This window comes from Oryza brachyantha, chromosome 3, assembly GCF_000231095.2.
Source record: "Oryza brachyantha chromosome 3, ObraRS2, whole genome shotgun sequence".
NCBI lineage: Eukaryota > Viridiplantae > Streptophyta > Magnoliopsida > Poales > Poaceae > Oryza > Oryza brachyantha.
Genome location: NC_023165.2, coordinates 6,050,626 through 6,176,488, shown reverse-complemented (window position 1 = coordinate 6,176,488; position 125,863 = coordinate 6,050,626). Strand labels below are relative to the sequence as shown.

At 44.4% G+C, this 125,863-nt stretch overlaps 20 protein-coding genes, 1 long non-coding RNA gene, 4 other non-coding genes and 1 pseudogene across 31 annotated transcripts; 16 read left to right on the top strand and 10 right to left on the bottom strand.

Annotated features, from left to right (window-relative positions):
* Window positions 1-15,979: 15,979 nt before the first annotated feature.
* LOC102718526 (protein NRT1/ PTR FAMILY 8.3-like) lies at window positions 15,980-21,829 on the top strand. Of its 2 annotated transcripts, none has more exons than XM_006649635.2 (7): window positions 15,980-16,108; window positions 17,108-17,173; window positions 17,258-17,354; window positions 18,470-18,569; window positions 19,150-19,367; window positions 19,684-20,240; window positions 20,782-21,829. In XM_006649635.2, the coding sequence occupies exons 3-7, from the start codon at window positions 17,295-17,297 to the stop codon at window positions 21,602-21,604; spliced, it is 1,758 nt and encodes a 585-aa protein (XP_006649698.1). In that variant the 5' UTR covers window positions 15,980-16,108; window positions 17,108-17,173; window positions 17,258-17,294; the 3' UTR covers window positions 21,605-21,829. The 2 variants fall into 2 exon arrangements, with proteins under 2 accessions (XP_006649698.1, XP_015690225.1); XM_015834739.2 differs by lacking the exon at window positions 15,980-16,108 and adding an exon at window positions 16,250-16,364.
* A 4,129-nt stretch (window positions 21,830-25,958) lies between these two features.
* Window positions 25,959-30,209, top strand: LOC102718247 (protein NRT1/ PTR FAMILY 8.3-like). The gene is made up of 5 exons (XM_006649634.3): window positions 25,959-26,102; window positions 26,813-26,912; window positions 27,542-27,759; window positions 28,182-28,738; window positions 29,234-30,209. Exons 1-5 carry the CDS (start codon window positions 26,043-26,045, stop codon window positions 30,051-30,053), a joined length of 1,755 nt encoding a protein of 584 aa, XP_006649697.1. The 5' UTR covers window positions 25,959-26,042; the 3' UTR covers window positions 30,054-30,209.
* Window positions 30,210-30,972: 763 nt separating this feature from the next.
* On the top strand, window positions 30,973-35,632 carry LOC102717965 (protein NRT1/ PTR FAMILY 8.3-like). Of its 3 annotated transcripts, XM_040521691.1 has the most exons (6): window positions 30,973-31,160; window positions 31,805-31,907; window positions 33,201-33,418; window positions 33,595-34,151; window positions 34,673-34,760; window positions 34,863-35,632. In XM_040521691.1, exons 1-6 carry the CDS (start codon window positions 31,080-31,082, stop codon window positions 35,490-35,492), a joined length of 1,677 nt encoding a protein of 558 aa, XP_040377625.1. In that variant the 5' UTR covers window positions 30,973-31,079; the 3' UTR covers window positions 35,493-35,632. The 3 variants fall into 3 exon arrangements, with proteins under 3 accessions (XP_040377625.1, XP_006649696.1, XP_040377624.1); XM_006649633.3 differs by having other exon boundaries at window positions 31,808-31,907; window positions 34,673-35,632; XM_040521690.1 differs by having other exon boundaries at window positions 34,673-35,632.
* A 219-nt stretch (window positions 35,633-35,851) lies between these two features.
* LOC102713889 (pentatricopeptide repeat-containing protein At4g37170) lies at window positions 35,852-38,101 on the bottom strand. Its single transcript, XM_040521685.1, has one exon. The coding sequence runs from the start codon at window positions 38,095-38,097 to the stop codon at window positions 36,187-36,189; it is 1,911 nt and encodes a 636-aa protein (XP_040377619.1). The 5' UTR covers window positions 38,098-38,101; the 3' UTR covers window positions 35,852-36,186.
* A 457-nt stretch (window positions 38,102-38,558) lies between these two features.
* Window positions 38,559-41,922, bottom strand: LOC102717689 (protein GID8 homolog). Its single transcript, XM_006649632.3, has 5 exons — window positions 41,467-41,922; window positions 41,265-41,371; window positions 39,780-39,911; window positions 39,477-39,633; window positions 38,559-38,934 (listed from the first exon to the last, which is right to left on the bottom strand). Exons 1-5 carry the CDS (start codon window positions 41,684-41,686, stop codon window positions 38,813-38,815), a joined length of 738 nt encoding a protein of 245 aa, XP_006649695.1. The 5' UTR covers window positions 41,687-41,922; the 3' UTR covers window positions 38,559-38,812.
* Window positions 41,923-43,977: 2,055 nt separating this feature from the next.
* LOC102717413 (peroxidase N-like) lies at window positions 43,978-48,052 on the top strand. The gene is made up of 4 exons (XM_006649631.3): window positions 43,978-44,295; window positions 44,510-44,692; window positions 44,865-45,030; window positions 47,329-48,052. The coding sequence occupies exons 1-4, from the start codon at window positions 44,059-44,061 to the stop codon at window positions 47,745-47,747; spliced, it is 1,005 nt and encodes a 334-aa protein (XP_006649694.2). The 5' UTR covers window positions 43,978-44,058; the 3' UTR covers window positions 47,748-48,052.
* A 1,501-nt stretch (window positions 48,053-49,553) lies between these two features.
* Window positions 49,554-51,772, top strand: LOC102717137 (peroxidase 15-like). Its single transcript, XM_040521693.1, has 4 exons — window positions 49,554-49,921; window positions 50,050-50,241; window positions 50,958-51,123; window positions 51,224-51,772. Exons 1-4 carry the CDS (start codon window positions 49,715-49,717, stop codon window positions 51,643-51,645), a joined length of 987 nt encoding a protein of 328 aa, XP_040377627.1. The 5' UTR covers window positions 49,554-49,714; the 3' UTR covers window positions 51,646-51,772.
* A 967-nt stretch (window positions 51,773-52,739) lies between these two features.
* Window positions 52,740-57,019, top strand: LOC102713614 (atherin-like). The gene is made up of 7 exons (XM_040521692.1): window positions 52,740-53,237; window positions 53,647-53,705; window positions 53,790-53,838; window positions 54,402-54,485; window positions 55,359-55,484; window positions 56,182-56,255; window positions 56,686-57,019. The coding sequence occupies exons 1-7, from the start codon at window positions 52,740-52,742 to the stop codon at window positions 56,792-56,794; spliced, it is 999 nt and encodes a 332-aa protein (XP_040377626.1). The 3' UTR covers window positions 56,795-57,019.
* Window positions 57,020-58,010: 991 nt separating this feature from the next.
* Window positions 58,011-59,289, bottom strand: LOC102713342 (peroxidase 54-like). The gene is made up of 4 exons (XM_040521694.1): window positions 59,152-59,289; window positions 58,854-59,045; window positions 58,548-58,744; window positions 58,011-58,472 (listed from the first exon to the last, which is right to left on the bottom strand). Exons 1-4 carry the CDS (start codon window positions 59,287-59,289, stop codon window positions 58,151-58,153), a joined length of 849 nt encoding a protein of 282 aa, XP_040377628.1. The 3' UTR covers window positions 58,011-58,150.
* Window positions 59,290-64,432: 5,143 nt separating this feature from the next.
* Window positions 64,433-67,039, top strand: LOC102716385 (ubiquitin-60S ribosomal protein L40-1). The gene is made up of 4 exons (XM_006649628.1): window positions 64,433-64,683; window positions 64,770-64,959; window positions 66,521-66,587; window positions 66,802-67,039. Exons 1-4 carry the CDS (start codon window positions 64,581-64,583, stop codon window positions 66,829-66,831), a joined length of 390 nt encoding a protein of 129 aa, XP_006649691.1. The 5' UTR covers window positions 64,433-64,580; the 3' UTR covers window positions 66,832-67,039.
* LOC121054053 lies at window positions 65,913-66,002 on the top strand. Its single transcript, XR_005811520.1, has one exon. It is a non-coding gene; the product is annotated as a small nucleolar RNA Z266 (small nucleolar RNA).
* LOC121054055 lies at window positions 66,230-66,317 on the top strand. Its single transcript, XR_005811522.1, has one exon. It is a non-coding gene; the product is annotated as a small nucleolar RNA Z266 (small nucleolar RNA).
* A 2,284-nt stretch (window positions 67,040-69,323) lies between the features above and the next one.
* LOC102716854 (non-symbiotic hemoglobin 3-like) lies at window positions 69,324-70,184 on the bottom strand. The gene is made up of 4 exons (XM_006649629.1): window positions 70,051-70,184; window positions 69,828-69,942; window positions 69,601-69,717; window positions 69,324-69,470 (listed from the first exon to the last, which is right to left on the bottom strand). The coding sequence occupies exons 1-4, from the start codon at window positions 70,182-70,184 to the stop codon at window positions 69,324-69,326; spliced, it is 513 nt and encodes a 170-aa protein (XP_006649692.1).
* A 447-nt stretch (window positions 70,185-70,631) lies between these two features.
* Window positions 70,632-73,677, top strand: LOC107303370 (annotated as a pseudogene). Its single transcript, XR_005811477.1, has 5 exons — window positions 70,632-70,764; window positions 70,848-71,025; window positions 71,408-71,613; window positions 73,175-73,241; window positions 73,456-73,677. The product of XR_005811477.1 is annotated as a ubiquitin-60S ribosomal protein L40-1-like (transcript).
* LOC121054051 lies at window positions 72,567-72,656 on the top strand. The gene has a single exon (XR_005811518.1). It is a non-coding gene; the product is annotated as a small nucleolar RNA Z266 (small nucleolar RNA).
* LOC121054054 lies at window positions 72,884-72,971 on the top strand. Its single transcript, XR_005811521.1, has one exon. It is a non-coding gene; the product is annotated as a small nucleolar RNA Z266 (small nucleolar RNA).
* A 2,134-nt stretch (window positions 73,678-75,811) lies between the features above and the next one.
* Window positions 75,812-76,720, bottom strand: LOC102716104 (non-symbiotic hemoglobin 3-like). The gene is made up of 4 exons (XM_006649626.1): window positions 76,587-76,720; window positions 76,364-76,478; window positions 76,137-76,253; window positions 75,812-75,958 (listed from the first exon to the last, which is right to left on the bottom strand). The coding sequence occupies exons 1-4, from the start codon at window positions 76,718-76,720 to the stop codon at window positions 75,812-75,814; spliced, it is 513 nt and encodes a 170-aa protein (XP_006649689.1).
* A 1,520-nt stretch (window positions 76,721-78,240) lies between these two features.
* Window positions 78,241-79,298, bottom strand: LOC102713063 (non-symbiotic hemoglobin 2-like). Its single transcript, XM_006651133.2, has 4 exons — window positions 79,099-79,298; window positions 78,878-78,992; window positions 78,645-78,761; window positions 78,241-78,502 (listed from the first exon to the last, which is right to left on the bottom strand). Exons 1-4 carry the CDS (start codon window positions 79,236-79,238, stop codon window positions 78,359-78,361), a joined length of 516 nt encoding a protein of 171 aa, XP_006651196.1. The 5' UTR covers window positions 79,239-79,298; the 3' UTR covers window positions 78,241-78,358.
* Window positions 79,299-80,362: 1,064 nt separating this feature from the next.
* On the bottom strand, window positions 80,363-84,310 carry LOC102712793. Of its 3 annotated transcripts, none has more exons than XM_040521688.1 (11): window positions 84,030-84,310; window positions 83,786-83,953; window positions 83,491-83,610; window positions 83,138-83,221; window positions 82,698-82,814; window positions 82,149-82,586; window positions 81,630-82,036; window positions 81,448-81,547; window positions 81,307-81,363; window positions 81,122-81,208; window positions 80,363-80,951 (listed from the first exon to the last, which is right to left on the bottom strand). In XM_040521688.1, exons 3-11 carry the CDS (start codon window positions 83,548-83,550, stop codon window positions 80,466-80,468), a joined length of 1,836 nt encoding a protein of 611 aa, XP_040377622.1. In that variant the 5' UTR covers window positions 83,551-83,610; window positions 83,786-83,953; window positions 84,030-84,310; the 3' UTR covers window positions 80,363-80,465. The 3 variants fall into 3 exon arrangements, with proteins under 3 accessions (XP_040377622.1, XP_040377621.1, XP_040377623.1); XM_040521687.1 differs by having other exon boundaries at window positions 83,786-83,948; XM_040521689.1 differs by having other exon boundaries at window positions 83,786-83,945.
* Window positions 84,311-87,781: 3,471 nt separating this feature from the next.
* Window positions 87,782-91,957, bottom strand: LOC102715829 (probable E3 ubiquitin-protein ligase ARI2). The gene is made up of 7 exons (XM_006649625.3): window positions 91,501-91,957; window positions 91,379-91,411; window positions 90,973-91,249; window positions 89,872-90,352; window positions 88,566-89,114; window positions 88,322-88,503; window positions 87,782-88,235 (listed from the first exon to the last, which is right to left on the bottom strand). Exons 1-7 carry the CDS (start codon window positions 91,672-91,674, stop codon window positions 88,093-88,095), a joined length of 1,839 nt encoding a protein of 612 aa, XP_006649688.2. The 5' UTR covers window positions 91,675-91,957; the 3' UTR covers window positions 87,782-88,092.
* A 4,241-nt stretch (window positions 91,958-96,198) lies between these two features.
* LOC102715551 (serine/threonine receptor-like kinase NFP) lies at window positions 96,199-98,262 on the top strand. The gene has a single exon (XM_040521686.1). The coding sequence runs from the start codon at window positions 96,199-96,201 to the stop codon at window positions 98,071-98,073; it is 1,875 nt and encodes a 624-aa protein (XP_040377620.1). The 3' UTR covers window positions 98,074-98,262.
* A 1,858-nt stretch (window positions 98,263-100,120) lies between these two features.
* LOC102715275 (pathogenesis-related thaumatin-like protein 3.5) lies at window positions 100,121-101,392 on the top strand. Its single transcript, XM_006649624.2, has 2 exons — window positions 100,121-100,271; window positions 100,363-101,392. The coding sequence occupies exons 1-2, from the start codon at window positions 100,232-100,234 to the stop codon at window positions 101,127-101,129; spliced, it is 807 nt and encodes a 268-aa protein (XP_006649687.1). The 5' UTR covers window positions 100,121-100,231; the 3' UTR covers window positions 101,130-101,392.
* A 917-nt stretch (window positions 101,393-102,309) lies between these two features.
* Window positions 102,310-108,107, bottom strand: LOC121053976. The gene is made up of 3 exons (XR_005811460.1): window positions 107,989-108,107; window positions 103,494-103,566; window positions 102,310-102,674 (listed from the first exon to the last, which is right to left on the bottom strand). It is a non-coding gene; the product is annotated as an uncharacterized LOC121053976 (long non-coding RNA).
* Window positions 108,108-108,471: 364 nt separating this feature from the next.
* Window positions 108,472-109,962, bottom strand: LOC102712518 (calcium uniporter protein 2, mitochondrial-like). The gene has a single exon (XM_006651131.3). The coding sequence runs from the start codon at window positions 109,860-109,862 to the stop codon at window positions 108,786-108,788; it is 1,077 nt and encodes a 358-aa protein (XP_006651194.2). The 5' UTR covers window positions 109,863-109,962; the 3' UTR covers window positions 108,472-108,785.
* A 9,441-nt stretch (window positions 109,963-119,403) lies between these two features.
* LOC102714992 (heptahelical transmembrane protein ADIPOR3) lies at window positions 119,404-122,763 on the top strand. The gene is made up of 3 exons (XM_006649623.3): window positions 119,404-119,929; window positions 120,945-121,269; window positions 121,862-122,763. Exons 1-3 carry the CDS (start codon window positions 119,691-119,693, stop codon window positions 122,513-122,515), a joined length of 1,218 nt encoding a protein of 405 aa, XP_006649686.1. The 5' UTR covers window positions 119,404-119,690; the 3' UTR covers window positions 122,516-122,763.
* Window positions 122,764-123,442: 679 nt separating this feature from the next.
* Window positions 123,443-125,278, top strand: LOC102712242 (lecithin-cholesterol acyltransferase-like 1). The gene is made up of 2 exons (XM_040522161.1): window positions 123,443-123,829; window positions 123,964-125,278. Exons 1-2 carry the CDS (start codon window positions 123,474-123,476, stop codon window positions 124,871-124,873), a joined length of 1,266 nt encoding a protein of 421 aa, XP_040378095.1. The 5' UTR covers window positions 123,443-123,473; the 3' UTR covers window positions 124,874-125,278.
* Window positions 125,279-125,863: the final 585 nt, after the last annotated feature.

Genomic DNA, 125,863 nt, shown 5'->3' with positions numbered 1-125,863 from the left:
TAGCCCTAATTGTCCTACACTTGATTCAGCCCCTGCCTACGTGTAACTGGAACAATTCAACCATATATTAATATTAATTAGAGAAGTAGAGGTTTGTAATGTATGGCAACCATTGATTAGACTTGGTTATATCGATCAGGTTTTGGGTATTAATTTTCCTCGTTTGAAAATATCAATAACTTAGGTGAAACATATGGATTTTGTAGTAATTTTCATATAATCAGTTTTATTTCCCTATCAAACCGGCACACCGTTTGAGCACGCAATAAATGATAAAAATCGGGTCGTGTCCATGTTTGACAATAGCCTGAACGAAATCAAAGCATGACATTTGTACGCTCCCTGACCTCCAAAGAGCACGGAGCAAAGACGTAGAAAAACTCAACATCTATACGTACCTGACCTCGACCGAGGGCAAAGAACGTCTTATAAAAATTCAAATACATTGACGCTAACATACTATCTTTTCACCTCTATTTATTTCTACAAATCAAAATTTAAATTTTTTATCTTAAATTTAGAGTTAATTTTGAGTCTCTTTCATTTGTTTTATTTTTAGATTCGGGTTTTAGATATATATATATATAATTTTTATTTATAAATATCTCATTCGACTTTTTTGGAAAAAACAAATAATCATCGCAAAACGCTACCAACTTCCCCACTCTGTCAAACGCCTAGCATCGTAGTACATTCGTAAGTACTAGTACTACTGCTTTCACATGGAGAGATTTTTCAGCCATTCTTTGTGAAAATCGCGCTACGTACGGCGATGATGCTGCTGCCGCCGGCGTGGGAGGCAAAGCGAGAGGAGAAAAAGGAAGGGACGCGGCCACCGGACGGACGCCTAGGAGCACAAGCACGCCGGCGTCTCTAACCGGGGGAGGTGCGGCGCTCTGCCTACCAACGTGTACCTGTCTGCGCTTCCCGGCTCGTTTCGGTCAGTTGGTTGGTTTGGTCGGGTCGTCGAGAAGAAACGTCCACGCGAGGGCGGGGGGTGACTGAACGCGTGTGGACGTTCGTTTTCAGCCTCCCCCAGTTGAGCTCGATACGCATCGTGTTGAATTTCTGCGTTGGTACTTGCTTGCTTCTTGCCAAAGAGCAAGGAATCCGAGGACTTGTTTATGTGCTGCTGCTATCTTGGGCCGACCCATGGCGTCTTTTCTATGTATCTTTACGTCTAGATTGTCTTTTTTAGGTGGTATATATGCTCTTAGAAGTTGGCAGTCATCCTTCTACCGGTGAGTTTATTTACCGGCGCACACCCGTATATATTCCTCTGTTTTTAATTCTCAGGCAGGCTTATCTATAACTAAGCATTGCATGCAAATAAATACTCTATCCCGTTTTATAACGTAAGATGTTCAACTTTTTTACTTGTAATATTTGATCATTTGTCTTATTTAAAAAATTATAAAAATTTTATTTATTTTGCTTGTGACTTACTTTATTATCAAAAGATTTTTAAGCACGATTTATTATTTTTCTATATTTGTACTAAATTTTTGAATAAGAGAATGGTCAAAAGTTATAAAAAAAATCAAACATCTTATATTGTGAAACGGATATAGTATATATATATATATATATATATATATATATATATATATATATATATATATATATATATATATATATATATATATATATGCAACGAGCATATATACTCTTGAACTACTCGTGGTTGAAGAATAAGCATCGGAGTACTTTACTGCTAAGAAAGACAAACAGCCTGTGAGTCAACAAAAATACTCTTGACGAGCCGGCAACGCGGAGCACCCAAAGCTACTCCAAGTAGTATCCCGTGGCGCGGCGCGTGAAGCCGTGAACGCACAGGCGGATGCGGCCGGTGGCGGTTACAGCACTGCACACCACGACGCGAGCGCGCGGCGGGCGGTGGGTTCGCGTGGGCTTCGTTCGGCAAATCCCTGCATCTGTACGCGGCGCCTGTCGGCATGTTGGACTTCCGGCCTCCGCGAAAAGGCCGGAGAAGGCACCGGCGCGGCTGGATTTGGGCCGTTTGCCGTATGCCCACGTGGAGCGGGGGCTAAAGGCGCGAATCAGGGTGAAGTATTAAAATCGTTTTACCAGAAATATTGACAAACCGTTTAAATCAGGTCTCCCGGTAATATTAAATGATGATTTTTGTTGACGTGACATCTCAGTAAAAAAAAAAAAAAAAGCCTTACAAAGTTTGTGAGGGCCTTATGATTATAAAAATTAAAAAAAAAACTCTCCATCTCTCTATCTTCTCTCCTTTTCCAGCAGCAGGAGAAGCTCAGCCGGCCGGCGACCGCCGGTCACGCCCCCCCACCCGCGCCGTCGTTCGCAATCCGCCCGTCCCTAGCCTGCTGGCCGCCGCTGGCCACGCCGCCCACCCCCTGCCCGCGTCGTCGCCCCGCCTACCCCCTGCCCACGCCGCCACATGCCATCTGCGTCCACGCCACTGCCCAGCACGTCCCAGCTCGCCGACCGCCGCCGCTGGTCCCTAGCCCGTCAGTCGTCGTCGCCCGACCCCGCCCGTGCTGCCGTCCGCCATCCGCGTGAAGATCGCCGGCCACCCCAGCTCACCATCCGCGGTGGGAGATGAGGGACCGTCGCTCGTCCCTAACACGTCAGCCGTCGTCGCCCGACCCCGCCCTTGCCGCCGTCCGCCATCCGCGCGAAGATAGCTGGCCACCCCAGCTCACCATCCTCCGACCATCTATATATAAATCCCACCGATTCATCGCCACTATCTCCACTCCTCCTCCTCGTCCGCCGCCGCCGCCGCCACCGTCTCCGCTGCCCGCCGCGCGCACGGGGCTGTGCCTCTCTCTCTCCCTCCCCAGCGACGCCGGCCTATACGTACAGGTATATACGTGATCCTCTCCCTCTCGCGACACTGACGACGTCGGCTGGATCCTCGTCGCGCAGGGTCGATCCACGTACGGCCCCTTCCCGGCTGGCGAGGGCGCCTTGCCTAGCGTCGGCGCGCGCACGTGGCCGTGTGGTTGCTGTGCGTGCATCTTCTCATCGAGCTTATCTAGCTGAGCTAGCTGCCACGCGCCCGTACGTGTCGTTCCCGCCGTCCATCATCTGTCTCCGGCCATCCACGACGGATCTCACTCCTATCCACTCCACAGACCTAACGCTAACCTCATCGGAGCCACGTAAGATTGGCTGGACGAGTTGAGGTTTTCGATGGAACAGACGGAGGGAACTTTTACTCTGCATGGTTTCTAGCTTAGAATCTTGGAGCATATCGGTGTAAGATTGTAGGCGTTTGATTTGAGGCTTGCAAAACATATGAACCTGTCACGTCCAATGTTTTAACCTAGCCAAAAATTAATTAAATAATACATTAAAAATAATTTATTTAATTAAAGATCAAGAGAAAACCCACTGTAAATTAAAATAATTTAATTTAATTGAAAGCTTTTTGGATATTCTAAAATGTCCCGAAAGCATTTTAAATTATTAATAGGATTTAAATTTGAATTGCAGTCAATAAAATTGCTCAAATAAACTTAATAAAAATCGGTAAAATTAGAGACAATCTCTTTTTTTTCCTCCCTCCTTTTTCTTTTCTTTTTCCCTTCTCCCTTTTTCCCTTTTCTTTTTCTCTTTTCCTTTTTTTTCCCTCTCCTGGCCGAACCCAACTCCTCTCTGCCTCTCCCCAACCAGTGCGATCTCCTCCACCCCCTGCCGCACGTCCTCTTCCTCCTCCCCCAAGCCGTGACCAGCCACCTCTCCACCTCCTCTCTCTCATAAAAACTAATCCCAATTAATTAGGAATTTAATTCTTATCCCTTTGTCCTTATCTATTCCTTTTTTTTTTTATAAAAGATGGATACCTAGATTCATCTCTAGCTCTCTCCTATAAATAGACCCCCAAGCCCCACCGTTTTCCCTGTTTTTTCAGCAGCGCGTCTCCCTGCCGATTCGCCACCCCTGCCGAACAGCCACCGCCCTCCTTGCCGCTGATCCTCTACTGCACATCCCTGTTTTGCCCATGCCAAACCGCAAGCAGCCATCGGCCAATTCCCCCACAAAAATTCATCGATCCCCTGCTGCCCCCTTGTTCGCAGCAGCACTACGTCGCCGCCGGTTTTCCTCCACTAAATCTCAGGTTCGCATATATTTTATTCTTGCGAATCAATCTAAATTCATCTACCGTTTAATTGTTTAGGTTTCCTAGCCGGACAACGAGGAACAACCGTAATCCGTCGCTGATCTTAACACCAAATCTCAGGTTCGCGTACGTTTACTCATGCGAATCAATCTATTTTTAATCTACCATGTAATTGCTTAGATTTTCTAATCTAATTAGCTAGCGTGAGATTGATCTACAGTGCGAAGTCTAATTTCGTAAGTGTAGGTTGATTTTACGTTAAAGTCATCTAATTCTAGTTTAGCGAGTCGTTAAATCTAAATTTAACGGGTCGTTAATCCCGTCGTCTTCCTGCTCACAGTGCAAAAGTTTGTGTTGCGGATCTGATTTGTCGTGCGAATCTCTAATTCATGCACGTTTTAGTTCCGTTTTGGGAGTACATGTTCCGTTCGCAATTTCCCGAGCCGCGTCAACTCGCGCTCGAAGTCCCCATCACCTCCCTCAGCCCACTCCTCCTTTCCCCTCTCGGCCAGGCCAGCAGGTCGCCAGCCCAGCTAGCCGGCCCCTCCTTCGCTCGGCCTGCTTCCCCTCCCCTCCTGTCTCTTTTCCCCTCCTGCGCTGGGCCGGCCCAAGCCTCGGCCCAGTTGCTCCCCGCCGACCTCTCTCTCTTGCGCAAGCCCCTTCCCAAAGGCTGCGGCCCAGCAGCCTAGCTCTCCCGGCCCAACTCGCCCCTCTCTCCCCTTCCTCACTGTCTTTTCCGCCTGGGCCAAACAGGCCACGACCCAAACCGCCACGCCACCCCCTCACCCCGCGCACGCCAAGTCCAGGCACGTTTGCTGCCGTGGTTGCCGCCTCCTCCTCCGCTCCTCCCCGACTAGCCGCCGTGGTTGTTGTCGCCCGCCGACGCGTCCCCATCGTTGCGCCGCGCCCTCGCGCCGCGGTCTACAGCCACCCTCTCTTCCCGGCGCCGTGCTCGCAACGGCCACCGCCAACCACCCCCACTTCTCCCGGCATCGCCCCCTTATCCGCGGCCGCGCGCAACCACCGAGCCGCTTTTCCTGGTCGCGTCCCGCACCACCGCCAACCACCTCTCGCTTTCGCCACGCCGCGTCCAGCCCGGCTGCGCTAACCGCCCCTCCGCCCTAAGCGCGCCACCGCCGCGTCGCCTCCCTATAAAATCCTCCCCTCGGCCGCCGCTCGCTCCCCTTCGGCTCACGCTCGCGCCGCCAAGCGATCTCCGTCGCTGCCACCGATCTCCCTCGCCGTCGGCCGTCACCACCTGTCCCCGGCCCTCGCTGACTTGCCGTCACCGTCCCCATCGCCGGTAAGCCGTCGCTGTCCTCCCTCTCTCTCTTTTCCTCTCCGCCTGTAGACGTCGAGCCGGTGACGCCGTCGTGCCCTCGCGCGCTTTGGCCATCGTCGTCGCCCCTCCGTCGACCATCACCCCTGCCTCGCCGTCGCCGACGCGACCCTGCCGTCGTCGGAGCATCGCCGTGCCCGTGCGTCGCCGTCGTCGTTCTCCCCGTGCCGGCCTCCGCCCTCCCCTTTTGCCGCTGTTCTCAGCGCCGTCCACCGGCCCAACAGCCGCGCCATTTTTCTCGGCCACTGGCCGTCGCGCGCCCGCTAAACTGCCGCCTCGCAACCGCCAGCTGTATCCCACGCGCCACGCCAACCACCTCCCTGCCCTACGCGCCCGCCGCCGCCTCTCCACCCTCCTTAAAATTCCTCCCCCGGCCACGCTGCCGCCCCCCTTCGCTCCCTCTCGCGCTCGCCTCTCACCGCCGCGCTTCACCGCCGTTGGGACCATGCCGCCGATCGCCGTGGCGGAACGCCGCCTTCGCCGCCGCTCCTCCGCTTCGCCGTCGTCATCGCCGGTGAGCCGCCGATCTCGCCTTCGCCGCCGCCGTCAACCGATCTCGCCTTCGCCGCCGCCACCGGGTTACCCCGCCGTCGTCGGACATCGTGGGCCTCCCGGCCATCGCAGTCGAGTCGCCGTTGGTCTCCGCCATAGTCGGGCGTCGTCGTCGCCGTGCTGTTCGCCATCACCGCCGTGCGCCACGCTCCGTGTCGTCGCCCATCGACGGTCTTCGCCGCCGGAAGCCGACCACCGCACGTGCGTCGTCATCTCCTCTGCCGCCGCCTTCCTTCTTCCGGTCGTCGCAGCCTCTCCACCGTCGAGCGCCGACGCCGCCTCCTCAGGCCGACGCCACCTCCTCGGGCCGTCGGATGCCGATCGCCGGCCGTACATCGCCATCCTCTCACCCTCGGGTCGCCGCCGGCTCGCGTCGATCCACCATCGTTGTCGCCCTACCCGGTGAGCCCGCTCTCCTCCCTTCCTCGACACTGCCACCTCTCCCCTTCCTCGCCTTGCACGGCCGTAGGCCGGTGCTCATCACCGCCGCCCGTTCGCCGTCGCGGTCATCGCCTCCTCTCCCCATCGGCTCCCCTTCCTCTCCTCGCTGTCGCTGTCGCTGCCGCTAGCCACGCTGCGCCGCCGCACGTCACCCCGTGTCACATCGCCGTCGCTTGCCTAGTCGCGTGCCGCCGCTGCACCGTCCCCATGCCTCCACCTCTCTCTCCCTCGGCTGTCGCCGTCACCCGATCCCGCCGCTCGTCACCGTTCCGAGCCACGCAACCCCGTCGCCACTGCCGCTGGGCTCCCCATGCCGTCGGCAGGCGCCAAGGGCCGCGTGCCGTCGTCGCTGGGTCGCCGCCCAATGTCGTCGTCGTCACGCCGTCGTTTTGCCGCCCTGCCATCCCTCTCGGCTGCGCCACCACCCGCGTCGCCGCGTCGTTTGCCACTGTCGTGCCTGCGCAAGAGCGCTTAGCCGCCTAGCGCCGCCGTCGCCGATCGGTCTTCGCCGTCGGGCCAAGCCACGCGAGCGCCCCACCATTGCACGCCTGCGCCACCACGCTAGCCGTCGCGTGTTCACCTTCCACGCGTCCTCGCCGTGCCCTTCGCTGCGCCTCTGCCCCACCGTAGTGCCGCCATCGCGCCGTTCACGTCGCCGGCCTCCTCACTGCCTCTTCCCGGTCGCCCTCTCCTTCGTCCCCTCCGGCCGAAGCCAAGCCAGTCTTACCCCTCCCCGTTTCCTTGCCGCCGTCGCCGGTGCGTGCCCATGCCCGCCGAGCCATCGTCGGCGCTTCCCCGGGCCGGTCGTCCCCCATCTCGCCATCGGCCGCCGCCCGTCACCCCTTGGCCGCTCGCGCCACCTTCGCCGTCTGCCACCGGCCGTCGCCATCGCCGGCCTCCGTTGGCCACCATCGGTCGAGCCGATGCCCCGGCTGATGCCCCGCTCCCCTCTTCCATTGGCTGAGCCAATGCTTCCCTCCTCCCTATGTTCCACGGGCCCAACCCGTTAGCCTCCTCCCTCTCTCCGACGGGTGGACCCTACCCGTCATTTTCCCTTTCTCTCTCCTTGTGGGCCCCACATGTCATCCCCTCCACTTCTCTCTCTATCACTACCAGTGGGTCCCAGCTGTCAGCCTCCTCTGTCACGCCCAAAAATTCCTCACACGAATTCCTGAACTTAATTGCGTATTAAATCCCTGTCTAGGACCAGCCAGGGTACACAAAAAGACAATGTTGATTACATAACCATCGTTCTTAGAAACAACTGAAAATTACACTTATTCTAGTGGAAATGCAGCGGAAAGAAAAAGGTAGACTAGCTCCAGCGGGTACGGCTCCAGTCCACAGGCGAAGCTTTGACGGCAGATCAGCTCACTCCTGAGAGGCACCTCCATCGGACTCAACTTCTAGCTCTTGGGGGGGGGGAAAGTTAAGCAAGGCTGAGTACAAACCACCATACTCAACAAGTAACACGGACAAGGGGGAAATAAATGATGCATAGAGATTAACAAGGACAGACTAGGGTTAGTTGCAATAAAGCAGCAGTTAAACAAATAACAGAGATTAAAAGAACAAAGGTAATTAAATACTGTAAAGCATAAGTAAATAACAGTTGTAAGATACCACAACACTGTCCAACGTTACTCCACGTTGCAACAGGCCTAACCACTACTCAACGTTACATCACGTTGCAGTAGTCCCGAGTGATAACCAATTTACTCCAGTTATTAGAGGTTCACTAATCACAGTGAAGCTGGGAGCTCGCCCGTAACCGTGGGCACGGCTATTCGAATAGTTTATACTCTGATCAGAGGTGTACTACTGTACCCACAAGACACGACTCCACTACACTTGAACATGCGCCGACATACCACCATGGTATACCGGAAAGGAGACCGTGATAGGACCCGTTACACAACCCTCCCTATTTAATCGTACCACACTTCAGGTTTCACCCCCTCCTTTACACCAAGTCGGGCAGTCCCCTCTTGTGTCTTGGTAGATCCGGAAGCAGCAGAGGCTTTCATTACACCACGATTGCCCGTCCATACTCCATCATGCCTACCCTTGCCTGGGTACGTCAAATAGTTCGAAGTCATGCTTCAAATCCCACCTTACCCATTTCGGCATGTGGTTAGCACTTAATTACTTTCAGGGTTTCCCGTGAAACGGTCCTTAATTGCCATGGGTACCACTCTCAAAACCATGCACCCACAGCCCACCATTATCAATATTTTAGTTGACATTAACCCGAACCGGGTAATGAATCATTATCTCAGCTATTGAGAACTAAGCATGATTAAATGTGATCCCATGAGCTATTTGTTCTAAGCACGGCTAAGCATTAACCTAAGCCTAACTCTAATCAAGTTACCCCTGGTCCAGCAATGAATAATGTTGGATAAACAACGGCATAATAGTAAGGTTTACCCGAAAATAACATAAAGTAAATACTTTAATTGAAACCATGCATATTTGAAGAAATAAAGCGGCGAATTTGCAATAATGGGTTCAATATGTTCAAGGACGAGTGTCACTTGCCTTGCTCTGGCCCCTGGGGAACTTCGGCGACGATCTCGAAGTAAACCGGCTCTTCGGCGGGGTCCGAATCTAAGCGACAAAGCACAAAAATAAATAAAACAGGCACAAACTCTACTGAAACAACAAAAGAAACTATTTTTAATGGATTCTTGACAATTTTATGAATTTAATGAAATTTGAATGGACCTAAACGGAGACTAGATGAATTACTTATGAATTTTAGAAGTTTTCTGGGTTTTTTAGCTAAACAGAAAAGTCCTAAATCAATTATTGCGCAATTAATGAGGCTGCTGACGTCAGCGAGGAGAGAGGAGGCTGACGGCTGACAGGTGGGGACCACCTGTCGGTGAGGGAGAGGGGGAGGGAGAGACTGACACGCGGGTCTCACGGGAGGAGAGAGGGAGGAGGGACGCGGTGGTGGCTGACAGGTGGGTCCCGCTCGTCAGCGAGAGGGGAACAGAGAGGAAAGCGGGGAACGGCTCGGGCGGACGGCGGCAGCCGGCGGCGGGAGCTGCGGGCGGCGCGGCGGCGGCGGCGCACGGCGACGGCGACGGCGACGACCGGTGTCCGGTGACAGCGCGCGGCGCGGGACCTAGCGCGGCGCACGGCGACGGCCGGCGGGCGCGGGAAGCGACCACGCACGAGCGCGGTGGCGGCGGCTAGATGACGGCGTCGCGAAGGCGACGACGACCGCAGTGGGCAGCGGGGAGGACGAGCTCCACACCCGTCCGGCGACGGCGTGCGGCTTGGCGGCGGTCGGCCGGGAAGGGGGAGAGAGAGGGGAGGAGGATGGGGACGCTCACCGGCGGCGACGAGAGCGCGGACGGGTCGGCGAGATCGAGGCGAAGGTGGCGACGCGGGTAGGAGCGGGGAATCGGCGACGGCGACGGAGATCGACGAGCGACGGCGAGGCGACGAGGCGCTGCGGCGATCGGGCGGAGAGGGAACGCGCGGCGCTGGGGATGTCCACCGGCGACGACGGGGCGACAATCCGACGACGACGGCGGCGCGGAGGCGGTGACGCAGCTGGACGACGACGACCGGCGGCTAGCGGCGAGATTGAACGGTGGCGGTGAACGGCGATAGTGCGGCGGCGACGCGAGCGAAGACGGAAAGTGGGCGACGGCGCGCGGCGGCTCGGGATTTAAAGGGCGGCGGCACCGGCTAGGGCGGGCGGAGGTTGGAGACCGAGTCGGGCACGACGCGGTCTCGGCAGCAGCCGTTGCGGCGGCGGCGGTTGCGGCGGTGGCGCGGAGTCGGACTCGGCCGGCGCGGTGCGGGCGCGGGCGCGGGCGCTGGCGGGGGAACAGTCACTGACAGGTGGGCCCCACCTGTCAGTGGCGCGAGGGAGGAGGGAGGCGGCGCGGACTCGCGGGCGCGGGCGACGCGTCGAGCTGGGCCGAGCGGCGGCCCAGGCGGGGCGCGCGCGGGGCGGGGGAGAGCGGCCGGTCGGCTGGGCCGGCCGAGGGGGAGTGGTGGGCCGGCTCGGCTGGGCCGGCCCGGGAAGGAAGAAAAAGAAAAAGAAAAAGGAGGGAGGAAAATTGGACTTCGGTCCAATTTGAGAAGGAAGGGAAAAAGAAAGGAAAAAGGAGGGAAAAAGGAAAACCCCACTTTTGCCGAGTTTTAAGTTAATTTGTTTGGCCAAATTTTATACTTCTGTAATTTAGGTTTAAATCCAGTTAGTCGATTTGCGAGCCTCGATTTAATTGAATTAATTTCTTTTAGAGGGATTTTTCCTGAGTTAATTAAGCCAATTGTTTTTTACGGATTTCTTTTTACGATTTTAGGCTTAGGACGAAACTCCGGGTGTGACATCCTCTCTCTCCTGTGCTGACATCATCGTCTCCGATTAATTGCGCAATAATTCATTAAGGTTTTCTGTTTAGCTTAAACACAATTAAACTTCTAAAATTCATAACTAATTCATCTAGTCTCCGTTTAGGTCCATTCAAGTTCCATTAAATCCAGAAAAATGCCAAGAATCCATTAAAAATAATTTCTTTCTCTGTTTCAGTTGTTTTATAGCCTGTTTTGCTTGTTTTGCTCTGTTTGTCGTAGGTTTTTCCCCGTCGTAGCGCGGTCCGTTCCCGAAGTCGTCGCTGAAGTTCCTCGTGGGTCTAAGCAAGGCAAGTGGCACCCTTCTTTGAACATATTGATCCCATGTTTATAAAATCCCTGCTTTACATTCAAACATGCATTGTTTTATGCAAATCTATTTATTGTATTTATCTATTGGACAATTACCTTTATACCCGTTGATTCCCAATATTTATTATTGTCATCCAGGGTTAATTTGACTAGAAGTAAGCTTAGATAATAATCAACTAGCTCACCAATTATCATTTAATTATCTGTTACACTTTGATACACCTTTAATGGTTGTGATCATTGTTCATTTCCCCAATGTGGATTAATATAACTAAAATATTGCTTATGGTAGGCTGTGGGTGCATGGTTTTGAGAGTCGCACCCATGGCAATTAAGGACCGGTTCTCGGGAAACTCTGAAAGTCTTACACGTACTAACCACAAGTCAGAATGGGCAACGGTGAGACTCGTAATCTAGCTTGTCCCTATTTGATGTACCAAGGCAAGGATGAGCGTGATGGAGTATGGACGGGCAATTGTGGTGTAATGAAAGCCTCTGCTGCTTCCGGATTTACCAAGGCACAAGAGGGGACTGCCCGACTTGGTGTAAAGGAGGGGGTGAAATCTGAAGTGCGGTGCGATTGTCTAGGGAGGGTTAGGTGAAAGGTCTTATCATGGTTTCCGTACTGAGGTATCGTGGTGATACGTTAGGGCATGGTAACATGCTTGGAAGCCATGTCTTGTGGGTAAAGTTGTACACTTCTTCAGAGTAAAACTATTCGAATAGCCGTGCCCGCGGTTATTGGGCGAACTGACAGATTTACTGTGATTAGTTGAACCATTAATAACTTGATGAATCTTGGAACTGGTTTGACCCTACGCAACGTGGTGTAACGTTGGCAGTGGTTTGGGTCTGTCGCAACGTGGGTTTAACGTTGGACAAAGGGTTGACCCTGCCGCTACGTGGTGTAACGTTCGACAGCGGTTTGGGCCTGTTGCAACATGGTGTAACGTTGGACAGTGGATGTTTATTTTTAAATGTTTACTTTTACTTTTATTTCAGCCTATTTTATTTACTGTTTTGCTAAATTACCGTAGCTTTGTGCAATTTAACCTTAGCATGTTTCTTGACACCCTATTGCATTCATTATTCTCCTCTCTTGGGTGTTACTTGTTGAGTACGGTGGTTTGTACTCAAAGACTTCTCCATGTTCTATCATGCTTATCGATTAATTAGAAATCAAGAAATCTCGGTCCCAACGGGAAACATGAGAACCGTCTAAATTGGACTTGGACTTGGGGTTATCAGTTAGATCGTTTGGATACCTACGGTCTGCCTGCAGGTCATCCTCTGGTGTGACTAACCACATAAGAATGTTCAAACCGATTTGTATGGAAAAAAGTGTTGATTTGTTCCAAATTTAGTTTAGCTTATAGTTGCTATAACTCTGGTTTAGTGCAAAGTTTGGATGTCAACACTAGCCACCTTTATCTTTTCGCTTTTGCTTATACTTATAAGTCAAAATTTAAATTATATATATATAATTTTTATTTACAAAATATTTTTTATTTACAAATATGTCATTTGTTTTCCATGAATAAGTCAAATAATCATCTGCTAGGACAATACATCAACAACTCAAACTCTCTCGTTCATGGTAAAAATTTAATTAGATCCATACAATTACATATGTCAGTTTAAAAAAATACCATTACAATTCATCTAATCGCAAATATATCATTACAATTCTTTCTTTTCAAAAGACATGCCATTTTTATATCTATTGAGAGCTGTTGGACCCACGCGTAGACCAATGTATTCTCGTATCGCGTAAAATGCCCATGCTTCGATGCCCCCTTGTCAACGCGTCGACTGGCGCCCTCGTCATCGGTGTACGTCGCTGCGTCAGCCGCTGGCCTCCTTCGTGCCATAGCCGTCGCCACGCTGGCTAGCTGCGGCCATCGCCGCGCCGCATCGCCCGTCACTGCCGTCGACTCCCCACGGCCGTAGCCGTCGTCGGTGTCGGCCGCCAACGCGCAGCTCAACCTCACCGTCCGCGTGAAGCCCGACCCGCGGTTCGTGTTCGAGTTAGACGGCAAGAAGACGAACTACACCACGCCGTGGCCGGAGTTTCTGTGCTACAACCCCCCGGCTGGAGCGCGAGGCTGAGGACGAGTCCCCCAGTGGCCTACTCGTTCTGCTCGTCGCTGTGGCCTACTCGTTCTGCTACATACGCTGTATGTACTCCTCTCCCTCCCCTACTCCAGAAATGGGTCTCAATTTCGTTGGGCCAACTGGGAGTGTGAATGCAGCCGTTCATCAAGTTGATTCTCTGGGGTTACCAGCACCAATAGCTACCTCTGCTCCAGGTATATTTCTTGACATTTCCCATCATATCGACCTCAAGTTGTTCGACAAAATTCCGATGCGGGAAGCGGCGGGCGGAACTGGCTGATGGCGTTTGGCTCCGGCCGGGAGCGGACGGCGAAGGAGCGGAAGGGATGGTCGGTGACGGTGCACGACTTGTTGGGCTCCCTGGTCGCCATCCAATTTGCTCAATGCGCCGGCCGGCCACCCGCATGTTAAGGCATCGGCGGCGGAAGAACAACTGGGCGATCACCTGGAGAAGGAGGAACAGGTGGCAGGAAACCGGAAGAGGGCACGTCGACCAAACGTTCGTATCTGTGGGCCGGAATGGGCCGTGTAATAGGTGATGACGCGTGTGTTCCATGTGGAGGCCCGGTGGGTAGAAGAGAATAGAAGCTTCCTGTCTATATATACTGTACGGGATCATACAATGCCGGTTGGCAAATGAAATAACGGCGAAAGGCGGCGGATTCGGTTTGAATCACCGACGAGGTTCCGGTGAACTTGTGTGTTCTGTCTGATGCTTGTTAGGGTTCTAACACCGTAGCTGTCGCCACGCTAGTTACCCACAGCCGTCGACTCCGACGTCGCCGCGCCGCCCGCCCACCGCCATCGACTCCGCCCATAGCCACGCCGGCCACCTGCCGCCACCCACTCCACTCAGTTGCCTCCGGCCACCCACCGCCGTTCGTCCATCTCCAACCCTTTGCAATAGGGACATTTTGGTCAATACAAAATATAATTGCTCTGCACGTGGGTCCAGCAGCCTATACGGAGTAGAAAATGACATGATTCTAACAGTGTTAAATTATAATGGCATATTTCAATTAGACGAGTTGTAATGGTATTTTTCCACACTAACATATTTATAATGGCATGGTTGTAATTAACCTAAAAAATAATGAGACATAAGGGTTTCACTTGTCTAAAAGGGGTAAGAGAGATCACCTTCACCCATATTAAATCCGTCTCTATATGCTCATGAATAGAATATGAGATATTTAGAGATACTAGCATATTGCCCATGCGTTACAACGAAATTTTATTAAAAAATATCATTAGCATGTTAATAAGTAGAGTTAATAAAAGTGATTTGATATATAGGTCTTAATTATTTTTTCTTTTTAAAATTAAAAATGGGAGGGAGTTGGTGTGGGGTAGGTGGCAGATTCACTACCACCCACCACCACTACTTATCTTTATTATTATAGTAGTATAGATATAGAGGTGAAGCACATCTTTGATAAAGAGAGAGGCAATGTTTTATTTAATAAAATTATTGTATCCCATGGTGGAAGAGTAATCACCTAAGTTTGTGGGCAGTTACGGTGAATCCAATATTTCATTCCATGCGATCGGTAGAGTTTGACAGAAAACAAACTAAGGTGGTGTTTGGGGATAAGAGACTTATTTTTAGTCCCTTGTCCCGTTGAATGTTTGTACGTTTATTATAAATAGTAAACGCAGACTATTAATAAAACATTTCTATAATTTTGGACTAATTCACGAGACGAATCTATTAAGTCTAATTAATCCATAATTAGCTTATCTGATGCTACAGTGAACATGCTCTAATTATGGATTAATTAGGCTTAAAAAATTCGTCTCGTGGATTAACACTCATTTACGAAATTATTTTTTTTATTAGGCTATATTTAATACTTCAAATTAGTGTCCAAACCTCTGATGTGACATGTGGCCATCTAAACAACACTAAATCTTTTATTCGGTCGATTGACTCGATCGATTTAATATGCACTGAAAAATGGCTTCTCGTGTCAATCGGTTTGAACTTTCGGTGGTAATATGAAAACGATAAAATCGAGGCTAACATTCTACGATATTTTAGCCGCTCATGTTATTGCAAATAAAATTTAAGTCTAAAAAATTCTTGGAAATAACGCAATGGCTAATTTATGGAGAAAGTTTACGGCGCAATTCAGAAAAAAAATAAATCTACTAAAACTACGCAATTTGCATTGTTAGCAGGTAGTAAATGCTTACCGTGGCAACTGTTACCAACCCCGTCCCGTTTTCCCTCTACTAGTACATTTCCTTTTTTATCTAAGTATTTATTATCTTCGTTTTAAAATATAAATATTTATATGTTATTTCGTACAGTATAAATTAAGAGATATCAAATGATTTTCTTTTAATAACTTTATTGGTTAATTTTTAAACTTTAAATTGATTATATTTTTCTAACCACCTGATTGCGTCTGCAATTATTATAATGATTCAGAGTATGTGAATAAAAAACTTATATTATAATATGAAATTTAAATACTAACCAAAGGAAGTATACGGTATGTGTGATCGTACACTTCCGTGTAACCAGGAAAAAGAGGAGCGGAGAGAGCGCCGCGCCGATAGCATTTCACGCAGCAGCAGCAGCAGCAGCAGCAGCATTGCGTTACGTTGTTGGCTAGCTGTCAGTTTCAAACGTACAGAAGCCCTTCCACGGAGTCCGGCGTGTGATCCCAGCTCTACAAAAGGCGAAGGCCTTCGCCTCGGGGTGGACTACGGTCCAAGCGGAGCAGCACGAAGTTCGGAGGTGTCACCGCTTCTGCATCTGATCTCTATCCTCCCCTCTCGTCGCTCTCCATCCATCTCGGGCTCGTCGGACCCCGCCCATCGATCCGTTCGGCTCATGCTGCATTCGCGCGGTGCGTGATTTCTCCGATTTCTTTTATCTCCGTCTACTCTCTGAAGCGAGGCAGAATCCCCCCTTTTTGATTTCCTGCAAGCTCTCTCTCCGATTCGTTGCATATTTTTAGATATGCATACATTCGGGTTTGTTGAATTTTATGAAGTTAGTTAGAGATTTTCTTGGAAGTTGGATGCTATGGTTTCATCTTTTTCTCATCAAGAAACAGCCGAAGGGGAAAGGAGGAGTTCTAAATAAATGAAAAAAAAAAGAAGGTAGCAGAAATGCAGAATGATTTCCATGTCTAGGCTCAACGTGCTTGCTCGTCCGCCCTAGACTAGCATCTTTTCGCTTCTGTTTATTATAAGCTAAAATTTAAATTTATAATTTTAAATTTTAAGTTAATTTTAATATTTTTTATCGAAGTTTATTTTCTAGACTTGCTTTTTACATTACTAAGAATATATATATATTATTCATAAATTATTTTTCATTTACAAATAATCCATTTGTCTTTTTCCATAAAAAAGCCAAAATAATCCCCCCCTAATTAGGCTTTTGGCAAATATAAGATGGATAGATCGTACCGGAGAGCATTTTTAACTCTTCAATATGTTCCTCGTTGGTACATATCATCTAAATAGTTATATATTTTTTTATAAGTGTGAAATATCACTTCTCAAAACATGTTTTTTTATAAGTGTAATATATCACTTCTCAAAACAAAACATGTAGTAATATAAAAACCAGAGCGTTTCCAAAAACATAATGAAATAAATAAAATAATATCAATGAAATTAAATAAGATAACACATATAATAAAATGTGACGTGACAAGTGAATAAATGAAGAAAAATAAGAAAATCATGCCCTGTATAAGAGATGCTACAAGACATGCTATCTACCCAACTTCAAGACATAATAAGAGATAAATAATGTTAAATTCAAATATAAATTATTAGGGCTTGTATCGGAATATTCTAATACTTTGTTTCTTTTTTTTCTTGACTGTCTGCAGAATGCGAACCTGACCACGGGGAATACAATCATTGCCAGTGTTTGTGTCCTGTTGCGTTTTCGTATTGTAGGGCCATGTGTTCTCACTAATGTTCCATTAAAACCTCCAACCTGCAGTTCCATTTAAACTGTAACCTTTTCTCTTCCTCAGGATATTAACCTGGTTTGCATGTAAGATAATAAAAGCCATGGACTCCACATACCAGCTTGACAAGCCTCTGCTGGATGAAGAGAATTCCTCCCAAGTGGTTTGCTCTCTCTCTCTCTCTGTGTGCGTCTGAGCAAGATATATCTGATTTTATTTTCTTGTAATATAATATCCTTAAGACAAGGACATAAAGCTGTAGCATTTTATTAATGATGTGACCATAAGAATTGCTAGGCCCCTGCATATATCAATACTATTTTTTGTTAGCAACACGTGGCTGTTTTGGGTGATAACTATCTTCCAATATAGAGGAAAAAAATTATATGGCCAGATTTGGGGTGTGCCTTTTCTGCTTGCATCAAAGGGTGTGAAAATACTGCTTCCAGCTGCTATCCTGGATCTGTTTAATGCTTTAGTTCTACAGTGTCGTGAAAGGTTAACAAAAGGGATAGAAAGGAAGTTCAGTCGGAAAATATCCTCTATCTAAATGTTCTGTCTACTAATTTCCATAGTTCTAAAATATAATATTTTAAAAACATTTTCAATAGCTCATGCATATTTGGTCATACTTATGACCATTTGGCTGACCATACAAAAAGATTTCTTCATCCATATCTCCTTGTACTCCAAGAGATCATGCATAATCCATCATCTATATTTATTTTAATAATATTTTACAACCACCTACTCTTATGTTGATATTACTCCTTTCTCTTATGATTAGATGTTGAAATATATATGGAGGAGAGAGAACATCTAAATTTTGATGACATCTCTTCGATTTGTATGGTCATCTATTGTTGCACGATGGATTGTATGATCCGTTGGAGCTAGTTTTTCTCTTATATCGTCTATTTTTTATATGTATGATATGATATGATACATGAGCTCTTAAGAATACTCTAAGACAAGGACATAAAGCTGTAGCATTTTATTGCTGGTGCGACGATAAGAATTGCTAGGTCCCTGCATATCAATACACGAGCAATTTTGGGTAATAAACATCTTCCAATATATTGTTATATATTTTTTCTTAGGATATATATCTTCCAATATATTTTAATATATTTTTTCTTAGGATATCTTTTCCTGGAAAGATTTAGGATAATTCCATCTAAACTAGGACAATGCACAATTCTCTATTGAAACATCGTATGAAATTCGATGGATGAAACTGACATTAAAGGTTACTTGTTTTTTTACTTGGAAATGCAGAATACTGTTGAATATACAGGTGATGGATCTGTTTGCATCCGTGGGCATCCTACTTTAAGAAAACATACAGGGAACTGGAAGGGTTGCTCATTTGCCATCGGTTAGTACTGACAAAAGATGTATTATCAACCTTCCGTTTGGACATATACTCCACTAGGATATGCGATGCTAAATCGAACATCTGACACTGATTTTATATATACTACTTTAAATATTTCAAATGAGAGATTTACTCCGATCCAACAGAAAGTACCTCGAGATACTAAATCGTTTTCTACCATTGGATCTAGTTGGGTAGGATGTCACCGTTAGATCCAACGATTATAAACGATTTGATATCACGAGGTACCAGTATCTCGATGTTTTTGTTGGACTGAAGCAAATCTCCTCAAACGATGGTGGCGGTGAATATGCCACTCCATTATTTTCTACAGTTCCTTTACAAATTAGTCTATGATATTTTCTGATATTATGGAATAGTCCATATTTGATTCAAACAATTGATATTAGTATAGTTGATAAAAAATTCCTATAACATTTTGTAATACATTTTCATAGCAAAGTATAGGTATTTTGCTAGTGTATATATATAACAATATTATTATTACTTGTGAATATTATTGCTTTTGCTTATGAGTTTTGTGTAATATTGACATTGGACCTTTTATGGTTTATTGCAGTTTTTTCATTCTGCTCTTATCTGGCCCATGCTTCAATTGTAAAAAACCTAGTCAGTTATCTCATAAAAGTTCTGCATGAAACAAACATGGCCGCTGCAAGAGATGTTGCAATTTGGCAAGGAACTAGTTATCTTGCGTCCCTGGTTGGAGCCTTCTTAGCTGATTCATATCTGGGGAAGTACTGCACAATACTGATATTCTGCACGATCTTCATTATCGTAAGTGATACTATGAACTCATGCACGTCTGTTTACATCTAAAACAAGTATAATCCTTATTTTGGAAGTAACCAGTTTAAGAGATGATCGTAACTCCTACCTCCACTGAGTGAGCAAAAATTGTACTCAGTGCACAATAGTATGATATTCCTTCTTTGAAAAGAAAAGTTTGATATTCAGATGGACGAATGACATGGCAGTCTCTTGTTTATAAAGTTAATCTTCAGATTTAATAATATGAGTGATGCATTCAAAACTTTACTCGTTTTTGTTTACTTGATCGTTTACCTTTTCCTTTATATCCTTTTTTATTCAGGGAATGATGATGTTGCTTCTGTCAGCAGCAATTCCATTAATCTCTACTGGTCCTTACTCATGGATTATTTGGACAGATCCAGTCTCTTCTCAGCACATCATATTCTTTGTTGGTTTGTACATAGTAGCTTTAGGGTATGGTGCACAGTGCCCCTGCATTTCATCATTTGGAGCTGATCAATTTGATGACACTGATGAAGACGAGAGAACCAAAAAGAGCTCTTTTTTCAATTGGAGCTATTTCGTAGTAAACGCGGGTTCACTGATCTCGGGGACTGTTCTTGTGTGGGTGCAAGATCACAAAGGTTGGATATGGGGTTATACCATTTCTGCGCTGTTTTTGTCTTTAGGTTTTGGTACTTTTATCTTTGGCTCCTCTGTGTATAGATTTCAGAAACCTGGAGGAAGCCCTCTTGCAAGAATATCCCAGGTTGTTATTGCGGCTATTCGCAAACGCGATATAGATTTGCCATGTGATTCCTCAGCTCTTTATGAGTTTCTGGGGCAAAGGTCAGCAATCAAAGGCAGCCGAAAACTGGAGCATACAACTGGACTTGAGTAATACACTAAATTTTGCCTATACTCATAAGCCAAAATTTAAGTTTTAAAACATAATTTTGAAGTAGATTTTGAGGTTTTTTTTTATCGTATTTTATTTCACGGTATATGCTTTTAGAACGATAAGAACACGTATGCAAAAGTTTTATCCACATGTTATTTTTTAACTGATTATCGTTTCACTTATTATAAGTGCAACGATGAGGCTCTATACATTTATATATGCTTGCATTTCTGTTGAACTATAATTTGTTTTATTTCTAGTAACATAATATTTGAAGATTGTCTTTAACTCATTCTAGTGTAGTGGCCATTCAATGCACTTTTTAAATATACTCCTTTCATTTTTAAATACATGATGTCGTTGACTTTTGAATATGACATTCGATAACCATTTATCTTATTAAAAACTTTAGTGAAAATATGCAAAAATAAATATGTCATGCTTATAGCACTTTTGATGATAAAACGAATTACAAGAAGATAAATAATAATTACATAGTTTTTTAAATTAGTAATTTATTTATGTTATCTCTCTCAGGTTCTTTGATAGAGCTGCAATAGTGACACCGGCTGATTGTGAACCTGATGCCCTACAAAACACATGGAAGATTTGCACCGTCACTCAAGTGGAGGAACTGAAGATTCTGGTCAGGATGTTCCCCATCTGGGCTACGATGGTACTGTTTGCCACAGCTCTGGACCAGATGTTCGCGACATTTGTAGAGCAGGGGATGGTAATGGAGAAACACGTCGGCTCTTTCGAAATACCTGCGGCGTCCTTCCAATCCATAGATGTCATCGCCGTCCTTGCACTGGTCCCAGTATACGAGAGAGTCCTTGTCCGAGTGTTCAGAAAGTTCACCGGCAGGGCGAACGGCATCACTCCGCTGCAGCGGATGGGGATCGGCCTGTTCTTCTCCACGCTCTCGATGGTCTCGGCAGCACTGGTGGAGAGCAACCGGCTGCGGGTTGCGCAGGACGAAGGCCTGGTGCACCGCGAGATGGCCGTTCCGATGAGCATCCTGTGGCAGGGACCCCAGTACTTCCTGATAGGCGCGGGAGAGGTGTTCTCGATCATCGGGCTAACTGAATTCTTCTACGAGGAATCGCCGGACGCCATGAGAAGCCTGTGCCTTGCGTTCTCGCTCGCTAACGTTTCGGCTGGGAACTACCTCAACTCGTTCATCATTTCGCTCGTGCCGGTGTTCACGGCTGGGGAAGGCAGTCCGGGGTGGATACCTGATAACTTGAACGAAGGCCATTTGGACCGGTTCTACTGGATGATGGCTGGCTTGTGCTTCCTGAATATGCTGGCCTTTGTGTTCTGTGCCACGAGGTACAAATGTAAAAATGCTTCCTGAACATTGTTAAACATGGGTGATATAATAATTGCGACGGAGCAAAATGATTGTGCTGCAAAGCACGCACCTGTTTTCATATAAAAAAGGGTAATTGTGCTGCAAAGCATGCACCTGTGTTTTCATATAAAAAGGATAAGTGTGCTGCAAAACATGCACTGACTTTTATGGTGAATTGTTTGCTCAAATCTGATTATGCATAGCTGGCAAATCTGACTTATTCTGATTAAGATTCAATCTCAGCAAGCACTTGAAAGTTGTCTACAAACAGTTGGATTAACTGGGCAGCAAATTACTGATATTATGATTTGGAGTAAAATATATAGCCGATTTTAAACTTAGCACTGAAGGGTCGCTTATATCCATCAACTTGTAAATCGTGCATCTAGATGCGTAATCTAGGTTTATTGTACCACACCCGAGGTCTAAAACTCAACTGACCAGTCTTGGGCGCTGACGTGACTGAGCACGATGGTGAATATTTTCATTTTTAGCTTCCTCACTATAGCAACACCCACAATCCCGTGCAGTGGTAAACATTTTCATTTACCTCCCTCACTATAGCATCACTCACAGCCCGACTCCCACAACCGCTCTAACCACCCCTACCACAGCTGTGATAAGGCAATTGTTATGAAAATTCAGGACATAACAAAGATACAGATTTAATGTGAAAACCTTTACAGGGAAAAATCATAGGCGCTAACTAGCAATAACTACTTTAAGGAGATTAAGGAGATGATTACACACAGAAAAATACAATAGGCCATATATATATATATAAATATATATATTTATATATATATAAGAGTCTTAATAGTAAAATACTACGAGTCTTGTTAGGAAACTATAAGAGTTCTAAAGTAAAAAAGGACAAGAAGTCGTATTGTGAAACTAATAGTATAATTTAAATATATTATAAATTATAATTTAGATCATACTTTAACAATAACTATTAAGGTGGCGACGATCATGGCAATGGGGAGAAGGTGATCCTACGGGCCGGTGCGATGGCATCCTACTTGTGTTTTTTCCATCAGCGTATGATGTAATACACCTAAAGTTGAGATCCTTTTGTAATCATGTTGTAATTAATAAATAGGTGCGTTTGGTTGATAGTCAAGGTGGAATAGGATATGACTATCCTTATTTTAGGGATATGATGATCTAGATTTATGTTTGGTTTGATGGATGGGATGATCCAATATTGTTTGGTTGGATGGATGAAATGAGCTTATTAATTACTAATAAATAATAATATTAATTAACAACATAGATCTTATCATAATTAGTAGAAATTAACAGTGATAAAACACACTAATTATCACTAAATAATCACTGATGATCACCGTAGGGAAGGTGGATGAGCTCATCCAGCCAATTTGTCCGAATACACTCATTCAACATCTTTATGGAATATTTTTTTGGGTCATCCTATCTAACTCCGCTCACAAACCAAACGTATCAAAAAAGTAAGCGGTTATCTCCTATCCAAGGATGTCCAACCAACCAAACACACCCTAGGTTTTAGTTTGTACCCTAAAGCTATATTGTCCATCTTGCGCTATGGTTTTAAGAGATTGTTTGGATGCTACCCTGAGCGAACCAATCTGGTCTGAGCCCAAGCCTGTAACCTACCTGGGAGGTGTTTGGTTGCACTACCCTAGAAATATTAGCCCGAGAATTTTTGTCTGAATACACTTGCCTAAGTCAGGCCTAGTAAAAAGGTCGCCTAAGCAAAACCATGGCTTTCCCCCTACCTGCCTAAGTAAAATGACCCTTTCCCCCTCTTTTACCACTTTTTCTCCTCACTCCTCACTGTATGCTCAGGCAAATATGAGCCAAACACTACATGACACTCAAGTCAATTCAGGCATGTTCTTAGGGCTTCAACCAAACATTGCCTCAAATTTAAGCCATGCCTAGTCGGGTAACTCTGACAAGCAACCTCAGGCTAGCTTCAAGCATGAAAAATACTAGTCCCGCTATACGTATGACTCAATTGTACTACCTGCGTACGACTGAAACACTACGACCATTAATTAGTCAAATGAGGTCAAGTGAGTGGCACTGCAGCCGTTGGATGGTTGAGTCGTACATAAGTCAGATGGTTGAGTCGTACGCATAGCAATTTCCGAAAAAATACTCAGGAACACTGCTCAGGGTAGCAACCAAACAGCTTCTAAGGGCCCCTTTGATTCGCATGATACAAAAAACATAGGAATTGGAAAAACATAGCAATTGAAGTAGTATGATTCTTCAATCCCGCGGGAATCAAAAACATGGGGAAAAAATGAAATGTGCCTTTGATAATGCTATAGGAAAAACACAGGATTTCTCTTCTAGAAAGTTTCCAAAGAAGTTAGACATCTTTCTTATTTTCTTGTGAAAATAAACTAAAGGAATACAATCCTAGGAAATGTTTTCTTTCCTTTCCTGTGAATCAAAGGCATACCAAGGAAAAAAATCCATAGGATTGTGAATCCTACAAAATTCCTATACCAATCCTTTGAATCAAAGGAGCCCTAAGTATTTCTCACTTTCCTCCCTTCCTCACCCAAACACCCTATCATCTTCACACTTTGCAATTGGCTAGACGCCTAGACCTGCTTTGCTACCTCGGCCGCATGGGTAAGTTAACTTACCCCTCTCGTTTTTCGCACGCACGCTTCTCGAAACGCTAAACGGTGTATTTTTTACAAAATTTTTCTATAGAAAAATTGTTTTAGAAAATCATATTATTCTATTTTATATTTTTAATAATTAATAATTAATTGATCATGTATTAATTTATTACTACGTTTTTCGTGCGAGATAAATTAACTTACCTACCCCTTACCCGGACGCGGCCCTACTCCCTCTCAGACACCCTAGCCTCACCGTGATTCGTGCCGCCCTAGCCAATATCTCTCTCCTCTCCCTGATTTAGAAGAGGATTAGGCACAGATGAGTAGGATTAATATTTTTTTAAAAAAAAACTTTCTACAGAAAAATTTAGGAAAAATTGTAAAATTATGTAATTTGGGATCACAGAGCGAAAAAGGGGAGAGAGAGAGAGGGAGTAGAAGCAGTTAACACAACATAAGCATTTACTTTCGTTGGTTTTTAATATAACATTGTTGATTTTTTATTTACGTTTGATCATTCGTTATATTCATTTTTTATGCAAATATTCAAAATTATAAGTCATGCTTAAAGTTTCTTTAATTATAAATCAAATCACAATAAAATAATTCATAATTATGTAATTTTTTTAAATAAGACTATATCCAAAAGTCAGTGATGTTAAATAAAAAATACAAGGAGTATTTGACTTTACTGATTCACTAACTTTTACTGCCACCGATTTCAATAGATGACGTATTAAAATGTTACACGTAGTTAAATATCAAATGCTTATATCATAAAAAAAACATTATGATTCAATATATGAAGTAGTTTTTCATAAAAGCACTTATGGTTATATTTCTAGTAGTACTTTTATACAAATATAACTAAAAAACAATTGACAATATACATACACTGCAGATATTTTTATGCCCAAAACATAAGTACATGAGATCCAATTTGTGTGATAGAGGAGTTGTATGGATGACTTCACATTTAAGATTTAAATACTAGTGCTAATAATATTATGTACACGCGTTACGCTATTATTTTTTATGAGAAAGAAAATCATACGACAGGTTTGCAAATAAAAATTTTTTTGTGAATAAAACTTTTATATATGAGTTTTTAGTTATCTAAAAACAAAGAAGTAAACCCTAAAAAATAAAGACAGTAAAATAAATTATGATAAAAAACCCTAAATTAACTCTAAATTTATGGTTGGAAATTTAAATTTAGGCTTATAAAAATAAACGGAAGCGAAAATATAAGACCAAGATATTACATACTCTTATGTTGATATTGTTATTTTCTCTTTTGATTAGATGCTGAGGTATGAGCGAAGGAGAGATAACATATATATATATATATATATATATATATATATATATATATATATATATATATATATATATATATTTGAACTTTATTTTTTAATATAATAATGCTATATTCTTTTGATTAGATGCTGAGGTACGAGCGAAGGATAGATAACATATATATTTGAAGTTTATTTTTTAATATAATAATGCTATATTTTGGATGATAGTATGGATGATACGATACTGCTGAGTTTGCTTGGATATGATTTAATATAGCCAATACAGATGGGAGATGGCAAGTTGGCGACCAATATTCAATTCCTATCCTGCTCGTGCAAATAAAACGCAAATGATAAGCTTATTTATTTACCATCTCAAGCTCTCGCGTTCTGGGATTGTTCCTACGATTTAGGATTAGCAGCAGGAGTCGCCGAAGAAGCAATCCAAAGCTTCCCCCTTTCTTTCTGGAGGGAACAGCAAGCCTTTCGTTCCGAGCTGAGAGAGGTGCATTCATGGGGTCGTCGCTGGAGGGGGAGCGGCAGAGCCTGGTAGTGCGCACGACGGAGCCGGAGGTACTCACACCATTTTTTTTCCTACACGAAAAAAATCGTTTCTTTTCGTGCTTGTTCCGCAGGATTCGTATGGTTTGCGGCCTGATCCTCTGCGGTTTCTTGTTTTGGTTATGTTTCGATCGGTTGCAAATGCTTAAATTGGCCTAAATCGTGAGAAAGAGGGGGGCGGGGGGGGGGGGGGGGGGTAAACGATGGACACGTCGATCGCTCAGTTCTTGGATTCTTGGGATTGCGTAGAGCTCGGGTGGATTGGCGTGTGGCACATTGATTAGTCGGTTGCAAAGCGATACCCGTAAGTCTCTAAACGACAGAAAGTGAGTCCACAGAAAGTGACAGGTGAGGTCCAGAGGCCACAGGGTCAGGGTCCCGCTTAGAGACTAAAATTTTTTGATGTCTTGCTTAGTCTTGATGTACCTGGGGTATTAAGTACATTGGTACACGCAACAATTTCGAAGGTTTATTTGATTTGATTGACTTGTACAAATAACTTGTGGAAGTTCTTTATTTCTCTGTGACATTTGATTGATTCTTTCAAGTTATTTCCTTGAGAAATCTGAAGGTTACTTTGACATGTAACTTTGAAGTTTTGGTTTCTTTTTTTGTGGGTTTGAAGATTGATTGGAACCGATGAGTGAAATGTGTTAAACATGTTTGACAAAACGTGAATAATGTAAGTATCAACTAGTAACTAACTTTGCTTCTCTGCGTAGGATGTTGACGACTACACAGGTGATGGATCTGTGGGATTCAGTGGCAATCCTATTTTGAAGCATGAAACGGGCAATTGGAGGGCATGCTCACTAATTCTTGGTAAGGGGGCGTTTAGTTGGGGAAATGTAAATTTTTGGTGTCACATCAGACATTTGACCGGATGTCGGAAGGGGTTTTCGGACACGAATGAAAAAACGAATTCCATAGCTCGCCTAGAAACCGCGAGACGAATCTTTTGAGCCTAATTAATCCGGCATTAGTGCATGTGGGTTACTATAGCACGTATGACTAATCATGGACTAATTAGGCTCAAAAGATTCAATCTCATGATTTCTCACATAACTGTGCAATTAATTTTTCGTTTCATTTATATTTAATGTTCTATTTAGGTGTCTAAAGATTCGATGTGATGTTTTGGGGGAAAAAAATTTAGGAACTAAACAGGGCCAGAATCCAGTTTGAAACATTAATTTCAGGATACCTCATATGAACTTCCAAGGAACATTATATTTTCTTTCCACTAGCTTGTAAAGTTTCTTAACTTGCAATTGATTTAGTGTTATTTCTTATTCTTTTGATTTTAAGTGTGTGAAGCATTCGTGTGCTGGATAACATGTGGTAAATTAAAAGTTTTGAACTTTTGTGTGTCCTAAATACCTGAAACATGAGCCTTTTTACACCTCTGTTTGATGTTAAATCAATCGGCAAATGCTTTTCTAACGTGACAGGAACTGAAGTGTGTGAACGCTTGGCCTACTATGGCATCTCAAAAAGTTTGGTAACTTACCTATCAACAAGAATGCATGAAGGAAATGTCTCTGCAGCAAGGAACTTTACAACCTGGCAAGGAACTTGTTATCTCACGCCACTTATTGGAGCAACCTTGGCAGATTCATACTGGGGAAAGTACCAGACTATAGCTGTTTTCTCAACAATTTACTTTCTGGTAAGTTGCAGATACATGCATATATTAAGGAATTTTCAGACTGGGAGATATAGCATATAATTTTGTCATTTTCATTGGTTCACTTGTTTTGCATGTCTAATGTTGTATTGTTATTTAATATTTGCATGTGCTAATATGACTTAGGTGCCAAATAATTCTAGCAGATGTTGTCTGCATTGTAGTTTATTAGTGGATGGAAGGTTAACTATAAACAGGGCAAATGTGGCTGACATAAAGATTTTCTCATAATGACATTATGATCACATGCATAATAGTGACCTTATCCATTTTCACCAGCTTGATAGAACTAGCATGGTACATCAGAAAATTTATTGTCTAGGTTGTGAGTCTGACATTATTTCTGCACTTGTTCCTATTGATAAATATGTGCTAACGGCTCCTCAATGTGAATTTGATTGAAGGGAATGGCAGCATTGACACTTTCAGCATTGATTCCTTCTCTTCAGCCACCTCAATGTATTGGTTCCTTTTGTCCACAACCAACCATGCCTCAGTATCTGATATACTTCGTTGGATTATACATGATTGCATTAGGGTCTGGAGGTATTAAGCCGTGTGTTTCATCCTTTGGTGCTGATCAATTTGATGACACCGATCCAGCTGAGAGAACAAAGAAGGGTGCTTTCTTCAATTGGTTTTATTTCGCCATAAACATTGGTTCTCTGATATCAGGCACTGTTCTTATTTGGGTACAACAAAACTGTGGATACGGAATTGGATTTGGAATCCCAACTGTCTTCATTGCCTTTGCTGTCGGAAGTTTTTTCATAGGTTCACAGATTTATAGATATCAGATACCTGCAGGAAGCCCCCTTATAAGAGTATGTCAGGTGGTTATTGCAGCCATGCGCAAGCGAAATGTTGACTTGCCGGTTGATAGTTCTCTTCTCTATGAGCTTCATGGTAAGACTTCAGCTATTGAGGGGAGTCGTAAGCTGGAACATAGTAGTGAATTCAGGTATATTTCGTGGCTACCTTTGATATATTTGCTTCATTCACACTGTCACACAGTATTATCCCCTAAAAGAACCAATGCAATGAGGAGGCCATTCAACCTCCCCATCCACCTGGGTTCAAATCCTAAAATCGAGGAGTTTGCATCTTTACTGAATGCTGGAACTCCTAGCCATTTTAAGAAGAAATTGGGAATAATCAATCAAACAGTGATATGTAGTTTGATTGCTAGATTAAAAGTACTTTTTTTCAAAAAGTACATAAAAATGATTTAGCTTTTTAAAAAACATTATGTAACAAAGTTGACATGGATACAAATATGTTATTTTGGTCTGAGTCTGACATTCACATCTTGCAAGTTTGTGTTTTGGAACTTCCTGGACACAGCAATCTTTTTCAGAGTCATGACAGGTAACGGGTACACAAGATCTGTCTACCAACAGTGCAGATGCATAGACTGATATGCACTCTTATTTGATACATTATCTTTCCTTGACAGTTTCTTTGACAAAGCTGCCATCATTTCATGGAATGAACGTGGTGGTTCTCATGATCCTTGGAGACTCTGTACTATCACACAAGTTGAAGAGCTCAAAATATTACTGAGGATGTTTCCAATCTGGGCAACTGGCATTGTTTTCTTCACTGTGTGTGCTCAAAATTCATCGATGTTTATAGAACAAGGGATGGCCCTCGACAACCAAATTGGATCTTTTAAAATTCCACCAGCCACCCTGTCATCCTTGGATGTTATCAGCATCGTTGTTTGGGTCCCAATCTATGAGAGTTTCGTTGTGCCAATAGCAAGTAGATTGACGGGTAAAGAGAGGGGCTTCTCAGAACTTCAACGAATGGGAATTGGTCTGTTTGTGTCTACTACTGCAGTGGCAGCGGCAGCATTGGTTGAGCTTAAGCGTCTGGAGATTGCAAGGTCAGAGGATCTGATCCATCATAAGGTACCTGTTCCCATGAGCATTCTTTGGCAAGCACCTCAATACTTGTTGATTGGTATCGGTGAAGTGTTCACATCCATTGGTCAAGCCGAGTTCTTCTACAATCAGTCTCCAGATTCCATGAGAAGTTTGGGCTCCGCTTTTGCTCTGGTTACTGTGTCGCTTGGGAGTTATCTTAGTTCATTCATACTGACCCTGGTTTCATATTTTACGAGTCGAGGTGATAATCCGGGGTGGGTTCCTGATAACTTAAATGAAGGCCATCTTGACCGCTTTTTCTGGCTCATAGCTGGCCTCAGCTTTTTTAACCTTCTTCTTTTCATCCACTATGCCCGGCAATACAAGTGCAAAACAGCAACAATTTAATTTCAGCATTCAGAGAGCAATATTACTTGGACAAAGGAATTTACTGTGCAGCAAATTGTATGTGTATATTCTATCTAAAGATACTGTATAGTCTCTTGCATAATGTATGCTGTTCTCCTCAATGGTTACTGGTACATGATATTACTTGGAGAATGGAAAAACTCATATATTTTTTCCGCTTTGCTTCTGCTAGTTACATTCTTTTCATGTGAAAGCATTCGTTGTTGCGTTGCTTTCTTAGGACAATCTCCGTGCAAAATTAATCAAGAAGAAAAGAGGTGTCTTGTAATAATAAATAAGAAATAGATATGTGTGAGAGTAGACGGGGATAAAATAGAAAGAATTTTAAATGAGAGATGATTGATGTGATAAGCAGTACTTCCTTTGTTTCGTTTCCTAAATGTTTGATACTGTCGAATGTTAATATGTAAAGCTATATATATACATAAAAGTATATTTAACTATAAACAAAATAATATAAAAATAATTAATAATTATGTATATTTTTTGAATAAGATGAATAGTCAAATATGTATAAAAAAATTAACCACGTCAAATATTTAGGACGGAGGGACCGAGGGAGTATTATAATATTTTAATAAAGATTCAAATGACACAAGCCAACAGAGAGATATTAATTTCCTGGTTTTCTGACAGAATAAATAACCATGTGTTCTGTGCAAAAGCACAATAGTTGGCATACTACACGTGCCAGTAGTTGGTCTTTTAGTTGGCTAAATGTGACGGATCAGTATTCAACAGGGGGTTTTACAGGGGGTTTTATGAAAAACATGAAACTACAGTCTAGGCAGCCAACACTCCTCAGAAAAATCCAACCAAAATACATGGACTTTTATGCAAAAAGTGAGTACTATATCGCCTTCACCAATCATCGGTTCCATCACGAAGTGGTGAAGTCCACGCCTGGCGTTGCAACTCTGATACTCACATGGGGGCAAACCATTCCTGCTCTGCAGCCTCTTGATTTGCGCCTGCTGCTTCCATCGCCGGGGCGAGGCCCCCTCCATGGAAGAGCCAGCAGAAGACAGGCGATTGCAGGTGCGAGAAGAGGGTGGTGGTGATCAAGAACCGCTCCTCCTTCCTCAGGTAAAAATCATCTTTTTTCTGTTTTGGGGGGCTCAGTTTCCATCCTCTGTTCATCCTAGTTACTAGTTTGTATATCACACATGATTCGTCTCTGTTTGGTAGCCGCGCATTTTCCCTCCCTTAGGGTGGTGCAAGCATGGGGATTTAGGAACCCATCCTCTTGAATCAGAACTAAAACAAGGGACTGTAAGTGTAAGATGAGTGTGAAATTATGACTCCATTTTGCTTGTCTAGTTGTCCGGTTGTTAAGGATGTAGCCATGTAGGTGTACTTCATTCTCCCCAAAGCGATGTGAAACATCAAACGGATTAGTGATCAAAACTAGGGTAGCAACAAATTTCTTCTGATTAACTCACATGTATTTAGTGACTCCATCTCTTGAACTCCGGATCCTACGATGTTGAAAATTTTACTCACCCTCTTGCGACTTGCGAGGGGGAAAAAATGAAGGAAACTGAACCCATCCAAATATAGACAATTCCAAAGTTGTTTTAATGGCTTTTTTTTTTCTTTGGGGGGATTGATGTGATTTCTGTTTGTTTGCTTCTCTTTCTTTGTCCGATTTGAGGAATGCAAGTATGCAACTTATTGCCTTTTAGATCTCGTAAGGTAGTTCAGACAGACTGAATGCTTTTGTTTCTTAGCAGGGTGCTAGTCTTTATACAGGAGATGGATCTGTTGATATCAATGGGTGTCCTGCATTAAAGCATGCCACTGGCAATTGGCGTGCATGTTTTTTCATCCTAGGTAATTTTGTTTAATATGCATGCCATATCCCAGAGCAAGTATAATAACAGGCTGTAAGCTGGCTAAACGCCTACGTAGAGGAGAGAGGAGAAATGGATTGTAATCTTATAGCCAGCTTGGACACAAGAACCAAAAAACTATGTGAGAGAGACATGTGAGTTCTATATTAATGATAAAGAGCTAACTACTATATGGATAGGCTAAGAGAAGACTACAATAAATCTTATAGCCAGCTTGTTGGCTAATAATATAGCCAACAAGCTGGCTATAAGACTCCTTGTAGTCGTCTTATATCCCACTCATATAATGGTTAGCTCTTCATCTTTAATGCATGACCCACATTTCTGCCTCACATGCTATCTTGGTTCTTGTGCTTGAGCTGGCTATAAGCTTATAGCTAGCTTCTCCTCTCTCTCCTCCCTTCTCTCTTCCACATTAGCATTTAGCTGGCTTATAGCCTGCTATTATACTTGCTCTAAGACCTTGGCACAACAGTCAATGAAGTAACTCGTTTATTCGTTGTAATGACCCAAGGCCATAATGGGATAACCACTGCTGGGAGGATATCCAGGCGGCGTTGGCTGCTAGGGAAGAGATGTAGAATTAGACCAGGGAGAAGAACATAGAGGGAAAGGAACTAGATTTATATTGATTCATTTGTTTACCGAAATAAGGATACAATCCATCCTTATATATAGACGGAGAGACTTAACCCCAAAGTAACTAAACTTCTCTAATCATAACTCTTGGCCCAACGCCCATAACATTCATACTACCTTCGTTCCAAAATGTAAGGCGTAAATATTTTTTTCTCTATTCCATAATATAAAGCATACATGCAAACATTCATTAACTAGTACATATTTCTCCTCTAAATTTGATTTATTTTAAATTCTTTACCATCAAAACGCCCAACCTCATTACATGTATGCATACATGCACTAAGGCGATCTAAACGGGAAGGTGGTTATAACTCTTTCTTCGTCTTTGTGTTAGTGGTAGTTACATTATATTTTGGAACGAATGGAGTACTGGTGAATAATTAGCATGAGTTGTTCCCACAATTTATGATTTATTCTATCTATTGATGCTATACAATTTTGAATTATGCGATCCTGTATTTATCTTTTGCAAAATATTTTGGTGATATACAGAACAAACCAAACGCTGGTAGAAGTGCTAGACAGTTAGACAACGTACTTTACCAATCAATTTGAAAAATACCCTGCATATTTTTATTTGTTCTGCAATGAGGAGCTTTTTCAAGTTTCAGAAATGCTAGTTTGGTGACAGGGGATGAATGCTGTGAGAGACTGGCGTATTATGGTATTGCAAAGAACCTAGTTACTTATCTGAAAACAAAGCTTCATCAAGGCAACCTTGAAGCTGCAAGAAACGTTATAACTTGGCAGGGGACATGCTACCTAACACCCCTCATTGGAGCCATCCTGGCAGACTCTTATTGGGGGAAGTACTGGACTATTGCTGTTTTCTCAGCCATTTATTTTGTTGTAAGTACAAGGCTGTTGCTATCCAAGATATTAGATATTTATGTATGTCAGAACTCATGCACCATGTGCTGATTTAGAATTTATAAAAAAATGATCATTACATAAACTGCTTTATTTTTTAAAAAAATAATTTCATATTTGAAACCTGGATAATTTCTAAACTTTTTTAACTGAAGGGCCTGGCTATCTTGACACTGTCAGCATCTCTTCCAGCTCTACAACCACCTATATGTTCAGGATCTATTTGTCCAGAAGCAAGCTTACTCCAGTATGCTGTATTTTTCTCTGGCCTTTATATGATAGCCCTTGGGACTGGAGGCATCAAACCTTGTGTCTCATCCTTTGGAGCCGATCAATTTGATGACAGTGATCCAGCAGAGAGAGTAAAGAAAGGCTCCTTCTTTAATTGGTTTTACTTCTGTATAAATCTTGGTGCATTTGTATCGGGCACTGTTATAGTGTGGATACAAGATAACTCAGGTTGGGGGATAGGATTTGCCATTCCTACTATATTTATGGCGTTGGCTATTGCAAGCTTCTTTGTTGCCTCAAATATATATAGATTTCAGAAACCTGGTGGGAGTCCTCTTACAAGAGTGTGCCAGGTTGTTGTTGCAGCATTCCGTAAGTGGCACACTAAAGTGCCACATGATAAGTCTCTTTTATATGAGGTTGATGGCCAGATTTCAGTGATTGAGGGAAGCCGAAAACTGGAGCATACAAGTGAACTTGAGTAATTCCCATATTTTTGCAATGCATCATTTCCTCGCCTTAATTCATTCCTTGAAAAGATAATCTGGATAGGGACAACGCTAGCCATTTGCAGTTGGGTGTATACAAAGAAACTAATTCCTTTTGTTGCATTTAATATTTGATTTCCACCATCTCAAATTGGAGCAGTACAAGAAGGTAGTGTTCCCATCATTCTTAATGAAATTTGGCCGCCTGCTTGGGCTGGCCCGGCAAAAAAAAAAGTAGTGTATATGAATAAGACCAAACAGCAGAACACTAGTGGTATATTAGTAGTTCATGCATGTCATGCAATTTTTACAAGTCTACTTTTAATGACTATTTCTGGTGTCTATAATCAATATGGGATCATCATTAGTGATATATGCAGTAACATATCTGAAAAGATCAGGATAGTACAGGCGATAGATGTCAGCAGGCAGCCTGCTATACGTATACATTTCTTTTACTTTTCAGACAATACTTCGTTTTGTTGTCTGACTGGATTTACATTTTGTTATACAGATTCTTTGACAAGGCTGCCATCATCTCATCTGCCGATGCCAAGAGTGACTCCTTTGCAAATCCATGGAGGCTATGCACAGTCACCCAGGTGGAAGAACTGAAAATTTTAATCAGAATGTTTCCCATTTGGGCCACTACTATTATATTCAACGCGGTGTATGCTCAGAACTCTTCCCTGTTCATAGAGCAGGGGATGGTCCTCGACAAGCGGGTTGGATCTTTCATTGTTCCTCCAGCATCCCTCTCAACTTTTGATGTTATCAGTGTCATCATCTGGATTCCACTTTATGATAAAGTTCTTGTGCCAATAGCTAGAAAGTTCACTGGAAGGGAGAAGGGTTTCTCCGAGCTACAAAGGATCGGAATCGGATTGGTCCTGTCCATTCTTGCAATGCTATCTGCAGCTCTTGTTGAGTTGAGGCGTTTAGAGATCGTCAGATCTGAAGGTCTTATTCATGAGAAGGTTCCTGTTCCGATGAGCATTTTTTGGCAAATACCGCAGTATTTCTTGGTTGGCGCTGCCGAGGTCTTTGCTGCCATTGGCCAGGTTGAGTTCTTCTATGATGAAGCCCCTGATGCTATGAGGAGTTTATGTAGCGCCTTTGCACTTGTAACAGTCTCAACGGGGAGCTATTTAAGCTCAATTATATTGACCTTGGTGTCACATTTTACAACTCAAGGAGGGAATCCTGGATGGATCCCAGATAACCTGAATGAAGGCCACCTAGATCGGTTCTTTTCGTTGATTGCTGGGATAAGCTTTGTGAATTTGCTGGTTTTCACTGTTTGTGCAATGAGATACAGATACAAGAAAGCGTGATGACTGTACCCACGGTAAAAACCAGTTTGTGTATGTAGTAGCAGATTTCACATGCATCAAATGCAGTCCACTGTACAGACTAAACCTGGTAAATTGACGTGTCTCTAGATGCACGCCCTCATCAAGTTATTTTGCAGCTCTTTTGGTGATTCATTTTATGAAATCTGTGTTTCCATGTGTAAGAGAGTCGTGTTTCCATTTTCTATTTGAAAGCACCAACCATGTTGTTTCTGCAGCCACTCATATGCCACATTTGCTCAGCAAATTACAGATATCATGTGCAGGCAAGAGCAAGACTACGCGTTGCAGATGGGAAATTGTTAAACTGGACGACCAGTTCTAATATCACAAAGTACCACTCTTCATTCTTGTTGCTTTATTACTTAACGCCAACCAATAATCGCACAAAATGTACAAATTTACAGGATATTTTAATAAACAATGTAAATATTCATATATACTACATCAGAACAGATACGAATGATAAGAAAAATAACGTTTGGAGACCGGGATAACCTGGCAAGGAAAATCTCTTCCAGAATTTCAACACTTCTCTTTTTTCCTTTTGGCGGGAACCAGTAGTTCAGCACTTGAACTATGAACACCTTTGATCAGATCAGCGGATCAACATTATCCGTGAAAAACTAATAGTAGTTCCAGTCGGAAGCAAACTATTTAATATATGCAGCGCGGGTCACCAATAGTCTCGACAAGAACAACTCCCCTTCTTGAAGTGATGGAACCTATTTGAGTCCCTGACAATGATCTCTCTTTGCACCATCTGAGAGATAAGCTTAATCGCAGTATGACAATCCCCGCAAATGCGCAGATTCTTGAAAACCTTGATAGGGGCACCCTCCGGAGTGGCAATGATCCCAAATGCAACAGCAAGCCGCTCGCTGTGGTAGCCAATGTCCTGCTCCTTCTGCTCGTCTTCCACATCATGGAGAACAAATTCAGTGTCCGCAACGTACCCTTCTTCCCTCATTTTCACAGAAAGCTTCTTCAGAAGTGCATAGATTTCATCAGCTTGAGGATGCGACTTATCGCCGACCAGAAACACATGAACTCTTCTCCCAACTTCAATCCAGCTTGAGGCTGGCATTTTGGTTACGCCCTTTGATTCCATTATCCTTCTGACATCCTCAACCTCATCGAAGAGACCAACCGAGGCATAAATATTTGCCAGAGTTACATATGTTGCTGGATTTTCGGGTTCTATTTCGAACAACACTTCTGCTGCTCGCCTTGCCAACCGGACATTCCTGTGAATCCGGCAACCACCAAGCAAGGACGCCCATAGGAACTTGTTAGGTTTCACTGCCATCTTACTTATCATCTCTTCTGCTCGCTCAAACTGGCCTGACCGGCTGAGGAGATCGATCACGCAAGCGTAGTGATCAGCGGTGTTCTCAATGCCATACTGTTCTTTGATCGAATGGAAGATCTCCAGACCCTTGTCGACCAGGCCGGCATGAGCACACGCTGATAAAACGCCAACAAACGTGACATGATCAGGCCTAATTCCAGACCTCAAGAACATGTCGAAGTAGCGCAGTGCCTCCTCCGGCTGCCCGTTCTGCGCGTAGCCGGAGATCACCGCCGTCCATGACACCAAGTCCGGCTTCGCCGTGGCCTCGAAGACGCGCACCGCGTTCCCCATGTCGCCACACTTGGAGTACATACGGACGAGCGCGCTCTCCGCGAAGCAAGAGTCTCCGTAGCCACTCTTCGCCATCCGGCCGTGCACCTGCCTCCCGAAGCTCTCGACGGCAAACTCTGCGCAGGCGCGCAGAACACCGGCGTAGGTGAACTCGTTTGGTCGAACACCTCCGGCCCTCAGCATATGGAGGAACAGCCTGAACCCTTCCCCACCGCGGCCGCCGTCGAAGTACCTCTCCACCATCGCCGTCCAAGAGACAGCGTCCCGGACCGGCATTCGGTCGAACACTCTCCTCGCGTCGTCCACGCGCCCGCACTTGGCGTACATGTCTGCGAGCGCGCTCCACAGGACGGCGTCACCGCCGGCGTCGATCCCTCTCCTCACGACGTGGCAGTGCAACTCCCTGCCCGCTCGGGCGCACCGTGCGGCCGTGGCTGCGGCGAGCGCGCTGGACGCGGTGAACTCGTTGTCCGCGACGGCGTTCCCCGGCTCCTCGTACATACGCCGGTAGAGCGCGAGCGCGGCCCCGGGCTGGCCGTGGCGGGCGTAGGCGGAGACGAGGGCAGACCAGGAGAAGTGGTCCCTCTGGGGCATTCGGTCGAACAGCGCGCGCGCGGAGGGGAGGTGGCGCGGGAAGCGGGAGAGCGCGGAGATGAGAGTGTTGTAGGCGCAGAGGTCGGGGGCTCCGATGGAGGAGAAGAGGGCCAGGGCGTCGGGGAGCGTGGCGGGGTGGGAGGAGAGCAGGTGGAGGAGGCGGTTGGATAGGATGGCGGAGGGCGGCAGCGAGGCGGCTGCCGCGGCGAGCGCGCGCGCGGCCGGGGCGAGGGACGGGTCGGCGCGCAGCCGCGGGAGGAGACGGTCGATGGCGTCGTGGAGCTGGGACGCGGTGGTGACGGAGAAGGTCGGAGCCTTCGTGCAGCGCGAGACGGAGCGCGACGACATTGCCGATTTGCCGTGCATGATCGCAGGCGGGTGGATGATGGGCAGTGGACTCGTCAGCGGAGTAGCTACTGCTCGAACAAATATGGACAGAGAAAAACTGTTTGTATGGATGAACTAACCTACATACTCCTATAAAGCTAATAAATGGTTTAGAAAAAGTTGTTATAAAACTAATAATGACTTAGAAGAAGTTTCATAGGCAACACTGATGTTTGTAAAGCTTTTGGGGGAAATCATATTGTAAAAGCATATGGCATGAAGCCATGAATAATCCATACCTCCCAGATTCCAGGAACTCGGAAAGACAGTCGTTCGATTGAAGCGATTGCTTCTTTCATATTTGTACGCAATTCTGACATCTGTGGAGCAAGATGTTAGCTGCACCCGGCATCCTGTCAACGTAGAATCTTTTGGTGGAGAACATTAAGCGCAAAGTTCAACTGAAGTCAGAAGATGCTGAGTGAACCCGAATAAAATCGAACATTTTTCACAGATTCAAATGTGATGAATATCTTCTACATCATGTACAACAAGAGAATTTTTCTGATTCCACGTTTTTGCATTTGAGATCAAAGACCGAAGAAAGCAGTGGATTCACTGTTGCAGCCTTGCGGGTGACGAGCACAAACAGATCCAAGAGATCCAAGAGGTAGAATGTGTGAAGATAGTCATGGTATGTTGCCTACATTCCTTAGCCATCACCACCCAAGCAGCCTCAAATCGCTGGATCTTCAAGTGTGGCAGTAGAGAAATTATTGATTCGTGGATATGCTGCCTTTTCGTCCAGTTGGTTTTGAGTCCAAATTAACATCTTTAGGAGGCTAGGGAGCTTTGGATCTGCCATATGTAAGAAACATAGATAAAAGAACATTATTACTTACATTCTGAATCAAACAAACTAGCATTTTTAATATCCCAATTTCCAAAAAAAGTAGACAAAAAAAATTCCATTGCAAGAAATAATAGAAAAGAGCAACATAATTGAAATCTCAACAAAATCTGACAAGGGTTATTCAAAATAGACAGATTTGTTAAGACACTGCAAAGGGTCGAACATTTTTTATTTCTTGCCAGTATTCTTAGTCACTTCATTTGGTTCTCAGCTAAGCTTTCACTATTTTAATGTGGCTGAAAATGCTACATACACTTGTGATTATTCTATCTCCGTATGTTTCGAAGTGTAAAATGAGAACAGAACACACCACATTCTGTGCATTCTTACTTCCTGATTAAGATGTACACTTGCGGATCTCTATTTCTATTCAAGTAAATATAATATAAAGGTCACAGAACTGGTATTGCAATACAGATATATTTTGACACAACTAAGTGAAATCATATCTCATCAATATGAATACTATATTAAAGCACATGCTAACCTTTCTCATGACTTTGGCTTGTAAGAATGGCAGCATTAACTTCACTTGCAGTTTTCAATCGCTGGGAAACATCCAACAGTTCCCCATACGGGCAGTTTTTTATATCTTCAAAAACCAGAAGTGCTACAGTTTTCTCTATTTCTTCAAGGAAGGCTTGCTGCAGAGCGAGAAGAAAATAACCAAAAGTCACATCACACCATAATCTTATTAAAAACAGTATTCCAAGAAAACATGCTGACATTCTGAATGATGTGATTTGACCTCCTGAATCATAACTGAATTAACAAAAATAAAGGAAATTACATTTTCTTCGCCTCTTGGGGCGAGTTCTTCTTGAGCAAACTCCAAAGCTTCATTTATTTTCCCCGCACGAATCAATTCTATTAGCTTCTGTTGTTGCAGATGAAAGTAAAGTTGGGGATTTGTGTCTAGAATCTGCATGTGGGAATTTGAGTTAGGATGAAGAATCATAAGATAAAGAACACTTCCTGTTAATTTACAGGATTCACCTCAGTAGAACACACAACATGATGTTAAGAGAGTACCCTCTGACCTAATGATGTTGTATGACATGACTAACCTAGATGCTCTTTTACATACATATATTGTCAAAAATTGGAGGAGATTTTACTGCACAGCACATGATGGCAAACATTGTCAACACAAATAAAACAGATGTAACTCATGGACCCTGATAGACATATTTTCTAAGTAGTCTCTTGCGTGATGGCAAATACTCAAATAAAACAAGTATTTCACACCAATTCATCAAGCCCATTTTTTAAAAATGAGGTGGCCACATCTGCCATTTATCACATTAGATCCTGAGAGTACCTAGGCTGGTAGTCAGTTGACATCACTGGATTGCTGAATTCAACATCCTTTTTTCTCTTCAATAAAGGGGAGGTTGAGAAAAGAAACTGTGGAGATTTTAACAGGTGAATAGAACAAGTGACTATTTGTTCCATTGTGTTGGATATTTATGAAATATGTTAGATCCTCGTCTCATCACTTAGCAGTACTGAGAACAATAACAGTGTAGTGGCCGGGTCTGGATTTGTGACTTAGCATATCAGGTGCTTTCCAAAATTAGTACAAATTAAGTTAGATATTTCCAAACTTATTCCACAAAACTTGTACGTAAGCAAAAGCAGAGATGAATAACTCAAGGCCAGCTAAGAAAATTTACAATAGATTCACATACTATCAGGTTTTTTGACTTTTCTGTTTCCCCATGTCCAAATGAATAAAGCAAATTTGGCAAAATTCAAGAATTGAGTAAGTTCCAGATTTCCTTATTCCAAAACTAAGTTCAAACTTTGGAGTAACTATCAACTTGTGAGATTAACAACACATCGATAGTCCTTAAACATGGAGTTACAAGAGGCAAGTGCAAATAACCGCTTGGCAAACATATAATTTGAAAAATCAAGTGGTCTATTGCCTCTACTTACTTCCCCCAATATAATAAACAGTTCTGATTAACACATAGAACGATGCCAATCACTGCAAACATGGCCATGATCAAAAGGACTTCTCGCTTGGTTCCAAAATAATATGGCCCTCTAAATTTCAGAAATGAGCAGACAGCCTCTCGTTGTCCAATTTGCATGTCCCAGCAAAGCACCAAAATTAGTACTTACTAATCAACAACAAAGGCTACGGTGACATTTTTATTTCAGTTAGAACCCAATTCTGCAACACCATTGCTACCCCTGCATCCTCACTACATAAGGCAGTTCAACATTCGAGGTGGAACAAAAATTATTTAGAGTAATAAAATCGAACCGTGGGATTAAGATCATTAATCTTCTCGATGGCCTCCTGAACATTCCCTGATTGCACCGCTCTCTTCACCTCCATCCGATCCGTGATGGTCGCCAGGTCAATATCCGCTGCAAAGGGACACAAAAAATTCACTCAAAAAAATTCCATGAAACTCCAGCGGGAGAAGAGATGAGCGTGTGACGGCGGGTCGCGCATTAGATACGTTGGGTGCCGGACTCGATGCGGAACTTGTCGGCGGCATCGACGAAGCCCTCGGTGACGAGGAAGTTCATGACGAGGCGGTTCATGTCCTCCTTGCGGATCTTGACGTCGCGGAGCTTCCGCTCCCACTCGTCGCGCGTCACCAGCTTCTTCGAGGACGCCATGGAGGCGGGGGAGTCGATGGAGTCCAGGTCGCGCAGGACGATGCGGGAGAGGAACATCAGATGCCGGGGGTAGCGGGAGGCGGAGACGGGCGGGTGTCCGGGGGCCGATCAAGCCGTCGCCATCCGCCGGCGGGGAGGAGCTCGGGTGGCCGCGTGGGGCTAGGGTTTCGCGGGGCGGGGGGAGGGTGGATCGGACGGATAGTTGGAGGAGCAAGGAACCGAGAGCTGAACTGCAGGAGAGAAGTTGGTTGGGGGGAGAGACGACGAGAGGAGAGGAAAAAAAGACCTTCTGCTCCTAACTTGCAGAAGTGTCATTCTCCAAATCTCTACTTGATGCAATGGGATCCTTGATTGCTTTCAAATTAAAGAAGCTGCTCTACTTTGGTTTTTTTTTTCCTTCAGCAAGCTGTTGCAATACTTCTTTGTAAATAAAATAATTTTTGTACAGATCACACAATATTTGCAAACAAAAAATAATTTATAAAAAAATTATATATGTATTCTTAAGCCAATTTTTTTAAATTTGGTGAAAAAACTGTCAAAATCAACTCTAGATTTAAGATTAAAAATTTAATTTCTGATTTATAAGTATAACCGAAACATGTATACAAATGACGAATATCCTTGTATCTTTAAAAATGGCAACATGTGATCAGTTTACTTCGTATCGTGTTTTCTTATATGTGCATACCTAAGGCAATGTGTGTATTTTTAATGATACATAACAGAACAAATATATGTTACTAGTTACTCCCTCCGTTTCATAATGTAACCATTTTTGCTTCCAGTGTTTGACAATTTGTCTTATTTAAAAAATTACGGAAATATCATTTATTTTGTTTTTACTTACTTTATTATTATAAAAACTTTAAGCACGACTTGTTATTTTTTATATTTATACTAAATTTTTAAATAAAACGAATGGTCGAACGTTAAAAAAAAAGTCAAACATCTTATATTATGAAATGGAGTTAGTATACAGTAATGCTCTTTTAAAGAAAAACAATTACCCAATTAGTTCTAGCATTGTTGAAACAATTGTCTTGTCTCAATCTGAGACATCAATAACTACATGCAAAACCAAATTATGTTCCCAATCTTGGTAATCTGGAAGGATAACATTTGCGGTGTACACACATGATCTACCGTCGAAGCACTTTTTAAAGCCCAATTTAAGACCACACAAAATTTACAAAAGAGAAAAACACGGTATTACATTAATTAAATTCCGCGGTGAAAAACGGGCCGGGATTGGTAGTGCGTCAGGCCTGAGCCCATCTAGCCCATTAGGCCTGACTTCCGGCCCATAAAGAAAGCCCTAAACGGTTTCCTTACTGAAGCGAATCGTTTCGTGGGCCGAGTTTCACGCTGCATATATATATACAGCCACTGCATGCAAGTGGAGACTAGCCGACTTGTGGTGCCCTTTTACTGTCGCCATATATTCTACATTTTTTCTCATGCACGCACGTTTTGTCTCTACCAATCGTGCGCACTAACTCATGTCACGACGCTTATCTGCTGTGCTGTGGGTGAGACTATTCCGAGACGAAATGTAATCAGTCGTGAAGAAAATGTATTTTTTTTACTCGCAGCAGTGTGAGTACACGAGATGTAACCAATCGTTATACAGAGATTGGATTGGCAGCTCCATTCAGTCGGATCGTGTGTCGTCGCAACCGGGCTAGCCAACCATGCGTACCATTCGTCACAGTCAACTAATCGTGCCACACGTTGCAGATAGACGCTGCCTAACACTGATTAATACACGCATATATATCTCCGTCATGCTCCAGAGAGATGCATGTATGCATGCACTGCATTTACAGGCAGCACTTGGTCATTTGGGCCTAAGTTGGAGCTCCACTACGTACCACTTGGGGTTTTCATTTCAGGTAGATAACACAAGCACTGGGAATTAGGAGGCGTGCTAAGTGCAGCTCCACTACAGATTTACTCTCCTACTATTCTATATAGCGGCTTATCTATATACTTTGAGCTGAGTGATGCAAGCATGTAGAGAAGAACGCGCGCGATATCTTCAGACATTCAGAAAGGCTGAAAGGGCCCTAGTCTCCAATGACCCATCGCCATGCATGCATGCACCGGCGCACGCATATATAACTTCAGAAGTCAGAACGGAAGTTAATAATACCGGCTATGCAAGCTGACGACGACATATCGATCGCTCGCTAGCCGCCCATATACCGATTCATTCATGCACGAGGTCTAAACATTGTCCAAAAAAATAGTATAATTCATATCCATACGCTGCCAAAATGACACTGACTGAATCACACTGCGCACTTAGAACAGCCTATATAAGCACTGCAAGAAGCGATGCGAAGAGATATCGAGTCCAATCACACGCACACGAGTACCAGCAGTGCAGAGCTAGCTGAGAGTGATCAGTATCCGATCGATCAGCCATGGAGTACTCTCGTGGAGATCACACCTCGAACCGGCTCAAGCTTCTCTGCAAGATCGCCGTGCTGCTCTGCATCGGCGCCGCGGCGGCGAGCGGCCAGCTGACCGACGACTACTACGACTACTGCTGCCCGCAGGTGTACCGCATCGTCCGGTCGCGCGTGGCCGCGGCGATGAAGGCCGAGATGCGCATGGGCGCCTCCCTCCTCAGGCTCCACTTCCACGACTGCTTCGTCAATGTAATCAATCACACGCTCCATCAGTCCATCTACGCTTCCTGCCACTCTACTCCTCCCCTTTTTCCTTTTTCTGCTGCTCATTGCATTGCACTCGACACTACGTACGTCATGCACGTCGGACTCGAAACGTACACCTGAACTCATGTCACTGAAATTTTAGGGCCTGAACTCTGATTTTTTTTTTCCTCTAAAATACGTACTGTCAACTCTGCAGGGCTGTGACGCGTCGATCCTTCTTGACGGCAGCAACAGCGAGAAGTTCGCAGCGCCGAACAATAACTCGGTGAGAGGGTACGAAGTCATTGACACGATAAAGGCGGACCTCGAGAGCGCCTGCCCGGGGGTCGTCTCATGCGCCGACATAGTAGCCCTTGCGGCTAAATACGGAGTACTACTTGTACGTTCCTCTTACCGTACCTATCGAGTCAAATTGTTTGCGAATCGTAGAGATGGCTATTTTTACAAAACACAAACGGTCAAGTGCATGAAGAACTTTTCTTTTCAGTCGTGCAAGCATATGCTGAATATATATATATATATGGTGTTCTTGAGCTGCCTGAATTTTCCAGAGTGGAGGACCTGATTATGATGTTCTTCTGGGGAGAAGAGATGGTCTGGTGGCAAACCAGACAGGAGCCAACACTAACTTGCCTAGCCCGTTCGATTCGATCAGCACTATCACCAAGAGTTTCCAGAACGTCGGTCTCAATGTAACCGATGTTGTGGCCTTATCAGGTAGCGCTATATCCTGCTATGCCTATGCATGGGGCTAAAATCAGTAATCACCCCTTGAATTCTTTATATCAAACATCGATTGAGATTTGACAAATGAAATGATAAAGACCGTATAGATGTCTACTCTACTTGGTGTAGTGTAAGTGTGTAACATGCATCGGAATTTACATGGATTAGGCATTTAGGCATGATCTAGCATTTGTCAGAACAAATATAGTTTCAGCATCATTATGTTAATGCTCTACTCTTTCTAGCTTATTTACCAAACTAGCATCGTGGCCCGCGCAGACTGTGTGGCTAGCCTTGTTACCAAACTTCTTATATAATTAATATAGTTTCATATTATATTGTAAAATATAAATATTAAAGTGGTAATATAGTTTTAAATTTGGACCTAACTTAGATCAAATTTTTATATTTGATGCTTCATGCAAATGAAAACAGTGACTCATTATATATTATCTTAACAACATAATAGATCTAAGGATAATACTACAATAGATCAAAATTATACAAATTTTATGGCATAATATCTCTTATTCCCTTCGTCTTCTTCAATTACATATCTTTCATATATATTAATTATTTGTTATTGTCTATAACATGTTCAAATAACATATCGTAAATAAATTAAATATTTTTAGGCATATGAGAAATTTTTTTAGTTTAATATTGAACGATATCCTCGTAGGGATCGGACGGCAGCCGCGCGGATTAAAATGACCCTACTATTTTTCCTTTCCTTCTCCGATTTAAAAAAATATTATTTTTTCCTTTTTTATCTCTTATTTTCCTTCAACTGCACGAGCAAAAAAACTGATTTTTTTTCTTTCCTTGAACGGCAGATGCATCGATTAAAAAAACTTGATTTTTTCCCTTCCCTTTGTGTGATTCCAAAAAGATATTATCTTTTTTTATCTCTCATTTTCCTTGATCATAAATCACTTGTCCGATAAAAAAAATCATTATCGTTTCATTTTTACGATTCCAAAAGAAATCCAAAATCACATTTTAATCCAAAAAATCTTATTCTTCTTTCTCCTAACACTATCAATTTTTTATCTCTTATTTTCCTTAGACTTTGACGGCTTGACCCAAAAAACCCTGATTTTTTTCCTATCTTTGTCCTATCTAAAAAATTATTATCTTTTCTTTTTTTGATTCCAAAAATATCACTTTTTTCTCCTAATAAAACTCCTTGCCCGTCCAGATTAAAAAAATCCAATCCAATCCAGATTTTCCAAAAATCCACGTTCTTTTTTATCCAAAAAATCATATTATTTTTTATCCAAAAAAATCACGGTTTTTTCTCCTTGCCTGATCTAGATTTTTAAAAAAATCCAATCCTTCCCCCCAAAAAAATCCATGTTCTATTTTTATCTTAAAAATCATGGTTTCTTCTCCTTGTCCAATCCAGATTTAAGAAAAAAAATCCAATCATCCCAATAAAAATCCACGTTCTTTTTTTATCAAAAAAATCTTATTTTTGTCTCCTCGTCCGATGCAGATTAAAAAAAATCCAAGCATTTCAAGAAAAAAATCTGCATTCTTTTTTATCTAAAAAATTACGTTATTTTATCCAAAAAATCATTTTCTTCTCCTCATCCGATCCAGATTCAAAAAAAATCCAATCATTCCAAGAAAAATACCCATTCTTTGTTATCCAAAAAATCATGTTTTTCTCCAAAAAGAACTCCTTGTCCAATCTAGATTTTAAAAAATCCATGTTCTTTTTTATCCAAAAAAATCACGTTCTTTTTTAGTCTAAAAAATCACTTTTTTTTCTCCTTCTCCGATCTAGATAAAAAAAAATAACGTTCTTTTTTTCTCTCCTAGAAATCACGTTTTTTTCTCAATTTGTCCGATCCACTCCTTGCAAAAAGAATCAACGTTCTATTTTTATCCAGTCACGTTTTTTTTCCTCCTAAAAAAACTCTTTCTTTTTTATCTTTTTCTCCTAAAAAACCTTTCTTTTTTTCCTTATTTTCTCTCGATTAATATGGGATTTTCTAACCCGTGAGAGTGAACGTGTTTCCTTTTCCTGTTACTTTAATAGAAGATTATTAAAACATATTATTTGCTCTACACAAAAAAAACGTTATCTTAAAATATTTTTTCTACCGCATTGTTTAGCTCACTTGTTTTAAATTATCTTTAAGTTTATTTTAAATTATTTATTTTATCTATAATAAAGTAGATAATCTATGGCAATAATCTAAATTAATTGGGGCTAAATCGATCCAAGCTAGTTTCGTGACTGGTCTGAACTATGGACCTGAACTGACCATCCATCAACAGGAGCGCACACGATCGGGCGATCCCGCTGCTTACTGTTCAGCTCCCGGCTGGCCAACTTCTCGGCGACCAACTCCGTCGACCCGACGCTGGACTCGTCGCTGGCGACCAGCCTGCAGCAGACGTGTCGCGGCGGCGACAACCAGCTGGCAGCGCTGGACGTCAACTCCTCTGACGTGTTCGACAACCACTACTTCCAGAACCTGCTCGCCAACAAGGGCGTCCTCTCCTCCGACCAGGGCCTCGTCTCCAACTCCGACGACCCCACCGTCGCCGCCACCAAGGCGCTTGTGCAGGCCTACAGCGCCAACGGCCAGCGCTTCTCCTGCGACTTCGGCAGGTCCATGGTCAGGATGGGTAACATTAGCCCTCTCACCGGCAAGGCCGGCCAGATTCGCAAGAACTGCAGGGCCGTCAACTGACGCCAAAGCAAAGATCTTGCATCGATCAGTGAGCCATGGCCCCATCTATTCTCGGATTGCCAATAAGCTCTGTCGTCTTCTTGGACTCAAGTGCGAATCTGTGTTTGTGTTTCGTTTTTGTTCAAGCTATCTAGGATTCTCTCCGGTCACGAGTTGCATACTGGCATAAAGCGTTAGCATATGCAGTGCAAAGTTGCCCGCCTATGAATCGGCAGCTGCATTTTCAGTGGGACGGTGTTATCACCAATTATCAGAGCACAGACAAACGCGCTGTAGCTCTCTGAAAGTGTGAAAGAATATGCAACTGCCGCTATGGTTTTATCAGTAGGTGCTCGGGTACGCCCGTCCTCTGAATGATGCTGCTCCTTGAACAAGCAAGAGGAAAAACGGAGTGAATGCTAACGACTCCGTTGCGAGAAACTTTTAGATTTTTGACTTGCGTTCCTAGGCCGATCTGTCACTACTCTCATCATCGATCGATCACCCCTGTTCTGAGAACGATGCCCCGCCTTCTCTCCAGCATCCAATGTTAGCTTTTCTGTACTACTACCGCAACTTTTTCAATACGTGGTTAATGCCACAGTGACCGATGATGTGGCCAAAAATCATGCATAAGCAAGATGGTCCTAACTCCTAAATATGACAGTTGACAGGCAGGACAAAGGGTAAATTTTTCGCTAAAATGACATGGAGAGCCTCGACGAGCGTCGGTGTGGATTACCTGACGTCCTGACGCCTTGCGATGAGTTAAATTTAAGCTAACTCTGTACTGGCCCGTACTAGCTAGAAATTCAGAGGGAATAAGCAGAGCAGGTATATACAGTATATCGTCTTTTATGTATGCTACCACGTACTAATGAAAAGTAGTTTTTAGCACACAAGTGAATGTCTATCCGTTGCTTGCATGTCATCTAAATAGTAATAAAAAATATAAAAAAAATTGATATGATAGATAAATATAATTTATATCACTCTACAAACATGTAAGTTTAAATTCAACTTCTATACGTTCTAGTAAAAATAACAAAAATAATTATGAATATGTATATACTTAGTCTCAGTTTTTTTTACAACTTGTAGAAGTTGAATTTAAACTTGCATGTTCGTGCAGTGATATAACTCATTTTATCTATCCTGTCATATTTTTTTATATTTTTTAAAGGCTATTTACGTAGCATGCAAGCACACGGGTAGATGTCTACCCGTGTGCTAAAAACTGTTGCGGTACTTAGTAGTCGGCAACCACTCTACCGGGGAATCATTCCAAACAACCGCCGCTCTGATCGATGGAAGAACAAGAAGAAGAAGGCGCCAAATAATGCCAGCTTTGCTGCTTCCATTTGGCCCCTGCAATTATTTGTCCAGAGAGAGAACCAGCAACAGTGCAGTCAAGGCAACACAGCTCGATGGCTTATGCAAGTGGGAGTATGCAACAAACTGAAACTAAAACGGGAGTCAGCGTGTACTGCCTGGATCTGTTGGCACAGCCGGGCGAGAAGACGAGAAGTTAGGTGCACCCAACGATCCCATCGCGCAGGCCATCTCGTGCAATTGTGCAAAGCACAGTGTTCCTCTGTTCGCGCACCAGCAGCATGCATTGGTCGATCGATGCGTCCTTGCCCTCTGAAAATGACGCCTGCGATAGCCAAATTCTATCTATACGCACGTTCAATTCGTCCATGAATTATTGGCCATCCTTCGGATCCAAGCAAAGGTGCCGCTTAACAACATGTCACACTCTTGGCTAATTAATTCTCGTATATATATGCATGGAGCCGTGCGGTTGTGCTTGTGCATGGCGAGATACATCTCAAGCGTGTGTGTCTATATAGCCGGGTAGCTCTCTTCTTTGCCACACCAACACTTGCGACCTGCGAGCCGTTTGTACGTTGCGGGGTGAGCAGTGGACTAGCAAGCTCAAGCTAGCTGCAGTGGAGGGAGAGATCGATCGAGCTAGCGATATCACAATGGGCGCTGCTGCTGCGCTGCTGCTCGTGGCCATGGCCGTGGCCGCGGTGGCCGGCGCGTCGGCGCAGCTATTCGACGAGTACTACGACGGCACGTGCCCGGACGTGCACCGGATCGTGCGGCGCGTGCTGAAGAGGGCGCATCAGGACGACCCCCGCATCTTCGCCAGCCTCACCCGCCTCCACTTCCACGACTGCTTCGTCCAGGTGAGCGCCGTGCTTAGCTTAGCCATGCCACTATGCTAGCATCGCCGGCTCGCCGCCGGCGTGTGCACGCGCATCTGCGGAGGATGTTCTGACGCGGCCGCTGATGATACTATATCCCTCCGTTTCAGGGTTGCGACGCGTCGATTCTGCTGGACAACAGCACGAGCATCGTCTCGGAGAAGTTCGCGGCGCCGAACAACAACTCGGCGCGGGGGTACCCGGTGGTGGACGCCATCAAAGCGGCGCTGGAGGAGGCGTGCCCCGGCGTCGTCTCCTGCGCCGACATCCTCGCCATCGCCGCCAAGATCTCCGTCGAACTGGTACGTACGTACGCGCGTGAGACATCGATTTGCATGGTGGCAAAACATGATACGTGCTTGCTTTGTCATACCACGTAAATCCATCGTGTAGGCTCCCAGCCTCCCAGCACCAATAGCAAGTACATCGATTCACATGCTTTTCACGCTGGCATTGCGACAATAGTGTGCCGGCAATTCGGCAAAGCCAGTTCAAAATTACAACAGAACTTGACGCTACAGCCTGGCCCTACGATATGGTTGAGACTGGGCTGGGCAGTGAAGCGACAGAAAAGCCGTCGGTGCCAAATGATGCGCTGCAGATAGATAATCTCCCCAACATTAACCGTCTGTAAAAAGGTCTGCTTATTGATCAGACGTTTGAAAATTTTAATTCCATCAATTAAATCCGATCGTTGCCATTGAATAATAATCTGAAGACATGTACGTAAGTCAAAAATCTCATACACGTCCCCTTTCTCTAAGCCTCCTATATATTACGCGCGTGTTTAATAGAAGAATAAAAAATCAAACGTGCGCTAAATAACAAAAGTACTGTAAAAATATTCCAAACAGCGACCCTACATAGTATTCCTAACACACATCATGTTGCACCGGGCATGCAATCATCGGCTGTCGACCAGACGTTGAGATCACCACACCAAACCCGCACTTTACTCCAACACAGCCACATGACGCCCACAAATTGAATGTCCGTGTGCATGTCCTCCTGCGTGCAGTCCGGGGGGCCCCGGTGGCGCGTGCCGCTCGGCCGGCGCGACGGCACCACGGCCAACCTCACCGGCGCCGAAGACAAACTCCCGAGCCCCCGCGACAACCTCACTACCCTCCGGCAGAAGTTCGCCGACGTCGGCCTCGACGTCACCGACCTCGTCGCCCTCTCAGGTAAGCACAACATCCATCCGGACACAAGAGTGACGACAGAGAACGAATTAAGCTACTAGCAATTGATCAAAACTGAGGTGAAAAATCAATGCATGGACAGGGGCGCACACATTTGGGCGGGTGCAGTGCCAGTTCGTGACGGACAGGCTGTACAACTTCAGCGGGACGGGGAGGCCGGACCCCACGCTGGACGCCGGCTACCGGGCGCTGCTGGCGAAGAGCTGCCCGCGGCGGGGCGGGAACTCGTCGGCGCTCAACGACCTGGACCCGACCACGCCGGACACCTTCGACAAGAACTACTTCGCCAACATCGAGGTGAACCGCGGGTTCCTCCAGTCCGACCAGGAGCTGCTGTCGACGCCGGCCGCACCCACGGCGGCGATCGTCAACCGCTTCGCCATCAGCCAGAAGGCTTTCTTCAAGAGCTTCGCCAGGTCCATGGTCAACATGGGGAACATCCAGCCGCTGACGGGCAGCCAGGGGGAGGTCCGGAAGAGCTGCAGAACGGTCAATGGAAGTTAAGGGAGGAAGACCGTAAAGGACTATTTGGAAAGGTCCCAATTGCTGTACTGTATAATCGCTTTAATTTATCATGCATCGGTAAAGTTTTATTTTCAAAGCAAATACACAAAAGGATACTCTTTTAAAATATTAAAATCGATTTCCTCTCGTACTTGCGTGTCATCTATCTATCTATTATATATATAAAATAACAGGAAAAGAAGCCTCCACGTGGTCTCTCACGGGTAGAAATTTTGAGATTAATCGAAGAAGAATAAGAAAAAAAAGAAAAAGAGCCGGTCAGAACAAAACTGCATATCTGCGTTGGTTGTTAGATCTAGCTAACGGATTCTATTCTATCCACATTAATCGGACTATGCAGTGCTGAAGATATAATCGAAAAAGACTAGACACTGGAGACCATCTATTTAGAATCGGACAGGGAAAATAGAAAAAAGTAACAGAAAAAAGATAAGATAATGCAAGCCTGCCCCCTCCTCACCTACCAGTGGTTTAAATTTTGGATTTTCATACGCATGGTACAAATGCGAAAAACAACTTTGACGTATTTTTTGAATGCTTATATAAAAACAAGTTTTTAACTTTATAGTAGTTATTTTTATTAATTTATTAGCTAATAAATCATATGTCTACAAATACGTCAATTTCAAGTTTCTCAATCGCTAATTTATAACTCTATGTAGCCTAAGGTTCCGTTTATCGTGGAGGGGACTGAAACCACGTCTTCAAGGTAGCGCGATTATCGACGATAACCGCGTAAAAATCATATAATTTGAATTTAAAATTTTTAAATAAAATCATCACGATTTTAAATAGAATATCGAACGGTATGACATGATAATCATACGGTACGGTTTACAGCGTTATCCTGCCACCACGATATAACCGAGTATCACGGTATATTGCGAACCTGACGCGAACAACCTGTGCAGCCGTGCAGGAAAAGAAAAGGCTGTCCTGTGACTCCTGTGCGACGCGGCCGCGCTACCGCACCTCAAATTTGTCGAAGCCGCCCGCGCCGCGCGCCGCGCGCAGCCCACATCCAACAAGTTCGATTCAAACCCACACGCGGGGCCACTCCACCACACTCTGACATGTCGTCCCCACCGCCGCAGCGCCCACCCGCTACGGCCGCGCCCCCCGCGACATCACCGCCCGCCCCGGCCGCCGCCTCCCAGCCGCTCCCCCGCGCCTTCCTCGCCGCGGCGGCGGCCTCCTCGCCCCGCCGCGCCGCTGCGTCCCCGACGCAGCCGCCGCCGCCGCCGCCGCCCCCGCTCTTCACCGGCCGCCCGCTGAACCCTAACCCTAGCCATGCCTCCCCCGCCCACGGCATCCTCTATCCCGTCACCACGTCCTCCGCCGCCGCCGCTGCGGCGGCCGCCACCGGGAACCACCGACGGGCGCCCGCAGTCGCCGTAGGGTTCCCTCGCGCTCACGCCGTCGCTGTGCCTATCGTGCAGCCGCAGCATCACATGGCGCCCGCGCAGGGCCGGTCGTTCCCCGCCGCGCCGCGGGCGGTGGTGGCTGGTGTGTCGTCGCGCCCTGAGCATCCTCCCCGAGGAGTTCCTATAGCTCCGCAGGCACAGCCCAAGGTTAGTCCGCGAACTTTGAAAGTAAAGGGAGTTATACTTCAACTTTTTAACTTCCCATCGATTTTCACTCCATGGTGGCTCTTTTTAATTAAACGCCACTTGTAATTTTCGAGGGTGGTTTCTGATCGATGTTGAAACCTGATTCCTACTGGGTATGCTAGCTTTCACATGTTGAATATCTTAGTGAACTTATATGGTAATAGCGCCATGCTGGTTCTGAGGGCAATGTGGATTTAGATCCACCAAATTATTGGAGAGATGAACTTGTGGTTTATATTACTGTGTGGTTATAAATGGACCTGGTTTGAGTGCTGTGTTAATTAGACTATTCCTTATTGATACAAATTCTGAACGAAAATATTATGAATTGAAGTTCCCTTAAATTATGCTTTTTTGGCAACTTTCTTAGGCCAATCCAATCCCAATTGTAACTCCATCCCTTCAAGAGATTAGCAGCTCAAAGGACAGGTAACAAAACTACAAACCCATAGTGTTTTATCTTTTGGAATTAGACATTTCAAATGTCAATTTTGATTGTTTATTACATTGCAGTGAAAGAAGCAAGGAAGATGTTACAACTGTAGTTATTAATGACCGGAAAGTAAGTTTATGTTTCTTAAACTTTTTCTTGAACATTTGCACTGTGTTAATGCAAATACATTGTCTAGAAGAGAATAACTGTACTTTTTGAATAATTGGTACATGCCCAGCTGCTTTTGCCCATGAACATAAATCTTTAGGATACCAGTTTCTTTATGGTTCACTTCAGACGTTTTAGGTGATACTGTTTTCTTTTACTTTATTCTCTGCACTGGTTAGTGGCAAGCTATTTCCGTTCCTGTGATAGAGATATGATTTCATTCATTTTAACATTTACAAAGAAATGTAAAACATATAGCTCTTTACACCTTATTTTCATGCTCAAGCAAATTCAAATTGCTTCTATTCCACAATTCATTTTCTTGATTGGCCAAATAGTTTGATCATTCTAGATACTTGGATTACTGATTACATCATTACAAGGCTGAAATTCTAAATAGAATTGACCCACATCTGAAATTCTAAATCCATTGGGTTTATGCATACCTTGTTTTTTTTTCCAGATACACCAGGTGTACTGCACAAACTGACATTCTTCTGTCTTTTCTTTTGATTGTCCCAAAGGTTAACTTGGTCGATAGTGAGTCAGGATCCTTGTATGCACTTTGTCGATCATGGGTTCGTAATGGAGTTCCGCATGAAAGTCAGGTTAGCACACTCCCTTACTACAGATAATTCTTTCTTTTACTTGCCTTGTGAAAATTCCTCTAAATTACATCATAATAGGTTCTTACACACCTAAGGAGTCTTTCTGATGCTATTGAATTCTTTGTACATTTGTTATATGAGGTTGTATATAGTTCTTTCTGCATCCGAAAATATGATTTAAAGCTATGCATGTTCTTCAAATATTCCATTTGTGCTTTATGAAAAGGTGACATGTTCCTTGTTAGATAAAACTTTTTCTATGGATTTTTTTTAATCTTAAACTCTTATTTCCTGGAGGATGAATGTTGATTTTTTTACTGATTTTTTTGCTCTTATGTTTTAGTGTTAAGGATGATTAAATTATTGTCCTGTATCACAATCAGTCAATCACATCATCTGAGTTAAACATAAATTTCATTCTCCATCACCAGAACACAATGGAAAAATATATCTCTTCTCAGTTATAATTTGTAAATGTAATTCTAGGTCTACAACTTGATTGATTGTGCATTTTTCCTCTTATTACTTTGAGGGGACACATTTTTTCACTGTTATTTAAATTTTGGTTTAACATCAACACACTTCAAACTTGTGAGAAATTTTCCAAGTGCAGTTTATCACACAAATACTTATTTTATTGTGTATGGATTGGATTGTCCTATATGTAATTTCCTAGTTTAGCGCTGTCTTTTGTGGAGGCAATGCAGGTTGTTTTGCACTACTTGCTTTCGTCTTTGTAATAGACAGGCAAAGGCTCCTGCCACTTTGCTCCCCACCACAAGTCTCCTTTTGGCTCTTCATAATGTGAATGTCTGCAGTTGATAATCCATATTTTGTACGTGTGTCATGCTATCCATGCACTTGTCTTACTAGTTCTTGCAGCCAAGCTTTGGAACTGGCGCACCAATTCTTCCAAGACCCTTGCCTGCTTCCGTCGTGGATTCTAGGATATCAGAGAAGGACAGTGATGCTGAGAAAGAAGACTCCGAGGAAGAGAAGGTATCTTGTAAAACCAACTTTGAAGTTTTGATATTTGGTTCAATTGATGAATTTAATACTTATGCTAATTCGCTGCGCAACATAGTGCTTACTTATTGTTTCCATGCAATTCTGGATTATAGATGTTATTTTGTGATTTTAATTTGTTATCTAAGCGTGTAAGCCTTTTATAACTAATATTATGATTAATACATGCATAAACTGTTGTCGTTTCTAGGAGTTGCACACAACAACTCTGGATTTTTATACTTTACCTTGTTTGTTTTTCCTTTTATGAAGTTTATTGTCTATCTTATGTCATACATATGCTGCTCTCGCTTATTTTCGGTTGTCTTGGTCCATTATTTGCCCCAATGGAAGTGTTTCCCAGTTACTACCTTCAATAATGTATATATATATATATATATATATTAGGTGACGGTTTCATGCTTAACACGTTTAAGAAATTCAGGTTCATTTTAACCTTAGCCGAAAAATGTAGTATTGCAAAAGTTCTTGAGATTCAAGGGGTAAAGTCTTTTTCTTCGTTCTTAAATTCAGATCCTCAGAGAGAGCTACCTGCCTGACTTTCTGTTACCCACCATTCTGTAGCTTGTTATTATTCCCCTCTATTATCTTTTTCTGTCACCACAAGCACAGATATTATCTATAATTAATTAATTAGTTAGACTCAGAACGGCTTTGATATTCTGTGCAGAATGAAACTGTTGAATATACCGTAAGTGCCTTGCTGAAGCAGCATGTGAAGCGTGCAAAAATGATCCGTGCTGGGTACGTTTGTTTTCTTCTTCCAGCCAATTTATATCTGATTTGTGAGTGGAGTAAATAGGTTCAAAATATGGTGATGCAATAGTGATGATTAACTTGTTTATCCCAATATAGAAGTCCAGTTTGATATTTAACCGTAACGAAACAACAATTATGCACTAGCAAAAATAATAGTAGTAAGATATACTGTGGAAGTATTTTGCAAGACAAATTCAATGTGACTTAATTGTTCTGGTATAGTCAATTTATATACTTCAACATATATTAACGGCCAACGTTTTAAAACCTTGATCTAAAGCTCAAACAAACATTTTGTAGGTTGGAGGTATTAAGTTAGATTAATGCCCTTTCATGTTGTCTCACCACTCGCTACTCGCTACTCGCTAGTCATTGTGTTTCGTTTTGAGTCTTTTGACATATATTTATTTGGCAGATTGCAAAAGGAGCGGCTTCGACGGATTGAAAGATACAAGCAACGCCTTGCACTTCTCCTACCCCCGCCTAGCGAGCTTGGGAAGCATGACGGTCATCCGTATCAGTAGGAGTGTAAAACCGACACAAGTAGTGTTGTAGCTCTCTTGTAGCCTTCGTGTAGTTAAAAGAAAATTAGAAGCAGCATTTCGTCTGCTGTACTTTGACTTCGTTCTAGCGGGGTATAACCAACAATAAACTTTGCAGTGATGAAGTAATAGTGTGTTGTTTCCTCCTAGCAGTTTAGCAGATAGTCAGAAACATTAATTCCATATAAACATAGTTTTTTGGTATAACTTGCGCTATTTATGCTGTTGGAAGTTTCTACTACTTCACAGGCAAAGTGATAGGTGGCTGAATCTTGCCGTCTACAATCTACATGTAGGTAAGCATTATATAGTACTCCCTCTGCTCTTTTTTATTTAACACTATTGACATATAGATCTATGTTTAATTATTTATTTTATTAAATAATTTACATAATTATTAATTATTTTGTTATGATTTAATTTATTACTAATGCCACCTTAAGCTGACTTTTAATTTTGCATATTTGTACAAACTTTGTAAATATGATGAATGGTTAAGTATAGATTCAAAATTTAATGATGTCAAAAAAGAGTAAATTTCACAAAACCCTAGGTTTTGGAGACATATGTAACACAAACCCCTAGGTATTGTAATTTGTTTCACAAACCCCATATTTTGGGACAAAATGTTTCAAGGAGCCCTATGTTTATGCAAAATACTTATTTCTATTATGATATGTTATTTTTACATATGTGCATCCTCCACCTAATTTATCTTCTTCCTTACTTTCACAATGCATGATTGCAAAAGCTTATCACAATCCTCGCTAATAATGATAGATTAACCAATTATACATAAAAAAGGTTATGCTATCAGTAACTAACCCATGTTGAAAATGCGGCTAATGTGTATATATTCTTGAAAATATCACATACTCCCTCCATATGCAAATATAGGATGTTTAGTTCAAGTTCAATGTCAAACAAATAAAATAGGAAATAAAATAGGAGGGGTACTATTTTTTAAAGCTATTATGCATAAATATATTAGCCAAATAGATAATGTAAGCTTAAATATAGGGTTTTTAAAAATATTTAGCCTCGAAACATGGGGTTTTTTGAAACAAAGTTTTCCGAAATATACTATAAAAAACGAACAAAGTACCAGGAATATATGTTTTCTTGGAAAATAACTCCGTCGTTATTTCGTCTTAGAAATTCATTGTCTGGCCATTTTCTCTTCTTAGAATAACTCAACTCTCTTCTTTCGCATTTAGTTTAAATAATATAATCATGATTCATGCGTACATTTCCATTTTCACCTAAATAAATTATTGACGAATTAATACACCTGTTCAATTTCCTCTCAACAAACAAATTTTAAGTAGATGATGATCATCACCCGCGGTTCACCACCCTGCAGTTCCTCCTGATCTCCCCCAGGCTCCCGGTGAGCGAGCCGATGTTGCCCATCTTGATCATGGCCGTCGCGAAGCTCTGGAAGAAGTCGTCCTGGCTGCCGGCGAACCGCACGACGATGGGCGCCGTGGTCGCCGCGGCTCCCCCCGGCGCGGAGAGCATCCCCTGGTCGGACTGGAGCAGGCCGCGGTTGCGCACGATGTTGGCGTAGAAGCTGTTGTCGAACGCGTCCGGCGTGGGCGGGTCGAGGTTGCGCAGGGTGGTGCTTTCGGGCTCGCTCGCCGGGCAGCACTGCCGGAGCTCGTTCAGGTAGGCCATGTCCAACGTCTGGTCCGGCTGCATCGTGCCGCTGATGTTGTAGAGCCGGTCGTTGAAGAGCCTGCACTGCGCCCTCCCGATCGTGTGTGCTCCCTGGAGGGCGACGAAATCGGTGTCGTCGAGGCCGAGGTCGGAGAACTTCTGTCTCAGGAGTCCCACAGCGTCCCTCGGGCCGGGGAGCTCGCTGGCGCCGTCGAAGTTCGCCGTCGTGCCGTCCCTCCGCCCCAGCACCACGTTCCAGCTCGGCCCTCCTGACTGCGTAGACAAGAAACCAAAGCGCGTCAGCGGTTCAGATGTGGAAATGCATGGTGTGATCGGACGAATGTTCGATGGTATTATTATATATTTATATGCATGCACTGACCAGCTCGACGGAGATCTCCGCGGCGAGGGCGAGGATGTCAGCGCAGGAGACCACGCCGGGGCAGGCGTTCTCCAGCGCAGCCTTGATGGTGTCCACCACGTCGAACCCACGCGCCGACCCATTGTTCGGAGGGGCGTTCTTCTCGCTCTGCATCGCGCCGGCGTTGTCGAGCAGCACCGACCCGTCACACCCCTGCACCCCACACACGCACAGCACCCCGTCAGTCCCAGCTCAAATCTCACGCGCACGCACGCACGCGCCAATGGCGCCATAGACGGCTACACTACATGTGACGCACATTGACGAAGCAGTCGTGGAAGTGGAGCCGGAGGAGGCTGGCGGGGGCGCGCGGGTTGGCGACCCGCGCCTCCTGGATGACGCGCCGCACGGTGTCATGCACGCTCGGGCACGAGTAGTCGTAGTAGGACGGGCTCATCGGCGTCCAGGCCCTCGCACCCCCCACCGCGGTGAGGGCGAGCAGCGCGCACAGCGCCACCGCCAACGGTGCAGTACCAATAGACGTCGCCATGGACGCCGGCGAAAGTGACCGAGATAGGAAACGTGCGCTACTGCCTCCTACGGCTTTTCTTTCCTCTGTGCTACCTAGCTAGCTCGCCGTCGCCGGTGGTGAGGTTGTGAGATTAGCTTGGTGTGGTATTGTTCGTGGAATGGACATGGCGTTGCTGGGTGTGTATATATATAGCCGGGCTGGATCGAGGTTTGACATGTTCCGGCGGCCACGGGGGTTGCAGCCGCCGCTTTCTTGCAATGATGCGTGGACTAACTCAATCACCTATTCACCTGCAACGCGTGTACTGATGCTGCCTATTGGATTGTTTAGTGGTTGGGCGATGTGACAGTCTGAGAAGGGGTCTAATTTCTTAATCGCGACCAGAGAGCTAATTACAGTAGCGAGCAACTAGCTAAACGGCCGAAATTTGCTGAATGATTGGTTAGTTTTGTCGACACTGCGCACACGCATTAGATAATTTCAAAAGTGTGCAGCATCTCGCTTTGTCTGGTGTTTGCCTTGCACCTTCTCTGGACTCCGGCGTTTATCAGTTGATGAACTGGTCTCAGTTCTGTACGCTGTACTTAATTTTCTTGATATAGAATTAGTCTGATGATATAGAAGGGATCTTCACATACTTTTTAATCAGATGTCTAACTAAAATAATCAAATCAAACATCCACGAGGAAACATTTACTTCTCAAGTTCTCATTTTCTCATTGATGGAAAACATTTTTTTAATGGAGCGAGTAAATGTTTTCCATCGTTACTCCATTGATGAAAAACATTTACTCGCTCCATTAAAAACATAAATATTTATAGATTCTTTTAGCAATGATTAAAACTAAAAAGAAAAGATCGTTGCTCTTCAGTAAGCATGATATGAATGATGGTGGAACAGTAGGTGCACGTAGGACATGAAAAAAATTGAATGAAAAGTGATTATACGATAAGTACTCACTCCAACCAAAAATATAATTATTTTTAAAATTTAATTTTTTGTACCATAATATAAGCATTACTGCATTAGTTCGTATGATCCCGCTCATTCTAATGATTCTAAAATCAATCAGATACTTATATATATCATCATATTTTCGCTTTTGATTATACCTATGAGCTAAAATTTGAAGTTTTATTCTTAAATTTGGAGTTGATTTTGAGTTTTTTTCATCGCTGTTTATTTTTAAGCCTGGGTTTTATATCACTAAGAACACATATATAAAAGTTCTATTTATAAATTATTTTTAATTGTAAATATGTTGTTTGACTTTTTGCTGTAAAAGCCAAATAATCACCCCTTGAAAATAGAATCGAGTTAATTTAAAATTAAAAAATTGACCACCAAAGTGGAAGAGAATTTTTTGATATATCTTTAGTCTTACGTTAAACAACCTAGAAATCTTATATTTTAGAATGGAGATAGTAGTACCATAATCAGTACTTCAAAGTTCTTAATATTTGAATCATATAAATGCCTATAATTTTGGATGGAGGGGTTAACTATTTATTTAGAGACCAAAACATTTAGAAAAAAGTTCATCAAAGGTCCCAAACTTAGAGCCAAGTTTGTTTTTAGTTTCTTAACCGCAATACTAGAAATTTGTATCCCTAAACTCGTATAATCCGTTTAAAAGAGGTCTCTCGATAGTATTGACTTTATTTTTGATCAATTTCACTGACTTGGCATAAGATAACCCTGATAACCCTAGATGTCAGTAGCTTGATTATTTTTCCTCTTTTCTTTCTCTTTCTTCTCTCCCATGCCCTCTCTCTCTCCATCCTCACTTTGCATGGGGCGGCGGCGCATAGCCGGGCCGAGGTTGGCTGGAGTCGATGCGAACGGCGGCGGCGCCTAGCCGGGCCGACGCTGGATGGGGTCGGCGCGAGCGGCGGTGCAGGCGGGCGATGGCGCACGCCGACGCTGGCGTGCGATGGTGGCGGTGCTGGCTGGGGCTGGCCGGGCTAATACGGCGCAGGAGCACCAGCACCGCGCACGTGGTCAGTCGGTGCCCTCGCCCTCACACAACAGCACGCCATGGATGTCAGCAAATCACTATCGCGAAGTTTCTCTCTCGCTCTTAATTTGTGTACAACAGAACTGAAACTCTGAACGTTTTCAGATGTAAATAGCAACTGATGAAACGAAAACTCGGTAAAACAAAGAACAGAGCAAAACGAACAGAGAGTTGGCTCTGCTCAATTGGTAGCAGCTTTTCGAGATTTTTCTTCCTTTTATTCTCTCCACTCCATAGAGTTTGTTACATGCATGATGGACTGATTACAACGCGAAATCGCATCTCAACCTCGGCCACTAATTCTACCTAAAGAAACGGTAAAGATGTAGGCTGCATCAAACTCCTATTTTCCAGTCCATTCTACAGGCAGAAAACATCCAATGCAACTAACAACTGAATAAACATGCAAGCACATAAAAATTCCCGCGCGCCAACACCGCCGCTCGCGCCGACTCCATCCAGCGCCAGCCCGGCTAGGCGGCGCGGCCGTTCGCACCGACTCCAGCCAACCTCGGGCCGGCTAGGCCCCGCCGCCGCCCTCTCTGGCTGGCCGTGTACACTGCCGCCCCATGCGAACTGAGGAAGAAGAGAGAGATAGGAGAGGATGGGAGAGAAGAAATGGAAAGAAAAGGAGAAAAAAATCAAGCTACTAACATATGGACCATCTTATGCCACGTGAGCGAAATCAGTCAGAAATAAAATTAATACTGCTGAAAAGACCTCTTTTGAATGGATTATGCGAGTTTAGGATTTTATTCCGGTTAAGTGACGGAAAACACTTTTAAGTTCATTGACCTCCCGCGGACTTTTTCCAAACATTTAACTTGGCAAGAATTGGCCCAGCCCACTAACTAGCTAGACCTTCAAAGCAAGAAGCGAGCTTACCGGAAGAAGTCCACCAGAGGTCGCTAAACTTACAATTGTGTTTATTTTTCGTCTTTTAACTGAAATACCATAAATGTATACCCCTAAACTCAGAACCTGTTTAAAAAAGGTCCCTCGACAGTATTGATCGGTTTTGCTGACTTGGCGTCCGGTGGGTCCCACATGTCAGATTATTTTATTTTTTCTCCTTTCTCTCACTTCCTCTCCTTTCTCTTTTCTTACATATGAACACACAGATACACCTATGCTAGCAAATGCAGACGCAAAGATGGTAGAGTTCCAAGTTCAACAAGAAATGTTATTACATGCTAACACAGTATCGACGTCCACCGTGGCGGCTCGCCGTTCTCGTCGATGTGGCTCTTGTAGCGGTCGGACTTGATCGCTGTGACAAGCACGCCTGTGTGCATACGTGACGTCGAGTCTGTTGGTGGTTTATTATTTGTGGAGCAAGGGACTAGGTTTGTTTGTGAAAGAGAGAGCTGTGAGTGAGTAAGGGGGTGTTTAGTTGTTGAAATAAAAATCTTTGCATGTCATATATACGTTTGACCGGATGTCGGAAGTGTTTTTGGACACAAATAAAAAAACGAATTTTACGGCTGGCGTGAAAATCGCGAAACGAATCTTGTGAGCCTAATTAGTCCGTCATTAGCGCATGTGGGTTACTGTAGCACTTATGGCTAATAACATACTAATTAGACTCAAAAGATTCATCTTACGATTTCTCACATAACTGTGCAATTAGTTTTTCGTTTTATCTATGTTCAATACTCTATTTAGATATTCAAAAATTTGATGTGATGTTTTTTGACGAAAATTTTTGAAAACAAAACAACCCCTGACAAACAACGAGTTCCTAAAAACAGAGCACTAGTTCAAGTCTTGAACTTTTTCATTTGCATTCTCCACACAGCTGCAACTGCTCCCTATTTATAGGCTTCAACTACCGACGACGTAGATAGGCGCAAGATTTTTCATGAATCAGTATTACTCCCTCCATTCCAAAATAAATTAATTTTTTATTTTTTACCTATAATTGTTGATTCTTCGTCTGATTTAAATTTTTTTGCGATTGATATTTTTGTTTTTATTAGATGATAAATCATAAATAGTACTTTACATATGACTTTTTTTTTAATTTTCTAAAAATTTTTCAAATAAAACAGATGGTCAAATGTTAGACACGAAAATCATTGAAAAGGCTAGGCTCAAGTTAATAGAAAAATCTACATGTAGCTAGCTTATGCACGCATGCTGCCATCTTTCTCTATTCTAGATATTTTGAGCTAGTGTAATACTAGTGCTTCTATCTACTGCTAGAGGCTACTAGAAATTAATTAGCTTCAACAGAGCCGGAGCTCCTGCACAACGACGGAGAGGAGGCCAGCGATGCACTGAGCGAACCTGTCCTGGATTGCCGTCTCGTTCTCGATGAAGGAGAACGTCCTGCCGATGACCTCGGCGATGGTGTGCATCGCCGCCGCGTCGTGGTTCTTCCGAAGCTGAACGTGTGAACCAGCGGGGACCGAGGTTGTCGATGAAGAACCCCATCTCTTGCTTCACGTCGAGCACGGTCACTAGGTCGAGCGGCGCTCGCGGCTGCCGCGGCGCTACCACCGGGAGGAGCCCTGGCGTGAATGAGCATGGCGAAGTCCTCTCGGGACACATACCCGGTGACGACTGAGTGCACGCAGTGCGTCGTGAGCGCCACTGGCGATCCACCATCCGACGCCACGCTCGCCGCCTCGCCGTGCTTCCGCTCCCCGAGACGCCTGGGCGCCCGGACCCCGCGATTACCCAGCTCACGGTCGTTGCCTCCGCTGTCACCCGCCATCCGCACCCACCGCCGCCCACTGGAGAGAAGAGAGATAATGCACGGGAGTGAGGAAGAAACGAGAGGAAGGGAGAGAAAGAGCGAAAAAAATAAAATAATCTGATAGGTGGGATCTACCGCACGTTATATCAATAAAACCGGTCAAAAAGTGAGACCTGTTTTAAACGGATTCTAAGGACGAAAAACGAACTCCGCTCCAAGTTCAGGGCCTATAGTAGACTTTTTCCTCCCAGAACTGAGGCTCGAAGCACAGCTGGGCCAGCGACTACCCAGAAATAGCAAGCCCATTCCAGACGCGATCCGGATTAGGCGGCCCATTTTGGCCGCTCTTCTCTTGAGACCAAACCCTAGCTTGACCCGTATAAAGCTGGCACAAAGCCATCCCCCTCACCCACCCGCCGCCGCCGCAACAGCAGAGCCAGAGGTAGAGGAAGCGAAGAGCCCCCCGGGGAAGAGGAGGAAGAAGCGAGGGCGCCAAGATGCAGATCTTCGTGAAGACCCTGACGGGGAAGACCATCACCCTCGAGGTCGAGAGCAGCGACACCATCGACAATGTCAAGGCTAAGATCCAGGACAAGGAGGGTACGCACCTAGCTTTCTTCTTCCTCCTCATCCTCCTCTATCTTTGTGCGGCTGGAGTTCATGATGTTAGGGGTTTGTGTCGGCAGGAATCCCGCCGGACCAGCAGCGGCTGATCTTCGCCGGGAAGCAGCTGGAGGATGGTCGCACCCTGGCTGACTACAACATCCAGAAGGAGTCCACGCTCCACCTCGTCCTCAGGCTCCGTGGCGGTATCATTGAGCCATCGCTTCAGGCGCTCGCCCGCAAGTACAACCAGGACAAGATGATCTGCCGCAAGTAAGCTACCCACCGCTCGCCATCTTCTATACTTCTCACCAGAAATACAGCGTGCTTGCACTTCTCTTGGCGCTTGTTTGTAAGTAGGGTTACTAGGGTCACGTGTCCGTTTATCTGAAACTTGTAGAATTGCATTGTTCAGGTCTTCCGGAACAAAAACCTAGAAAGTCTGCTTTTGTTTCAGACTTAGAAAAAAATATTATCCTTTTACAATCTGATTCCTTCTTTGTAGTGCACTCTTCTAGTTAGTCACTTCGGTCACCATTAATTGGACCAGAAGATTTCTTCTCTGAAGAGATGCAAGATAAATTATGGGACCTCTGGACATGCGGCTTCTTTCAGTAGATTTTCGCATTTTCTCGTAGGTCCAATACTTTGATGTTTTATCCCCTAGTTTTGGCTGTTCCTGAGCATCACAGTAGCAAAACAAAGCTATTGGCTCGATGATGACTTCTTTTGCTTTAACCACACCGAATTTGAAGACCGGATGAAGCGTATTCACCTTTCTTCCTTTACTCTGGGCTCTTCCATCTCGGTGGTTCCTTATGAAGTCTCTTCCTTTTGGTGAAGAACTACCACAGGATTTTTTTCTAGTTTTGTTCTTCATCAAAAGATTGAGATAGAAGGATGCGGCGAGATTGCAGAGCATTGCGTAAAGGTAGTTTGGCGGATATCTTCTGATGGATCTTCATATGTGGAAAACTTTGGCCTTATACTGAGAGCCATCAGTGTAAATTGTCCTCTGTTTATTTAGCGCGAGTTAATTTTTGCTGTGGCTATCAGTTATGTATTTACATGTTATTTCTAGATAATTGTGAAGTGTAAGAACCCTCTGTCCTCCGCATCAAGGATGTGCACAGCCAAAAAATGTCCCAATTTCTTTACTGCTATTATGCTGTTTTACTCTTTTTTATTTATTTTATGAAGCTGTTAAATACACCGATCAATCAGTAGTATGGCAGTAGTGATGAATCAATTAGATGTGTGAAGTGACCTTATGAACTTAAACTTTTGAGGCATACATTCTGTCTGAACTGCCATATGTATTTTTCTTCATGACTGCAAATCTGTGGTGCTTATTTTCTTTGTTGATTTAACCATTGTTTTGCATATATATGTGCCGTTCAATATGATTGTTTTATAAATAGGTTAATATTATTTTGTAACAATTTACTATTGTTGTCCTTGTTTTTTGGGGGTATTGAATATTGATTGTTAGTGTGTGAGTTTTGTTTATTTTTTTCGTTTATGTGGACGGAGTGTCATTTTTTATTGGCAGGAATGATGAATCAATTAGATGTACGAACTTAAGTAATGAGCTAAAATTTTGAGGCATACATTTGTCTGACTTGCCAATCTGCTGTTGTATTTCAGTGTTTCTTTACTTGTCTGTGGTATGAGTTCCCTTATTTTTCAATTGGCTGTTTGTGCATGCCTTCAATAGCAACTTTCTTGCTTTAGGAGTACATAATTTCCAACTCCCAAAGACACCTCATGTTTTATGTTACTGTATGTATATGTAAGAAACACATTTTAACTTTGACATGTTTCTTATCTGCAGATGCTATGCGCGCCTGCACCCTAGGGCTGTCAACTGCCGCAAGAAGAAGTGTGGACACAGCAACCAGGTGAGCTTTATGGTTGATCTTTTGGTAACCCTTAAGGATTAGTTGTGATGGTTTGATGATAACAGGGTGTGTTTTAGGTTTGTTGTTTGCCTTTAGTTTTGTAAATAAATGGCATGTCATGCCAGATGCTACCATGAGATTGTATAAGCAACTACCATAACATGTCAACATATTATTCTCTTCGATCTAACAATAAGTTCTGGTCCTTTTTCAGCTGAGGCCCAAGAAGAAGATCAAGAACTAGAGCGTCACTCGTCGGGTTCATGGACTGGCTAAATCAATCGTCATATTAGACCTTTTTGCTTCTGATATCTCTGGATGTTTTTGAACCGTGTTTACTGTGCCGAATGTTTCAGCTTCTTGTTTTCACGGTCGTGGTATATGGTAATGGCAGCAAACTATATTCGGTCATGTCTGATTGTTATGTGGTTCCATATATTCTAGGGTTCTTTGCGTTGGCTGGCGGATAGAATAATATTTTTGTTTAGACTGATTTACATGTCCGTGCGTTGCGCAACGAAATCATTTTTTATTTTCAGTATACCAACCAACATCTGGCGCGGCAGCCGGTGGCCCGTTGCCCCCATCGATCCTCTTGTACCTAGCTGAGGGTACTTATTTTTAGTCATTAGTTAGGTCGGATGTTTAGACATTAATTATAAATAATTATGAATAGTAAACGTATACTATTTATAATACCTTTTTATAATTTTGGGCTAATTCGCGAGATGAGTATAATGAGTATAATTAATTAATGATTAGTTTATGTGATGCTATGTAAATGTTTATTAATTATAGCGGATTAGCTCTCATATGAAATTAGATTTTATTATTAATTTATATTTAATATTTTAAATTAGTGTCCAAGGGACATATAGCTAGCCCTTCTGAACAACCCCTTACTATGCCTTGGTCTGATGCTAAGCACACTTTGGACATCATCAGTAGCTGCTGAATTTTCTGTGATACAGTTTTCAACCTCTCTCTTCTGTTTCGTGAATTCTTCAGCTCTCGATGTCCTGAAAAACACAGGAATTCTTATCAAAATTGCAAACGAAGACGATGCCCTATTTAGTTAATTGAGCAGATGAATCTTTTGAGCTAAATTAGTTTATAATTAGTCACAAATGCTACGGTAACCCACAATTAATTAGGTTGTTTTTTCATTCGTGTCCAAAATTTTCTTCTGATATCTGATCAAATGTTTGGTATGACACTAAAAAAAAATTTATTTTTCTAACGAAACACCCCGAAACAATGAGAATTCTTTATTTTCTGTTCCTAAATAGAGAGCTATCGTCCAGATGCAGATAAAGTTCGCGGCATAGTATCGATCCAATAAAACACCTGGTTGTCCTATCAATAGCTGCAATTTCTCTCTTTTGTTTCCCTTCCAAAGAATATGCAGCGCATCAGCCAAAGTCTGATCTAAGTAGACTAAAATTGGCTTGCTCGCATTTGTGAACCAGCAACAGGCAAATGCAATATGTTCACCCTAGCAACAATTTTTAGCTTTGGATTTAGCGAGCTACAGAATTCCAGAGCTGCAATTGCATCATACTGCAAACTCTCGATAAAATCAAATCGACGTAGATGGGCGACGGGACCAGACGGCGCTGGCGGCGGCGGGAAAGCGGTGGCAGCAGACCCGGCTGCGTGTGTTAGGGTTAGCCGCGTCGGCGGCTGGGGCGAGCGGCGGCGGCTAAGCGGTAGCGATGGCGGCGGAGAAGCGGCGACGGACGGCGATGAAGCGGCGGCAGGCCCGGTTGCGTGTGTGGGTCAGTTTGGTTTTGATTTTCCTTTTTCGTTCGTACGTTTTTTTTTGATATGCATGGAAAGTTTTTTTTTTCTCTGGGAGTACGGACGGAGGAAACTTCTCTTTTAATTAAGATAGTAAAGATATTAAACACAAGTGAAAACATTTATTAACAATTAAAAAATAATTTATGAGTAAAAATTTTATACATATTTTTAATGATTTAAAAAACAAAGACCGAAAAATAAATTATGAAAGATTCTAAAATTAACTTTAAATTTTAGTTTTAAAATTTACATTTTGGTGGGGTAATCATCAGTGATAAGATGGGGTGGTGACAAGTAACATGCAAATACTCAAACAGAGCCTAAGTAGCATCAAACATAGTGTTTCCTGAATCTACTCTAGGATTACAAAGACATTGAAACGGAAAACCTGTGTCGGATGCCGCAACATTTGACAAATGACTAATACGCATAAAGGGATAGTTAGGAAAATTAAACAAATGTGATCTTCTCGATGTTGCTAAACCACATAGCCAGAATTTCACTAGTCTTGATTCACCAATCGAGTTCACTTGACAACAGGGTGTCAGAGTCACTATTGACGACAAGATAGCAGCACAAGCAGGAGTAGGCAAACAAGACAAGGAAGGCATGCCGCATAAGCTACCAAAGGCCTTGCTAGCGAGGAGGTGACCAATGTCCCATAGGCGCTACGCTGGGCCGGAGTGGACCGTAGTGATCTATGCTAAAAACCCAAGGTTATGCACACGTAGAAAACCATCTTTATTTATGTTGAATCACTTGAAGAAAGCAACAAATACGTGCAACAATGTACGTACACGTCGATAGACTCAGGAATAACAAAGTTAAATGAGCACACTGACATGAAAGTGAATAGGCAAGCAAACGAAATCAACAAACGACGGCGACAGGCGACAGATCGGAGGCCCATGCAAGAAGGTGTGGCTACTATGCTTATAACAGAGCGGCGGGCCTCATCTCCTGCTTGATGGCAGCAACCAGGTGGTCGTATGCTTCACCCCACGCGTTCTTCATCGCTGGGCTCCACATGCTCGCCGGAACCCCATACTTAATAGTCTCAAGCAGCGCGTACTTCGCCACCTGTTACATTCAATGAGGAGCACGATCATCAGCACATGAGAGCTAGGGAGTTTTCACGTTGATCAAATTAATGAAAAATAAACTACGATAAAAAAATCTTAAAATCAAAGAGATTAGGTTAGAGGGACACCTCAAAGTGAGCGTCAGAGACGCCTTTCTTGAAGTGCGTGGCGCCCAGCCTCTTGAGGGTGGTGTCCCCCACGGTGACCTTACCGGTATTCCGCAGCTGCGCAGCCGCTTCACACGTCTGCGACATAGTTTTTGATCGTGGCGAATGTGAATGCACACGCTCTGTTAGTGTGAGAGCGTCTAATCATCGGTGATATATAACAAAGTCTCGTAGTGTATATATATTACCATTACAAAGACGGACATGGCGTGGGCCTTGAGCCTGGGGTTCTTCTCCAGCGGCACGTCGGAGTTGCGCAGGAACGAGAACAGCTCGCGCGCCGACGGCGCGACCTCGAATATCCTGGAGTTTAACAGATTAGGAGTTAGGACAAACCACACAGACACGCACATCGACAACTAATGCATGCAGTAACGACTCCCGTGAAAATTGGCAGTAACTTGTACGTACTTCAGGAAGAAGCGATGCCCAATGTTGGCAGAATCATCTTTCATGATGTTCCATGACTTGATGACCAGCTCCTCCTGCTCCTCGGTGAACCTGGCCTCTCCCCTCAACACACCGTTGCTTCCGTACGCAGCCATGGATTCCTGACCAAAATTCCTGCGCCGAGCTGAACCGAGCACGGGACACTGCTAGATCAATTCAAGCTCAACTCAACTCAGCTGTTGTTGGTTGCTACCTGAATCCAAACTGGAGCATAGTGAGGCCGATTTATAGGCCGATCCATCGCACGGCGGAGCTGGATTTAGCGGTCGTGACGAGAACGAGCAAGAGGCATGCGTGGTGGTGGCACTCCACTTCCAGGTTGAGGGAACAGAACAGACGACCTGATTAATATGGCGAATATCCGCCCATCCAAGCCATGAAAACTGTGTGCCGGGTGCAGCTGAGAGCCTGAGATAGCGGGATTGGTAAGCTGCACGACGGCATTATGCCCACGACTCTGCATGTCTCGTGGTCTGCGTAATGGGGGCGGTTTGGCGCGCCGCGCGCGGAAACCTGAGGCGGGTTTGAGTTAACAATCCAAGGTGAAGAGGAAGAGAAGCGAGGGCGCCAGGATGCAGATCTTCGTGAAGACCCTGACGGGGAAGACCATAACCCTCGAGGTCGAGAGCAGCGACACCATCGACAATGTCAAGGCTAAGATCCAGTACAAGGAGGGTACGCACCTAGCTTACTTCTTCCTCCTCCTCATCTATCTTTGTGCGGCGGGAGTTCATGATGTTAGGGGTTTGTGTCGGCAGGAATCCCGCCGGACCAGCAGCGGCTGATCTTCGCCGGGAAGCAGCTGGAGGATGGACGCACCCTGGCTGACTACAACATACAGAAGGAGTCCACGCTCCACCTCGTCCTCGGCTCCGTGGCGGTATTATTGAGCCATCGCTTCAGGCGCTCGCCCGCAAGTACAACCAGGACAAGAGAGCAATTTTACGATCTTAGCAAGTTACAGGAGATAACAAAATTTCAGTCTAATTTTGGTACCTCTTATCTTTTATACCAAATTTTACACTAAAAATTTATTAGCTCTCGGTACTATAAAATTGCTCAGGACATCATCCATGACGTGCCGCAAGTAAGCTACCCACCGCTCGCCATCTTCTATACTTTTCACCAGAAATACAGCGTACTCGCACTTCTCTTGGCGCTTGTTTGTAAGTAGGGTCACGTGTCCGTTTATCTGAAACTTGTAGAATTGCATTTGTCAGGAACAAAAACCTAGAAAGTCTGCTTTTTTTTAGGACTTAGAAAAAAGATTATCTTTTTATCATCTGATTCCTTCTTTGTAGTGCACTCTTCTAGTTAGTTACTTCGGTCACCATTAATCCCGCCGGACCAGCAGCGGCTGATCTTCGCCGGGAAGCAGCTGGAGGATGGTCGCACCCTGGCTGACTACAACATCCAGAAGGAGTCCACGCTCCACCTCGTCCTCAGGCTCCGTGGCGGTATCATTGAGCCATCGCTTCAGGCGCTCGCCCGCAAGTACAACCAGGACAAGATGATCTGCCGCAAGTAAGCTACCCACCGCTCGCCATCTTCTATACTTCTCACCAGAAATACAGCGTGCTTGCACTTCTCTTGGCGCTTGTTTGTAAGTAGGGTTACTAGGGTCACGTGTCCGTTTATCTGAAACTTGTAGAATTGCATTGTTCAGGTCTTCCGGAACAAAAACCTAGAAAGTCTGCTTTTGTTTCAGACTTAGAAAAAAATATTATCCTTTTACAATCTGATTCCTTCTTTGTAGTGCACTCTTCTAGTTAGTCACTTCGGTCACCATTAATTGGACCAGAAGATTTCTTCTCTGAAGAGATGCAAGATAAATTATGGGACCTCTGGACATGCGGCTTCTTTCAGTAGATTTTCGCATTTTCTCGTAGGTCCAATACTTTGATGTTTTATCCCCTAGTTTTGGCTGTTCCTGAGCATCACAGTAGCAAAACAAAGCTATTGGCTCGATGATGACTTCTTTTGCTTTAACCACACCGAATTTGAAGACCGGATGAAGCGTATTCACCTTTCTTCCTTTACTCTGGGCTCTTCCATCTCGGTGGTTCCTTATGAAGTCTCTTCCTTTTGGTGAAGAACTACCACAGGATTTTTTTCTAGTTTTGTTCTTCATCAAAAGATTGAGATAGAAGGATGCGGCGAGATTGCAGAGCATTGCGTAAAGGTAGTTTGGCGGATATCTTCTGATGGATCTTCATATGTGGAAAACTTTGGCCTTATACTGAGAGCCATCAGTGTAAATTGTCCTCTGTTTATTTAGCGCGAGTTAATTTTTGCTGTGGCTATCAGTTATGTATTTACATGTTATTTCTAGATAATTGTGAAGTGTAAGAACCCTCTGTCCTCCGCATCAAGGATGTGCACAGCCAAAAAATGTCCCAATTTCTTTACTGCTATTATGCTGTTTTACTCTTTTTTATTTATTTTATGAAGCTGTTAAATACACCGATCAATCAGTAGTATGGCAGTAGTGATGAATCAATTAGATGTGTGAAGTGACCTTATGAACTTAAACTTTTGAGGCATACATTCTGTCTGAACTGCCATATGTATTTTTCTTCATGACTGCAAATCTGTGGTGCTTATTTTCTTTGTTGATTTAACCATTGTTTTGCATATATATGTGCCGTTCAATATGATTGTTTTATAAATAGGTTAAGATTATTTTGTAACAATTTACTATTGTTGTCCTTGTTTTTTGGGGGTATTGAATATTGATTGTTAGTGTGTGAGTTTTGTTTATTTTTTTCGTTTATGTGGACGGAGTGTCATTTTTTATTGGCAGGAATGATGAATCAATTAGATGTACGAACTTAAGTAATGAGCTAAAATTTTGAGGCATACATTTGTCTGACTTGCCAATCTGCTGTTGTATTTCAGTGTTTCTTTACTTGTCTGTGGTATGAGTTCCCTTATTTTTCAATTGGCTGTTTGTGCATGCCTTCAATAGCAACTTTCTTGCTTTAGGAGTACATAATTTCCAACTCCCAAAGACACCTCATGTTTTATGTTACTGTATGTATATGTAAGAAACACATTTTAACTTTGACATGTTTCTTATCTGCAGATGCTATGCGCGCCTGCACCCTAGGGCTGTCAACTGCCGCAAGAAGAAGTGTGGACACAGCAACCAGGTGAGCTTTATGGTTGATCTTTTGGTAACCCTTAAGGATTAGTTGTGATGGTTTGATGATAACAGGGTGTGTTTTAGGTTTGTTGTTTGCCTTTAGTTTTGTAAATAAATGGCATGTCATGCCAGATGCTACCATGAGATTGTATAAGCAACTACCATAACATGTCAACATATTATTCTCTTCGATCTAACAATAAGTTCTGGTCCTTTTTCAGCTGAGGCCCAAGAAGAAGATCAAGAACTAGAGCGTCACTCGTCGGGTTCATGGACTGGCTAAATCAATCGTCATATTAGACCTTTTTGCTTCTGATATCTCTGGATGTTTTTGAACCGTGTTTACTGTGCCGAATGTTTCAGCTTCTTGTTTTCACGGTCGTGGTATATGGTAATGGCAGCAAACTATATTCGGTCATGTCTGATTGTTATGTGGTTCCATATATTCTAGGGTTCTTTGCGTTGGCTGGCGGATAGAATAATATTTTTGTTTAGACTGATTTACATGTCCGTGCGTTGCGCAACGAAATCATTTTTTATTTTCAGTATACCAACCAAAAGTGATCATAGAAATAGTGGCCGTGGCCCGGTGCCCCCATCGATCCTCTTGCATGGCGGGGAGACGTCGGAGATGATGTGTCTTGCCGTGACTACTTCGATGAGCACGGTTGGAGCTGCAGCTGCTTCTTGAAGCTGTCAGATTCTCCATTGCCTACTTCAGGGTGTCATACTTGCGGTTGGCAATCGGCTAGTCTGTTTTACTCTGCCGTGGTCTGAGGCTGAGCACACTTTGGACATCATCAGTAGCTGGTGAATTTTCTGTGATACTGTCCTCAACCTTTCTCTTCAGTTTCATGAATTCTTCAGCACTCGATGTCCTGAAAAACACAGGTATCCTTATCAAAATTGCAAAAACGAAGACTGAAACAATGAGAATCCTTTATTTTCTGTTCCTAAATAGGGAGCTATCCTACAGAAGCAGATAAAGTTCGCGGCATAGTATCGATCCAATTAAACGCCTGGTTGTTTTCATTAGATTATGCTTCCTTATCCGTGTGGAACATGTGTGAGCATGATTATTTCCCAACAAATGATCCGACTGGAAGAAGTGTTATATGAGGACTTCGAGATCAAATAGAGAATCTGTTTCTCCGTTCCTCGTGAGCCACTTATTTTTCCGAAATCAGAGATTAGAGTGATCTTCCTCGTCCTATCAATAGCCTTAATTTCTCTCTCTCTCTTTTTTTCCCTTCGGAAGAATATGCAGCGCATCAGCCAAAGTCTGATCTAACTGATCTAAGTAGACTGAAATTGGCTTGCTCGCATTTGTGAACCAGCAACAGGCAAATGCAATATGTTCACCCTAGCAACAATTTTTAGCTTTGGATTTAGCGAGAGATGTGCTACAGAATTCCAGAGCTGCAATTGCATCATACTGCAAACTCTCGATAAAATCAAATCGACGTATATGGGCGACGGGACCAGACGGCGCTGGCGGCGGCGGGGAAGCGGTGGCAGCAGACCCGGCTGCGTGTGTTAGGGTTAGCCGCGTCGGCGACTGGGCGAGCGGCGACGGCTAAGCGGTAGCGATGGCGGCGGAGAAGCGGCGACGGACGACGATGAAGCGGCGGCAGGCCCGGTTGCGTGTGTGGGTCAGTTTGGTTTTGCTTTTCCTTTTTCTTTCGTACGTTTTTTTTTTCGATATGCATGGAAAGTTTTGTTTTCTCTGGGAGTACGGAAGGAGGAAACTTCTCTTTCCCTTTTAATGATAGTAAAGATATTAAACATAAGTGAAAACATTTATTAACAATTAAAAAATAATTTATGAGTAAAAATTTTATATATTTTTTAATGATTTAAAAAGCAAAGACCGAAAAATAAATTATGAAAAATTCTAAAATTAACTTTAAATTTTAGTTTTAAAATTTACATTTTGGTGGGGTAATCATCAGTGATAAGATGGGGTGGTAACTAATCTACTCCAGGATTACGTGGCGAAAGACATTGAAACGGGGAACCTCAGAATAGCGAGCTTAAAGTATGTGTCGGATGCCGCAACATTTGACAAGTGATTAACACGCATAAAGGGATAGTTAGGAATAATTAAACAAATGTGATCTTCTCGATGTTGCTAAACCACATAGCCAGAATTTCACTAGTCTTGATTCACCAATCGAGTTCGCTTGCTGACAGTGTGTCAGTCACTGTTGACGATAAGGCAGCAGCACAAGCAGGAGTAGGCAAGCAAGACAAGAAAGGTATGCCAGATAAGCTACAAAAGGCCCTGCTAGCGAGGAGGTGACCGAGATTCCATAGCGCTACGCTGGGCCGGAGTGGACTGTGGTGATCTATGCTAAATACCCAAGGTTATGCACATGTAGAAAACCATCTTTATTTATGTTGAATCACTTGAAGAAAACAAGAAATACGTGAAACAATGTACGTACACGTCGACAGACTCAGGAATAACAAAGTTAAAATGAGAACACTGACACAAAAATGAATAGGCAAGCAAACGAAATCAACAAACGACGGCGACGGATCAGAGGCCCATGCAAGAAGGTGTGGCTACTATGCTTATAACAGAGCGGCGGGCCTCATCTCCTGCTTGATGGCAGCAACCAGGTGGTCGTATGCTTCACCCCACGCGTTCTTCATCGCTGGGCTCCACATGCTCGCCGGAACCCCATACTTAATAGTCTCAAGCAGCGCGTACTTCGCCACCTATTACATTTGACGAGGAGCACGATCATCAGCACACGAGAGCTAGCGAGTTTTCACGTTGATCAAATTAATGAACAATAAACTACGATAAAAAATCTTAAAATTAACTCTAAATATAAGGTTAAATTTTTAACTTTATAAAAGTGAAAATATAGATATGATTATGTTAGAGGGGCACCTCAAAGTGAGCGTCAGAGACGCCCTTCTTGAAGTGCGTGGCGCCCAGCCTCTTGAGGGTGGTGTCCCCCACGGTGACCTTACCGGTATTCCGCAGCTGTGCAGCCGCTTCACACGTCTGCGACATAGTTTTTGATCGTGGCGAATGTGAACGGACACGCTCTGTTAGTGTGAGAGCGTCTAATCATCGGTGATATATAACGAAGTCTCGTAGTGTATATATATTACCATTACAAAGACGGACATGGCGTGGGCCTTGAGCCTGGGGTTCTTCTCCAGCGGCACGTCGGAGTTGCGTAGAAACGAGAACAGCTCGCGCGCCGACGGCGCGACCTCGAATATCCTGTAGTTTAACAGATTAGGATTTAGGACAAACCACACAGACACGCACATCAACAACGAATGCATGCAGTAACGACTCCCGTGGAAATTGGCAGTAACTTGTACGTACTTCAGGAAGAAGCGATGCCCAATGTTGGCAGAATCATCTTTCATGATGTTCCACGACTTGATGACCAGCCCCTCCTGCTCCTCGGTGAATCTGGCCTCTCCCCTCAACACACCGTTGCTTCCGTACGCAGCCATGGATTCCTGACCAAAATTCCTGCTGAGCTGAACCGAGCACGGGACACTGCTAGATCAATTCAAGCTCAACTCAACTCAACTCAGCTGTTGTTGGTTGCTAGCTGAATCCAAACTGGAGCATAGTGAGGCCGATTTATAGGCCGATCCATCCCAGGGCGGAGCTGGATTCAGCGGTCGTGACGAGAACGAGCAAGAGGCATGCGCGGTGGTGGCACTCCACTTCCGCTCCAGGCTGAGGGAAACAGAACGAGCGACCTGATGCATACGGCGAATATCCACCCATCCAAGCCGTGAAAAACTGTGTGCCGGGTGCAGCTGAGATAGCTGGACCGGGAAGCTGCACGACGGCATTAGTGCCCGCGACTCTGCATGCCTGTCTCGCGGTCTGCATAATCTCGGCGGTTTGGCGCGCCGCGCGCGGAAACCTGAGGCGGGTTTGAGTTAACAATCCAAGGTGAAGAGGTGTTGGTGTCGTGTTGCCGTCCCAAAAGGCCAGAGTAGTGGGTGGGAGCGTTCCACAAACATGGGAGAAGGCCACGGCCCTTTTTGTGCCCAATAAGCCGGACACACGGCGATGGTGTGTTCCAGGTTTGTTAGGCTGGGCCAAATTTCAACATGCAACTTTGAAAGGTTTTTAAGGCCATGTTTGAATCCTGTTGTAATGTAGATTATTAAGCCCATATTACTATAAATTAAATTATTGCTAGATTAGAAAAATATGTTAGAGACTCACTTAGCGTGTAGTGCGGATTTATGGAGACAATGTGTTATAGTTGGTATGACCTAAATCAGAGGAAAGTTTTAAGCATATGTCATGTAAACACTAAGCTGCCAGGGCAATGGGGCATCCCCTTAAGAGAGATGAATGTAACAACCCAACCTATCAAAGCTTAGTAGTGGTGTGGTTTGTTCTCGGTTTTTATGGTGTAAATGGTGAGTTGTCGATGCGTTGAACATAACAACCTAGTGATACACAACAAGTTGATGGGCTAGTCCGCTCTTTAGGGGGATGAATATAACACCCCAACATATTTGAGGTCTAGTAGTGCACCTTTGACAGTACAAACGGTGAATTTTTAGGACGTTGGCCTTAAGGGGGCAAATATAACCCCCAACTTGTTTAAAGCTTACTACTAATATTGTTTGTTCTAGGCCGTGTGCGTATAAACAGTGAGTTATCGGGACGTCGGTCCTTAAGAGGGAGGGTGATTGCAAGACCATAGCCTATTTAAAGTCTAACAGTGTGTCCTTAACGCTGGGAAAAATAACACTTCTCCGAGCTCTAGGTTTCTTCCGTGTCTTGAATGGGCTGAGGATGGGTTGCTCTGCCTGTCGCCCAGTCAATTCCTACCTCCCTCTTTTTGGTTGCAATGTCCAAGGTCAGAATTTGACCTGCCGTGAGCGAGTGCCATACGGCCAAGCCAGTCAAGGCGTCCATTGACGACACGCCAAACTTCTCCTTTTCGGATTGTTCAAGGCGCATGCAAGCGTAGAAAACGATATTTATTGGTACATTTTGTCACGACAAATCAATCGTACACTAGATACACACTCCTTTTGTTTTTGGTGGGATGGAATATTAAACGAGCATTTGAAAGCAACAAGGTTGTGCGGCGAGCAGCGGACGGCGTCGGCGTCTCACTCCGCGGCGGGCTTCATCTCCTGCTTGATGGCCGCCACCAGGTGGTCGTAGGCTTCGCTCCACGCGCTCTTCATCGTAGGGCTCCACATGTCCGCCGGAACCGCCTCCTCGATCGTATCAAGCAGCGCGAACTTCACCACCTGTTCAGATCGATCACATCGATGGTTCGACAGGAACACGCTCAGAACACGAATAATCGACCGAGAAGACAAGGACGACTGAACGAGCAAGCTCGAAAGTCGAAAGGAGCACGTAGCCATTAGAGTGAGAGAGATGCACTACCTCGAAGTGGGCGTCTCCCACGCCGTACTTGAAGTGCGTGGCGCCTAGCCTCTTGAGGGTGGTGTCCCTCACGGTGACCTTCCCGGCTTTCCGCAGCTGCGCAGCGGCCTCGCACGTCTGCAGCCAACACCATCGTCGCAACGATAGATCGCGACGTACACGTACATTCTGTCGATCAGTGCCTGCTGCAAATTTCACGTACTCGTCTGCAATAACGAGCTGATAGTATTTACCATGACGAAGACGGACATGGCGTGGGTCTTGAGCTTGGGGTTCTTCTCGAGCGGCACGTCGGAGTTGCGCAGGAACGAGAACATCTGGCTCGCTGACGGTGCGATCTCGAAGATTCTGGAGCATACATATCGTGTTACACATGTTTGAAGCGAAACTGCAAAATGCATTCCTGGATGCTTCAGAATCCCATTCTGTATAAACGATAGAAACATATGCATACTTCAAGAAGAAGCGGAGCCCAATGTTGGCGGAATCCTTCTTCATGATGGCCCATGACTTGAGCACCAGCGCCTCCTGCTCCTCGCTGAAGCTCACCACTCCTCCCGACACGGCGCCGTTGCTTTCCTCCACGAGAGCCATGGCTTGCTGACCAAATTGCTACCTGAATTTGCTTATACTCTGCGTATGAATCAACCAAGCTCTCAGAACAGGTCTTGGTTTCGATCTGAATTCCAACCGGAGCTGAGCGAGGCCGATTTATATATGTTGATCGGTCCCAGACTGGAGTGGCCTTTCGCGTTCACGAGGAGCCAAGAAGCATGGAGGCGCCGCCGCCCATGCAATATATCATGGTATATGGCAGTGGCACTCCCAACTCTACGGTGAAACGTACAGGGGGGAAGGAACCAACCGAGAGCCAGCCATCCATCCAGGAGAAGAAAAACTGTGTGCCGAATGGCTGAATGCAGCTGCGAGCGAGAGCGGGTAGTTGTGCAGGCAACACCAACGCGAACACGCCTGCAAGGATCTCGTCTCTCAATAACGTGGGCGGCCAAGCGAGCGGAAAACAGCGGCGGGTTTAAGAATCCAAGTCAAATACTCCATATGATCTAGCCTGTCTTGCTTGTCCACCAAGACGTCGCACATCCCCAATTTTTTTTACATTATATTCTTGTTTTTAATCCTTTACCAAAGGACGCTTTTAGAAAAACTTCAACATTAACTATGGTTATTAGCATCAAGGTCCAACATCTTAGCGTTAAAGATGATACGGATACCCGTGACCCTCGGGATTGCTAAATCATCCACGTTGAGAGAGTCAAACACTGAAAACATGGGTGTTAACGACCTATTTAAAAAATGAAAAAATGGTCTATACATAAAAACATTTACAAGTAAATCCTCAATAACAATATGTCTGACACTGAGGACTTATTTATAAATATATTTTCTTGTGTGTAGATCTTTTTCTATAATGTTTTTTTATAAATAAGTTCTTGATGTTAATGTCTTTGGCATTAACCTTCTCTATGCCTTAGCTACTATGGGCAAGGGTATTGACGCTAATGACCATGACGCCGATACGTTAGACCTTGACACTAAGATCATTGGCGCCGAAAAGAAAGTCTATTTTTTATTAAAGTTTTTTAAATTCCATTTATAATATAAGTTTTTATAAAAGAGCCACATGTAAAAAATCATCGCATGGCCTAAAAGCTACGGTCTCTTTTGGCCCATTTAGCCGTACACACTTTCCAAATTTGTTGGGCCGGCCCAAATTTTAGCTAGAATTTCAATCGAAGACAACTCTACAGGTTTACAAATGCGTGGCTGTACATTTTTGCACGTCGTGAATTGGGCCGTTAGCTACGTGGATGACGACAGGTGGGCCGTGGGAGCGGGCGGGCCCACGAGGTCCCGCGCGAGCAGGTACCGGAAGGCTGGGTTGTGGGGCCGCCACTCGACGCCGCCGCCGCCGCCGCGCGGCCGCACGGCCTGCTGCGCTGCCGGACGGAGCGTCTCCGGGAGGCACGAGTCCACCGCGCGGAGCAGGTCGTGCGCGCCCAGGCCGGCGTCCCTCGAGTACGGCTCGAGGAGCTTCGGGAGGAGGAGGAGCACCCTGCGCCCGCGCCGGCTGCCGCGGACGACGACGTTGGCGCGGATGAACTCGTCCCTGGCCGCTTCCAGCTGCTGGAGCAGCCGGTCCGGCCGGTACAGCCGAACCATCGGGTCGGAGTGGCTCCCCGATGACAGCGCGAAGTGCACCAGCGGCTCCGGCCGGTCGACGGCGAACCCTTGCAGGTCTTCCTTCTCCTTGGACTTCCATTTTGGGTACAGGAGTAGTCTCAGCCACTGCACAACTCAAATCGAAGCAGGATGTGTAATGCAACTACTACCAGGTGATCATCTCATCTGTAACTGTAATGCAAGCTGGCAAAATTTTGCCAAGCAGATCAAACTGAACTAGCTTTTTGCAAAATTTCAGGAAGGGTTGGTGGTAAAATGCAGGAAGTGGAACAAACCTGTGCAGGAGAGTGCACTCGGCAACGTAGGATCTGGTACTCGATCAACTCTGGGTTTACTCTCTGGCCACTGATGAGGTAGGATACCTGTGATGCAGAAGTTGTTGCCAGATTTTAATTTCAGAGGGAATGAGATACTTGCATATAATTCGATCTGAGAAATCGCAGTTTGAGGATGTTTCCACCTTAGTAAGCAATACTCTCTTGCTGTTACTCTGTGGAATCCCGTATTCTATATGGGCCTAAAAGAAATCGTCAACATTAGACCCCACCAAAGTGAATAAACATAGAAAGATACACAGATTTAGGTTAAGAAAGTAGTTTACATGCATCATCATGGCATTATGCACATTGATCCAGAAAGCAAGTTTTTCTTCATTTTTCATTCCGTTGAGATCAACGCTCTCTAGTAGCTGTACAAGAGACCTGTAGAAGTGCAGGGTAATATCTTTAATATTCAGCAAGTAGATTTCTGGATCATTTCCAGTATGTCATGAGCATTACTCACTTGTATTTGTGCAGGATGTCTTTAACATCGGCAGACCTCTGAGCCCCCTTGCAAAGAGCAGACACCTCAATCACAGAATCATACTGCTGACTGAAATATCTTGATTCACCGGTGCCTAATGCATCATCTTGCCAGGCCTCAATGTACCCCTCTTTCCTACATCTGGGGCTCCATATATCCCCAGTATATTTGGAAGAGAGCCCACTCGCTGATGAAAATGACGAGCATGGTGAGGGGAAGAAAGGATGTTGCACGGCAGGGAAGTCCCTGATTTTCATGTATATGGAAGCAATGCATTTGATCATGTCCTCGGATATTTTGTTAGGTGTTTGAGGAACATGATCTGCTATCCTGGTCCCTAGGATATCCGCTAGGCTCACAATGCCCGGATCCATGCACTTGCCCTCCTAGTCATTACAATCATGTCAGTATCAGCATCATTCCAAAGCATACAGCAGAGATCATATAGCAACCATAATAGGTCAAACAGAAAGAGAGTTTTCAGACATCGTCCCGCACCTCAACAAAGGACAGAGGCAAAGTATGGCATGGTTTCAGAGCCCTAGCAAGATTGTTTGCTGAAGGAGACACTCTAGCTGAGCAAATCGATCGCTGCAGGAGTGAGGAATGGCTGCGTCCGATACTGGTCTTCTCATTGTAATGTGAAGTGCTAGTTTCACTAGTGAGAGCCGTCGGTGTAGACTTGCGTGCCAGGACCATGCCACTGGACTGCATGAGTTGGTGTTTCCTTGGGGTTGAGAAATCCAGCTCTGAAGATCCTGTGAGTATACCTGAGAATGACCTTGCTGGCTGCTTATTCGTTTCCATGTCACAATCAGAAGTCGCGCTGGAAAATTGTTGATCAAAGGCCTTCCGATAGAGTGCTAGGAGATGTTGCTCCAAGCATATGACCTCTAGCTCTAGTACAGCAATCTCTTTTATTAGTTCTTCAGTATGCTGAGACAACATGAGAAGAAAAAAACAATGGCTTTGGATCAGCAACTGGAAAAAACTGCCATCAGAAAAGTTTGTGACACAATTGAGGAAAAGGGGAAAGGAAAACTTTACCTTTGGAATGCAGCTCTCATTGGATGAATGAATGGCACAAGGCTTGTAACCTAATGCTTTCTCTAGAGCACGCCGCATAGCAAATTGGTCATTTAGTCGCTTCTCAAGGTGTCGGACCTGCAGAGCTAACTCTACGTATCAAAACCAACTTGTAGTAACATTATTACAGTAGAACTAATTCTTTAGTCTTGGTACTACACTTTGGGCAGGACGAAATAAGGGCTACCCTGTCCTTTGCACTACTCAAAATTAGGATGTCTCCAACTCTAGCAATGCAGGAATGAATGCCTGTTACGGAACTCTGTACTACGACTTCCCAACTGAATCTTAAAATTCACATCATTAAAATGTTTACACTGATAAAGTAGTCCATGCATCGCACACTATGCCGAACACAAAACCGGAAAATTTGTGCAATACTCTCCATAACTACTTCTTACCTCTTGTGTCAAAGAGCATGGGAGCTTTGTAGTACGGGACAACCTCTTATTGTTGCTGTTCTGATCCTTTAGTTCTCTGGCATTCTTGCATGAACAAAAAAAAGGAGAAGATGTGAGGGGGAAAGATGAGATATTTTGGTTTTTCGAGTGAAGAAAGGGTATATTTTGGGTCAGTAAAGTTGTATACTGATCTTGTGCAGACCAAAATGGATCAGAAATTGAAGGGGAAAAGAGGGCAAAATTCAATCGTAAAAATTTACCAGTAAAAATGACAGTCCTATGCCTGAAATCAAGAGAATGAACGATGGAGCAGGACGTAACAAGCCATTTTATCTCCATGACTGGTAAATTACCTGTAGCTGCTGAGCATTGTATCTTGAGGAAGGCGAATCCGTGCTGTCCATTCTGAGCATTCTAACAGAATCACTGCCGACGCAAATTCGTCAAGATCATTACCCAAGAAGTGCTCCTATCTAAAACATGTAGAATCATGGCATCTGGTCAGAGATCAGTATCTGTAACTTGGCAACAAGAAGTAAAGCGCTAGAAGCTTTACTTGAAGGTTGAAGCCAGTGATTTCCAACCAGGGAACTGAAAGCATAGTTACAAGCTTGCTACAACTGCATAAAAGTACCACAGGGTGCTCACCTCTTGGAGCGGCTATGATACATTGAGCCGGTTAGGGGAGGAGCCTACAAGGGAACAACTCCACTGCACTCCTGCACTGCACCACTGAGCTCAAGAAGGGTTCCTCCTCTCTGATCTTTGCACAGGTGAGCTTATCTAAGCGAAGAGTTGAACTCTGTAACTGCTGAACTACACTGTGTGTTAGAGAACTAAAAGGAGCACATGATGCAGGGTAGAGACTGCATGGAAAGGGGAGGCATCTCACCTTTGCAGATGAAATCATCCAGAGGAAGTGGGAGACTGGAGTTGTTGCTGCTGTGGAGTTGATCACCTAATAAAGTCTTTGAGCCTTTGAGCTCTTGATACCTTTTTCCTCTCTCTTTTCTTGTGTAAAAGTTGCTTCTTCTAAGGCCCCTTTCTCTTGTAGGGGGATGAGGTGATGAACTTGAGGTACTACTTGTACTAGCAGTACTGTCCCTACTGCTGAAGCTCTTATATCAATATCATGCAGCATCGATCCTGTCCGGCTATTCTGATACTTTGTTTATGGTGGGAAGATATATTTATGCCTGTCCTGAAACTTACCAACTTCGTTTCTTTTTTATGCAAGATAGAGATGAGAGAGCTCAGAAAAAAGGCTTCACTCTATTCCATCCAGATCTGGTTGATTCCAGTTATTTATGCACAAAAGGAAAAATTTACTTACCCAAAGTGGCTGACATTTTTACCCCAGTTACATCAGATCAGATGGTGAATATATAACCTAATCTTCTGCCACATTATAAGCCTGTCCCACCTGCCACACTAGCTTGAAGGGCATGCAATAGTTAGCATACTTAGATGTCAACACATGAGTTTTCCATTTCCTCCATTTTCTAACACAAAAATGTCTCCAAATTCGAGTAAACTTTTGCCGTTTCTCAATGCAAACGACGGTATAGTTTCAGCGTCTTTATGCAACCGCTCTGTGTTCCCTATCCTACAATGATGAGCAGCTCATATGCAGATAAAATTGCGGCAGCAGAGAAAGGACAGCGGCATGCATGTCTTTTCTTTGACCTGTGACCGACTCTGCTCCGGTAATTGATGGAGCTTCGTCCTGTGTGTCCGCAAGACTACGCCAGTAACACCATGGGCAGTGGCAAGTGTGTGCGGAGAAGGCATGGAGTTACATTGGAAGGCCACAGAAGCAGCCAAGGAAATGTGCAGGCCACACCAGTTCTGCCGCTGGTGAAGGGGTGTCTGGCTCGGTGAATTTGTCATCTTTTCGCCTGGAAAGAGGCGCTCTCTTGCCCTTGCCCTGCCTCCTCCAAAGTCCAAAAGAAAATTTTTGGCAGGTCATGTGACACGGTCACATATCTTACTGTCTATCAGTGCAGCAGCCGCAGTGCACACCACTGAGAGCTGCTATACCACCCAGTACTCGCAAGTCACAGGATCGTCACAGCCACCGTCCTGCACTGCTGCTGCTAGTTGCTATTACATCCTGTTCATATAAACCCTAATTAGTTAATCATTCAGCAAACAATGCATCTAATCTGGTTAACTGTGATGCATCCCGGTTACTGTTGCGTCTCACAGTTTTCACACACGGCTGCTTGTGTCTGTGCCAAACACGAAAAGAACCAGCACGCTACGCCGGCAACGCACACATGGTTTGATTGTGCCAATTCATCCCCTAAAGTGCTTTATTTGTGGCAAGTAGCACGGTGAGCATACATGACAAACGCTACATGGAAGGGTACATCGGTTTGCAATTGTATTGGTAGATGCCCCCATTGCCCAGCACTATCCCTAATGTGGCACCCCATCCAGGCCCCAAACGGAGCGTAGTTGTTTGTCACAGAATCTTTGAGAGGTTCGGGGTGGCCTAAAGATCCCAGTGTGGTTAGGCTGTGGCTTTGGCCTCACTTGGCCTGCCTCCACTGTTCTGGAAACAGGATGCAGAAACAGCACCACAACCCAACAGCACATGTGGTGCACGCATGGATTGGAGTAACTTTTTAAATATAGATTAAATAATAAATCTGTCAAATTTATTTGTTAGATCTTAACATTTTCTTTGCCGCCGTCTATCAGTCTATGCTGGCAACTTAGCATGACAGGACAACACCACCATATCATTTGGTATACAACTGATAAGCTGTAGGAGGGCTTATTAGTAAAAAAATATTTCAGGTAAAATTTTTATATATGTATTCTTAACGACTTAAAAATAAATATTTGAAAAAAACTATGATGATAAAAAATCCTCAAATCAAATTCAAAATTAGATTCTCGTATTCAAATTAAGATGTCGGCTTATAAGCTTTATGACAAATGATGTGTAGCTAAAAAGTATTTTTTTTAAAAAAAATAAATTTCTTGAGTTTTTCATATTTTAACTAAATATGTTTTTTACAAAAAAAACTTATTAGGCCTAAGTTTTGGAACCTCTTTTTGTGTGTATGTGAATCATCCATGCTATAAAACCGCTGTAAAGGAAATGATAGGAATAGTTGCTTACTTCTGCAATGTGAGTACTGAGTACTGTACCATTAGAATTTATCACATCGGAGTGAAGGATACCGGACAACCAAATTTGGCCCTTGTTTACTCCATTATTTTTGTGAACGTGTTAGCCATCGAGAAGACAGCTCCTGCAACCTAGCCACTTGTTAAGGCAACTCTCATGCAAGAGAAGAGAGGAGGCAGGTCACCCAGGAGAGGAGAGGGCACGCACGCTGTTGTGCTCTTTCTCCCAGCTCAGAGATGCATGCATAGTTACAATGATTGTTTTCTCGACTACTAGGATACAATGATGCTGCCAATGACGACTAGGGAAGCCGTGCAGGTTAATGATGACAAAAGGAACCTTGAGAAAGCTAATTTCCTCGCTAATCAAATCTCAGTGGGGTTGATTAAAGAAACATCCTGCGACAGACATGCTCGAGGTTTCATGTGCTCTTGGACCCTCCTCTCTTTGATAATTCCAACACTATGTCCATCTACTGGAGGTAAAAAAATAGTTGTAGAAAGAGTAGGTGAAGAGAGAGAGCAGTAGGAAACTGCATATATGTGTTGGCAATTGGCAATGCTGCCAATGCAAAAATAGGAAACCAGCTCCAGACTATTTGATTATGCATGAACCCTCTCAAGGCCCAGCCGGAGATCCAGAAAGATTCTTCTCATCGGTTTTCCAAGCTGTCAGAGTAAAATTATCAAACCACAGCAGTAGCAGAGCAAAGGACCCCTACAATAGTACGATGGCAATGGTGTCTTATTGACGAAGTCAATGGGCTGGGTAGAGTAGAGTTCAGTAGCAAGCGTGACCTTGAGACGAATGGACCAGCACGAGACAGGAGAGGAGAGGACAACATAGAGAGTTCTTTCACGCACAAAATTTCCCAAAAGTCCAGCTCGCTGTACGAGTACATCGTCGTCGATTCCGATGGGTCACCGTATTGCTTGTCCCTTGCAAGGGTTCTAGAAAGAAAGGCTAGGCTAGGTGCTACGCTTTATCCAACGATTGACTTGAAGATTTTATGTGATTCTTAGCTAGTACAGGTTGTGGCAAATAATCCAAAGACTCCAGGATGAAACAAGAGAAGAAAACCTATCCTGAACAGGGACTGAGATTTGCATCTTGAAGCGCTTCACTCGCGCATCTCGAAGCACTTCAACAGATGAGAATCAGAATTCAGGCATTTTGACAGGATTCCAGGTATGAGAGTTTGAATATATAAGTTAACCAACACTGACCTAAAGATCAGCTGGTCTCTGGCTAGAAAATGATTTGACATATAAGATGTTTTAGCTCAGCCAAGAAAGACCAAGAATACGCACCTTTAACCAACACTGACCTAAAGATCAGCTGGTCTCTGGCTAGAAAATGATTTGACATATAAGATGTTTTAGCTCAGCCAAGAAAGACCAAGAATACGCACCTACCCATCCAATTGGTCCTATTCATTTCCAGATGCTCAGCATCGCTTAGTTACTTCCAATATGCTTTCATACATCACCACCTTTCAAGTCTGCAAAAGGGCATTTCAAAATTTCTCTTCCAAAATGCCATCGTCTTGCCCGGGGGTAGATTTAGCATTATAAGAGCTATGCAGTGTGCACATTGCACATTGGCATCAATTCTGGTCATGATTTACAAGGGGATAAGTGAATTGTTCGCTACCCTATTTGTTGGAATTATATAGCCCCAGACCCCAGTTTAAACTTGCAATGTAGTCACCCTAAGGACACAAAAAAGAGCAGAGTTTTTTCCTTTATGTAGCTGAAGAAGCCCAGGTCAGCTGTACACTTGAAACGGAATGTGCTATAAGTTATTTTAAGTTTCATATCTTGTCTGCCACTTCGGCTGGCACATTGAGGTCAAAAAGTGCAGCCCCACCATGGGCATCATTTCTTTCTCGCTTGGGAGGTCGCCCATTGTTATTAGAACTGGAGCCAAGCGGCTGCTTTCCGAGAATAGATGAGCCTACAGAGCATATTGAAATATGCATCAGCTACCAGAAATTTAAAATTTTAAGCTGCAACAGAAATGAAAGATGTCAATATAAGTACCAGAAAAACCAGGCTGACTCTTGTGTTCATCTTGACTGCATTTCATTGATTGCAAACCTTGTTCAGAAGAATCCCAATAAACATTAAGCTCTGAGGCCCTGTCAAGGCCCTTGGATTTGTATGGAGCAATATTATGAGGCGTGCGCAGCGGATACAATAAATCATTCTCAATGCACTGGTACCTGCAAAGTAATATAGTTAGAACAGTAATTTACAGACACTAATATACTTGTTGAGCTCTTACATTTGCTTGCAGAGTCTGTCTACCACAGTGGAAAGATTGATGACATGCTTCATTGTATCCATAACCTCATCATCAGTAAAATTCTGAAATTCCCTCTCAAGGAAACCAGATAGTCTTTCAACATTGAATTCTAATTGTTGTTGCTGGTCCTCAAATAGGTTTTGCTTCAGTTCTCTTTCGTCAGGAGTCATCTCATCCTTGAAAATCTCATCACCAAACATGTAGAATGCAAATGGATAAGAATATGAAAGAACCCGCCTTGATCTGAAAAGTCTGTTTAATCCATTTATCACCCAAGAGTAATCTTTTATCTTGGAATCCTTGTTTTCAGAAATCGAAATCTTCCCCTGGATGTCACCCTTAAGCTTTGCTTCCTGCTTAAGAGAATCAGTGTGAGCTTTGTATCTGTTGTGGTAGTGCATATACCGATAAAGGTTTCTCCTAGCTTGCTCTGTCTTCTTCGACTGATCTTCAGTGAATCGGCCACAACTATGGCCACTAATACTTGACCAAGTGTGATCCCTACCAGTAGCACCACCACATAACCAACTACATCCAAAAGCATCAAATCAGAATAACTACAAACTAAATTTTCAAGTGAAAATGAAATTTCTCACAAAATACATGCACCTGACATTGACCAGTAAATATATATAGGTGATGAAATATGGTACTTCAAAAAATGTTGTTTCGGCAATCATCTAACACCAAGTACTTGACTGACGCAAAATTGAAAAGAAAGGAGTACTATATTTTGCAAATTCTTGGTGTGATGTTACTGGAGAGGGGGAGCTACTAGAGAGGTCAAATTGTCAATACAATAATAGTTCAACTAATCAATAAGTGAAGTGCCTAAATAGGTTCAAGCTTAGACAGAAGCATCATCCACCACAGGGGCCATAACAGAACCATCCCATAGAATTAAGTTTAAGTCATATAACTTCAAAAAATACCATTAGCTTGTTATACTATAAACCATTTCATATTGCACCAATAGTATCGAAGAAATATATTTCACATAGAATAAACTTTTTAGTTTAGTTCAGGTATGTGTTCAACTTATCAGCAATGCAGGTGGAACCTGTGAGATCATTAATGAAAAAAAGGCAAGTTGGATGTTACACTAAAGCTTACCTAAAGCAATAAAGTTACGGAAAAAGGTTGGAATGCTGAGTTTGTATGATAAAATATATCTAACAGAAAAGGGCAACGATATTTGCTAACAATAGCATCTCATTATCTACCAGCAAATGGAAACTGGTAAACATGCAAATTGTAAATGTCGAAGCAAAACAAGAACCCTTACCAAAATGCTTGCCCACATATACATGCAACCAAATTGCAGCCACCATTTTTCTCCACAGGTTTGTGGCACTTGGGACAGGGCTTAGTATTTACTGTTATCCAATTCACGGTCTCTGATTCATCACGGCATTTCTTGATCCAGAGCTCCCACATCAAACAGGAACATGGTGAATGCGCTTCTGAGGAGCAATTAAAACAAAACTGGCGTCCACATGTGCATTCCACCTCACAGTGAATATCACCTTTGACACGTATAGCATTTCCACAATGCGGTGTGCTTGGGCACCACTTGACTGTATCATTGTCCTCGATATAAGATTCCAATAAGAATCTTTCGAAGCGCTCTGCAATATCTGGTCGCTTTGCATTTACTAGCTTACGAACTATTGCTTCATCGCAGATAGTATTGCACTTTGGAGCCATGCACTTGATGCGGCGGCTTTGTCCTTCATTTATCTTCACAATGAAATATCCTGTCCAGCCTAAATGGGGGCAGGAATGCACAGATTAGTAGCTAGATACCCAGGAAACAAACTATTATAAGCAAAAAGGTTAATCCACAATATGTCATCTTCTATGGCAATACTTACAACCTGAGATCAAGACAGTAAGTTGACATACTTGATATTGGTATAAAGTGTTGAAGACTACGGATAAGTTGAAGCATGTCATGGTTTTCCGGAAGTAAATAATTACTCTTACAAATAGAAAGTGATAACACACCATCCCAACCCCAGCAAACAAAGTACACGTCATTCCCACAGTTTAGTTTCATGCATTTAGCAGAAACGCCAAGCGCTCTAGAATACGATACAAACTAGCTAAAAGAAGCTGTTATATCCCACCATTTCCTTTCTAGCATGAGGGTACAAGATGTTAGCCATTTAGTCAATACCACAACTTCTTCAATCTAATAGTGGATGAATTTCCGATTGCTTGTTAACATTGAGGTCAAAAGGCGGAGCATTCACCCAATGGCTTTGGTACAGAAAATGCATAACATGATTAAATGTAACAGCATATACAAATATATAACTAGCGCGTATGCAAAGATGAATGCTTCATAATAGTAATTCCTTTGCACCAAATAATCGTCGCTTACATTCATTGCAGTAGTTGTGGCCACAGTCCATCTTAGAGGCGTCCGAGTGGGGCACATCATCGTAGCAAACATTGCAGGTTACCTCCGTCGAGGAGGGCGAGCCAGCATTATTGGCAGGCTGGAGAGGAATACCAGCCTCTGAGAAGAGTCTGTCCCTCCCCTTCTGATCAAGCAGCTCGAAAATCCTTTCAACATCCCAGCGGTAGTGGATGAGCAGCGTCCGCGCGTGGTGCTCTCTCAACCCTAGCAGCTCCATAACCTTCCTCAGATCCTCCCTCTGCAAATCCCAAACAAACAAAAGAAATTTACCAAGGCAAGGAAAAGGAGATGGTGTCAATCTCAGGAAATCGCGTGCGCCCCCGGAAAGTGAATGTGAAGAAGAGGGCTGTAGTGGTCACGGGGTCACCTGCGCCGCCAAGAGGGATTCCTTGGTGATCACCTGCAAGCGAAGGAACCAATCAACAAACGAAGCGATTGGGACCGAGAGAATAACATACGATGACGGGCAAACTGCGGCGAGGCGCGTACGGAGGTGGAGGACCAATGGCAATCCTCGTCGCGTTCGTCCTCCAGCACCTGGAGGACGGACTCTTCTAGGGCGTCGTCCTCCTGATCGCTCAAGTAGCAGTCATCGTCGTCGTCCTCCTGCTCCAATTCCGACGAGGAAGCCGTCGGCGAGACATCCTCGGCGTGGGTCACCATCTAGCGGGGGGCCGATCAGATCAGCCCCAAATCAAACCCCCCCCCCCCACCCCACCGGGCGGTGCACAGCTTGCAACAAACTGGGGCTTCCCTGGGTCGGGGGAACCGGCGGCGTCGGACGCGGGAGGGGCAATCGCGGCGCGGGGCGGCGCCCGATTGGGGGTGGGGGTGGCGGCGGCGGCGGAGCAGCTCGCAGTCGGCGGTGGGGGCAAGTGAGGAACGGAGGCGGTGGTGGTGGTGCGGCCGGAAAGAGGGGGAAATAGGGGCGGGACTCGTTTGCGACGAGTAGCGGAGACGGAGGGTGTAAAATGTAAATTTGCCAGGAGGATGTGTTGTGATACCGCGACCCGCTTTTGATTCCGTTGGAGTGTTGGCGTTGGACAATTCGCTGCGTTTAGCATCGCAAAGCGGCTTTTTCACCCTCTCCGCCTCTCGTCGTTCTGCTTGTCACGAATACGGCGGAGTTAACTGAACGATAATTTCGGAAAAAACCGGTGTGTGAAGAACAAGGTTAACATTCACCGTGATTCTTTGGAGTTATTTGAAGTAATAATCTATTTAGGCCATCCAAATTAGAGACGACTCAATGGAATATGTTGCTGACAAACTTATCGAGAGGGGAAAAAGTTTAGGCAAGGATAATGAGATAGGTTGTCTCATGGCGCTAAAGATGAGCCGGAACGCTATAATACTTTGAAGATAAATTATGAAAAATTCACATACTTTATAAAAATCAAGATATAGTATTTTTGGTCCATGACAGTATCCAATGCTTTGCGCAAACCAAGCAAAATCGTATTCTTTGCTAGATAACTATTTTTGGCTGGCTAAACGTAAAGTAAATATTTTTATTGGAGCTAGGGACTGTCCAATCATGAGTATGTGACTGTTTATTTTGTTATATTATTTCTTAGGTTTTACATGTGCGTTTTCTGAACTGCCAAACAACATATTTTTAAATAATATATATTATTATTTTACATTTCAAAGTAAAACTTCAACTTTGTAGTAGTTAATTGCATTATTTATATCATAAAATTAGATATGTTTTAATCTTTTGTCTACCCTATGGTGCACCACCTTTGTATCAAACAAGATTGTTTCTGTTTTGCAACTTCTGTGTGCGTGTTGTGGTCCATAGGTCTAACATGATGGCATGGAGAAGAAAATCCCTAAATACCTAGAATTGCGATGCTTTTATCTTAAAAAAAATAAATCGATATGCTTTAAAAAAGCGTTTCATTGATAAAAAAAATAGTATATGAAAAGAGGGTAAATAAGATGTTAGACTAGGGTTGGTAACGGAGTGGGTTGGGACCGGGTTAATCAAGAACGGCCTAAACCTCGGTGGATCCCTGGCCCCGACCGGGGCCTCAGGGTGGACAACGTGGTGTGGAGGCGGAGCTGAGTGCGGTGGTGTCGGCGCAGAGCCGAGCATGACGGCGAAGGTTAGCAGGGAGGCATCAGCGGCAGTCGACGAGCGGCGAGGAGAGGCGACGAGTGGAGAGGGGGCAGCGACGCGCATGTGGTGCCGAGGAGTGGCGGCGGGTGAGTCGCGAGGAGTGGTTGTGGTGCGGCGGCTGCATGAGTGGGGCGGGAGGAAAAATTAGGGCTAGTTAGGTTTGAGAAGGGTTTATATATGCTCTAACAAATGGTCTACTGTGTCTACTGGGCTTTAAAAACAGAAATTTGATGGGCTCATACACATTTTGGGGCACCGTGGAGAAAAATTTATCTGTTGTGGGTCCCCAGCGGATCTCTGATGGAGATTTTGCCATCCATATATGTTACATCGTATTGTACACTCTTAAAATGGACGACTCATTAAAGGCTTGTTCAAAGTAGAGAAAAAACAAACAGCGTGAATATGTAAGGATTAATTTCTAAGTGTCATTCGGTTCGTAGCAATAAAGTGTATGAAAACCAAATGATTTTTTTTCCTTTCATGCTAGCTATTGGGAGAAAACATAGAAAATTTTGCATACATTCAAACCTTTTAGAACAAATACTGTAGGTTGATATATGCATACATTTATAACCTTTCACTTTTCCTACTCTTATGAGTTAAAAAATTCCTATATACAGAAGAAGTCCTGATGGTTGATGTTATTCTTCTTCCCTCTAGCGTTTGTTCCGTTTTTTTAGTGAGGTAGGACTGCTTACTGTCCCTGCAAATTTTAGCTCTGTACTAGCATATTGCACATGTGTTATAATAGAATTTTATTAAAAAAATATTATTATTATATTATTAGTAAAAATGGGTACATAAAGTCTTAGTTAATTTTCTTCAAAAATTAGGAGGGAAGAATGATTTTAAGTTTTAAAAATTCAATTTCCGATACTAATTTTGGATAAATTTTTTCTTACTTGTCTTCTTAATTATCATGAAAAATTAGAACTTCGTCAATTTCATCAACTTTACCTGGTCAAGAGTATAGATTGTGTAATTGTTCCAAGATACCGTGATAGGAATTGATGGGCCAGAATCATTTATATTTGGAATTCCAAGTGGTGCAGCCCATTGAATTTGGGGCCTTTGGGCTACTCTATCAATATGATGTAAACAAACATTTCGGGATAAATAAAAGAGAAGGTTCCGGATGATATCCAACTTGCATTTTGTCCAGTCATCCATCACCATCATGTTGCTACTGAGGCTAGAAATTACCAGTGAGGAAAAGATAATTTAAATTGTTAAAATGTGATGGGTATAGATTATAATGATGATAAATGTATTATATATATATATATAGAAAAAGAAGGTCATCATGTTCGCTCTCACAGGATAAAAAATTCACATTAATTGGAAAACAAAAAATAGAATCTGATTAGAAATATAGTTTTGAAATTAAAAATAAAGAAAAGTAAAAGGAGTCCATGTGTAAATATAGTTTATGAAAATCCAAAATTCAGATTAAAGTTATAGATAATTAATATTGAGTGAAGGGTTCATATATATATAAGTGCAATTTGGAAATATATAAAATTCATGTTAAAATAAGTAAAATTTAGATAATAATCGGAATATAGATATAATTTAGAAGTTTCTAAAATTTGGATTAAAAAAATACCGCAGAGAAAAAGTTTATGTACAATTATTATTTAGAATAAAAATACAAAATGGGAATAGAAATAAAGAAAAGTAAAATGGGATTTCATGTATAAATATAATTTAGACAAATCTAAAGTTTGAATTAAAATAAACAATAATCAATATGAAGATAAGAACTTATGTATAGATACAATCATGACAATGCTAGCCACACAATATGTGCAGACCACCATTCTATTTATATTTATAGAAATATGTGTTAAAAGTTATTTATGAAATCCAAATATACTTTTGTAAAAAGATATAATTTTACTCTCATTGGATGTGACACATACTAATACTATAAATTGATTTAGGGGTTATTTAGATTGAGAAAATTTTTGGGAGAAGTGTCACGTCAAATGTTTGACCGGATGTCGGAAGGGGTTTTTGGACACGAATGAAAAAACAAATTTCACGGCTAACCTAGAAACCGCGAGACGAATCTTTTGAGCCTAGTTAATCCGTCATTAGTACATGTTGGTTATTGTAACACTTATGGCTACTCATGGACTAATTAGGCTCAAAAATTCGTCTCAAAATTTCTTTCGTAACTGTGCAATTAGTTTTTTGATTCATCTATATTTAATACTTTATTTAGGTATCCAAAAATTCGATTGATGTTTTTGGGAAAAAAATTTGGGAACTAAACAAGGCCTTATATAGTTTACATTCAATATTATGTTCCTACATTTTAGAATGAAAATAGTATCTATATAAATACTAGTAGAATTTAATTGGCGTATATAAAATCTAACTGTACTTTACTTTAATTATCTAGCTATGTGTAAAACTATATAGATAATGATAATTTTTGAAAATATATTGTAATGGATGAGATGATCCTTCGTCATGAAAAATTCTGCGTGCACATTTTCTCTCTCTATGTGGTGAGGAACAAAGCCAAGGTGATTTTCTTATTACTAGTACAGAACTACTGATATATAGCAGTCCACAGATGACCTCACGCATTGCTTGAGCTTTACCAACAAATAAATCAGCTCCGGCTGCAAATATCGTTATATAATCCATATATCTTTCTGCCGATGACGATGCCTAGCATCATCTATTCATCTGATGGGGGCAACAACTCCAATCAGATGGCGGCAGACCCGTTCCGTTGTTCCGGCTGCAAGCAGCCGCTCGTGAAAGCTCCTCCGTTCAGAAGATACAAGCAGGCCGACGCCCTCACAATAATTTCCTGATCGAATGATGCATACTAGTGACATAAACTATGGTTTTCTGAAGTAATGAGATCTGATGCAGATAGAATGGCATCTTGAGTCGCGGGTAGGGATTTCGCGACCGAATCAAAAGCAGCAGAGCCGCGACAACACACACATCGATTGACCCGCACAACCTCCTGCGCTGCACGCTAACTCTCACTACTACTAGCGTCAGCCGCGAGCACCGTGAGCGACATCCAGTGCCAAATGGAGTACTGGAACTTGTGCGTCCTCGCCGTTGTCCTCGCCTTCCAGCTCGACGGCGGGCAGGCCGTCACCGACGGTGGTGCGCGCGGCGGCGCGCGGTTCGCCTGTAACGTGTCGATGCCATGTGACACCTTCGTGGTGTACCGGACGCAGGCGCCGGGGTTCCTCGACCTCGGCAACATCTCGGACCTGTTCGGCGTGAGCCGGGCGCTCATCGCCAGCGCCAACAGGCTGACCACCGAGGACGGGGTGCTGCTGCCGGGGCAGCCGCTGCTCGTGCCGGTCAAGTGCGGCTGCACCGGCGCGCGATCCTTCGCCAACGTCACGTACCCCATCCGAGCCCGTGACACCTTCTACAGGCTCGCGGTCACCGCGTTCGAGAACCTCACGGCCTTCGGCCTCGTCGAGGAGCTCAACCCGGCGGCGGAGCCGACCAAGCTAGAGCCGTGGCAGGAGGTCGTCGTGCCGCTCTTCTGCCGGTGCCCGACGCCGGAGGAGCTGAACGCCGGGTCGCGCCTCCTCGTCACATACGTGTGGCAACCCGGCGACGACGTGTCCGTGGTGAGCACGCTGATGAACGCCTCCGCGCACAGCATCGCCGCGTCGAACGGCGTCGCGGGAGACTCCACCTTCGCGACGGGGCAGCCGGTGTTGATCCCGGTGTCGCAGCCGCCGCGTCTTCCACCGCTGCGCTACGGTGCCATAGCCGCCGATTCCAGAGTGAGCAAGCGCCGGCGTGGCAGCATCGTTGCGGCGAGCATCGCGGGGTCGTTCGTAGCGTGCGCCGCACTGTGCACGGCGATATTGGCGTACCGGAGGTACCGCAAGAAGGCGTCGGTGCCAAGGCTCGTTAGCCCGAAGCTTTCTTGGACCAAGAGCCTCAACAGGTTCGACAGCAACAGCTCCATTGCTCGCATGATCAATGGAGGGGACAAGCTGCTCACCAGCGTGTCACAGTTCATCGACAAGCCGATCATCGTCAGGGAGGAGGAAATCATGGAAGCCACGATGAACTTGGACGAACAGTGCAAGATCGGCAGCTCATACTACCGAGCGATGCTTGAAGGCGAGGTGTTCGCGGTGAAGCCGGTGAAGGGCAACGTGTCCGGGGAGCTGAGGATGATGCAGATGGTGAACCACGCCAACCTGATCAAATTGGTTGGCATATCCATCGGCGCAGACGGCGACTACGCCTTCCTCGTGTACGAGTTCGCGGAGAAGGGCTCGCTTGACAAGTGGCTGTACCAGAAGCCGCCGTGCTCGCTGCCGTCGTCGAGCTCCGTGACAACTCTCTCATGGAACCAAAGGCTGGGCATCGCGCTGGGCGTCGCGAACGGCCTGCTCTATATGCACGAGCACACGCAGCCGAGCATGGTGCACGGCGACGTCCGTGCCCGGAACATCCTCCTCACGGCGGGCCTCAGGGCCAAGCTGTCCAACTTCTCCCTGGCCAAGCCGGTCACAGTCGACGCCGCGGCGACGAGCAGCGACGTGTTCGCGTTCGGGCTGCTTCTCCTGGAGCTCCTCTCCGGGAGGAGGGCAGTGGAGGCACGCGTCGGCGCGGAGATCGGCATGCTGTGGACGGAGATCCGCGCGGTTCTGGACGCCGGCGGGGACAAGAGGGCGGCGAAGCTGAGGAAGTGGATGGACCCGGCCCTCGGAGGCGAGTACGGCATGGACGCAGCGCTCAGCTTGGCCGGCATGGCGAGGGCGTGCACCGAGGAGGACGCGGCGCGGCGGCCCAAGATGGCCGAGATGGCGTTCAACCTCTCGGTGCTCGGGCAGCCGCTGTCCGTGGCCGACGCGTTCGAGAAGCTATGGCAGCCCAGCTCGGAGGACAGCATTAAGATCGGCAACGCGGTGGCAGCTAGATAAATCAAGAACATAACAAGGTTTTAGGCTTTTAGGGAGTATAATGTTGTAACAAAAATGTTAATTGTGTACTGTACATTATTTAGGTTGTGTTTTGCTTCTCTTTGTTAATGTGTATTATTGTACACTATTTTCGGTTCACACGTTGTAAGACAACAGTTCTGTCGCAGCTTTGGACCACAGTGAAATAGATATTTGATTAGGAGATCTTTGTTTTATCAGTTCTTGAGTCACAATTCCACTAAGGAACATTTCTATCAGATTATTTTGTAACCAACTGCAAGTTTTGAGATACCGGGCTTGAATACAAGCCCATTATTGTTTGGTTTTTTCTTTAAAAATACCAAGCAACATTTCTATCAGATTATTTTGTAACCAACTGCAAGTTTTGAGATACCGGGCTTGAATACAAGCCCATTATTGTTTGGTTTTTTCTTTAAAAATACCAAGCGTTATATTTACAAATAAAAAAAATTATGAATAAAAATTGTATGTATGTGTTTTTAGTGATCTAAAAGCAATGATTAAAAAAAAACTTTGGTGAAAAAATTCCTCGAAATCAACTCTAAATCTAAGACAAAAATTTTAAGTTTTGGCTAACAAATATAAGCAAAAGTAAAAAAGATAATGATGCAAGTGTACTATGATTTCTTGTGACAAGATTTTTTTTGCCGGGTTGTCTTGTGACAAGATGACAGTGGACTCTTTCTAATATGAGTATTTTTGGAACTGTTGTCCAAATACATGTGCACATATTTGCGGCTTTACGCACGGACAGGTGCATTTCCATATAATTGTTTGATATCATACGGCGGAGGAGCCGGTGGAATGGAACCAGCTAAGAGGAGGAGGTGGGAGACGTGATACTGTGATGAGCAATTTTATGGGAGGTACCAAAATTTTACGGACCCGTAAAATTGCCAATGGTGAAGGAAACTAGTCACGACAATGGTGGCAAAATAACGGTAGATACAAGGAAGAACGTGATCAAAATGGTATTTTCATGTAGAGCAACTTTATGTAATACACTAAAATTTTGATACCTCTCTATCTTTTTCAAGCCTATAAAATTGTTTTTTATCTATTATTGGATTATTGGATAAAATAGGGAAGAAACCTAGGGAAGAGGGAGCAACCGAGGAGATGCATTGGTCAAGTAAGGTATCTGATTAACTTCGACCGGCAAATAAGGGATGCGACCAATTTTAACGTGAAAATAAAGGATGCGGTCAACTTCAAAAGACAAATAAATCTTTTTTACAAATTCATCTTCCATCTTCATGATGGCATATGTGTTGTATTTTAGATGCTAAAAATATTGTTCAACACACAAGTAGATGAAACCAATCAAATCAAAATAAGAGCCATATTTAATTCGTGTCATACCAGGAGAAATTAAAGTTACCGTTGTATACCCGTCATCCACACAAAATAGATTAGGGACAGATTTAGCGTGGAGCTCCATGCTCCCACTACATGCTAGATTTAGGAGTGGAACTAGAAAGTTTGAGTCAATAGCTCAACAGTATAGTATAAGTAATTTTAACTAAGAGTTAGTAGTATGGATATCTCTAGACCCCATTCCCATGTATGCGGATGCAACTTTCCTCTGACATGGCAGCTAATACGTGGTTGTGATTGTTGTGAGGCTTACATATCGGCCACCACGTCATGATAAGCAATAACGTCAAAGAATCACAATCCTAGATAGCAAGTTTTATAAGCCCAATATTTGTAAATGAATTCGTGTTTATACATTTTTTATGAATTCAAATATGATTCAAACAGTTTGAGATGTGTATGATTTGTGCATCTCTCTCCCCGTCCACTACCTCCGCACCTGCAACGATCGCACCGATAAATCTGAGCCACACTGCACCTAAATTCACGCGTGAATGGCCCGAGGTTGGGCACGACGTCCGGTGTCGATCGTGCTTTCCTCCGAATTCTCAACAAACTCCGCTACGTTCGCTCCAGCTCCCACCAAATATCTGAGGATATCACCCACGCCTATATAAACCAGATGAACACCCGGCAAATTACTGCTGCTGCTGCCACTGTTCGCGCATTCCTCGTCCAGCCAGCTGCATTGCGCAAGACAATCCCCTGCCATTTCTTTCATTCAGCAACTCGATCTCTCCTCAATTCCAACCAGCTGTTCATGGAAGCTGGTCGAACTCTGTCCCTTGTACTCCTCGTTGGTAAGTCTGAAAGATGTCACGTTGATTTTCGGGCTCGGGCTGGCACCACGCATCGTCTTCATACTTCAGCAATGGCGTGTCTCGATTGCAGGGGTCATATGGTCGCAGCTTCAGTTCGGCGCTGATGCAGCCAGCACGACGGTCTTCACGCTGCTCAACAACTGCACCTACACCGTCTGGCCGGCCACGCTGTCCGGCAATAGCGCGGTGGCCGTGGGGGGAGGCGGCTTCGAGCTGGCACCCGGCGCCACCGTCTCGTTTCCGGGCCCGGCTGGCTGGTCCGGCCGCTTGTGGGCGCGCACCGACTGCGTCCCGGCGCCCTCCGGCGCGTCCCTATCATGCGCTACGGGGGACTGCGGCGGCGCCGTGCGCTGCTCCCTCGGCGGCGCGCCGCCCGTCACCCTCGCGGAGTTCACCCTCGGTGGCGCCGACGGGAAGGACTTTTACGACGTGAGCCTGGTGGACGGGTACAACGTCGGCATCGGCGTGACGGCGACGGGGGACAAGGTGAACCTCTCGACGTGCGGGTACGCCGGGTGCGTCGGCGACGTGAACGCGCTGTGCCCGGCGGAGCTGCAGGTGGCGGGGAAGGGAGGAGGCCAGTCATCCGGGACGACGACGGCTGCTGCGACGACAGTGGCGTGCCGGAGCGCGTGCGAGGCGTTCGGGACGCCGGAGTACTGCTGCACCGGGGAGCACGGCGGGCCGGACAGCTGCGGGCCGACGAGGTACTCGCGGCTGTTCAAGGCGGCGTGCCCGGCGGCGTACAGCTACGCGTACGACGACCCCACCAGCACGTTCACGTGCGGCGCCGGCGCGCAGTACCTCATCACCTTCTGCCCCGCGCAGCAGCAGTGATTAGCACAACAAATCTTTGATTTCTAGTTAGGCCATCTCTATTGATTGGAAGTATTTTTTTTTCGCCATGACACGTATTGTAGCAGTAGTAGTAGGTTATGCATGCAATTTGTTTCGTAAATTGTCTCCTTTGTTTTGTTAGAAAAGTCTGCATCTTGATTTCTCTGTTGTATAGTTGTATGGGCAAACCTTTCCCGTTGCATGTTTTGTTGCGAAAACCCACAGCTTGGTGATTCGTGTTTGCAGAAATATAGCACCATGATGGCATGATTTCTTCGTAACAAAGCAGGTTCAGCAATGGCGTCACGATGTTTTTCTCCAGGTGTATTTCGTCAGCTAATTACCAAGTTACGCAATCACGGGCCCGAGCCCTCGGTTCCTGCCATCAGCCCATCTCGAAATCCATACAGCTCTACATGGACTTATTGAAGATGCAGACTTGTGTTGAGCGCAATCACGCTGTGTTATCCTGATTATGGGCCCATTCGGTCAAGAAATTGGATCGCTAAGCTTGGCCCATCATGAATATATTGGTTGCTATTCGTACCTAAATGGGTCGAGAATAGGCCTGCTTGTGGGCTGAAATCCAATTCAAATCCATTCCAGCCCACGTCAACATCATGCAGCCCACCGTACCAATCCACTCCATTTCCTCTTCTCCTAGACCCAAACCAAACCAGCCCACTTCAGATTTGAACCCAACCCACCCCAAACCATTACACAAAAGTGGATTGAATCCATTCCACTACGACCTTGTTCGGCAGGAACATTTCAAACCAGGTCAGGAACTGTTCCAGGCTAGGTTTAAAATGTATCCAGGTGGATTCACTGGAAATCTAAAACCACCTCTTGGATTGAATCCACTACTTTTGTTAATCCATCTCTTCAAAAAAGGTGCATTCGGTTTGAGCTGAAATGAAGCCATTCAACATAACACAAGCTGATTACAAAATTGAATTCTCTTGTCACTTGAGACTGAAAAAGAAAGCAAGGACACCATGATATCTTGCCTGAACATTCTGCTGATCACAAGTTGATAGACAGAGTGATTAGTAACGTTCTGCTGATCACAAGCTGAACATTCTGCCTCAGGACTAGTAACGTTGGTCCAATATCATCTTCAATGGCAACAATGATTCAACATGATTACTCAAATGCGCAGTAGGGATATGCAGCAGAAAACATATGACTATAGAACAGAAACAAGGTGTATGCAGGCATGGCTTATAAGCCAAATTCCCCAATCACATATGACTAGAGAACAAAGCCAATACTAGAATAATTCACTGACAGTGCACATGCCAATGCACCACATTGATACTGTAAAAGAAAATTCTCTTCCTAAAATTCCACATGAGAATGTATCACTCTAGTCCACCACTGATTCCTCCCAACAACATGTACACAAAGAAATCAAGTGTAAACAGCAGTGCAGAACAACACTAGAAACCTGCTAAATTTCCAACTAAACAGCCAACTTCTTTTGAAGAGTAGAACACAGCCAAAATGTGATTGATGAACTGCCCTTTGTACCCAATGTAGGACCTGTAAGATTTTAACAGAGGTATGCATCAAGCTTTCTGAAACATCAAGCTTTCTGAAACTTCTCAATAAGAGCATTTTCTCCTTGTTCTATTTGGCATCAAAATACTATCTATTGTTTACTTATCATTCTGACAAAACGCAGAAGACAAATAACTTTAACTGAAGAAAGTAACAGGAAAGATGATATCTTGCAGGATTGTGTAATTGCCTAATTGAGAATTGATGGAATTCCTCAACTGTTAAGGCAGAGGGATTTCACTGCAGTGTGATAAGTCATGGGATTTAATTTAATTCTCTTAATAATACAATAGGTTCATTTGTCTGTTGTACTCTAGCAAGAGAGATGTCCTAAATTTGTTTGAATCATTTTATTATCTGTTTATTCTAATTCTCTTTTTACATACAAACTATGTAGAACATTTCGAAATAAACCAAGAAGCAATGAGAACGAAAATACAAGAAGAGAGTATATACCGTTCAAGTGGAACTCTAATGTGTTGTTTGCAACAAACTTATGAACAAACTTATAAATAAAAAAAAAACTCTTCCTCTTCCTCCCTTCTCTTTCTAACACGGTCTCTCAAAGTAATATTCATTGGACTACTATATACCAAAAGAACATGGCAGTTATATATTTATTGAAGAACATGGTAGCCATATAGAACAGTAATTGACAATGAATTCAGCTTAACAAAATTGATAACCAATACTACCATTATCTAATCAGTCATTCACAGGAACCAAAATATATCCACAATAATCAACATTCATAATTAAAAGAGAGAGATAGGGGGAGAGAGCAACAAACTACTAGAGTACCTTTCGGAGTCAAAACAAAGTCCCAGGAAGGAGGCGGCTCGTCTTCACCAATCCTAGAAACTGCTGGTACAATCTGAAAAAAGCACAAAGTAACTAGAAATTAGAAAATGCACAATAATATTTATGAATTGTTAGCAGATCAATGGATGGATATTTTTTATATACTGGACTAATGTATATTTAATAGAAGCAGCGATATATACAGTATGATATCGTAGAATCAGTAGTAGCTAGAATCAGTAATAGGAATCCATCAATTAATCTGAATTACTAGTATTACTTCTCTTACTGGATTCTATAGTTTTGTAAGGCACAACAAAAATTTTTGAGATGGAGTAGCTAGTATATATTTTAGTTGTATTGTATATAGGAGACATGAAGCGTTATATAAACCAAAAGGAGTGCAAAAATGTCATGCCTCACTAAATTACAAAAAGAATTCATCTCAGTTAAACCCATTCAATTCATCTTTGCTAAACCCATTCAATTGAATTGACCTAATTACTCCCTTGCGCTGTAACACCCCAGCTCGTCCTGTATAAAACCAAGCACTTCCATGCATCTTCAGAACACAGCATTACTCTGTATAAAACCGAGAACTTCAATTCAATAATGCATGTCACAGTCTTCCAATTTCCTGCTCGCTAAAAGAAAAAAAAAACATAGCCATTTGATTTGTAGATAGCTGTCTGGTTACCAAAAAAGCGGTCGATCAGGAAAACTTAACCCTGATAGACGTTAGACAAAACTTATATGGAATATGTCACGCCTAAAAATTTACACTAATTTCTAAACAATAGCATGCATTAATCTCAGTCTAGGAATCAGCCCGAGTACACACTATGATAAATTAATACACAGTTCCACGACTTAAAAACAAATTAAAACAATTATCTATCGAAATGCAGCGGAAAAGAAAACAAACTAAATCATCTAATCTTCAGCTTCAGCTGACGATGACGGCTCCACACCACAGACATTCTCGACGACGGACTGAACCTCATTCAACCTTGGGAACAACCTTCTTCTGACTTCCGACTCAAGCTCTGGCACTTGCTCTGGTGGGGGAAAATTAAGCAAGGCTAAGTACAAACCACCGTACTCAACAAGTAACACCCAAGAGAAAGGGCAATAATGAATGCAATTGGATAACAAGGATAGGCTAAGGTTAAATTGCACAAAAACTGCATTCATTTAGCAAAGCAGTAGATAAAATAGACTGAAATAAAAGTAAAGTAACATTTAAAATAATCATCCGGTGTCCAACGTTACACCATGTTGCAACAGGCCCAAACCACTGTCCAACTTACACCACACTGCAACAGGGTCAACTCTCTGTCCAACGTTAAACCACGTTGCGACAGACCCAAACCACTGCCAACGTTACACCATGTTGCGCAGGGTCAAACCAGTTCCAAAATTAATTAGGTTATTAATGGTTCAACTAATCCCAGTGAATCTGTCAGTTCGCCCAATAACCGCGGGCACAGTTATTCGAATAGTTTTACTCTGCAGAGGTGTACAACTTTACCCACAAGACATGGCTCCCAAGCATGTTACCATGCCCCAACGTATCACCACGATACCTCAGTACGGAAACCATGATAAGACCTTTCACCTAACCCTCCCTAGACAATCGCACCGCACTTCAGGTTTCACCCTCTCATTTACACCAAGTCGGGCAGTCCCCTCTTGTGCCTTGGTGAATCCGGAAGCAGCAGAGGCTTTCGTTACACCACGATTGCCCGTCCATACTCCATCACGCTCACCCTTGCCTTGGTACGTCGAATAGGGAAAAGCTGGATTACGAGTCTCACCGTTGCCCATTCTGACTTGTGGTTAGTACGTGTAAGACTTCCAGGATTTCCCGAGAACCGGTCCTTAATTGCCATGGACACGACTCTCAAAACCATGCACCCACAGCCCACCATAAGGAATATTTTAGTTGTATTTAATCCACATCAGGAAATGACTAATGATAACAACCATTAAAGGTGCATCAAAGTGTAACAGATGATTAAATAATAATTGGTAAGCTAGTTGAACTAAGCATGGCTAAGCATTGACTAGCCCTAATTCTAGTCAAACTAACCTTGGGATGACAATAATAATGAGTGGGAATCAACGGATATATTGGTAAATTCCCAATAGGTAAATAAAGTAAATACCTTTGAATACGATGCATGTTTGAATGTAAAGCGGGGAATTTTATAATCATTGGTTCAATATGATCAAAGAAGGGTGCCACTTGCCTTTCTTAGACCCACGAGGAACTTTGGCGATGACTTCGAGAACGAACGGTGCTGCGACGGGGTCAAAACCTACGACAAACAAAGTAAAACAAGCAAAACAGGCTGTAAAACTACTGAAACAGAGAAAGAAACTATTTTTTAATGGATTCTTGGCATTTTTCTTGATTTAATGAAACTTGAATGGACCTAAACGAAGACTAGATGAATTAGCTATGAATTTTAGAAGATTAACTGTGTTTTTAAACTAAACAGAAAACCTTAATGAATTATTACGCAATTATTGGAGACGATGACGTCAGCAGGGAGAGAGAAGGTGTGCTGATAGGTGGGACCCACTCGGCAGAGGCACAGCCGAGAGAGAGGGAAAAACGGCTGACACGTGGGGCCTGTAGGGAGAGAGAGAAAGGGAGAGAGAGGGAGAGCTGACAAGGCGGGACCACGGCACGGGAGAGAGAGGGCAGACCGACATGCGGGGCCCACGGAGAGAGAGGGTGATGCTGGCTTGCGGGCCCGGCATGCCAGAGAGAGAAAACAGAGAGAGGAGGGGAGATGGTCTGCTCGGCCTCAGCCAAGACAGAGGGAGGGGCGGGAGGCGGCGGCGGTCGGCGGCGAAGGGCGGCGACCGACGAACGGCGGCATGGACCGGCGGGTATGCGGCGGACGGCGGCGACCTGGCGGCGACCGGCGGAAAGCGCTGAGACAGCGGCGCAAGGGAAGGGCGGCGGCCGGCTTAGGGAGAACGACGACGGTGACACACGAGCACGTCGGCGCTCCGACGACGGCGGGGTCACGTCGATGACGGCGAGGCGGGGGTTACGGCCGGCGGAGGGGCCACAACGACGATCGGAGCACGCGAGGGCACGGCGGCGGCACCGGCTCGACGTCCACGGGCGGAAAGGAAAAGAGAGGGAGAGGGAGTTCGGCAACGGCTTACCGGTGACGGGGATGGCGGCGGCAAGTCGGTGAGGCCGAGGACAAGTGGTGACGGCCGGCGGCGAGGTAGATCGGCTGCGGCGGCGGAGATCGCTCGGCGGCAAAGACGGCCGGGCGGCGAGGTAGGAGCGGGGCGATACCGCGAGAGGGAGATGAGGAAGGGGAAGGAGAGTGGGAGCTCACCGGGCGAACGACGACGGTGTTGAGGGCACGATGACGACGACGCGCGGGCAGCAATCGCCGTTCGGCGGCACGGGGACAACAGCGCACGGGCGACGAGGGCGGCGAGGGCGGCGCTCCGCAGTGGCGAACGGCAACATCCCGAGGTGTCGGCATCGGTGCTCGAGCGGCGACAGCGAGAGAGGCGACGCGGCGATGAATCGGTGGGGCAGTGGAGAGAGGGCAGAGGGTGACGACGCAAAGGGAGAGCAGCGGCGGTTGACGGCGGGGCGACCACGGGGTAGAGCGGCGGCGACGTGGAGTGGTGTCGGCGGCGCGAGGGAGAGGAGAGGACGGGGAAGGAGAAAGGGACGACGATGACTTGCGGCCGGGAAGAAGACGGCGGTGACGGCCGGCCGGGAAGAGGCGGCGGCGTCAGTGCAATGACGGCGCGACGTCGCGCAGCATGACGGTAATGCCGAGCGGCGACCGGCGGTGGAATGACGACGGCACATGCGCGGTCACGGCGGCGTGCGATGGCAGCCGGGATAGAGAAGAAAAGGAGGAGCCAGGGAAAAGGAGAGCGGGAGCTCACCGGGGATGGCGCGACGGGGACGACCGTCGCGACGCGAGACGGCGGCGGTAGTGGATCGGCGAGGAGATGACGACGCACGTGCGGCGATCGATGTGCGGCGGCGAAGACCGTCGACGGGCGACACACAGGGCGGCAGCGAGAGGCGGGCGCGAGGGAGATCGAACGAGGCGGCGGCGGTCGAGAGGAGGGGATCTATAGGTGGCGGCCGGCGCACAGGGCGTGGAGGTGGTTAGCGGTGGTGCGGCGCCAGGAAGTGCGGGCGGCGGTTGAAGGCGGCGGCGCATGGATTGCAGGGATGGTCGTTGGCACGGGGCGGACGGCGCGCGGTGGCCGGAGGGACGACGGCGGCCGTTGCCACCACTGCGCCGCCACACTGGGCGCCCTCCACGACCCCATCTCCCTCTCTTCCTGGGGGAGCAGCTGCTCCTCCTCGCGCCCTTCTCCTCCACCTCCTCCACCTCCCCCTCTCCCTCCCCCTCCGCTCCCGGAGCTCCTCCACCAAGAACCCTAGCGTCGACGTAAACCCTAGCGCTAGATGGGAAGACATAGAAGTTACCGGCGAGAAGGACGTCGGATGGGAAGAGGTCGTCGTCGACATCGATGAGCGGCCGCGTCGTCTCCTCGCGTCGCCGGCCGCCTCGTGTCGCCGGCCGTGTCGTCTCCTCGCGTCGCCAGCCGCACGCCGCCGCCTCGCATGGATTGGAGCCAGAAGGTCGGAGGTGTGGATCCGATCCGGGCTAGAAACAGGGGGAACGAGGCCAAAACGGGGCCGTTTTCTATCCGAGCAGGCCGAAACGAACGACGTTTCTGGGCCAGGCCGGATTTAGAAACGGGTCACTTCGTTCCGGCCGGAACGAAGGCCGTTCCAACCCTTAGCGAACAAGGCCTAAAATAGATTTGATCCATAGATTTACTGCACTGAGCAACAGCAGGCCTGGGTGTCACTGGAGGCAGGAAAGATGGATCGCGGGGACGTGGTGATGAATTTTTTGAATTTTGAATTTTATTTATTAAATAATTTATAAATTTAACACTGCATTTAAAAAATCATAAAACTAATCTTCTACCATTCCCTAAGAGGGTGAAAAAGATGACATGTCAATCGGCGACTCGATCACGAGGAACGGCCGGGGGCAAACGTCCTTGTGGGCCTGGAGTACTCTGTAATATGCAAACATGCAGATTTCTGCCCGAATAAATGGTACAGATATGAACTCATCCGAGCACCGGATCGTCCACGTCTCAAACTACATACTAGCACTTTACTAGTAGCTGGTAAGTGTTAACCGGTCTACACACCCAAAGGGTTAAAGAAAAATAAAAGGAAAAAAAAACACGCTACTGCTGCTGCTGCTAATGAACGTGTGTGACGTGCTGCCTGAACACGACGGCGTCGCGCTCCGTGCAATCACCGTGCGCCGCAGCAACGGAGCAGGCGTTCCGTCCTACCATCTGCCGCTTGAGCGCCTCGTAGCGGGCGACGTCGAACCGGCGCGCCCGCATGAGCCGGCGCTGCCTCGACGCGAGGCGGCTGCGGTAGAACCCCTCGAAGGACGGCTCCGTGGAGGTGCGCATGAAGAAGGCGTAGCCGGACATGAAGTAGAGCGACGTGACGTAGAAGCAGACGGGCTCCATGACGTCCCACGAGAGCTCCCAGAAGGTGAGCCGCATGAACCCCAGCGTCTGCGCCGCCAGGAGGCCCAGCCCGCACCACAGCTCCCGCCGCACCTGCGCCGCCGCCGCCACGTCGATGGCCGCCTTCTGCTCCTCCATCGCCTGCAGCTCCCGCCTCTTCCGCGCGTCGACGTCGACATCGACGGCGCTGCTTGCTGCTGCTCGCGTCGCCTGTGTCGCCGGAATCATGCTCCCGATCGCTCTCGCTACCATGTCGGGGCGGAGGAAGACGGCGTCGCCGATGACGATGACGACGCCGGAGTCGTCGAGCGCCCGGGCGAGCCTGCGGCCTCCCTCGGCGCCGCCAGCAATGTCGACGCAGAGCGCGGCGAATTCCGACCCGGACACGACGCTCTGGGCGTTGGACCTCAGCCTCGCCCGAGCGACCTCCATCTCCGCAGCCCGCGCCACCTTCCTCGCCTCCTCCACCGTCACGCCCACCCCCTCCTCCGGCGGCCGCGTTACGGGCGTCGGCGGGATGAGCCCGTCGAGGCGGAGCCGGTTGAACAGCTGGTCGCCAACGGGGAAGGCAGGGAAGCAATGGGCCGGTCGCGGAACGGACGCCGTAGTATACCGGACAGTCCCCGGTCTGGGCCGCAAGTAGGCGAGCGTCGGGCAGTCGTCCACCGCCGGCAACGGGCGCCGCGCCGGGGAAACACTCGCCGGAGTTTTTGCCGTAGCAGCCGCGGGACAAGCCGCGGCGTTCGCGTTCTTGCCTGCCCATATGCTCCGTGCTAGCGTTCGCCGGAACGCCATTTCTTTGCCTCCGGCTCCGAGCAGGAGCAGGCAACGAGAAGTTTGCAAACTTTGTGTTGCGTACTTGTGTTACGTGACAACGATGAAGAGATGGCGCCAACGGCTGGTTGGTTGGGTTGGCCGAGGGCTCGACACGATGGACGAGGAGTGAACGGCAGCCCGGCCGGTATTTATACAGGGCGAACCGGTGACGCGGCGGATAGGCGTCGTTTAACTGCCGCGCCAGAAATTAAATTAAGGGGCATAATTAATATGCAACACGGCGCACGTTAGTACTATTAATCTGACCTTGGTACGACGACGCGTCCAGTTAAGTGTATGCTGGATTTGGAGACCGTCTCAACGATTGACTAATCGCCGGAAATGCTACACGTACGAACTGACTAATTTGGATGTCGCTGACACGTACGTGCTGCCATTCTGGGAGATTTTTACCGGGTCGGTCAGGGTCATACAGGAATGTGTGAACGACCTGGTTGAAGCGACGCAACCTCGTGCAAAGTGCAGCAGGCAGGTTAATTCGTAGACAAACTGGAAGAACATGTCAAGGAAACGGACGCTGCTCTGCTTCAATTTTTAACTCTTTCGTGATACTTGATGAAAGATTAGTCGGGTCAGTTGACAGCAGTTTGTCGATGGTCATCGAATGCAGTCGTGGGTAGCTATATATTTCATGGGGGAAAACTTGTGCCAAATGTGCGCAGAGCAAGCGGCTGCCTACCGAACCGAGATAAGACCACAAGGTGTCTTTCTGATGTCTATCCTTGATGAGAAGCCTGGAAGAAGCGCATGGCCAAGAGTCGTGTTCTGAAGTAATGGCCATCGTCATCGCCCAAGCAGTTCACAAGTCAAACAAGTTGTTCGATTGGCGATTGCCAACGGGTATAAGCTGACAGATATCGGATAGGCATCGCAATATTATTTAACCTCCAAACAATTACGCTGGCAGATATATATATGTTTAGTACTGTAATGCTTACTGGTTTAGTACATGTGGGCAAAAAGAAATGCTACGGTACTACCGTTCCTTTTCAGATCAGGTTGAGTGCGTAAGCTGGCGTTGGAATTTGGAACTTCAGGCTCATTGGAAACATATCAATCTTAAAAATACAGCATTAGAATGTTACGGTTCGTCAAATCCATGGAATTAAACAAACATAAAAAATGGGTAGAAACACGTTGCTTGGATGGTTCAAAGAAATTTGGGGAGAGAGACATACGGCAAGGTTCCCTTGAGGTTCGACATCACAAATCATCTAAAATCTATTATATATATAAAATAACAGGAAAAAAAAACCTCCACGTTGCTCCTCGCGAGCTAGAAAATCCCACATTAATCAAGAGAAAATAAGAAAAATAAAAAAGAACGAATCGGTTTTTTTAGTTGGACAATGAAAAGACCGTGTATTACGAGAGAAAAAAATCACCTTTTTGAGTCGGACAACAACAAAAAAGGAAAAGATCAGCGATCAACCACGTTGCTCCTCGCGAGCTAGAAAATCCCATATTAATCCAGAGAAAATAAGAAAAATAAAAAAAAGAAAGGATCGGTTTTTTTAGTTGGACAATGAAATGAAAATACCGTGTATTACAAGAGAAAAAAAATCACCTTTTTGAGTCGGACAACAGCAAAAAAAGGAAAAGATCAAGGGATCAACCGTTTATTCAAGAGATAAACAAAAAGGAAGCATCGGATAACAAGAAAAAAAAGGAAAAGATCAACCGTGTATTACAACAGAAATCCATATGTGATAAAAAATCCTATTAGAAATACGTATCGGATTTAAAAACAAAAAAATGATCAAAAATACAATTTCGGAATTAAAAAATAAATAAAAATAATAAAAAGAGTCTATGTGTAAATACAATTAAAAAAAATCAAATTTTAGTTTAAAGATCTATTATATATATATAAAGTAATAGAAAAAAGGTCTTCTGATATTAATTGAAGAAAAATTAGTAAAAAAGAAAGAACTATCGTAAAAAAGAAAAAAAATCAATCAGACTAAGAAAGAGAAAAGATTGATCTCAACTTGATCAGCGTAAACAGAGAAAAATCAATCGGACAGAAATAAACAGAAAAGAATCAATCGGTCAGAAATTTGATCGGACAGATCAAATCAATCGGGCATAAATTTTTATTTACACGTGTCATCTCATTTAAGTGTTTCTATAAGAGATAAAAATAAAAGATCCGATCTAGAAATATCAATTGGACAAGGAAAGTACATGTCTTGCAAGAGTCCATACACAATAAAGTTTAGAAAAAAATCTAAATCTCAGATTAAAAATTTAAAATAATTATATTAAGTGAAGAGTCCATCTAAAAATATAATTTGAAAACATCTAAATTCCAGTAAAATAGAATTAGATTAGAAATTTAATTTCAGAATTAAAAATAAAGAAAATAATAAAAAGGGGGTCCATGCGTAAATATATCTCAGATTAAAATTTTAAAATAATTTAAATTGAGAGAAGAGTCCATATATAAATATAATTTGGAAAAATCTAAAATTTTGGTTAAAAATAGCAAAAATTAAGAGAAAAAATCAATATATAAATACAATTTAGAAGTATCTAAAATTGAGTATTATATAAAAGAGTTTGTGTACATGTATACTTTAGAATACAGGTAAATGTTGTTCCATGTAAAAATATAATTTGAAAAAAAAAGTTTAAATTAACAATTAAAAAGTAATTATTATCAAGATAAGAAACCCTATATAGTTACAATTTATAATGATGCTAGCCGCGCAATATGCGCGAGCCACCGTACTAGAGTTAAAAATCCTACTATAAATAATATAAAAACCCAAAATCAACTACAATTTTTGAGTTAAAAATTCAAATTTTAGCTTATAATTATAAACGAAAGCGAAAAGATAGGGTGAATGATGGTAAGGAGAAACATGTAAATAATAGTAAAGAGAAAAAATGTAGAAGGGTAGCTTGGGTGAGGACCCAAATAAGCTACTCCATATGTTCTAATATATTGGAATTGTTTTCAGTGTAATTAATTATTTAATCTTTAATACTAAATAAACACAGTCGAAATATAGAACTAGATCAATTAGAAATAGAGGCATACATCTGTGAATGGTAGGCCACGTTAAGCAGCATGTCGTTTTAAGCTTACAGTTATATCGGTGGCGTTAGGTAAGATCGAAGAAGACAACAATTACAAGTGAGCAACATTTAGTTGTGTTAAAGTGAAATAGCTAATAATTAAAAGAAGAAAAAAACAATTTTTTTAAGAGTTTAAAGAATAAAACATATATTATTGAAACTTAAAATTAAATTAAATCTAGCCGCGTAAATGCGTGAGCCACCTGCTAGTTGCATATATTGGAAATATGAGCTAAGAGTTCTATAGAAAATCCAATTTAACCAGTCCGTGCAAAACTACACAACAGAATCCCTAGTTTTGTATTACAATAACATTATACAACCCATTAGGTCTACGATTTCAACAGGGGCGGAGTACTCTATGGGTTCAAAGCAACGTGTTTCTATTTTCGCCATATATAAAACACGATTCAGAATTTTTTTTCACTATAGTTCATCTATTTTTACTATATATATAACACCTCAATTTAAATTTAGATACCCACAGCAGTCTAAAACCAATTCAAAATACTAAAAAGCAAGTAGGTGTATTCCGTTCCAGCTCCGCCACTGCTCTTCAAGATGAATTTGCACCTACAGTATTTTATTTTAAAAGTAAAAAAGAGAGAAATTATTGACAGACAAAGTTACATAATTTGACTGACTCCCAATCTTATATATTTATGACTGGAGGGAGTTTTTGTGAAGACCTACTGATTTGACTATTGTACAATTCTCAGTCGCTCCAAATTTCAAATTTGAAACTACCATTTTGCGACAGTACACAATTTACATTCTATAGATACAGTATTTTACATGTGGATAGATGATTCTACACACACAATGAAAATGTTTTTTCCGAGTAAAGTACAACAACAACCGGAAGATTGAAGAGAGGATGGTGGACGTTGGACTGAGATGAGTGAGACCTAACCACCCTCCTAAGCCGAGTGTGATTAAAGTTGACTGACATATAGCAAAGGTGGGGGAAAAAACTCAAAATAAAATACTTGACTAGCTAGTTAACCGACCCCTGTTACAAAATGGCTGATATAATTTTTGGCCCTTCACATTACCAAGGCTTAAGAAATAAAAGGTGATTAAAGCAGATGCCTGACTATTCTTCGAAAAGTACTTGAGAAATTGTCGACTAGTATCGTTCCAAAATGTAATATTTTTAAGATTTCAATCTTACACATAAAATAAAATTATTTTTAGCACTATATGTAGTAATAATTGTCCTATCCATCGTTTTTTATTTAAAATTCTTCTCATTTTAGTCTAACCTACCCTTTCACCCCCTATTAATTTCCCATCTATTAAGGAATACCATAATCTTTTTTTCTCAGCCTTAATGTCCGCTAAACAAACTATAAATATTTATATTTTGACACAAAGTTAGTAGCTCTTTGCACCGACTTTGGCCTAATAGAATTTGACCCTTCACATTAGCAAGGATCATCTTAATCTCATGCGATATCCATCATGATTATTAAGCACATTTTTAATGGTTTAAAGGGAAAAAAATGGCTCACACTCTTCTATCAGAACTCAGAAGTAAAAAAATCGTTGACTAGCTCTTTGCACCGACTCTAGCCTGATAGAATATGACCCTTCAAATTAGCAAGGCTCATCTTAATCCTCCTGAGACATCCTTCATGAATTCATAATTCACGAAGCGCATTTCTCGTTTTATAATCTCGAGGTTGTTACAGCATCTGCATTGATCAGGAAGTTGACAAATGTAAAGCCGGGAGCCGTGGCAAGTTGCTGCAGAGATGCGCTCATACATCACAAGAATTTGCTAAGAAAAACCATACACACTCCACGAGTGGAAGCGCAGGCAGCCAGCACTTCGCCCGCGCCTGATGCAAAGTTAGGCAGCACAAAGCAGGCAAATGCCGATGGTCTTGCCATGGATTCGCCCCCTCCGGAGATGACTTCGCTTCCACAACTCCCGGAACATATCCCGCCCCGCCCAACCGCGCTGATACTGATTCCACTGACAAGCTAGTCAAGTGACAACATGCTAGCCACCCCCCAACTGTTCATGTTCATCATCCATTCCTGGCTGCTGGATGCTTGATCCGTTGTCGTGTCCATCCCAAATTCACATGTTGTGTCACTAGATCAGAAGTTCAGAGCTGATTACTACTCATGTGACGCATGCGTATCCTTCAAAGACGCCTCTCACTGTCGGCAAGATTAGATCCTTTGCCTAGGCTAGCATGCGAGCGGTACGTGAAGCAGTTGGATGCATGAACTGGAGGAGCTAGTTGAATCGATGAATCCCCAATCTAATGGACGTTTTCATGCGGAAGAATCCCAAAAATTCGGGGGGGAATTTCTCTCTGGAACGGACTCCGTGTCACGCTGCAATTGCGCCGAAAGGCTCCTTTTTTCAGTTTTTTCACGCTGCATTTCCTACGACTAAATTAAGTCGGTCGCGAAGGTGGATTCCACGAAGCAGCGGAGCTGAGTGAGCTAGTGGGATCTTTGATTAATCCAGGCCACTAGCAAAGCGATGGAGCTAAAGCCCTTGCTACGATTACGAACATATGCGACGAGACACTTGCTCCATTATGTCTGACGATTCTTCGACTAGCAGCTCTTGAGGATCTATGAGGCCGCCACCACCGGGATCTCGGACAGGTGGTGATGCTTATTCTGAATTCCGATACTCGGAAGTCGCAATGGGTTGCACGTTGCTTTCGTCGAGCCACCAAATGGAACCTTAAATTTGAGCCTACTTGGGGGGTAGATACTGTGGAGGGAAATAGGGAATACATGGCCTTTCATGTTGATCGGCTGTGTTTGAAGCTGTAGGCTGTAGCATGCTGCATGTAGCACATATATTCGAGATTCTGAAACTGACCGGGACATTCACCGTGCACGGCTTGCCTCGACTCGTACTGAAAAATCGACCACACGCATAACGTGGATATAGCATCCGAAGGAATACTCCTCCATATCTCTTTAAGTTACATGTACAGATAAAAATGGTTGAAAAATAGCCAACAATTCCGACAGCCATATAATTTCTCGGAAACAGGGACAGCGCTATGCAGGGAGAGAGTGCCTAGGAATCCAATATAAATACACACGCGCGCGCACACTATAAGTTGTCTATTTCCACCATATATACGCTCCCCTCTATCTAAATTCAGGTACCTGCAATAGCTTAATTCAATTTAAGGTAGAGTAAAGCAAACAAGTGACACTCTTCTCAATTTCATTTTAGCTTCACCACCACTGGAAAATGATATTGAAAATATTAGAAAAAGGAATTATTCTATTAAAAACATAATGGTGTTGGTCGGAAGTTAGTAATTCATGTCGGAAACATTCGTATATCTGCTTTGTGAATGTTGAGATCAGGTTTTAATACATTATCTAAAAGAGATTTGCTCTGGTCCAACAAAAAATACATCGATGTACCAAATCATAGTAATATGGTTTGCCAATAAAATGGTTGTTAATTAACTAGCCAAACCATTTTTATCACTACCTTTTGTCCTTTTGTTACATTAGATATTATAAAATAATCTCTACTGATAGAAAGAACTGATCTAAACCACTTGTTTTTTGAATTTAATAAATCAAATCTATTTATACTACCATATGAACTACTGGTAGTAAGACTCTAAATCAATGGTCAATATTCTTGTATGGATGGTAAATATTACCAGTAAGAGGACCGTAGCCAAGCTAATGTTACATAGACTAACAACCCAGCGAAAAAGTGATCGAGTTGTAAGAAAAATATGGAAATATATTTCAAAGTTCTACATCTAGCCTAGACTAGACTTAGAAAATGCTCTTAAAGCGGGACACTATTGGTTTCTATTAACATTAGGTATGGCCTCTTAAGATCAAGACCTTCAGCATTCATGTGATACTTAGTTGTGTACAGGCCGCACTATGCTTTAACAAACTCCTTTTTACCCTTCTTTAGAAATAAACCGGGAGCTTTCGGAGTCTCAGTGGAGAAAAGCATCTAAGGCGCGGATCACCTTAACGAGTAAATGAGCTGCTTCATGATATTCCAAAGTTCCTTTCATCCCAATGCAAAGAGGACTATAATTTGATGGGGTGATAGAAATGAGAAGACGTTCACATTTAGCAGCATGCAGCATCTTTTATGTTTCACTGCCTGACGACATAGCACACTATTTTTCTTTTGAGACCACTAGCAATTTGAATTGGAAATCGACCTGTTAGCTTGGTGCCTTGGTTTTAAAGTCCGAAATATGTTTTTCTTTTCTGACAAAGAAATCAATTACTTTCAGTAGTGCTTTTGAGGAATGCATTCAGAGACTTTGGTCGGGTGGTTAGTTAAAAGCTGATTTACCCGATGCTTAGTGTGCTGTAATTATGAGCTTCTACTTTTCCTCATGGGATTTATCCCCGTTGTGCTAGATTTGTCAGATTGAAAGGTACAGGACTGTCGAGTAGTTTTAGCATCGTAAGAGCAAGTATAATAGCAAGCTATAAGCCAGCTAAATGCTGATGTGGAGAGAAAAGAGAGGAGAAGCTGGCTATAAGCTTATAGCCAACTCAGGCACAAGAACTAAGACAGCATGTGAGACAGACATGTGGGTTATGCATTAAAGATAAAGAGCTAACCATTATACGAGTAGGCTACAAGAAAACTACAGAAAGTCTTATAGCCAGCTTGTTAGCTATATTATTAGCCATGCTCTAAAAACTAAAAGTAAAAAAGGCATTGTCTTGTCAATGGCTGTACCGTTTTGTTTAAATTGCAAAAGAGGTTCTCTCAAAAAAAAATCAAAAGAGGTCGAAGAAACAGAACACAACTATAATCAACACAACTGCAATTGGGTGCCTCTATTCAGAAGCTTTGTTAGGTTTGGAAGATTCTCTTGAGTTTTGGTAGTAACAGCATCGGCATAAAATTTCAAGACGGACAGGATTAGTCTGCTGTTTCGAAAAAAAGAGAGAGGCGTTTTTAGTGGTCTGACTACCGTGCACAAATCGGCATTCTCAAAATGTATTTATCTCGTGAACAATTGCAGGATCCGATCGAGACAACAACACTGAATCTGAATATTTCTGAATGGAAGTATTCTCGGAGGAATCTCGGGTGGATGCTCGATGAATCACCCGTTAGTTGAATCCACCGTATCTGCACATATCTTGAAAGCTTCAGCAGATGCCTCAAACTCGGATAACTAGTGTGACAGTGTCCAAGGATCACCATAGCTAGTTGCAACGAATAATGTCAGATTCTTACTGGCCCTGGTGTAGCAGTTGCTGTTGCTCAAGTATCCAAATGGAGCAGGCAGAGAAGGTGACGTAGGCATCAGGTTAATGTATGGTGTATCTGGAGGAATACGAGCGTGGCATACTGGCATCAGGTTCTGGAATTCTTTGATTCGGCCGCCTGAGAAAAGAGAGTGAGGTGTATGCAGTGCTGGCCAAAAGGAACAAAGTTTGGTGGCCACAACCCAGAGTCCCAGATTGACAGGAATCCCTTTGCTCCTTCTGTGTCAAGCAGCACTAATCCTCTACTAATATAGGATGCTTTGCTCGTCAGATTCTGGGCTTTGCTGATGTCAATCTTTTCTTCATTCTGTTTCAGGGAACCCAGCTAGTAGTGGACGACGAGGCGGCGTTCTTCAACCGGCCGCCATGACATTGAATCACCGTAGCAAACTCACCCTACTGTTGCTATAGTGGCTATCTGATGCAATACGGAGGAGGATCAAGATCCATATGGGATAGTTGCTACGGCAGAGGTGAATAGTACGGTGTACTCTTCACCTATTCACACCGTTAGATCTGGAATGGTCGGATGAGATGGTAGTGCTACAACGAATCGCTACAAAATTGCCTCGGTGTAATTGCCTAACACTATTTATAACATTGAACCGTTGCTCTGCTGTAAGCCGATCTTCGTAGAAATATATGTTGGTGAGTCCACCGAAATGTATCACTTGTGGCCCAGAACAGATCACTGGCCCAACATGATGTTGGTTGACAATCTCATGGGCTTTCCAGCTCAGTTCTAACAGATCCTACGATGGGTGGATGACTATGCTGCAAAGCAAAGAAAAGAGGCAAGTGTACAGTGTACTCAGCGCCGGAACTGTACCTCCTTTCGTTTTCGTCCGTAGGCACGAAAAAAATGGTGCCACCGAACACGCCCTTCGCGTTGACAAGTTTAACGAGCAACGAAACCGTCACGCTTCGCTTTCTGAAAAAAAATCTTCCCGAAACGCACGGCACGTCGGATCCGTGATGGAACCGCCCCCCGCGCGCGCCCGCGCCAGCAACACGACACGGCATCAACACAACACAACACCGGTGGTCGCGGTCGCGTCGCACGGCACGGGAACGGCTCCGCGGCCGCGCCACCCCACGCCACGCCACGGCACCCAAAAAACACACGAGCGCAGGGGAGAAAAAAAAGGGGGGCAAGGAGATCGACGAACGCAGAGCGGAGGGCTAAATCGGGGAGAGGGCGGCCGTCTCCGTCTCCGTCTCTCCGACGCGCGGCCCCCTCGCCGAGACCAACGGGCCGACGCAACCGAGGCGTGCCAGCGATCGAGCGGCGTACAAAAAACTGCCTCCTCCTCCTCTCTCGGTCGCGTCGTCGCGTGGCGTGGCGTGGGCGGCGAATATTCGAGCGGGAACGGCATAACACCATTGCCAGGGGGTACTCCTTTGCGCTCGGCGGCCTGTCGTCTCTCTTCCCTGGCGATGGCGGCGGCCGCGGAGGCCGTGGGGGAGGAGGTGGAGGCGGCGCGGTGGGCGGAGGAGGAGGAGGAGAGGAAGGAGGGGCTGCGGCGGCGGAGGTACGGGCTGGTGGAGTACCGGGCGCTGCCGGGTTACCTGCGGGACAACGAGTACATCCTGCGCCATTACCGCTGCGAGTGGCCGCTCCCCCAGGTGCTCCTCTCCGCCTTCTCCATCCACAACGAGACCCTCAACGTCTGGACGTACGTATCCTCTCTCATCTTCTTCCAATCTTCCCCTCTCGATTGCTCGGTTGAATTGCTGTCACGTGAACGAGGTTAGTTGTCCATTGCACGGTGGAAACCGGTGAAATGGAGGAGCCATTGATTTCTGTCGTAGATCTGTTACGAAGCAAGGAATTGCTTTGTAGATCGGGCGTTCGAAACATCTCTTGTCTGCTTGTGAATGCTTACCATATGTTTTAGTCCGGATGAATTCCATATAACATAGCTCTACTGGCATTGTGCATTATAATTTACCAGTCTGAACCTTGAAACATTAGGCTACACCAAAATATCTACCCACTTTTATAGGTTATGTTGTTATGTTTATTTATTTCATTTCATATGTAGATGCTCAACAGCTCATAGTTTTGTCTAGTTGTGCAAATCAGGGAGACCAAGGCATTAAGATTTACGATTTTTAAACAGTCTGATATTTTAGAAATAAATTCACCTAGACACCTACTTCTCGCTCTACTTCAAAAACTAACTCAATTTGCTCTTTTGAGTTCTCATTCTGCAAGCTGACATTAATTTCGAAGAAACGGCCAAGTAAATTCAACAGCTAGAATGCATAGAGGAATGACTCCCAGCTGGAAAGCCTTGGTTCTGTACTTGCTTTTTCATATCATGCAACAGGACAGGACCACCTAACTTATTGAAAGAAATCCCCTTTAAATGGTGCAATGCGTTTAAATAGCAGTTAATTGAGGACAGTGTTCTAGCAGTATTTCTTTTATTGTGTTCAATGTCTATATATCACAGGGCTCAAATGGAGACCAAGTAATATTACTGTCATCATGCAACATTAATTTGGTTAAACTGTTGTGGAAATTATGTGCTCATTTCAAAAAGTGTGAATTGGAAAACTATGACTGTGGTAACTCCTGGATGTTTTTTTTTCTAAAAATAAATACTGATGTGGTTAATACAGGACTCTGTCTACTAAGTGTTTTTTTCCTGACATAATAAAGCTTTTTTTATTTATCTGCTTCAGGCACTTGATAGGATTTTTCATCTTTCTTGTTCTTACCATATACACCGCAACAAAAGTTCCGAATGTAGTAGATCTTCAAAGTCTGCAGCATTTACCTGATGTGCTAAGAAAGGCTGATCTTCATAAGATTCAGACAGAGCTTGTGGCATGCCTTCCTTCGCTACCTCACCTTTCTGACTTGCAAAAGATGAAGGATGAATTGAAGAGTTCGTGGAATTCTATTGAGGTGCTTCCATCACTATCCCGTTGGCATCTCTTGGAGTTAGTATCGAGTTGCTTGCCTCACAGATTTACTCATTCCAATGAGACCAGTCTGTCTGTTCTTGTAAGTAGCCGACAACTTTTTTTTACTTAGTCTGCTACTAGAATGTCATTTCACATACCACTAAAGTGGTGTAATTTTTTACTGCATTTTTTTACCAGGAATGGAATATCAATACCCAGCTGATCGGTTTCTTAGTTTATGCTAGTTATCAGTCTGATTTCATATGACTTATGACAAAGTTAGCCAGTTTAAGCTGATGCAGACCAAAGATTTGGCTTTTATACCATTATCAGTAAATATATAGAAAACCAGGATCGATAAACAAGCTGCAATTTTCTGATATTAAGAACCTTTGTCTAGCCAACATTCATCACATATGTTATTGCAGTTGTCTGTTTTAGAAACGTTGGTACACATACAGAGAACAATTATATGGTTTAACTATATTTCATCAAGACATTTTTTGTCTTCAGAACACAGCAATGCAGTAACTAACATATTCTGCCATGTGACTATTTGAGCTAAATTTCACGAGTGAATCAATTTAGTCCCTCATCTATATGCAGATCAAATAATGCGGTTTATGACTCGAACTGGTTAACTTGTCTGTTGAGAACTTGAGCCATAATCAACCTTTTCTCTTTTTATGCAGCAAAGTATGAAGGAGGATATAGCAAACTTGATTGCACCACAGTTGATTCGGCCAATCCCAAGATGGCCATTTTTTGCCTTCTTGGGAGGAGCAATGTTTTGCCTTCTTGCCAGCAGCACATGCCATCTTCTCTCCTGTCACTCCCGTCGCCTTGCTTACATTATGCTTCGGCTTGATTATGCAGGCATTGCTGCTCTTATCGCAACATCATTCTACCCTCCAGTGTACTATTCTTTCATGTGCTATCCATTCTTTTGCAATCTGTATCTCAGCTTGATAACTATGTTAGGAGTGGCAACTATTGCTTTCTCTTTACTCCCTGTCTTCCAGAACCCTGAATTCCGGACCATACGAGCATGCCTCTTCTTTGGCATGGGTGCATCAGGCGTGATCCCTGTTATTCACAAATTGATCCTCTTTTGGCACCAACCAGAGGCATTGCACACTACCGGATATGAGGTTCTGATGGGTCTTTTTTATGGCATTGGGGCACTGGTGTATGCCACTCGGGTACCTGAGCGCTGGATGCCTGGAAAATTTGACATTGCTGGTCATAGCCACCAGCTCTTTCATGTGTTAGTTGTTGCTGGAGCTTACACACACTATCATGCTGGACTGGTATACCTCAAGTGGAGAAACCTGCAAGGTTGCTAGTGTCTTTGGGTGCTTGTAGGAAGTGGATAGATTGTAGGTGCGCTGCTTGTGTCCGAAAGAGGACTGCACATTCCCTCTTATTCTTAAAAAGGGAAAAAATGAGGATGATTGTTGTTATGGGCCAAAGACAAGACCTCTCTGTTGTAAATTGTAACGGATAATTTGTGACTGAATATGAAGTGATAATGAGTGAAGAGTGGTACCTGTAAACTTTGGTAGATGTTTCAAGTTGCCACTCACTTGATGCATCACTCTATTATTCAAGTTGCCACTCACTTGGTACATCACTCTACATTTACCATCTTGCTCAAGTTCAATGCACTAAATAAACTTGGCAAGTGTTATGAATGTTCAGGACTTCAGGTAATGTCCCTATCAAACGACCACTGAAACCATCATCATTCATAGTCAATCATGAGACCCACTCCCCCATTCGCTACGATCGTGTGTGGCACAGAGAAAGAAATCAACGGCCTCAAAGGTGCGGTCGCCATCACCGGCTCGATCCGCCATCCTGCCGCCTCCAGTTCTCCCAGAATTCGAGGCCTTGGGAGCTCCACGTTAAAGTCGGACGCGTTCTCTCCAGTCAGTACGATGTATTGCTGCTATCTTGTTCACAGAATGGGCTGCTGGTTTTCTGATGGACTCGCAAAGGACGTCCGTCCAAGGGCTAGATTGCTTCATGGACTCATAGCTGTGGGCTGTTCAGATGCGTGACCCATTGCCACCCATCGTGCCAGAATCATGTGCCGGCCCGACTGCGATGGAGACACAATTGTCGATGGCTTACCACAAAACAGCTACTAGATCAAGCGACGAGATTTTTTTTTCTTTGGCTAAACTGTGACGTTGATCGTGATGAAAACCTGACATGTCGAAACCCAGGACAGCTACCACTATAATTGCTGTAGGTGGCCCGTACCCTCGTCTCGCAACAAACGCGCGCAGTCCCGCACCCATGGATCTCCTCCGACTCGTCGCCGTCTCCGTGCTCCTGGCGCTGCCGACGCGTGGCCGCTGTGGCGGCGGCGGCATGCACCCGATCGTGCTCGTGCCGGGGTACGGCTCCAACCGGCTCGACGCGCGGCTCACCGCCGCGTACGAGCCGGCGGCGCCTCGCTGCGGCGCGCGGGAGGGGGAGGAGGAGTGGTTCGAGCTGTGGCCGAACCACGCGGCGGCGAGCGACCCCGGCCAGGCCCCCTGCCTCGCGGAGCAGATGAGCCTCGTCTTCGACCCCGTCGCCGACGACTACCGCAACGCCGCCGGCGTCGTGACCCGCGTCCCCTCCTTCGGCTCCACGCGCGGCTTGATTGGGTGAGTGTCAGAGAGAGGTGAAGTGTCGACAAGGCACCTGTGCGTCTGTCCCACGTCGTACAATCCTACGTACGTGTATGAATGCTCTCTCTGACCAGGTACTAGTATTTTTTTCTCTTTTGTCACGCTGGCAGGTGGGACCCACTGGTGCGTCAGCTGGAGGCGGCGGGCTACCGCGACAGCGAGAGCCTCTTCGGCGCGCCCTACGACTTCCGCTACGCGGTGGCGCCGCCCGGCCACCCGTCAGCCGAGGGCGCGCGCTACTTCGCTCGCCTCACGCGTCTCATCGAGCGGGCGAGCCGCCTCAACGACGGGCGGCCTGCCGTCGTGGTGGCGCACAGCTTCGGCTGCGCGCTCACGTACCAGTTCCTCCTCGCCCGCCCGCTCGCCTGGCGCCGGCGCTTCGTCAAGCGCACCGTCTTCCTCGCCGCCGCGCTCGGCGGCTTCGCGGAGGGGATGAACGGGCTCGCCTCCGGCGCGGACTCCGGCCTCCCGAACCTCGCGCGGCCGGCGAGGACCAGGCTGGCACGGAGCCAGCAGAGCGCGCTCTGGCGCCTGCCCACGCCGATGGTGTTCGGTGACCGGCCGGTGGTGGTGACCAAGAACTCAACCTATTCAGCGAACAACATCGTCGAGTTCCTCGACGCCATCGGCTTCTCGGAAGGAGTCCAGCCATACGTGACACGAGTGCTCCCGATGTGGCAGGTGCTCCCGGCGCCCATGGTGCCGGTGACAAGCATATACGGAGTCGGTGTCAGGACGCCGGAGACGTTCGTGTACGGGGAAGATGGGTTCGAGGGGACACCGGAGGTGGTGTACGGCGACGGCGACGGCGACATGAACATGGTGAGCCTAGTGGCTGCTGAGAAGGGATGGTCTGGGGTGGAAGGCCAAATCTTGAAGGTGGTCAGGTTGCCAGGTGTTCGTCACACTGGATTCTTCAGTGATGATTCTTCTCTCACGAAAGTAGTTGCTCAAATACAGGAGGCAGTTGTAAGCATAGAGCTCCACCAGAAAAGAGAAGATCGTCTCTCTGCAAAGTAGTTTTTCGATTTATGATTCCTTTGCCACGGATGATGATGCACCGATGAATCTTACTGATCCGTGCAAAGGTAGGATATGTCCAGTTTGTTACTACCGTATATAATGTCTTACCAACATTATCGTAAGACAAAGGTAGGACATACTAGTATTTAGTTGTTACCAAACTGTACAAAGTTCCATCGAAGGTTACAAGTTATGGTCTGGTTCAAAATAGAGGGAGTGCCTATATATAAGATCTTTTTTCTTAAAATCATACGAATACAGCTATAATATAATTACAATTTAATTAGTAGTATATGAGTAACATGTAAATCTCATGTAAATAGAAAATGCATATAGCATAGTAGCAGTACTACTCCATCTGTTTCACATTATAAAATTTCTGGCTATGTATAGATTCAATTATTGGTCGTTGTATATTGTTTGTATATATGTGACTATATTCAATAACATTTACATGAATGCAATGCTAGAAAATCATATATTGTGAATATCATGACACGGAGATAGGACATTGGAATTACATACTTGTTACATTAGCAGTACATATTAATTATATGCTATTTATATTGTAAGTATACCATAATCTATCTATTATATATTAGAAGTCCATTAAACAAAATGTCCCCCCAACCTCAAAAAACATCCTGTAAATAGAACACTTTACTATGAAGTGACATGTTTTCCAACTGAGCTAAGTGTGCTTTCTTTTTATATGAGGAAGCAAATTGAAGATAATTGATTACACCTATGAACTAAATAGGATATAGCATAAAGCTACAAATAGCTTCGTAACAAATAGACACCGATGAAGAATGATTTTTGGACCATTTCTGCTTTGAAATGTGGCACCAATAATATATTTGATATTTTACCTTTCAAAGCTTTAGCCTTTACTCATATTCTAAAAATTGGAATCCTCCGAAATGTAACCTACCTTGGATACACCCGCATTCGCGTGGTTCCTTCATAGTTATACTAATATATTCA

What these genes read in the sequence shown, in the direction of transcription:
- LOC102712518 (XM_006651131.3), bottom strand. Translation starts at nt 109,862, where the DNA reads ATGGCGTTCCGGCGAACGCTAGCACGGAGCATATGGGCAGGCAAGAAC.
- LOC102718247 (XM_006649634.3), top strand. Translation starts at nt 26,043, where the DNA reads ATGGGGTCGTCGCTGGAGGGGGAGCGGCAGAGCCTGGTAGTGCGCACG. An exon ending in GGCATGCTCACTAATTCTTG is followed by an intron (nt 26,913 to 27,541) that starts GTAAGGGGGCGT and finishes CTAACGTGACAG; the next exon opens with GAACTGAAGTGTGTGAACGC. An exon ending in TCTCAACAATTTACTTTCTG is followed by an intron (nt 27,760 to 28,181) that starts GTAAGTTGCAGA and finishes ATTTGATTGAAG; the next exon opens with GGAATGGCAGCATTGACACT.
- LOC102715829 (XM_006649625.3), bottom strand. Translation starts at nt 91,674, where the DNA reads ATGGTGACCCACGCCGAGGATGTCTCGCCGACGGCTTCCTCGTCGGAA. An exon ending in ATATGTGGGCAAGCATTTTG is followed by an intron (nt 89,115 to 89,871) that starts GTAAGGGTTCTT and finishes TTTTGGATGTAG; the next exon opens with TTGGTTATGTGGTGGTGCTA. An exon ending in GACAGACTCTGCAAGCAAAT is followed by an intron (nt 88,504 to 88,565) that starts GTAAGAGCTCAA and finishes ATTACTTTGCAG; the next exon opens with GTACCAGTGCATTGAGAATG.
- LOC102712242 (XM_040522161.1), top strand. Translation starts at nt 123,474, where the DNA reads ATGGATCTCCTCCGACTCGTCGCCGTCTCCGTGCTCCTGGCGCTGCCG. An exon ending in TCCACGCGCGGCTTGATTGG is followed by an intron (nt 123,830 to 123,963) that starts GTGAGTGTCAGA and finishes TCACGCTGGCAG; the next exon opens with GTGGGACCCACTGGTGCGTC.
- LOC102716854 (XM_006649629.1), bottom strand. Translation starts at nt 70,184, where the DNA reads ATGGCTGCGTACGGAAGCAACGGTGTGTTGAGGGGAGAGGCCAGGTTC. An exon ending in CCATGTCCGTCTTTGTAATG is followed by an intron (nt 69,718 to 69,827) that starts GTAATATATATA and finishes ACTATGTCGCAG; the next exon opens with ACGTGTGAAGCGGCTGCGCA. An exon ending in TCTCTGACGCTCACTTTGAG is followed by an intron (nt 69,471 to 69,600) that starts GTGTCCCTCTAA and finishes TGAATGTAACAG; the next exon opens with GTGGCGAAGTACGCGCTGCT.
- LOC102716104 (XM_006649626.1), bottom strand. Translation starts at nt 76,720, where the DNA reads ATGGCTGCGTACGGAAGCAACGGTGTGTTGAGGGGAGAGGCCAGATTC. An exon ending in CCATGTCCGTCTTTGTAATG is followed by an intron (nt 76,254 to 76,363) that starts GTAATATATATA and finishes ACTATGTCGCAG; the next exon opens with ACGTGTGAAGCGGCTGCACA. An exon ending in TCTCTGACGCTCACTTTGAG is followed by an intron (nt 75,959 to 76,136) that starts GTGCCCCTCTAA and finishes CAAATGTAATAG; the next exon opens with GTGGCGAAGTACGCGCTGCT.
- LOC102713063 (XM_006651133.2), bottom strand. Translation starts at nt 79,238, where the DNA reads ATGGCTCTCGTGGAGGAAAGCAACGGCGCCGTGTCGGGAGGAGTGGTG. An exon ending in GGGCTCCGCTTCTTCTTGAA is followed by an intron (nt 78,993 to 79,098) that starts GTATGCATATGT and finishes TGTATGCTCCAG; the next exon opens with AATCTTCGAGATCGCACCGT. An exon ending in TGGGAGACGCCCACTTCGAG is followed by an intron (nt 78,503 to 78,644) that starts GTAGTGCATCTC and finishes CGATCTGAACAG; the next exon opens with GTGGTGAAGTTCGCGCTGCT.
- LOC102717137 (XM_040521693.1), top strand. Translation starts at nt 49,715, where the DNA reads ATGGGCGCTGCTGCTGCGCTGCTGCTCGTGGCCATGGCCGTGGCCGCG. An exon ending in CCAAGATCTCCGTCGAACTG is followed by an intron (nt 50,242 to 50,957) that starts GTACGTACGTAC and finishes TCCTGCGTGCAG; the next exon opens with TCCGGGGGGCCCCGGTGGCG. An exon ending in CGACCTCGTCGCCCTCTCAG is followed by an intron (nt 51,124 to 51,223) that starts GTAAGCACAACA and finishes ATGCATGGACAG; the next exon opens with GGGCGCACACATTTGGGCGG.
- LOC102715275 (XM_006649624.2), top strand. Translation starts at nt 100,232, where the DNA reads ATGGAAGCTGGTCGAACTCTGTCCCTTGTACTCCTCGTTG. An exon ending in GTCCCTTGTACTCCTCGTTG is followed by an intron (nt 100,272 to 100,362) that starts GTAAGTCTGAAA and finishes TCTCGATTGCAG; the next exon opens with GGGTCATATGGTCGCAGCTT.
- LOC102714992 (XM_006649623.3), top strand. Translation starts at nt 119,691, where the DNA reads ATGGCGGCGGCCGCGGAGGCCGTGGGGGAGGAGGTGGAGGCGGCGCGG. An exon ending in GAGACCCTCAACGTCTGGAC is followed by an intron (nt 119,930 to 120,944) that starts GTACGTATCCTC and finishes TATCTGCTTCAG; the next exon opens with GCACTTGATAGGATTTTTCA. An exon ending in AGACCAGTCTGTCTGTTCTT is followed by an intron (nt 121,270 to 121,861) that starts GTAAGTAGCCGA and finishes CTTTTTATGCAG; the next exon opens with CAAAGTATGAAGGAGGATAT.
- LOC102712793 (XM_040521688.1), bottom strand. Translation starts at nt 83,550, where the DNA reads ATGCTCAGAATGGACAGCACGGATTCGCCTTCCTCAAGATACAATGCT. An exon ending in ACAATGCTCAGCAGCTACAG is followed by an intron (nt 83,222 to 83,490) that starts GTAATTTACCAG and finishes TGTTCATGCAAG; the next exon opens with AATGCCAGAGAACTAAAGGA. An exon ending in GACATCCTGCACAAATACAA is followed by an intron (nt 81,548 to 81,629) that starts GTGAGTAATGCT and finishes GCACTTCTACAG; the next exon opens with GTCTCTTGTACAGCTACTAG.
- LOC102717689 (XM_006649632.3), bottom strand. Translation starts at nt 41,686, where the DNA reads ATGTTCCTCTCCCGCATCGTCCTGCGCGACCTGGACTCCATCGACTCC. An exon ending in CATCGAGTCCGGCACCCAAC is followed by an intron (nt 41,372 to 41,466) that starts GTATCTAATGCG and finishes GTCCCTTTGCAG; the next exon opens with CGGATATTGACCTGGCGACC. An exon ending in CCCCAAGAGGCGAAGAAAAT is followed by an intron (nt 39,634 to 39,779) that starts GTAATTTCCTTT and finishes CTCGCTCTGCAG; the next exon opens with CAAGCCTTCCTTGAAGAAAT.
- LOC102718526 (XM_006649635.2), top strand. Translation starts at nt 17,295, where the DNA reads ATGGACTCCACATACCAGCTTGACAAGCCTCTGCTGGATGAAGAGAAT. An exon ending in GGGTTGCTCATTTGCCATCG is followed by an intron (nt 18,570 to 19,149) that starts GTTAGTACTGAC and finishes GGTTTATTGCAG; the next exon opens with TTTTTTCATTCTGCTCTTAT. An exon ending in TCTGCACGATCTTCATTATC is followed by an intron (nt 19,368 to 19,683) that starts GTAAGTGATACT and finishes TTTTTTATTCAG; the next exon opens with GGAATGATGATGTTGCTTCT.
- LOC102717413 (XM_006649631.3), top strand. Translation starts at nt 44,059, where the DNA reads ATGGAGTACTCTCGTGGAGATCACACCTCGAACCGGCTCAAGCTTCTC. An exon ending in TCCACGACTGCTTCGTCAAT is followed by an intron (nt 44,296 to 44,509) that starts GTAATCAATCAC and finishes TCAACTCTGCAG; the next exon opens with GGCTGTGACGCGTCGATCCT. An exon ending in CTAAATACGGAGTACTACTT is followed by an intron (nt 44,693 to 44,864) that starts GTACGTTCCTCT and finishes TGAATTTTCCAG; the next exon opens with AGTGGAGGACCTGATTATGA.
- LOC102713889 (XM_040521685.1), bottom strand. Translation starts at nt 38,097, where the DNA reads ATGTCGTCGCGCTCCGTCTCGCGCTGCACGAAGGCTCCGACCTTCTCC.
- LOC102715551 (XM_040521686.1), top strand. Translation starts at nt 96,199, where the DNA reads ATGGAGTACTGGAACTTGTGCGTCCTCGCCGTTGTCCTCGCCTTCCAG.
- LOC102713614 (XM_040521692.1), top strand. Translation starts at nt 52,740, where the DNA reads ATGTCGTCCCCACCGCCGCAGCGCCCACCCGCTACGGCCGCGCCCCCC. An exon ending in ATTAGCAGCTCAAAGGACAG is followed by an intron (nt 53,706 to 53,789) that starts GTAACAAAACTA and finishes ATTACATTGCAG; the next exon opens with TGAAAGAAGCAAGGAAGATG. An exon ending in TAGTTATTAATGACCGGAAA is followed by an intron (nt 53,839 to 54,401) that starts GTAAGTTTATGT and finishes ATTGTCCCAAAG; the next exon opens with GTTAACTTGGTCGATAGTGA.
- LOC102716385 (XM_006649628.1), top strand. Translation starts at nt 64,581, where the DNA reads ATGCAGATCTTCGTGAAGACCCTGACGGGGAAGACCATCACCCTCGAG. An exon ending in TAAGATCCAGGACAAGGAGG is followed by an intron (nt 64,684 to 64,769) that starts GTACGCACCTAG and finishes TTGTGTCGGCAG; the next exon opens with GAATCCCGCCGGACCAGCAG. An exon ending in GACAAGATGATCTGCCGCAA is followed by an intron (nt 64,960 to 66,520) that starts GTAAGCTACCCA and finishes TCTTATCTGCAG; the next exon opens with ATGCTATGCGCGCCTGCACC.
- LOC102717965 (XM_040521690.1), top strand. Translation starts at nt 31,080, where the DNA reads ATGGAAGAGCCAGCAGAAGACAGGCGATTGCAGGTGCGAGAAGAGGGT. An exon ending in TCTCAGCCATTTATTTTGTT is followed by an intron (nt 33,419 to 33,594) that starts GTAAGTACAAGG and finishes TTTTAACTGAAG; the next exon opens with GGCCTGGCTATCTTGACACT. An exon ending in GAGCATACAAGTGAACTTGA is followed by an intron (nt 34,152 to 34,672) that starts GTAATTCCCATA and finishes TTTGTTATACAG; the next exon opens with ATTCTTTGACAAGGCTGCCA.
- LOC102713342 (XM_040521694.1), bottom strand. Translation starts at nt 59,289, where the DNA reads ATGAGCCCGTCCTACTACGACTACTCGTGCCCGAGCGTGCATGACACC. An exon ending in TCCACGACTGCTTCGTCAAT is followed by an intron (nt 59,046 to 59,151) that starts GTGCGTCACATG and finishes TGTGGGGTGCAG; the next exon opens with GGGTGTGACGGGTCGGTGCT. An exon ending in CGGAGATCTCCGTCGAGCTG is followed by an intron (nt 58,745 to 58,853) that starts GTCAGTGCATGC and finishes TTGTCTACGCAG; the next exon opens with TCAGGAGGGCCGAGCTGGAA.